The 144179-nt window shown below is 45.4% G+C and overlaps 1 protein-coding gene across 1 annotated transcript; it reads left to right on the forward strand.

The window, feature by feature from the left end:
* Positions 1 to 50259: 50259 nt before the first annotated feature.
* On the forward strand, positions 50260 to 54115 carry LOC123121928 (FT-interacting protein 7). Its single transcript, XM_044542022.1, has 3 exons — positions 50260 to 50601; positions 51276 to 51339; positions 51432 to 54115. The coding sequence occupies exon 3, from the start codon at positions 51522 to 51524 to the stop codon at positions 53844 to 53846; it is 2325 nt and encodes a 774-aa protein (XP_044397957.1). The 5' UTR covers positions 50260 to 50601; positions 51276 to 51339; positions 51432 to 51521; the 3' UTR covers positions 53847 to 54115.
* Positions 54116 to 144179: the final 90064 nt, after the last annotated feature.

Below are 144179 nucleotides of genomic sequence, written 5' to 3' on the forward strand. Positions count from 1 at the left end.
TGAAAGCACCAATGTCGGTGTCAAAACCGGCGGATCTCGGGTAGGGGGTCCCGAACTATGCGTCCAGGATCGATGGTAACAGGAGACGGGGGACACGATGTTTACCCAGGTTCGGGCCCTCTCTATGGAGGTAATACCCTACTTCCTGCTTGATTGATCTTGATGAATATGAGTGTTACAAGAGTTGATCTACCACGAGATCATAATGGCTAAACCCTAGAAGTCTAGCCTGTGTGTATATAGTAATGAATGTGTCCTATCCGGACTATGCTCTTCGGTTTATATAGACACCGGAGAGATCTAGGGTTACATGGAGTCGGTTACATGAGAAGGAATCTTCACAGCTGGTCGCCTAGCTTGCCTTCCACGCCAAGGGAAGTCCAATCCGGACACGGGTATAGTCTTCGGCCTTCGTATCTTCACAGCCCATCAGTCCGGCCCAATGAATAACAGGCCAGACGCCCGAGGACCCCTTAGTCCAGGACTTCCTCAGCGATGTCCTGCAGAAAATGGTAGGATTGTTAAAGAAAATATGGCAGGCACACCATCATCACCAACTCAAGACCTCTTTGATTCGCAGGATTTTGAAAACGCAGGAATAGGAAAAGTATAGGATTGGAGTGTCATGCCCACTTGAATCCTACAGGATTAGCAAGGAGCGTTTGATTTCATGGGAAAAGCAAAGGAATTGTAAATAGAGGTAGAGTGGATGTTAGATTTCCTATGAAATGTAGTATAAAAGATTCCATTGGAAAAATTCCTATGGGATTCAATCCTATGAATCAAAGGACAAACGTAGGAAAATTTTCAAAGGATTTCAATCCTCCAAAAATCCTATAGAATTCCCTTGAATCAAAGGAGCCCTCAGGTTTTTATAGGAGTAGTATATAGAAATAGAGAAACTCTTATAAAAAACGGAGTTGGTGATGATGGTGTGCCTGCCATCCTGCAAACCGTCCAATCTATATCTGACGGATAGAAAGCAAACTATGACAATTTTGCAAAAAGATACCCGCACCCCTCTCCGCATTTGTAGATAAGGCCTTCCCTCGTTCATCTTCATCTCCCACAAGATAAACAACTCGTATAAATGCATCTTGATGTTCCGTGCAACGCATGGGCCTCTTGCTGGTAATAATAAATATTGTACTCGAGTAATGGGTATATCGTTGCCGCACATATGCACGCGAACATTTATCGTAACATAGTACCTCGTGCTGGATAGTCATAATATTACAAGTTTCAAACTGATATTACAAATTCTAGGAGTAATGCTGCACCTACGAAGAGGGAATTATTAGGAAGTTTACGTAAGAAATTTTGTTACTTTAGGTTGATGCAGCATTATCGTACAAACTAAAATCCACCGCACTGACAAGTCACTAATGGGCAAATAATTTTTTTAGTCTCTGGCAACTAGATGTTTCAAAAACAAATTCAGCTTCCGCGGAGACTTTGTCATTTAGGCTTAGACGCTTGCGGTGATCAGCACACCATTCATTGTTGCGCCAGAGAATGCCAAACCTCATTACCTTGAGCACACTTGCCTCCAGAACAAAGAACCGAGCCAATTTAATCTCAGATGAGCTGCCTCGGTAGTCGATCAAATCAATTTCTGTAAAATGGAGATCAAGGCATTCGATGAGATTGTTATAGTGCAGCACATTTTCACTTTCGGGTTTTTTTATCTGCAAAAGAAGAGAACATATTAGAGCAGCTGGCTGTATAAGATTGCCATGTCATCAAGAGGTATCAATATCATTCGCTCATATGATAGGGTTGGCTATAGGGTTGGCTCTAAGGCTAGTGATATTTTTTCACTCTCTCTTTCTCTTTCCTCTCACTTACCTAGGAGCATGTGAAGAGCTTGGGCATTTGTTGCCTTCCACTATGTGGCCGATGCCATATTTCTCAAAAGTATGCCACATAATACGCATCGATGTTAAATCAAAAAAATTTGGCACTGCTCTAGCGATGTGAGAGAGTTGGCACCGCTGTGCACACAGACCCACATGTATAAACAAATCAATCAAACCAACTACACCAGTCTCTCCCTCTCCCAAACAAGTGTTTTTATTGCCTCGGTCCTCTCCCTCTCCCATGCAAGTGTTTTTTCATTGCGTGAGTTAATGTGGCACCAGAGCAAAGTAGGTAGTGATCCAGATTGGGGCACCAAGTGAGCAATGGAGGGGCATCGATGCCAAATGCATCAGAAGTGAATTTGGCACGTGTTTTGGCCTACATAGTGGAGGGCTGTTATAGCCCACTTTTGTACTACCTCGTATTTAGTGTAAAATTTTGATCATAGATTTACCTAACAAAATGCCAATGCATGTCACCAGAAATTATACCATTTGAAATTATTTTCAAATACGAATCCAACGATATAATTTTTAGTGACATGCATTAACATTTTGTCAGTTAAATCTATGGTCAAATTTTGATACTACAAAATACGAAGAGTAAACCAGGACGGAGGTGGTACTTGCTCTTAGGCTAACCATAGAGTTACTAGTCTAAGTTACTTGCCACTATGACTATCCTAGGCTACTAGTAGTACAACAAAAAAATGACGCATGTGATCACGTGAGAAAAAATACTAAAAACATTTATTTCGGTGCAGTGCGTAAATGCAGTTTTGAACACTACACTTGTCATCGTAATTTGGGAAAATTACGAAAAAATTTAGCTACGATTACCGTTTACCAATAGAAAAGAAGTTTCACCTCGACGAGTAGCTTCTCCGTGCACGGAAAGCATGTAAGGAATCCAACAACTTGATCCATATTGGGGCCGGTAGATTTTATTGCCAAGATCTTCACTGTGTGCACAGGCTGGGTCAAGCTTGTGGGAATCATTTTCTGGATGACAGTCGTAAATACATCAAGAAGAAATTTAAAAATGTGAATTTCAAGAAGACAGAGAAGAAGATGAGTGTTGTACCTGAACGATTACGAATCCAATAAAGAGTTGGGAGAATTTGGCAAACGAGTACACCAACACTATCAATTTCGGCGCGTCAATGACCCTGGTTTTTGTTGGACCTTCTAGATCAGATACAAGCAATCTCTCAAGGAAAGGCGCATTCTCAATGACCATAATGTGGAACAACTGGAGTGATCTCTTCCCAGTTGATTTCTTGTTGCGGGCCCAGCAAGGCACATAAATCCATCGGAGATTCGTCGAGGTGATGTGGAGGCTAGTGAACCCGTGGATCTGCCAAAGACGAAGGTACTCGACCGCAGTACAGCGGTGGAGTAGGTGCTCCATAGCCTTCTTCGAGATGCCAACATCGAAGAGGTCGAGCTGCTTGAGTTGAGGGAGAAGAAGGGCAGGCGCGACATTAATCTGGGGAAAATAGCAGGAGCTGAAGCTGGCGCGATGCAGCGTTGGCGTGAGGCGGAGCACGGACGGCGGCAGAGAGCGACATCGTCCAACTTCAAACCTGAGCTCCTCGAGCTGATCTAGGGCGGGGGATAAGAACCACTCGTCGAACTTGGCTTGGACCTTGCGGTTGGTACTGAACATGCGGATGTCAAGGCGTCTGGCTGGCCCAGGGTGCAATGAAAGGATCTTGGAGACTGCAGCCATGCGTTTGCAATCCCCGTCGCAGAGGCAGCTGTCGGCGGTGAGGTTGAGGGGGACGCGGCGCCAGAGGGGGCGCCACCGCCGGGAGAGCAGGGTGGTCCGCAGGACAGATTTGGTGGGGAGAGGAGGCCGATGATGACAAGCAGCATGTCATCGGGGAGGCTGCTGGTGAAGTCCAGGCTCGCCAGATGCGGTTTTGGCTCAAGCCACCTCCGCTTGTTGGCTGCCTCATCGTCCATCTCAGCCGGCGGCGACGCCGGTGTACACATGGGCTTGGTGTGTATTATGTGCTGGGTGTGCGCGAGTGCATCCTTGTGTGCATGCCGCCGTGCAGTGGTGAAGTGTGCGCGTGTGCGTCCTTCACGCGGAAGAAGTGTGCCCTCAATTTACTAGCGTGCGGGGTGCTACCACGAGTGGTTTCAACTTTGTTTACTTCAATGTGTGTTAGATGGGCCTCTAGTTTACTTATTTTCACCCACTGTCACATGGGCCAGCACACGAAGATAGAGAACACGAGCTGACAAGGCAGCATGTGGACTAGTTGACCGGTCAACTAAACAATATACGGTGCAATACGCTGACATAGTGACCGTATAATCCCTCGGTATAGAGAGATCGAGTGAGAGGGAAGGCCCGTGAGAGATAGTAGAGAGAGAGAGAGAGGTAGTCCCTCCGTTCGATAATGTAGTGCCTATATTTTTTAAAGTCAAACTTTTGAAACTTTGACCTAGTTTATAAAGAAATTACTTATATCTACAATACCAAAGATAAATGATAGTATGAAGTAAGTACATGTTGTGATGAATCTAATGATTGTTCCAGATGTAAATGTTTTTCTACACATATACCTGGTCAATCTTTTCTGAGGTTTGACTTTTCAAAACATCCATATGTTTATGGACGTGAGAGAGTATCTAACTAGAGAGAGAGAGTGTGTGTGTGTGTGTGTGTGTGTGAAACAGAAAGAGTGAGTGAAAAAAGTGTGTGTGCGTGTGTGAAAGAGACATGGACAGCACACAATAAAGTAGAGAAAAAGCGTGTGTATCTTATGCAAACATATCACACATGCATCTTCGACAACGGAAAGCGAGGTGAGGAGGTAGTGTGTGGTTGTTTGCAACCGAGAGAGAAAGACCCCTAGCATGTGGCCAAGAGAGGTTTGAAAAACAAGGGAGAGAGGTTGAGAGAGACGTATGGAGAAAATGCAGACATGGGGAGGAGAGAGAGTGTGTTTGTGACAGAGAGATCCCCTGGAGATCGTGATGGGACTACATGGGTGGGAGATCGAGTGACAAGGCGTGTGCACGATAGAAGATACCCCGAGGGATATCGAGACAGACGTATGGATGGAAGGAGATAATACGTGTGTTCCTGATGGCTAGTGAGAGATAGTCATACTTAGGGGGGGAGTGCGTGTGCCTATGATGGAGTGAGGGATTATGGTACTTAGGGGGGTTGTGTGTCACACAGAGGGAGAACAAGGGCGGAGAGTGTTAGATATGGGTCTATGTAGCGTGACCGAGATATGTGTATGTGTGAACCAGGGAGATATAAAGTTTGAGAGAGATAGAGGAGCCCTGATACGGTTGAGTGGTGCGTCAGATAGCTGAGAGGGGGGAAGAGATACTCCATCTGTTCGATAATGCAGTGCATATAAATTTTTTAGAAGTCAAACTTTGGAAACTTTGACCAGGTTTATGCAAATATTATTTATATCTACAATACCAAAGATACATCATACGAAACTACATCTCATGATGAATCTAATGATATATGTTTTCCGTTCTAGATGTAAATGTTTTTCTCCACGTACATGGTCAAACTTTGTGATGTTTGACTTTACAATAAATCTATATGCTATGGACCGAAGAGAGTGCCTAAGTCGAGAGAGATCAAGTGCATGTGAAGGAGAATGAGTGAGTGTGCAAAAAGAGTGTGTGTGTGAAAGATAAAGGGACGACAAACGATAAAATAGAGAGAGAGAGAGTGTGTGTGTGTGTGTGTGTGTGTGTTCGTTTCTTATGCAAACATATCATGCATGCATCTCCAAGATAGAAAAGCGAGGTGAGGAGATACACGAAGATAGCTAGTGTGTGATTGTTTACAATGGAGAGAGACCCCCCTATAGCACATGTCCAATAGAGGTCTGGCCAATAAGGGACAAAGGTCGAGAGGGATGCATGGAGATGGACGCATGGGGAGGAAGAGAGGGTGTGTTTGTGATAGAGAGATCCCCTCGAGATCGTGAGGGTACTATATGGGTGGGAGATCGAGGTACGAGGTGTGTGTGCGATAGAAAGATGCCCCGAGAGAAATTGAGATAGACCAAGTGAGGGAAAGAGATAATGCACATGTTTGTGATGGAGACTAAGAATTAGTCATATACATAGGGGGGACTGCTTGTGCCTACAATTGAGTGAGAGACAATCATAGTTAGGCGTGAGATTGTGTGTGTGTGTGTGTGCGTGTGAGATGGAGAGAGAACGAGATAGAGAGAGAGAGAGTTTTAGATGGGTCTATTGAGTGCGAGTGAGATATGCATGTGTATGTGTGACCTGGGGAGATGGAGAGTTTGAGAGAGAGGGAAGAACTCCGAGGCGGTAGAGTGGTGCATGAGAGAGTTACGGGCAACGAGCTAGGGAATTTGTGTGCGTACGATGAGTGCACCCAAGATATTTAGCTTGGACTAGAGAATCATACATAGTGTGCGAACTAGAAAGACCCCCCCCCACACACACACACAGAGAGGGGGGAGAGGGACCGACAAGGTTTGTGTTTGGATGCGTGCGATAGAATTGAAGATTGTCGACGAGAGAGAGAACAGGAGTCCGGGGGAGGGGGAGGTCGCGTTTATGCATCAAAGCCTGATATAAACCATGTTTTGATATAAATTCGCATTCAAATATTTGAATTTGAGAACATGTTGTCTGCAATCCACACATGAACGGAGATATGTGTATCAAACAAGTTCATTAATTGACTTTCAACATGTTCATGGAGTACTATAATACTGTACGACATGCTACTCAATTGAGGTGTTCAATTTTGGATTTAGTTCACTATTTTGACCTGGTGAACGAGCTATTTCATTGAATCAAGATATTTCATTTTGGATTTGATTCCCGTTTTTGAGTGGTCAACTATTTGTCATATAGTAAATCGTTAGCAACGAGCATGTAAAAACACATTAGTCCCGAGCATCATCTCACCATCTAAAAAAGAAGTGGCAAGCTAATATTTCAAAATTTGATTCGAATCGACTTGGTAAGGTAGACGTGGATGCTCGTTCTCCCAAAATTTGAATGAACCACTATACACCCTATGCTCGGTGATTCGCCCGAGCAAATAAATGGGAGACGCGAAATTACCGGCCTATGTGGGACACGCATCAATTGGCCCGTTGTACATCGAGGGTAGGTTTGCAACTTCATCCAAGCACGCCTTCTCCTCGGCCGAAATGACAGGTGCCGAATAATTCATAAACGATGGGCGGCAAAACACCCTCTCCTCGGCCGAAATAGCTCGCGCCGACTATTTCAAAACACACCCTCCTCGGCCGAAATCGCTCGCGCCCACGATTTCAAAACACGCCCTCCTCCCCCGAAATCGCTCGCGCCCACTATTTCAAACACACCCTCCTCGCCCAAAATCACCTGCGCCCACTATTTGGGAGAAGCAAAGTTACTCTAATATCCCCGACCCTCGGTACACAGACCCAAGCCAGAAGCCTAAAGGCAGGGGTAGAACTGTAACCCCCCCCCCCCCCCCGCACATTTCAGACAAATGCGTCCGTAAGACATGGTTCCCCCTCCCAATTCCCCATTCATACAGCATGGGCGCCAAATCACCTTCTCCCCAGAAGCTCCCTTCTCCCCAGCCGCGGAACCTCAGCCCCTCCTCCATGGCGCCCCCACCACCCTCCTCCCCAATGCCGGAGACGTTGTCCGTTTGTCGTCGTGCACTGCGCCGTGTGCCTCTTACTCCATGGTGCCGGAGCTACCTCGACGACGGCTGCGTGAACCATACTGGAGCCGATTCACCCCTGTCGTTGTGCACGGCGCCAGAGCGGCTCCAACTCCGGATGCATCCAGGGCCCTGGCGCTGCTTCCCCGTACCCGTCGACCATCGCAACATCTCTGTTTTCCTGCCGCCGGTAGCCACCGCAACTGTACCGGCCTCATCGACTCAGCAGCTGGAGCTGCCTACTTCACTGGGCCACAAGATAGGTCGTACACTCATATTAAATCACTTTATTTAGGCGTCAGTTGTCTACATTTTTATTCTGGGCCAATCGATTCCCAATGGGAAGCAACACCCCTCGAGGCGGCGGAGCTCCTAGGCTGTCGGTTGGTTGGTGTCTAACGTAAGGGTGCGGGGGAGCAAGTTCGCCATGGAAGCAGCGCTTAGGTGGATATCTTAGAGTTGCGTGGGTTGAAGGTACTGCCGCTGCTGGATCTGGATGACGGCGAGTCTTTGTGGATTAGTCGGGGGCGGCACAACCACGGCAATGCGGTGGGGTGGGGAGCAAGGTTTTGGTCAGAGCTCTCGCAGCTAGGGACGGCAGAGGCAGGCTGCTCTGCCGGTGGTCGCTGGCTCTTCTAAGAAGATTCTGAATAGTGTCAGCCGGGAGGCACAAGATGGCCATCAAGACATCCGGCATAGATCGGACAGTACCAAAATAAAATAAAATTGTGTGGCCCCAATTTAGTTTTCAACAAACGTGTGACCACTCTCGTACCTTACTGTTGATCTCTTAGGGTATTTCTTCATATCAGAGATGTGTGTCGTTCTTAACATTTTGCGTTTTCTACATCTTCAGCCACACCGTCTTTGTTCTCACCACAGCTACTCCAACAAGGGAAGCATACACCAGAAGGGAGCTATAGTCCCCACTCAACAGTTCCCTACATCGAATGTGTGTACCCGACATGGACAGCCACAAAAACTGCAGGGCCATCGACAAGTCAGCACATGATGCTCACTCCTATGGATGGCGGCCAGATAGGTTGTACCCTCATCTTACTTGTGTGCAACATTTATGGCTTTGTTATTCATCTAAGCATGGAAAATAAATTATCACATTTCACTATATACTCATGCTGATCTCTTAAGAGTCTTGTTCAGGAGTTAACGTTGTTCCATAGTTCAGATAAGAGACTTGTTCTTTAGGTAACGTTGTTCCATAGTTATCATCCATCATCCAATGTTATCCCACAGGTTGGTGATTATACCACTTCTAGTATTACCTATGTTGTTCTTTAATACTTTTGTGTGCCATCTAGTTAATCTCGAGTACAAACGATACATATTCTGTAGCTTTCATCTGTGTTCTCCCTTAAGTTTTCGAGACCTGTTGTTGCTAGTTAAGCCCAGTCCTACTATTTATGTCGTCTCCTACAGGCACTCATTACATAAATCTAACTACTAGTTGTCTTCCATGCATGTCAGATATAATTGCACACTGATATATCCACAAGAACCTCACGGAGAAATGTAACGGCCAACAAACTTGACGTCAATGATAACCAATATGATGGAACATGTAAAGGTAGTTCTTCAGAAGACTTGCAGAAAGATGTCGAATCCTATTCACCCCACAAGGTCCTTGCTCTAACTTGGCCCGTGATATGGGTACAACATGCATATAATGTCCTGGAGTGCATCTACTCTATTGCAATGCCATGTGCTTAGCCTGCTGATCATGCATGTAAATATGTCATGCCTTCCTGTTTTTCAGTACCTATTCCATTCATGATAACATGTTTTCAAATTCAAGTACTGTCATTCTACTCTGTCGCAATGCCATCTGGTTAGTTTGGACATCATGCTTCTGAATATCTTATGTGTTGTTATTCATCAGTATGTACTTCATCTGTCTACCATACCATGTTTTTTACATTGAAGTGTTATTCTAGCGGTTTGTTGCAATGCCATCTTAGTTTCCCAATCATACACGCATATGTTGCCTTAGTGTTTTTCTGTATCTATTCTGCTATCATACATTTTTACATTCAACTAGTGGTTTTTACTCTGTTGTCTTGTCATATCCCTAGTTCTTGCATCATACTCCCTCTGTCCGGATTACATGTCGCAGAAATGGATAAAAATGGACGTATCTATAACTGAAATACACCTAGACACATCCATTTATTTCCAGATGGAGGGAATACATGTCAATATGTCATGCCTTGCTGTTCTTCAGTACCTATTCCATCTCTCTGCCGTAGCATGTTTTATAACTGAAGCACCATTCTTCTATATAAGGCATGCAAGGGGAAGACGACTATGTTAGCATCTGAAGGATTACAAACGGTCTTTGCAAAAGATCGAAACGCCAGTAGATAGTAAACCAACTCCAGTGTTCATAGATACTTCTCCAGCACAGAGAAACCCAACTCCTACTAATAATAAGCAGATTCAAGTGGCCAAAGAACTAGTTCGCTCTAGTCCAGCAAAAATATGTCAACTCCATTCTAAAAAGCGTGTGCGTATCCTCACATCTTGAAATTTTATATCATTCAAATCATATTTTCTACATGTTTCCTATCCAGATCTCTTTTAGAAAATAAGCTTAAAGGATAGAAGACTTTCTAAACTGGGATCATGTTCGAGGAAAGTATCTTGCGGGAATTCTCTGTGCTCCAATGATGATGTAAGTACCTGTTGTATATCACTAAATTTTTACATCAGCATGTATTTTGTTAATCGGCGTGAATCCAACCTTTATCTGATCTAAATTTACTTGTAGCAAAATGTATAATTAAAGGCGACAATGTTGATTTTTGTAAGGAAAACTACCTGGTAGTTTTGCATACTGAGCTGCATGAGTGTACTATCTCATATCATGCACATTACTAAATTGTAGTGATGTTCTGGTTGCCCAATCATTCATTGTGTCAATGTTGCTTTCCTACTACCTTACCTGGCTGATGATAGTTGTGCCATATTGTGTTAATTTAGTGTAGGCTGGTGTGGTCTGGTTGCCCAAACGTTCGTTGTGTCAGTGTTGCTTTCATGTTATCTGACCTGGCCAATGATAGCAATGCTAGTGTGCTAATTTGGTGCAGGCTGCTGAAGATAAGAAGACAAACTCTGAAAACAGCAAGGCAACCCTGATACGTCCATTTTGCATCATGCTTTTATGTTGATATTTATTGCATTATGGGCTATTATTACACATTATATCTCAATACTTATTGCTATTCTCTCTTATTTTACAAGGTTTACATGAAGAAGGAGAATGCCGACAGCTGGAATTCTGGACTGGAAAAGGAGTAAATATTAGAGACCTATTCTGCACAACTCCAAAAGTCCTGAAACTTCACGGAGATTATTTTTGGAATATATAAAAATATTGGGCAAAGGAAGAACCAGAGGGGGGCCACCAGCCAGCCACAAGGGTGGAGGGCGCGCCCCACCCCCTGGGCGCGCCCCCTGACCTTGTGCGCCCCCTAGCAGGCCTCCGGTGCCCATCTTCTGCTATATGGTGTCTTTTGCCCTGGAAAAAATCATAAGGAAGCTTTCGGGACGAAGCGCCGCCGTCTCGAGGCGGAACCTGGGAAGAACCAATCTAGGGCTCCGGCGGAGCTGTTCTGCTGGGAAAACATCCCTCCCGGAGGGGGAAATCATCGCCATCGTAATCACCATCGATCCTCTCATCGAGGGAGGGTCAATCTTCATCAACATATTCACCAGCACCATATCCTCTCAAACCCTAGTTCATCTCTTGTATTCGATCTTGGTCCCAAAACCTCAGATTGGTGCATGTGGGTTGCTAGTAGTGTTGATTACTCCTTGTAGTTGATGCTAGTTGGTTTATTCGGTGGAAGATCATATGTTCAGATCCTTAATGATAATTAATACTCCTCTGATTATGATTATGAACATGCTTTCTGAGTAGTTATGTTTGTTCCTGAGGACATGGGAGAAGTCTTGTTATAAGTAATCATGTGAATTGGGTATTCGTTCGATATTTTGATGAGATGTATGTTGTCTTTCCTCTAGTGGTGTTATGTGAACGTCGACTACATGACACTCCACCATTATTTGGTCCTAGAGGAAGGCATTGGGAAGTAATATGTAGATGATGGGTTGCTAGAGTGACAGAAGCTTAAACCCTAGTTTATGCGTTGCTTCGTAAGGGGCTGATTTGGATCCATATGTTTCATGTTATGGTTAGGTTTACCTTAATTCTTCTTTTGTAGTTGCGGATGCTTGCGAGAGGGGTTAATCATAAGTGGTAGGCTTGTCCAAGGAAGGGTAGCACCCAAGCACCGGTCCACCCACATATTAAATTATCAAAGTGACGAACGCGAATCATATGAGCATGATGAAAACTAACTTGACAACAATTCCCATGTGTCCTCGGGAGCACTTTGCTTCATATTAGAGTTCGTTCCGGCTTGTCCTTTGCTACAAAAAGGATTGGGCCACCTTGCTGCACCTTGTTTACTTTTATTACTTGTTACCCTTTACGGTTTATCCTATCACAAAACTGTATGTTACCGATAAATTCAGTGCTTGCAGAAAATACCTTGCTGAAAACCACTTGTCATTTCCTTCTGCTCCTCGTTGTGTTTGACACTCTTACTTATCGAAAGGACTACGATAGATCCCCTATACTTGTAGGTCATCAAGACTCTTTTTTGGCGCTGTTGCCGGGGAGTGAAGCGCCTTTGGTAAGTGGAATTTGGTAAAGAAACATTTATATAGTGTGCTGAAATTTACTGTCACTTGTTACTATGGAAAATATTCCTTTGAGGGGTTTGTTCGGGGTATCTTCACCTCGACCGAAACCAAAATTAGTTGCTCCTCAACCTACTGCACCTACTGAAAATATTTATTATGAAATTCCTTCGGGTATGATAGAGAAACTGCTAGCTAATCCTTATGTAGGAGATGGAACATTACATCCCGATATGCACCTAATCTATGTGGATGAAGTTTGTGGATTATTTAAGCTTGCAGGTATACCCGAGGATGTTGTCAAGAAGAAGGTCTTCCCTTTATCTTTGAAGGGAAAGGCATTGACATGGTATAGGCTATTGGATGATATTGGATCATGGAACTACAACCGATTGAAATTGGAATTTCATCAGAAGTTTTATCCTATGCATCTAGTTCATCGTGATCGGAATTATATATATAATGTTTGGCCTCATGAAGGAGAAAGTATCGCTCAAGCTTGGGGGAGGCTTAAGTCAATGTTATATTCATGCCCCAATCATGAGCTCTCAAGAGAAATTATTATTCAAAAAATTTATGCTCGGCTTTCTCATAATGATCGATCCATGCTCGGTACTTCTTGTACTGGTTCCAATATGAAGAAGGATATTGAATTCAAATGGGATTTATTGGAAAGAATTAAACGCAACTCTGAAGATTGGGATCTCGACGAAGGTAAGGAGTCAGGTATAAACCTTAAGTTTGATTGTGTTAAATCTTTTATGGATACCGATGCTTTTCGTGATTTTAGCACTAAATATGGTATTGGCTCTGAAATAGTAGCTTCTTTCTGTGAATCTTTTGCTACTCACGTTGATCTCCCTAAGGAGAAGTGGTTTAAATATCATCCTCCCATTGAAGTTAAAGTAGCTGAACCTATTAAAGTTGAAGAAGAAACTATTATTTATAATGTTGATCCTATTGTTCCCACTGCTTATATTGAGAAGCCACCATTCCCTGTTAGAATAAAGGATCATGCTAAAGCTTCAACTGTGGTTCGTAAGAGTAATACTAAAACACATACACCTTCTGAACAAATTAAAGTTGAACCTAGTATTGCTATGGTTAAAGATCTCTTGGTTGATAATATTGATGGGCATGTTATTTATTTCTGTGATGAAGCTGCTAGGATTGCTAAACCCGATACTAAAGACAAACATAGACCTGTTGTTGGCATGCCTATTGTTTCTGTTAAAATAGGAGATCATTGTTATCATGGCTTATGTGATGTGGGTGCTAGTGTGAGTGCAATTCCTTATACCTTATATAAAGAAATTATGAATGATATTGCACCTGCTGAGATAGAGGATATTGATGTCACTATTAAGCTTGGTAATAGAGATACTATATCATCGATTGGGATTGTTAGAGACGTTAAAGTCTTGTGTGGGAAGATAAAATATCCTACTGATTTTCTCGTTCTTGCTTCCCCACAAGATAATTTTTGTCCCATTATATTCGGTAGAACCTTCTTGAATACTGTTAATGCTAGGATAGACTGCGAGAAAGATATTGTTACTGTTGGTTTGGGAGATATGTCTCATGATTTTAATTTCTCTAAATTTCATAGACAACCCCATGATAAAGAATTTCCTAATAAAGATGAAATAATTGGTCTTGCTTCTATTGCCATGCCTCCTAATGATCCTTTAGAAAAATATTTGCTAGACCATGAAAATGATATGTTTATGAATGAAAGAATGGAAATAGATGAATTATTATTTAATCAGGGACCTATTTTGAAACACAATTTTCCTATTGAAATCCTTGGGGATCCTCCTCCACCTAAGGGTGATCCCATTTTGAGCTTAAACAATTACCTCATACTCTGAAATATGCTTATATTGATGAAAAGAAGACATATTCTGTTATTATTAGTGCTAACCTTTCAGAGCATGAAGAAAAGAAATTATTGAAAACTCTGAAGAAGCACCATGCCACTATTGGATATACTCTTGATGATCTTAAGGGCATTAGTCCCACTTTATGTCAGCACAAGATTAAATTGGAGAAAGATGCTAAACCGGTTGTTGATCATCAACAACGGTTATATCCTAAGATGAAAGAAGTGGTAAGGAATGAAATACAAAAGCTCCTGGAGGCAGGTATAATTTATCCTATTGCTGGTAGTCAATGGGTAAGTCCTGTTCATTGTGTCCCTAAAAAGGGAGGTATTACTGTTGTTCCCAATGATAAGAATGAATTGATTCCACAAAGAATTGTTACAGGTTATAGAATGGTAATTGATTTTTGCAAACTAAATAAAGCTACTAGAAAAGAACATTACCCTTTACCTTTTATTGATCAAATGCTAGAAAGACTATCCAAACATACTCATTTTTGCTTTCTAGATGGTTATTCTGGTTTCTCTCAAATACCTGTGTCAAAAGAAGATCAAGAGAAAATCACTTTTACTTGTACTTTCGGTACCTTTGCTTATAGACGTATGCCTTTTGGTTCATGCAATGCACCTGCTACCTTTCAAAGATGTATGACTGCTATATTCTCTGACTTTTGTGAAAAGATTGTTGAGGTTTTCATGGATGGTTTCTCCGTTTACGGAACTTCTTTTGATGATTGCTTGAGCAACCTTGATCGAGTTTTGCAGAGATGTGAAGAAACTAATCTTGTCTTGAATTGGGAGAAGTGACACTTTATGGTTAATGAAGGTATTGTCTTGGGGCATAAAATTTCTGAAAGAGGTATTGAAGTTGATAAAGCTAAAGTAGATGATATTGAAAAGATGCCATATCCTAAGGATATCAAAGGTATAAGAACTTTCCTCGGTCATGCTGGTTTCTATAGGAGGTTTATTAAAGACTTCTCTAAAATTTCTAGGCCTCTCACTAATCTCTTACAAAAAGATATTCCTTTTGTTTTTTATGATGATTGTGTAGAAGCATTTGAAATACTTAAGAAAGCCTTGATTTGTGCTCCTATTGTTTAGCCACCTGATTGGAACCTACCCTTTGAAATTATGTGTGATGCTAGTGATTATGCTGTTGGTGTTATTCTAGGACAAAGAGTTGATAAGAAATTAAATGTTATTCAGTATGCTAGTAAAACTCTAGACAGTGTCGAGAGAAATTATGCTACTACTGAGAAAGAATTTTTAGCAATTGTTTTCTCATGTGATAAGTTTAGACCTTACATTGTTGATTTCAAAGTAACTGTTCACACTGATCATGCTGCTATTAAATATCTTATGGAAAAGAAAGATGCTAAACCTAGACTTATTAGATGGGTTCTCTTGCTATAAGAATTTGATTTGCATATTATTGATAGGAAGGGATCTGAGAACCCCGTTGCAGACAACTTGTCTAGGTTAGAAATGTTCTTGATGACCCACTACCTATTGATGATAACTGTCCTGATGAGAAACTAAATGTCATAAATGCTTCTCGTAATGCTCCATGGTATGCTGATTATGCTAATTATATTGTTGCTAAAGTTATACCACCTAGTTTCACATACCAGCAAAAGAAAAAGTTTTTTTATAATTTAAGACATTACTTCGGGATGACCCACACCTTTATAAAGAAGGAGTAGATTGTGTTATTAGACGTTGTGTACCAGAGCATGAACAGGAACAGATCCTATGCAAGTGCCACTCCGAGTCTTACGGAGGACACCACGCTGGAGATAGAACTGCACACAAGGTATCACGATCCGGGTTCTATTGGCCCACTCTCTTTAAAGATGCCCGTAAGTTTGTCTTGTCATGTGATGAATGCCAGAGGATTGGTAATATTAGTAGACGTCAGGAAATGTCTATGAATTATTCACTTGTTATTGAACCATTTGATGTTCGGGGCTTTGATTATATGGTACCTTTTCCTTCCTCTAATGGGTATACACATATTCTAGTTGCTGTTGATTACGTTACTAAGTGGGTGGAAGCTATTCCAACTAGTAGTGCTGGTCATAACACTTCTATTAAGATGCTTAAGGAAGTTATTTTTCCGAGGTTTGGAGTCCCTAGATATTTAATGACTGATGGTGGTTCCCATTTTATTCATGGTACTTTCCGTAAAATGCTTGCTAAATATGATGTTAATCATAGAATTGCATCTCCTTATCATCCTCAGTCTAGTGGTCAAGTAGAATTGAGCAATAGAGAGATTGAATTAATTTTGCAAAAGACTGTTAATATATCTAGAAGGAATTGGTCTAAGAAACTTGACGATGCTTTGTGGGCTTATAGAACTGCTTATAAGAATCCTATGGGTATGTCTCCATATAAAATGGTTTCTGGAAAAAGCATGTCATTTACCTCTTGAACTAGAACATAAGGCATATTGGGCTATTAAAGAGCTCCACTATGATTTCAAACTTGCCGATGACAAGAGGTTATTTGACATTAGCTCACTTGATGAATGGAGAACCCAAGCCTATGAGAATGCCAAGTTGTTTAAGGAAAAAGTTAAAAGATGGCATGACAAAGGGATACAAAAGCGTGAGTTTAATGTAGGTGATCATGTTTTGCCATACAACTCTCGTTTAAGATTTTTTGCAGGAAAACTTCTCTCTAAATGAGAAGGCCCTTACATCATCGAGGAGGTCTATCGTTCCAGTGCCATAAAAGTTAACAATGCCGCAGGTAAAAATACGAAGGTGGTTGTAGGATCAAAAGTATGTCTAGAGGGGGGTGATTAGACTACTTGACCAAATAAAAATCTAGCCTTTTCCCAATTTTATGTTTTGGCAGATTTTAGCAACTTAGCACTAGTCAAGCAACCAACCTACACATGCAAGTCTAAGAGTATCGCAGCGAAATGTAAAACATTGCACATGAAGGTAAAGGGAGGAGTTTGGAGGGAGAAAACGCAATGTAGACATGGAGACTTTTGGCGTGGTTCCGATAGGTGGTGCTATCGTACATCCACGTGATGGAGACTTCAACCCACGAAGGGTAACGGTTGCACGAGTCCATGGAGGGCTCCACGAAGAAGCAACCTTGTCTATCCCACCATGGCCATCGCCCACGAAGGACTTGCCTCACTAGGCTAGATCTTCACGAAGTAGGCGATCTCCTTGCCCATACAAACTCCTTGGTTCAACTCCACAATCTTGACGGAGGCTCCCAAGTGACACCTAACCAATCTAGGAGACACCACTCTCCAAAAGGTAATAGATGGTGTGTTGATGATGAACTCCTTGCTCTTGTGCTTCAAATGATAGTCTCCCCAACACTCAACTCTCTCTCACAGATTTCGATTTGGTGGAAAGATGATTTGAGTGGAAAGCAACTTGGAGAAGGCTAGAGATCAAGATTCATATGGTTGGAATGGAATATCTTGACCTCAACACACGAGTAGGTGGTTCTCTCTCGGAAAATGTATGATGGAAGTGTAGGCATGTTCTGATGGATCTCTCCATTAATGAAGAGTGGGTGGAGGGGTATATATAGCCTCCACACAAAATCTAACCGTTACACACAAATCACCAAACTCGGTTAGACTGGTTTAGTTCAAAATGTGAACGTTAGGCTTTTCGGTGGGACCGACATGTCAACTCGGTAGGACCGATTTCATTAGGGTTAGGGCATAACGTAATCTCGGTGAGACCAATTACACAAACTCGGTGGGACCGATTTTGGTAATAAGCTATGGACCGATTCGCTCATCTCGGTGAGACCGAAATGTTACGAAAGAGAAATAGAGAGTTTGCATTGCGAACTCGGTGGGACCGATCGCTCATCTCGGTTGGACCGAAACGTTACGAAGGGAAACCGAGAGTTTGCAATCCCATCTCGGTGAGACCAAGATCCCTATTGGTAAGACCGAAATGACTAGGGTTTTGTGGCAGTGGCTATGTCAACTGAACTCGGTGGCGCCGGATAGAAAGTTTCGGTGAGGCCGAGTTTGACTTTTGGTTTGGGACATATGTGGATATGAGAAAGTAGTTGAGGGTTTTTGGAGCATATCACTAAGCATTTTGAGCAAGTAACCCATTAAGCAACACATCATCCCCTTTTAATAGTATTGGCTTTTCCTATGGACTCAATGTGATCTTGGATCACTAAAAGTAAAATGTAGAGTCTTGAGCTTTAGAGCTTGAGCCAATCTTTTGTCCTTAGCATTTTGAGGGGTCCACATTTCTCATCCATTCCATGCCAATCATTGAGCTTTCCTGAAATATTTATCTTGAGATATCATTAGCTCAATGAGCTATATGTTGTTAGGAATTACCAAAACCACCCACGGATAGTTGCACTTTCAATCTCCCCCTTTTTGGTAATTGATGACAATATATAGATCAAAGCTTCGACAAATAATCATAAGATTGAAATATATCGTCGCTTTGAGAAGGATGTGATAAGCAAGAGCTCCCCCTAAATTTGTGCATTATTTAAAATTTTCTTTTGAATGCAAATGCACAATCGATTAGGATCATGGGTTACTCTTCCATGTCACATACATCTTGGTGGAGCGCTCAAAATGATGGAAATTAAAAGCATGCACTCATCACCAAGCAAAGTGAATGATCATATATGGAATATAAGAGATAATATCATCCAAGCAAGCATTAAAGTAGCATATGATCAAACAAGTATCTCACACAGACATAGAGTATCAACTAAGCACACAAAAAGTTCAACCAAAAGCAAGAGACACAAAGAAGCACAACACTCTCTCTATGATCTATACATTTCTCCCCCTTTGGCAACAAGTTATCAAAAAGTTCGAAAATGCATAGTGCTATGCGTCTCTCGGGCTTGGTCTTCGGGAGGTGGTGTAGAGAGAACTCCAAGGATGAAGGCATCTGTTGATGTAGTTGGAGCTGGTGGAGTGGCTGCTAGAGGTGGCACTGAAGCTGTAGCTGCTGGTGCTGACGTTGTAGATCTAGTATCTGATACTGGCACTGCAGCAGACCTCTGACCTCTAGGCACTCGCTGAAAAGCATTAGTAGTTGCCTTCCCTTTCCTCTCTTCTGCTTCCTTCTGGAGCTGCTCAACTGTTGTCTGTATCTCAGTAACCTTCAGATCAAGATCATAAAATTTTGTTTCTATGATCCTCTCCAAGCTCTCCTAATTCTGAGTCAGGGTGGCGAAGCCCTTCTCAATCCTCAAAGTAGATGAGATCAGATATGCTAGCTGATCTTGCTTGCTCTTCAGGAAAACTTGAGATGCTTCCTCAACACTTGGCATCTTGGCAGCTTTCTCTACCTTAGCTTTAGCTCTCTTCTCTCGTGCTTGAGCTGATGATGGTTCATCCTCATTCATCACAACTTTGTTGTCTTCAAATTCAGGATATAGAGGTAGATGCTCCTTGTCCAACAAGTAAGTTCATGTGCCCATCTTGAAGTTGATGAGCTCCTGAATATGTGGAGCATACCCACAAGCAGATCTCCTCTGGTCAGCAGCTGTCCTCTTGATTGTCTCTATAATTAGACTCATGACCTTGAACTTTTGAGGGACATCAAATAGTTGCAGCAAGTTGATGCAATGTCCTCTAATCATCTTGTGATCTCTAGACTTGGGTAGCAAAGTGTGCCTTAGGATGGTGTTGATAGTAGGCAGACCAGACAACAAATAGTGTACAGATCCAAGCTTGTGTGTCTCCAAAGCTTTATCGGGGATCTCTTTGTACATGTTTGCCATAGAGTTGTGGTCTTTCTTCTTCTTGGCATACACATCCAAGTCATCCTCATGTTCTTCTGGAGCATTGATCAATTCAGCCCATTCTTCAACAGTTGATTGGTACCTTGTACCTTCAGACATCCATACTATCCTTCCATCTGGATAGAAGTGAGCAGTGGAGTAAAACTGCATGATTAGCTCATCATTCCATTTGGTGAGATTCTGACCAACAAACTTATCAACTCCACATGCTTTGAAGCTGTCATATACTCCTGGGAAGTGATCTTCTTTCTCCTTGATGTAATCCCAATCAACCCATCTCATGTCACAGACAATTGGCTTCTTGTCAAGCAAAATAGTCTCATAGAAGTCTTGTTGTTCTTTGGTATGAAACTTGTAATCAACTATAGTCCTCCTCCTCACAGCATAGGGATCATACTGTCTCCACAATCTCAGTCCAGCATCTTTCCTGATGTGCATGTCCTCAGCTACTAGATGAGCATCATTGTGGTCTGGAATCTTGGGTTTCAGTTTTCTTAGCACTAGGGCTTCATCATCCTCTTCTTCAGCTTGAGGCACTGGGGCTTTGTTCCTTTCTTCACCTGAAATGTTCCTGGTGTTTCTCTTCGGCTTAGGGGGTTTCTGAGCTTGAGCTGTTGCTTTGGGAGCAGGCTTGGGCTTTGATGTTGCAGCCCCTGATTTGATAGCATCTCCCATAAGCTTCTGAGACTTGGGTGCTGGTGCAGCATCCTCTTCCTCTTCTTCATCAGAAGAATGCTTCTCAAATTCAGCCATGGGGTCTACCTTTTTGCACCATCTTCCCCTCTTTCTCTCCTTCTTTTTCTTGTCCTCAGCAACATCTTCTCCTCCAGTTGACTTGGAGGGTTCCTGAGTGGAGGCCCTGGCCTTATACATTGGGATTCTCTTGGCAGGTGCCTTCTTGTGCAACCCTGGCTTAGTTGCAGCAGTTGTGCCATACTCTTTCTTTAACACTTTCTTCCTTGAGGTGGCCTCATCCTCAACAACCACATAGTCCTCATCCTCAGAGTCTGAGGTTCTCTTCTTTCTTGCTCTAGTGGCTGCCTTGGGCAAGTTACCTGGTGTGCTCCTGCTGCCCTCATCATAGCTGCTTGAGGAATCAGAACCCTCACTCAATTGCACTTGTTCTTCAGATATGTTCTGACTGTCGCTCTGGTCAGACATCTTGGCAAACACATTGACAGCAAACCCTGTGAATAGATGTAGATGAGGTAGAGTGGATGAGCATCACAAAGTGCAGAGTTTTTGCAAAACAGATGACTCAAAAACTTAGTTTTAGTTCTCCACAGAAAGCATTTCAGAGTTACCGATTTGTTAAACTCGGTGATACCGAAGCAATTTTGGAACCTAAACTAGTGAACTCGGTCAGACCGAGTCACAGTTTGGTGGCACCGAGATTGCTAGGGTTTCACAGAGTGTCGAACTCGGTCGCACCGATTTGGAGTTTTCGGTCAGAACGAAAACGCATGTGCAATGGCCTAAGCCAAATCGGTAAGACCGATTTCTACAACTCGGTCGGTCCAAGATGAGTTCGGCAGAGACCTAACCCTAAATTTTCAAATCAAATCTAACCTAAAGGATGTTTTCTGTAGATAGATTGTGTGCATACGTGGTAAAGATCATGGCAAAGCAATGTGCTATGAATCGGAGTAAGGAATTAGCACATAGAGTCGAACCCATACCCTAGTTCGGCGAGAGTTCGCTACGGCGACAACGGCGGAGCAGATTCCGTTGACGGCGATGGAAACCAACGGCAGGAGGTCACTGGCGGTGAGGAGATGATCCGGAGACCCGAGGAGGCAAAGCAGGACACACGCGCGGGCTGAGGAGTTTGAAGAAATTTCCAAAATCTCACCCGTGGGTTTATATATCCCGACCCTGTCGGTGTGACTGAGTGGAACAACTCGGTGGCACCGAGATGCAGAATCGCAAGCAGTTACTGCAACTCGGTGTGACCGAAAAGTTCAAATCAGTTGCACCGAGATGGAAAACCCAGATCAACTTAGTGAACTCGGTGTGACCGAAGTGGATGACTCGGTCATACCGAAATGCACAAAGAGGTTTTGGAAGTTTAAGTCTATGACGAATCGGGGACTCCGAGTGCTCCTCACACAGAGTGGTTCGAATCTGACTTGATCAAACTATGTGATGTAGCATGAATAGAGTTTGAGACAAGAAAAGCATAGATAGCTAGAGGGAGTTCTTAGGCATTCTTGTCCATCCATTTGGCAAAAGAGAAAAAACCAAACAGTCAAAGCAACAAATGGATGTCCTCGAATGAGTAAAATATGCAATCAACATGCTCACACAATAAAATGGCAAATGAAATATGTGACAAAGCATGCACAAACACTCTAGCATCTATCAAGCAATTGGCGATGACTAGGTCATCTACATATGAGTATATTGACTTAGGAGCCAAATGAGAACATTTGATCATAGGTCATACTCATCGTTTAAGCACAAGTGGGGTTGCCACTTTTACATAAAGAATTGTTGTGTTCACACCATTAGAGTTGCTTTAGCTCAATTGATTAGAGTAAAGCTCGCCCTAGATGTGATATCCCCCCTAAGAGGGATGAACTAACCTTGGGTTTTGTCGATGACGACTTCATGTAGGTGTTGAAGATGTGGATGCTCAATGTTGATGTAGATCATTCGGAGCAATCCATTGGAGTGAGTTGCACTTTCAATACCTACACGGGTTAGTCCCACAAGGAACAAACCAGGATATCCATAGACATAGAGTGATGTTGACATAAGATGATGTCCATGAAAGCATTAGGTTGCCTTGTCCCTTGTCTTACCAACAAGAGGGTTTGTGACTCCTTGAACTAGTGCACGATGTGGAAGCTGTTTGCACATGTCCTTGTAAAAAAATGAGTGAAGTATGTTGGCAGAGTCACCCTCAAGAACTCTCTAGTTCTTCTTCTTCGGGATCCACACCATCTTGATGGGAATCCGTGGAGTTGTAGTCGTACTTGATGTAGTAGAACTTGATGTAATCTTGGGAACCCACTTGACCAAGGCCTTGGGAGCTTCTTCAAATGCATCAATCTCCTCTTGAAGCTTGTCCTTGCCTTTTTTACTTGTGGTCTTGTGGTGGAAGATCATCTTGAGCTTGTGTTCCTTGGAAAGAAGTAGGATCATACTTCTCTTGTTGAGGAACAAACTTCGTCTTGGGGTATTGATCTTCTTCCCACTCAACTCCATTGGCATTGAACTTTCGTTCAAAACCAACACCTTGATTCTTCCGGTGTCTTCCTTGCTTGCGTACAATTTCCTCAAATTGCTTACTTCTGGCAAGGCTTTTGTAAACACCTTTCTCTATAATTCCCTTCAATAAGCTATTTTCTTGCTCAAGTGTAACTTGGCTAAGAGAATCATTAGTGGAATCAAGATAACTACTAGAAGCAACAACATTGGATTTAGCATGATTATTGTTACTACTAGATGAAGAATCTTTCTTACTCTTGTTGCTAGATTTTACTTGTGGCATGTAAGTAGACAAGAGTAAACGCTTGGCAATGTAAGAAGAACTTTTCTTGCGAAGATCATCATTGATTGCTTTTAAGAACTCATGCTCTTGCTCAAGGTTGAGCTTTTCAAAGCGTAGCTTCTCATGAGTCTTTAAAAGTTCTCGATGATCCTCCAAGGTAGTTTCATGAGCTAACTTAAGAGTGTTTAGTTCTTTAGTTAGACGCTCAATCTCCTTCTTATCATCGTCATTTGTTTTATCTTGATTAGCATGATTAATAGCAAGTTCATCATAGTTTTCACAACTAGAGTTATCAACAAGTAAATCATCATATCCTAGCAAATCATCTTCATCACTATTGAAATCAACCTACTTGGGGTGTGATACCTTTGGACCTTTACCCATGAAGCATCTTACAATTCTTTCATTTGGTGAGTCAAATATGTCGTAGGAGTTGGTTGACACAAGTGCTAGACCGGCAACACCTTCATCTTGAGTATATTCGGAGTCAGAGTGATAACTTCTTTCGGAGTGATGGTCGGAGTCGGAGCCGAATACCCATTCACCAACGTGAGCTTGATGTCTTCGTTTTGTGTAGCTCTTTGATGATTTGTCCTTCCTTTCTGAATCCTTGCTTCTCCGAGAGGTTCTACATTCATAACGATCATCTCTACTCCTTCTCTCTCTTGGTGGTGATTCTTCTCTTCTACTTCTTCTTTTGGGAGAATCTTATCTTCTTTTGTAGGGAGCCGTACACTCATTGGAGTAGTGTCCGGGTCTTCCACAATTGTAGCAGTTTTGTTCACGACTTGAAGATCTTTTGTCATTGTAGGACCTTGACTTGGAACTTCTCTCCTTGCTTCTACTCTTGTAGAACTTGTTGAAGTTCTTCACCATTAGGCTCAATTCTTCATTGAAGGTTTGTTTCTCACTTGATGATGTGGGAGCATCACATGAGGCTTTGTAAGCACCACTTGACTTGTTGTGGAGCTCTTCCTTATCCTTGAGTGACATCTCATAAGCAACAATTCTTCCAATGACTTCCGTTGGCTTGAGATCTTTGTAATGGGGCATCATTTGGATCAATGTGCATACGGTATCATATTTTCCATCCAAGGATCTTAGGATCTTCTTGATGATGAATCTATCGGTCATCTCTTCACTTCCTAAGCCGACAATCTCATTTGTGATGAGAGCAAGCCTAGAGTACATTCCAGCGACACCTTCACCATCCTTCATTTTGAACTTGTCAAGTTGACTTTGAAGCACATCCAATTTGGATTCCTTGACGAAGTCGGTACCCTCATGCATATAAATCAAAGTATCCCAAATTTCCTTTCCATTCTCAAGACGGCTGATTTTGTTGAATTCTTCGGGGCACAATCCGTTGAAGAGAATATCACATGCTTGAGCATTGTATTGCAGCATCTTCACCTCTTCCGCGGTAGCTTCACGGTTCGGTTCTCTCCCATCAAAGAATTCACCTTGCAAGCCAATACACACAATAGCCCAAACAGCGGGGTTATGTCCAAGAATATGCATTTTCAACTTGTGCTTCCAACTAGCAAAATTAGTACCATCAAAGTAAGGACCTCTACGGTGGTAATTTCCCTCGCTAGACGCCATACTCTCCTAGGTTGTGAAACCAAGGCTATGATCACCAAAAGCTATGGAAATCAAGGCAAATGGAGACCAAAGCTCTGATACCACTTGTAGGATCGAAAGTATGTCTAGAGGGGGTGATTAGACTAATTGGCCAAATAAAAATCTAGCCTTTTCCCAGTTTTATGTTTTGGCAGATTTTAGCAACTTAGCACTAGTCAAGCAACCAACCTACACATGCAAGTCTAAGAGTATAGCAGCGGAATGTAAAACATTGCACATGAAGGTAATGGGAGGAGTTTGGAGGGAGCAAACACAACGTAGACATGAATATTTTTGGCGTGGTTCCGATAGGTGGTGCTATCGTACATCCACGTTGATGGAGACTTCAACCCACGAAGGGTAATGGTTGCACTAGTCCACGGAGGGCTCCACCCATGAAGGGTCCACGAAGAAGCAACCTTGTCTATCCCACCATGGCCATCGCCCACGAAGTACTTGCCTCACTAGGGTAGATCTTCACAAAGTAGGCGATCACCTTGCCCGTACAAACTCCTTGGTTCAACTCCACAATCTTGACGGAGGCTCCCAAGTGACACCTAACCAATCTAGGAGACACCACTCTCCAAAAGGTAATAGATGGTGTGTTCATGATGAACTCCTTGATCTTGTGCTTCAAATGATAGTCTCCCCAACACTCAACTCTCTCTCTCACAGATTTGGATTTGGTGGAAAGATGGTTTGAGTGGAAAGCAACTTGGAGAAGGCTAGAGATCAAGATTCATATGGTTGGAATGGAATATCTTGACCTCAACACATGAGTAGGTGGTTCTCTCTCAGCAAATGTATGATGGAAGTGTAGGCATTTTCTGATGGCTCTCTCCACGAATGAAGAGTGGGTGGAGGGGTATATATAGCCTCCACACAAAATCTAACCGTTACACACAAATCACCAAACTCGGTGGGACCGAATAATGAAACTCAGTTAGACCGATTTAGTTCAAAATGTGAACGTTAGGCTTTTCGGTGGGACCGACATGTCAACTTGGTAGGACCGATTTCATTAGGGTTAGGGCATAACGTAATCTCGGTGAGACCGATTACACAAACTCGGTGGGGCCGATTTTGGTAATAAGCTAACCAGAGAGTTGGTCAGGCAAACTCGGTGGGACCGATTCGCTCATCTTGGTGAGACCAAAACATTACGAAAGGGAAACAGAGAGTTTGCATTGCGAACTCGGTGGGACCGATCGCTCATCTCAGTTGGACCGAAATGTTATGAAGGGAAACAGAGAGTTTGTAATCCCATCTCGGTGAGACCGAGATCCCTATCGGTAAGACTGAAATGACTAGGGTTTTGTGGTAGTGGCTATGTCAACTAAACTCGGTGGCGCCGGATAGAAAGTTTCGGTGAGGCCGAGTTTGACTTTTGGTTTGGGACATATGTGGATATGAGAAAGTAGTTGAGGGTTTTTGGAGCATATCACTAAGCATTTTGAGAAAGTAACCCATTAAGCAACACCTCATCCCCTTTTAATAGTATTGGCTTTTCCTATGGACTTAATGTGATCTTGGATCACTAAAAGTAAAATGTAGAGTCTTGAGCTTTAGAGCTTGAGCCAATCTTTTGTCCTTAGCATTTTGAGGGGTCCACATTTCTCATCCATGCCATGCCAATCATTAAGCTTTCCTGAAATATTTATCTTGAGATATCATTAGCTCAGTGAGCTATATGTTGTTAGGAATTACCAAAACCACCCAGGGATAGTTGCACTTTCAGTGGTAAACGGTCAAAGACTTAAACATTATATCTCGGGTACTCCCATAAATGTTGAGACCAATATAATTGATACTATGACACCAGAGGAGTACATAAGGGACACTTTACAGAATGTCCCAGACTCCGAAAAGGAATAGGTATGTGGTACGGTAAGTAAACCGACTCCAAAACGTTTCAAATGATAAATTTTCTCCGTTTTGGAATATTAAAAAAACAGGAAAACTAAAAGTAGTCCGAAAGAGACACGAGGCCACCACAAGGGTCGAGGGCGCGCCCCCGGCCTTGTGGCCACCTCGTGTGCCCTCCGGACTCCGTTTTCTTGCAGAATACTTCTTATGGTCGGTAAAAAATCATTATATAATCTCCCGAAGGATTTGACCACCGTACCACGCAAACATCTCATGTTCTTGTTTCGAGCTGTTTTCTGCCAGAGTTTTCAAGGCCAGGCATCATGTCGTCTCCCTCCTCCAACAACGCGGGCGACGATGCTTAGCTAATGAAGATAGAGATGAAGAGAGAAGAACTTGGGGAGATCAACAAGGGTGATAGGATCAAGAAGTCCGCGGAGGATCAAGCTCCGGCAGTAGGACAAGAGGACATCCTTCAACCTCATTGCAATCTTCTTACCCCTACTGAAATTGAAGCTTTCAAGATGATTGAAATAGCTCGGGTGCAGAACAAGGATCTAACTCATGAAAATATTCTGTTGCAAGAGCATATCATCACACTCAAGGGCATTATTCGTACGTTGGAGCACCTCCTACGTTCGATGTTGGACGACAAGCCTGCTTCTTCAACAACTCCATCATCACCACCTCTGAAGAAAGAGATCTAAATACATGGGTATGGGCACTCCCCTTAACAACTGCCAAGCTTGGGGGAGTTCCCTGGTATCGTATCACCATCACATCTTTATCTTTATCGCTTTTCTTACTTCGACCCTTTGGGTTATATCTTGATCTAGTAGAATAAAGTTTTTAGTATGATCTAGTTTTGAGGTTTGCCTTATGATCAATCTATGTAATCAAGTTCATGAGATATATAATAAAGAGTAGTTTTGAGATAAGGGCTTTGCTTTCTTGCTATGATCTTGAGGGAATTAAATAAAAGAAAGAATAAAAAGAAATAAAAAGATCATGTATTGATATTATGGAGAGTAATGACTTCACATATAATGAGTATGATGAATAAAAGTTATTGAGAGTTGGCAAACATAGTTTTGGTCATTGTTGCAATTAATAGAAAGTAATAAAGAAAGAGAGGCCTCACATATAAATATACTATCTTGGACATCTTTTTGTAATTGTGAGTACTCATTAAAATATGACATGCTAAAAAGTTGATGTTGGACAAGGAAGACAACATAATGAGTTATGTTTGCTTATATCCGAATATAAGTTATATTGTCTTGAATCATCCAACATGTTGAGCTTGCCTCTCCCTCTTATGCTAGCCAAATTCTTTTCACCAAGTAGAGATACTACTTGTGCTTCCAAACATCCCTAAACCTAGTTTTGCCATGAGAGTCCACCATACCTACCTATGGATTGAGTAAGATCCTTCAAGTAAGTTGTCATCGGCGCAAGCAATAAAAATTGCTCTCTAAATATGCATGATCTATTAGTGTGAAGAAAATAAGCTTTATACGAACTTGTGATATGGAAGAAATAAAAGCGACGGACTGCATAATAAAGGTCTTTATCACAAGTGGCAATATAAAGTGACGTTCTTTTGCATTAAGATTTTGTGCATCCAACCATAAAAAGCATGACAACCTCCGCTTCCCTCTGCGAAGGGCCTATCTTTTATTTTTTTTATCTCCTACCCTTATGCAAGAGTCATGGTGATCTTCACCTTTCCTTTTTACACTTTTTCCTTTGGCAACCTCTATGTGTTGGAGAGATCTGGATATATATATATCCACTCAGATGTAGGTTATCATAAAGTATTATTGTTGACATTACCCTTGAGGTAAAAAGTTGGGAGGCAAAAATATAAAGCCCCTATCTTTCTCTGTGTCCGATTGAAACTTTGCACCCATAAGTCACGCTTGAGTGTTAGCAATTGTGAAAGATTATATGATAGTTGAGTATTTGGACTTGCTGCAAAGCTCTTATATTGATTCTTTCCGATGTTATGATAAATTGCAATTGCTTCAATGACTGAGATCATAGTTTGTTAGTTCTCAATAAAGTTTCTGATTCGTACTTTGCCTTGTGAATGAATTGTTACTTTATCATAAGAAATTATATGGAATTATATGTTGTTGTTCTAAAGATGATCATGATGCCCTCATGTTCGTATTTTATTTTTATCGACACCTCTATCTCTAAACATGTGGACATATTTATCGATATCGGCTTTCGCTTGAGGACAAGCGAGGTCTAAGCTTGGGGGAGTTGATACGTCCATTTTGCATCTTGCTTTTATCTTGATATTTATAGCATTATGGGCTGTTATTACACATTATATCTCAATACTTATGGCTATTCTCTCTTATTTTACAAGGTTTACATCAAGAAGGAGAATGCCGGCAGCTGGAATTCTGGACTGGAAAAGGAGTAAATATTATAGACCTATTCTGCACAACTCCAAAAGTCCTGAAACTTCACAGAGATTATTTCTGGAATATATAAAAAATATTGGGCGAAGAAAGAACCAGAAGGGGGCCACCAGCCAGCCACAAGGGTGGAGGGCGCGCCCCACCCCCCTGGGTGCACTTCCTGACCTTGTGCCCCCCCCTGGCAGGCTTCCCGTGCCCATCTTCTTCTATAAGGTGTCTTTTACCCTAAAAAAATCATAAGGAAGCTCTCGGGACAAAGCACCGCCGTCTCGAGGCGGAACCTAGGCAGAACCAATCTAGGGCTCCGGCGGAGCTGTTCTGCCGGGGAAACATCCCTCCCAGAGGGGGAAATTATCGCCATCGTCATCACCATCGATCCTCTCATTGAGGGTGGGTCAATCTTCATCAACATCTTCACCAGCACCATCTCCTCTCAAACCCTAGTTCATCTCTTGTATTTGATCTTGGTCCCAAAACCTCAAATTGGTACCTGTGGGTTGCTAGTAGTGTTGATTACTCCTTGTAGTTGATGCTAGTTGGTTTATTCGGTGGAAGATCATATGTTCAGATCCTTAATGATAATTAATACTCCTCTGGTTATGATTATGAACATGCTTTGTGAGTAGTTACGTTTGTTCCTGAGGACATGGGAGAAGTCTTGTTATAAGTAATCATGTGAATTTGGTATTCGTTCGATATTTTGATGAGATGTATGTTGTCTTTCCTCTAGTGGTGTTATGTGAACGTCAACTACATGACACTTCACCATTATTTGGGCCTAGAGGAAGGCATTGGGAAGTAATAAGTAGATGATGGGTTGCTAGAGTGACAGAAGCTTAAACCCTAGTTTATGCGTTGCTTCGTAAGGGGCTGATTTGGATCCATATGTTTCATGCTATGGTTAGGTTTACCTTAATTCTTCTTTCGTAGCTGCGGATACTTGCGAGAGGAGTTAATCATAAGTGGGAGGCTTGTCCAAGGAAGGGTAGCACCCAAGCACCGGTCCACCCACATATCAAATTATCAAAAAACGAACGTGAATCATATGAGCACGATGAAAACTAACTTGACAACAATTCCCATGTGTCCTCGGGATCACTTTGCTTCATATTAGAGTTCGTTCCGGCTTGTCTTTTGCTACAAAAAGTATCGGGCCACCTTGTTGCACCTTGTTTGCTTTTATTACTAGTTACCTGTTACGATTTATCCTATCACAAAACTATTTGTTACCAATAATTTCAGTGCATGCAGAAAATACCTTGCTAAAAACCGCTTGTCATTTCCATCTGCTCCTCGTTGGGTTCGACACTCTTATCGAAAGGACTACTATTGATCCCCTATACTTGTGGGTCATCACCATCCAAGCTACGATAAAAGACGTATCGAACATATGATCGTTAACTTCTGCCTGAAAGAAATTTGTGTATTTGAGAAACGACAACGGTTGGATAAGCGCGTGAATGCCATCAAAGGTTGCTCTGAAGTTAGAAAGGTGGAAAACGCTTTCCACGTAGTCCCACTCTTCTCTAGCCTTTTCCCGCACCTTCCGCTTGTTTCCTCTTTTGACTCCATTTGGATCTTGTGTCGGTGCTAGCCAGGTATTCCGAGTCCAATGATGTTCACACCATCAAAACAACGACAAAAGGTCTTTTGAAGACATAATTGACAAATTGTACTTGGGAAGTTTTTTTAAAAGACAACCATTCGTTAAGCGGGTGAATCCAATCAACGGTTGCTCTTAAGTTCGAAAGGTTGCAAATGCCCGACACATAGTCCCACAATTCTCCTAGTTTATACTTTCGCCATCTACTTGTTTCCTCTTTCAATTTTCTTTGGATCTTGTTTCGATGCTAGGCATTTGGACTCCAGCGGCATCCTTAGAACATCATCATTTTAGAAAGAGTAATATGACACACCATTCAAGCTACGACAAAAGACGTATTGAATAGATGATCGTTAACTTGGGCTCAAAGAAATTTGTATTTGAAAAATGATGAATGTTGGATACTTGTGAAAATCCAATCAATGGTTGCTCCTAAGCTTGAAAGGTGGCAAACCCCCGCTACGTAGTCATGTTCTTCTCCTAGTCTTTTCCAGGGCCTTCCACTTGTTTCATCTTTTTTGCTTTGTTTGAATCTTGTGTTGGTGCTAGGCGTTCAGAGTCCAACAATGTTCTTAAAACATCGTCATTATAGATATAGTAAGATGACATGCCATCCAAGCCACGAAAAAGGGAAAATTTTGTTTTTGCCACTCTAGACTTTGCCAATTTTTCTTATGCCACCTCAGATTTTGACATTTCACTTTTGCCACTCTTAGTTTTTGACAATTATCACAATTGCCATTCCCGTGGCAAAAGAAAAAAATTTAGATTGGCAATTGTGATACATTTCAAAAAGCTAAGAGTGGCAAAAATGAAATAAAATTATTCTGCTTTTGCCATGGAATAGCAATTATGATAATTGTCAAAAGCTAAGAGTGGCAAAAGTGAAATGTCAAAATCTAGAATGGTATAAGGAAAATTGGCAAAATCTAGAGTGGCAAAAACAAAATTTTCCCACGAAAAAAGGTGTTTTGAAGAGACGATTGTTAACTTATGCTCGGAAAAAGCTATATTTTTTAAGAAAGTTGACCGTTGGTTAAGTACACAGATCTAACTAATGGTTTCTCAGAAGTATGAAATATTGCAAATGCCTACCATATAGTCCCAACTTCCACAATTCTGTTGGTCTTCCCGCACATTCCACCTGTTTCCTCCTTCGTTTTTGTTTGTATCTTGTGTTGGTGCTAGGCACTCAAAGTTGAGTAGTTTCTTAGAACACCGTCGTTTTTGATAGAGTAAGATGACACACCATCCAAACCACAAAGAAATATGTTTGGATAGATAATAGTTAACTTATGCTCAAAAGAAATATGTTTTTTTGGAAAATGAGGACAATTTGATAAGAGCACGAATCCAACCAACGACTTCTCTTAAGATTGAAAGGTGGCAAGCACCCGTCACATAGTCATGCACTTGTCCTAGTCTTTTCCCGTGCCTTCCGCTTGTTTCCTCTTTCGGCTTTGTTTGGTCAAGCATCGATGCAAGGTATTTGGAGTCCAATGGTGTTCTTAGAACATCCTTTTTTTATATATAGTAAGATGACACACATTGATACGTCTCCAACATATCTATATTTTTCGATTGTTCCATGTTGTTATATTATCATTCTTGGATGTTTCACAATCATTTTATAGTAACTTTATATCATTTTTGTGACTAACCTATTGACATAGTGTCCAGTGCCATGCATTTGCTGTTTTTTGCTTGTTTTTTACTTTGTAGAAAATCAATACCAAACGGAATCCAAACGCAGCGAAACTTTTTGGAGATTTTTTTTTGGACCAGAAGACATCCAGTGGGCCAAAGAAGTACCAAAGGGGGGCTCCGAGGGGAGCACTGTTGGGGAACGTAGTAATAATTCAAAATTTTCCTACATGTCACCAAGATCGATCTAGGAGATGCTAGCAACGAGAGAGAGGGAGTGCATCTTCATACCCTTGAAGATCACTAAGCGGAAGCGTTACAAGAATGCGGTTGATGGAGTCGTACTCGCGGCGATTCAAATCGCGGAAGATCCGATCTAGCGCCGAACGGACGGCGCCTCCGCGTTCAACACACGTACAACCCGGGGACGTCTCCTCCTTCTTGATCCAGCAAGGGGAGAGGAGAAGTTGAGGGAGAACTCCGGCAGCACGACGGCATGGTGGTGGAGCTTGTGGTTCTCCTGCAGGGCTTCGCTAAGAACTACGGAGGAGGAGGAGGTGTTGGAGGAGGAGAGGGCTGCGCTAGGGGAAGGGGGTGCAGCTGCCCTCTCTCTCCCTCACTATATATAGGGGGAAGGGGGGAGGAGGAGGCGCCCTAGGGTTTCCCTAGGGGAGGGCCGACGACCACAGGGGAACCCTAGATGGGTTTGGGCGCCCCCACCCCTAGGAAACTTGCCCACCAAGCTGGGAGGGGTGGCTGCCCTAGGGGAGGCGCTCCCACCTCTCCAGGTTATGTGAGATGGGGTGGGAGGGGTGCACAGCCCCTTAGTGGGCTGATGTGCCCCCTCCCCTGGCCCATAAGGCCCCCCAATGCTTGTCGGGGCCTCCGAAACCCCTTTCGGACACGCTGGTCGTCACCCAGTACCCCCGGAACAATTCCGGACTCCAATACCCTTCGTCCAATATATCGATCTTCACCTCCGAACCATTCCGGAGTTCCTCGTCACGTCCGGGACCTCATTCGGGACTCCGAACAACCTTCGGTAACCACATACTATTCCCATTATAACTCTAGCGTCACGGAACCTTAAGTGTGTAGACCCTACGGGTTCGGGAACCATGCAGACATGACCGAGACACCTCTCCGGCCAATAACCAATAGCGGGATCTGGATACCCATATTGGCTACCACATGTTCCACGATGATCTTATCGGATGAACCACGATGTCGGGGATTCAATCAATCCCGTATACAATTCCCTTTGTCCATCGATATGTTACTTGCCCGAGATTCGATCGTCAGTATCCCCATACCTCGTTCAATCTCGTTACCAGCAAGTCTCTTTACTCATTCTGTAACGCATGATCCCGTGGCTAACTCCTTAGTCACATTGAGCTCATTATGATGATGCATTACCGAGTGGGCCCAGAGATACCTCTCCGTCATACGGAGCGAGAAATCCCAGTCTCGATTCGTGCCAACCCAACAAACACTTTCGGAGATACCTATAGTGCACCTTTATAGCCACCTAGTTACGTTGTGACGTTTGATACACCCAAAGCACTCCTACTGTATCCGGGAGTTGCACAATCTCATGGTCTAAGGAAATGATACTTGACATTAGAAAAGCTCTAGCAAACGAACTACGCGATCTTGTGCCATGCTTAGGATTGGGTCTTGTCCATCACATCATTCTCCTAATGATGTGATCCCGTTATCAACGACATCCAATGTCCATGGTCAGGAAACCATAACCATCTATTGATCAACGAGCTAGTCAACTAGAGGCTTACTAGGGACATGTTGTGGTCTATGTATTCACACATGTATTACAGTTTCCGGTTAATACAATTATAGCATGAACAATAGACAATTATCATAAACAAGGAAATATAATAATAACCATTTTATTATTGCCTCTAGGGCATATTTCCAACAGTCTCCCACTTGCACTAGAGTCAATAATCTAGTTCACATCGCCATGTGATTAACACTCATAGTTCACATCGCCATGTGACTAACACCCAAAGAGTCTACTAGAGTCAATAATCTAGTTCACATCACCATGTGATTAACACTCAATGAGTTCTAGGGTTTGATCATGTTATGCATACGAGAGAGGTTTTAGTCAACGGGTCTGCAACATTCAGATCCGTGTGTTCTTCGCAAATCTATATTTCATATTGTACATGTTGCTACTATGCTCCACTTGGAGCTATTCCAAATGGTTGCTCTACTATGCGTGTCCGATTTGCTACTCAGAGTCATCCGGATAGGTGTTAAAGCTTGCATCGACGTAACCCTTTACGCCGAACTCTTTATCACCTCCAAAACCGAGAAACATTTCCTTATTCCTCTAAGGACAATTTTGACTGCTGTCTAATGATCCATTCCTGGATCACTTTTGTACTCCCTTGCCAGACTCGTGGCAAGGCACATATCAGGTGCAGTACACAGCATGGCATATCGAATAGAGCCTATGGCTAAGGCATAGGGGACGACCTTCGTCCTTTCTCTTTCTTCTGCCGTGGTCGAGCTTTAAGTCTTAACTTCACACCTTACAACTCAGGCAAGAACTCCTTGTTTGACTGATCCATTTTGAACTCCTTCAAAATCACGTCAAGGTATGTGCTCTGTGAAAGTCTTATTAGGCGTCTTGATCTATCTCTATAGATCTTGGTACCCAATATGTAAGCAGTTTTACCCAGGTCTTCCTTTGAAAAACTTCATTCAAACGACCCTTTATGCTTTCCAGAAATTCTACATCATTTCTGATCAACAATATGTCATCCACATATACTTATCAAAAAAATTGTAGTGCTCCCACTCACTTTCTTGTAAATACAAGTTTCTTGCAAACTTTGTATACACCCAAAAGCGTTGATCACCTCATCAAAGCGTATGTTCCAACTCTGAGATGCTTGCTCCAGTCCATAGAAGGATCGCTAGAGTTTGCATACCTTTTAGCATCCTTAGGATTGACAAAACCTTCTGGTTGTATCATATACAGCCTTTCCTCACGGAAACCATCAAGGAATCTTTGTTTTGACATCCATCTGCTAGATTTCATAAATGTAAAATGCAGCAACTGCTAACATAATTCTAATAGACTTTAGCATCGCTATGATTGAGAAAGTCTCATCACAATCAACTCCTTGAACTTGTCGGAAACTTCTTTGAGACAAGTCGTGCTTCATAAATGGTGACATTACCATCAGCGTATGTCTTCTTCTTAAAGATCCATTTGTTCTCAATGGCTTGCCGATCATCGGGCAAGTCCACCAAAGTCCATACTTTGTTCTCATACATGGATCCTTTCTCGGATTTCATGGCTCATAGCCATTTGTTGGAATCCGGGCCCACCATCTGTAACACCCTGGGAATCATGCTACAGTAACTCCCTGTGATTAAGCTAATCATGTTGCTAAACAGGGCTTGATCACATTTGAATCACCTTCCTTTTCTAACTCCTAGTTCAAACTTCAAATATAATTAAAGTGAAAAATAAAAGTTTTCAAAAACTCAAACAAAAATGTTCTGTGGGTGCTAAATAATACAGTGGCAATTATGGTGGAGAAAACTCCTTTTTATAAAATGCCTAAATACTTTAAATGAAATAAAACAGAAAAAAGAAATAAACAAATAAAAGGAAAACAGAAAACAAAACAGAACAGAAAAAGAAAAAAAGGAGAAGGCCCGTTCCCCCACTGCACCCCGGCCCAAACCGGGCCGCCACCCCCGAACCCCCCCGGCCCAGTCGCCCCAGCCCACTCTCCCCCCCCCCCCCCGCGTCCCCTTCCCTGTTCCCCCGACCGGGTCGGAACAGGGGCGCGCGCTCCCGCCCGACCACCTCGCCGGCACCGACGCCGGAGAGGATAAGGGCGCCAGCGGCCCCCGCCCCCTCGGGCCTCTCTCCCACTCACCCCGCTCACTCCCTCGGCCTCTGCGCCTCTCCCCCCGCCAGATCCCCCTCTCTCTCCCCTTCGATCCCCTCTGCCCGCGCGTGCTCGCCGCCGTTCACCGTCGAACTCGCGGCCACCGTGCCCCGATCGCCCCGACGACTTGCCCGAACGACTTCCCGCCGTCGACTACGTCGACTACGCCCTCGGGAACGAGTCGAGCGCCTCTGCACCGGCCTCCCTGAGCTCGTCTTCAACCTTCGGCCGCCGTCGTTCGTCGCCGATTCCGGCTACCCCGCGCCCTCCCCGAGCTCACTGCCACTCCCTACAGCCTCGCAGTGAGCCTCTCCTTCTCCTCCCCCTCTCCGTTAGCTCGCTCGCGCTCCGTAGCTGCTCCCCCACGCGCGCCCGAACGCCACGCCGCGGAGCTCGCCGTCGGCGTGTCTCTGGTGACCAAATGGTCACGGGCGTAGGCCCGCTAGCCCGACCGCACCGTGCCGCACCCGCCTAGGTAGTTAGTTTGGCCGTTCGCGCGCTCTAACGCGGCTTCCGTCGGGCACCCATAGCACCTCGCCGCCGGCGAGCTCGTAGCGGTCGTCCCCGGCCGTTTCAGCCCCTCCGACCACCGCCGTTGGACGCGCGACGTCGAGCCGCGTCGAACGCGCCCAGCCCAGCCCCCGCAAACCCACTGTGGGTGAAACCCGCGCCCCTCCCGCGCGCGCCGCCGTGCGTTTTGGTCGCCGGCGTTGCTCCGGCGCCGGCCGCCGACGTGGCACACCTGGGGCCACCCCTGGGTCACTGCCAGTGGCCCCCACGGGCCCCAGTTGACTGGGTTGACCCAGTCAACTGCTGACTGGGCAGGCCCAGTCACTGACATGCGGGCCCCGCCGCAAAAATAAAAGAAAAAGAAAATGTTTTATAAATAAAAATAATTATTTTAACTAATCACTCACTGACATGTGGGGCCCACCCCTCTAATTATACTGTTAGATTAGTTTAAATAGATATTAGAATAACAGAGACTGACATGTGGGTCCCACTGGACCCACCTGTCTGGTTTGACTGGTCAGCCGACCTGTTGACTTGCTGACGTCAGCATTGCCTCATGCTGACGTCATAATTCATTTTTCTTAATATAAATAATTCCAGAAATTCAAATAAACTTTGAAAATTCATATCTTTTAAACCGTAACTCGGATGAAAAGGTTTTCTATATGAAAGTTGCTCAGAACGACGAGACGAATCCAAATACGCAGTCTGTTCGTCCACCACACCTCCCTAACCTATCGAACTAGCAACTTTCCCCCTCCGGTCCGTCTGTCCGAAAACGCGTAACATCGGGAATACCTCCCGGATGTCCCCCCCCCTTCACCGATACCACCTGCTGTCGCGTTAGGACACCCCTAGCACCGCTCATTGTCATGTCACGCATCGTCATGCTTATGTTTGCATTGTATTTACTGTTTCTTCCCCCTCTTCTCTCCGGTAGACTACGAGACCGACACTGCTGCTGCCCAGTTCGACTACGGAGTCGACGACCCCTCCTACTTGCCAGAGCAACCAGGCAAGCCCCCCCCCCCTTGATCACCAGATATCGCCTACTCTTCTCTATACTGCTTGCATTAGAGTAGTTTAGCATGTTACTGCTTTCCAATAATCCTATCCTGATGCATAGCCTGTCATTGTTTCTACAATTGTTACCCTTACCTGCTATCCTACTGCTTAGTATAGGATGCTAGTGTTTCATCTGTGGCCCTACACTCTTGTCCGTCTGCCATGCTATACTACTGGGCCGTGATCACTTCGGGAGGTGATCACGGGTATATACTATATACATTATATACATGACACATGTGGTGACTAAAGTCGGGTCGGCTCGTTGAGTACCCGCAAGTGATTCTGATGAGGGGGCTGAAAGGACAGGTGGCTCCACCCCGGTAGAGGTGGGCCTGGGTTCCTGACAGCCCCCGACTGTTACTTTATGGCGGAGCGACAGGGCAGGTTGAGACCGCCTAGGTGAGAGGTGGGCCTGGCCCTGGTCGGCGTTCGCAGATAAACAACACGCTTAACGAGTTCTGGGTATTTGATCTGAGTCTGGCCATTTGGTCTATACGCACTAGCCATCTACGCGGGAGTAGTTATGGGTATCCCGGCGTCGTGGTATCAGCCGAAGCCTTCGTGACGTCAGCGACTGAGTGGCGCGCGCCGTGTTGGACCGCTTTGACGTAACCGCCGTGTTCGTGTGGGTTGCTAGGTCTGCTCGCGGCCGCGTTCGCAACGTGCAGGTGTGCATAGGGCGATGGGCCCAGACCCCTGCGCGCTTAGGATTAGACCGGCGTGCTGACCGCTCTGTTGTGCTTAGGTGGGGCTGCGACGCGTTGATCTTACGAGGCCGGGCATGACCCAGAAAAGTGTGTCCGGCCAATTGGGATCGAGCGTGTTGGGTTATGTGGTGCACCCCTGCAGGGAAGTTTATCTATTCGAATAGCCGTGTCCCTCGGTAAAAGGACGACCCGGAGTTGTGCCTTGACCTTATGACAACTAGAACTGGATACTGAATAAAATACACCCTTCCAAGTGCCAGATACAACCCGGTGATCGCTCTCTAACAGGGCGACGAGGAGGGGATCGCCGGGTAGGATTATGCTATGCGATGCTACTTGGAGGACTTCACTCTATTCTCTTCTATATGCTGCAAGATGGAGATGTCCAGAAGCGTAGTCTTCGACAGGACTAGCTATCCCCCTTTTAATTCTGGCATTCTGCAGTTCAGTCCACTGATATGCCCCTTTACACATATACCCATGCATATGTAGTATAGCTCCTTGCTTGCGAGTACTTTGGATGAGTACTCACGGTTGCTTCTCTCCCTCTTTCCCCCCTTCCTATCTACCTGATTGTCGCAACCAGATGTTGGAATCCAGGAGCCAGACGCCACCGTCGACGACGACACCTACGACACTGGAGGTGCCTACTACTACGTGCAGGCCGCTGACGACGACCAGGAGTAGTTAGGAGGTCCCAGGCAGGAGGCCTTGCCTTTTCGATCGTTGCTAATTTTGTGCTAGCCTTCTTAAGGCAAACTTGTTTAACTTATGTCTGTACTCAGATATTGTTGCTTCCGCTGACTCGTCTATGATCGAGCACTTGTATTCGAGCCCTCGAGGCCCCTGGCTTGTATTATAATGCTTGTATGACTTATTTATGTTTTAGAGTTGTGTTGTGATATCTTCCCGTGAGTCCCTGATCTTGATCGTACACATTTGCGTGCATGATTAGTGTACGGTCAAATCGGGGGCGTCACACCATCACTTCTCCATAGCTCGTAGGTTCAATGTTTGTCCAACAACATGACCTTTAAGACGGGGTTACTACTCAGAAGTTGTACTCACCCTTGTCGACCTACGAGATTTGATAGTAACTTGATCTGAAGCTTCATGATCATCATCATTAGCTTTCTCTTCAAATGACGTAGGTGCCACAGAAACATCTTTCTGTGCCACGCTACTATCTGGTTGAAGTAAAGGTTCAACAACCTCATCAAGTTCTATCTTCCTCCCACTCAATTCTTTCGAAAGAAACTCTTTCTCGAGAAAGGACCTGTTCATAGTGACAAACACTTTTCCCTCATATCTGAGATAGAAGGTATACCCAATCGTCTTGTTTGGGTATTCTATGAAGACACAATTTTCCGCTTTGGGTTCGAGCTTTTCTGGCCGAAGCCTATCGACATAAGCATCGTAGCCCCAAACCTTAAGAAACAACAACTTAGGTTTCTTGCCAAACGATAGTTCATACGGTCTCGTCTCCACGGACTTAGATGGTGCCCTATTGAAAGTGAATGTAATTGTCTCTAATGCATAACCCCAAAATGATAGCGGTAGATCGGTAAGAGACATCATAGATCGCATCATATCCAATAGGGTGCGACTACGAGTTCGGATACACCATTACGCTATCGTGTTCCAGGTGGCGTCAACTGTGAAACGATTCCACCTTGTCTTTAGTGATTGCCAAACTCATAACTCAGATACTCTCCCCTTGATCAGATCGTAGGAACTTGATCTTCTTGTTACGATGATTCTCAACTTCACTCTGAAATTGCTTGAACTTTTCAAACGTTTCAGACTTATGCTTCATTAAGTAAATATACCCATATCTACTCAATTCATCGGTGAAGGTGAGAAAATAACGATATCCACTGCGTGCGTCAACACTCATCGGACCACACACATCAGCATGTGTGATTTCCAACAAGTCACTTGCCCGTTCCATTGTTCCAGAAAATGGGGTTTTAGTCATCGTGCCTATGAGGCATGGTTCGCATGTGTAAGTGATTCAAAATCAAGTGACTCCAAAATTCCATTAGCATGGAGGTTCTTCATGCGTTTTACACCAATATGACCTAAGCGGCAGTGCCACAAGAAAGTGGTACTATCATTATCAACTCTACATCTTTTGGCATCAATGTTATGAACATGTGTATCACTACGACCGAGATTCAACAAACCATTCACATTGGGTGCATGACCATAGAAGGTATTATTCATGTAAACAGAATAACCATTATTCTCTGACTTAAATGAATAACCGTATTGCAATAAACATGATCTAATCATGTTCATGCTCAACGCAGACACCAATGCAAACAACATTTATCTGGGTTCAACACTAATACCGTAGGTAGAGGGAGCGTGCGATGGTGATCATATCATCCTTGGAAACACTTCCAACACATATCGTCACCTCCCCTTATCTAGTCTCCGTTTATTCAGTAGCCTTTGTTTCGAGTTACCAATATCAGCAACTGAACCAGTATCTAATACCCATGTGCTACTAGGAGTACTAGTAAGGTACATATAAATAACACATATATCAAATATACTTTTGTTGAAGTTGCCAGTCTTCTTATCTACCAAGTATTTGAGGCAGTTCCGCTACGAGTGACCATTCCCCTAATAGAAGCACTTCGTCTCGGGTTTGGGTTCTTGGGTTTCTTCACTAGAGCGGCAACTGGCTTGCCATTCATGAAGTTTCCCTTCTTGCCCTTGCCCTTCTTTGAAACCAGTGGTCTTGTTAACCATCAACACTTGATGCTCCTTCTTGACTTCTACCTTTACGGCCTTAAGCACGACGAACAACTCTGGGTTTAACTTCCCTTACATGTTATAGTTCATCACGAAGCTCTAGTTAGCTTGGCGATAGTGACTGGAGAACTTCGTCAATCACTTCTCTTATCTGGAAGATTAACTCCCACTTGATTCAAGCGATTGAAGTACCCAAACATTCTGAGCACATGCTCACTGGCTGAGCTATTCTCCTCCATCTTGTAGGCAAATATCTTGTCAGAGGTCTCAAACCTCTCAACACGGGCATGCGCCTGAAATACCAATTTCAGCTCTTGGAACATCTCATATGTTCCATGGCGTTCAAAACGCTTTTGGAGCCCCGACTCTAAGCTGCAAAGCATGACGCACTAAACTATCAGGTAGTCATCATAACGTGTCTGCCAGATGTTCACAACATCCACGGACGACGCCAAAGGGGTTGGCACACCGAGCGATGCATCAAGGACAGAAGCCTTCTGTGTAGCAGTGAGGACAATCCTCAGACTACGGCCCTAGTCCGCAGAATTGCTTACGATATCTTTCAACTTAGTCTTTCTCTAGGAACGTATTAAGACAAGGAGCTAAAGCACGAGCTATTAATCCACAACATAATTTGCAAAGACAATTTAGACTAGGTTCATGATAATGAGTTCAATTAATCAAATTATTTAATGAACTCCCACTCAGATAGACATCCCTCTAGTCATCTAAGTGATACATGATCCGAATCGACTAGGCCGTGTCCGATCATCACGTGAGACGGACTAGTCATCAATGGTGAACATCTCTATGTTGATCGCTTCTACTATACGACTCATGTTCGACCTTTCGGTCTCTCGTGTTCCAAGGCCATGTCTGTACATGCTAGGCTCGTCAAGTCAACCTAAGTGTTTCGCATGTGTAAATCTGGCTTACACCCGTTGTATGCGAACGTTAGAATCTATCACACCCGATCATCACGTGGTGCTTCGAAACAACGAACCTTCGCAACGGTGCACACTTAGGGGGAACACTTTTCTTGAAATTTTAGTGAGGGGTCATCTTATTTATGCTACCGTCGTTCTAAGCAAATAAGATGTAAACATGACAAACATCACATGCAAATCATAAGTGACATGATATGGGCCAATATCATCTTGCGCCTTTGATCTCCATCTTCAAGGCGCGGCATGATCACCTTCGTCACCGGCATGACACCATGATCTCCATCATCGTGTCTTCATGAAGTTGTCTCGCCAACTATTACTTCTACTACTATGGCTAACGGTTAGCAATAAAGTAAAGTAATTACATGGCATTTTCATTGACACGCAGGTCATACAATAAATTAAAACAACTCCTATGGCTCCTGTCGGTTGTCATACTCATCAACATGCAAGTCGTGATTCCTATTACAAGAACATGATCAATCTCATACATCACATATATCAGTCATCACATCCTTTTGGCCATATCACATCACATAGCATACCATGCAAAAACAAGTTAGATGTCCTCTAATTGTTGTTGCATGTTTTACGTGGCCGCTATGGGTTTCTAGCAAGAACGTTTCTTATCTACGCAAAAGCCACAACGGTGATATGCCAATTGCTATTTACCCTTCATAAGGACCCTCTTCATCGAATCCGATCCAATTAAAGTGGGAGAGACAGACACCCGCTAGCCACCTTATGCATCAAGTGCATGTCAGTCGGTGGAACCAGTCTCACGTAAGCGTACGTGTAAGGTCGGTCCGGGCCGCTTCATCCCACAATGCCGCCGAATCAAGATAAGACTAGCAACGGCAAGCAAATTGACCAAATCATTGCCCACAACTACTTTGTGTTCTACTCGTGCATAGAATCTACGCATAGACCTAGCTCATGATGCCACTGTTGGGGAACGTAGTAATAATTCTAAATTTTCTTATGTGTCACCAAGATCAATCTAGGAGATGCTAGCAACGAGAGAGAGGGAGTGCATCTTCATACCCTTGAAGATCGCTAAGCGGAAGCGTTACAAGAACGCGGTTGATGGAGTCGTACTCGCAGCGATTCAAATCGCGAAAGATCCGATCTAGCGCCGAACGGACGACGCCTCCGCGTTCAATACACGTATAGCCCGGGGACGTCCCCTCCTTCTTAATCCAGCAAGGGGAGAGGAGAAGTTGAGGGAGAACTCCGGCAGCACGACGGCGTGGTGGTGGAGCTTGTGGTTCTTCTGCAGGGCTTCGCTAAGCACTACGGAGGAGGAGGAGGTGTTGGAGGAGGAGAGGGCTGCGCCAGGGGAAGGGGGTCAGCTGCCCTCTCTCCCCCTCACTATGTATAGGGGGAAGGGGGGAGGATGAGGCACCCTAGGGTTTCCCTAGGGGAGGGGCGACGGCCACAGGGGAACCCTAGATGGGTTTGGGCGCCCCCACCCCCAGGAAACTTGTCCCCCAAGCCGGGAGGGGTGGCTGCCCTAGGGGAGGCGCTCCCACCTCTCCAGGTTACATGAGATGGGGTGGGAGGGGCGCACAGCCCCTTAGTGGGCTGGTGTGCCCCCCTCCCCTTGGCCCATAAGGCCCCCAACGCTTGTCGGGGCCTCCGAAACCCCTTTCGGACACACTGGTTGTCACCCGGTACCCCCGGAACAATTCCCGACTCCAATACCCTTCATCCAATATATCGATCTTCACCTCCAGACCATTCCGGAGTTCCTCGTCACATCCGGGATCTCATCCGGGACTCCGAACAACCTTCGGTAACCACATACTATTCCCATTACAACTCTAGCGTCACCGAACCTTAAGTGTGTAGACCCTACGGGTTCGGGAACCATGCAGACATGACCGAGACACCTCTCCGGCCAATAACCAATAGTGGGATCTGGATACCCATATTAGCTCCCACATGTTCCATGATGACCTTATCGGATGAACCACGATGTCGGGGATTCAATCAATCCCGTATACAATTCCCTTTGTCCATCGGTATACTTGCCCGAGATTCGATCGTCGGTATCCCCATACCTCGTTCAATCTCGTTACCGCGCAAGTCTCTTTACTCGTTCCGTAACGCATGATCCCGTGGCTAACTCCTTAGTCACATTGAGCTCATTATGATGATGCTTTACCGAGTGGGCCCAGAGATACCTCTCCGTCATACGCAGCGACAAATCCCAGTCTCGATTCGTGCCAACCCAACACACACTTTCGGAGATACCTGTAGTGCACCTTTATAGCCACCCAATTACGTTGTGACGTTTGATACACCCGAAGAACTCCTACGGTATCCGGGAGTTGCACAATCTCATGGTCTAAGGAAATAATACTTGACATTAGAAAAGCTCTAGCAAACAAACTACACGATCTTGTGCTATGCTTAGGATTGGCTCTTGTCCATCACATCATTCTCCTAATGATGTGATCCCGTTATCAACGACATCCAATGTCCATGGTTAGGAAACCATAACCATCTATTGATCAACGAGCGAGTCAACTAGAGGCTTACTAGGGACATGTTGTGGTCTATGTATTCACACATGTATTACAGTTTACGGTTAATACAATTATAGCATGAACAATAGACAATTATCATGAACAAGGAAATATAATAATAACCATTTTATTATTGCCTCTAGGGCATATTTCCAACAAGCACAACCCACCAGGGCGCGCCCAGGTGGGTTGTGCCCACCTCAGTGGCCTCCCGCACCGCCTCTTCGCCCTATAAAGTCCCAAATATTCCAAAAACCCTAGGGAAATCAATAGATCAGAAGTTCCGGCGCCGCAAGCCTCTATATCCACGAAAAACCAATCTAGAGCCAGTTCCGGTACTCCACCGGAGGGGGAAATCATCACCGGAGGCCATATTCATCATCCATATGGCCACCATGATGAGGAGGGAGTAGTCCAGCCTCGGGGCTGAGTGTTTAATCTCTCTCTCTCTCTCTCTCTCTCTCTCTCTCTCTCTCGTGTTCTTGATGGTATGATCTTGATGTATCACGAGCTTTGTTAATATAGTTGGATCATATGGTGTTTCCCCCTCTCTATCTTGTTGTGATGAATTGAGTTTTCCCTTTGATATTTCGTTCTTGTCGGATTAAATACTTTTATGGATTTGAGAGAACTTGATGTATGTCTTGCTATGAATACCCGTGGTGACAATGGGGTATCATATTGATTCACTTGATATGTGTTTTGGCACTCAACTCACGGATTCTCGAGGTGACATTGGGGTAAAATCTATGCATAGGGGTTGATGCACATTCTCATCTTTGTTTCTCCGGTAGAGATCTTGGGGCACTCTTTGAGGTTCTTTGTGTTAGATTGAGTATTATGAATCTGAAATTGTTTGATGCATATCATATAATCAACTCACGGATACTCGCGGTGACATTGGAGTATCTATGTGACATTAGAGTTGGTTGATGTGTATCATATGGTGTTATTTTAGTATGAACTCTTGGTTAGATCGATCAGAAAGAATAGTTTGGTGTTATTTTAGTACGAACTCTAGGATAGATTGACCGAAAATAATAGCTTTGAGGTGGTTTCATACCCTACAAATAATTTCTTCTTACGTTCTCTGCTAGATAAGAACTTTGGAGTGATTCTTCATCGCACGTTGAGGGATGGTTATATGATCCAATTATATTAGCGTTGTTGAGAGATTGCACTAGAGAAAGTACGAACCCTAGGCCTCATTTTCAAGCATTGCAATACCGTTTGTGCTTTGTTTTATCAATTGCTATCTTGCTGTTTTTTATTGTTCCTATTACAAAAATCAATATCTACTATCATTACTACACTTTTATCACCATCCCTTCGCTGAACTAGTGCACCTGTACAAATTACCATTGTATTTGATGTGTTGGGGACACAAGAGACTTTTTGTTATTTGGTTGCAGGGTTGTTTGAGAGAGACCATCTTCATCCTACACCTCCCACGGATTGATAAACCTCAGGTCATCCACTTGTGGGAAATTTGCCACTGTCCTACAAAACTCCGCGCTTGGAGGCCCAGCCCGAGTCTACAAGAACAAGTTGTGTAGTAGACATCACACATCCATGCTACTATTTCATTCCTGCTTACCTTCTTTCTAGAAGAACATGTGGCTATTATCTAACGGTGTTCTTAGAACATCCTTGTTTTATATATAGTAAGATGACACACATCCATGCTACTATTTCATTCCTGCTTACCTTCTTTCTAGAAGAACATGTGGTTATTATCCAAGGATGTAGAGTGGCATGTAAATCTATACTAGACTTATCTTGACATTTTACTATTAGACATCCATATTTATTGCTTACCTTGCATCCCTACTGACACAGTATACACAGTGATGAAAACATTGTGTGAATTAGGTAATTATAGACCATTTCAAAGAGAGAGGAAGGGGCATCCGCCTGTTTCAGCTCTAGTCCCTTTGTTGCTAAATTTATTACATTTTCTAATGTGCCTTCGTTTCGGGTCGCGACTATGACATTACTATACGTCATTTTGCTGGTCAGGTGCAAGGTAGAGCATGCATTAGAATTTGTAGTTGTGTCGGTGCGGATACCAGGCCTTCGATCAATGATTGAGTCGGGCAAAATTGGAAATAGAAGCAACTCATCACACAAGAGTTGGAAAAAAAGCACACGTAAGCAGGCGCACCATATTAGACAGTAGCAAATAGCAAACCAAACTTTCTACTCCAAACCTATTCATGGACTATCCTCTACGACAAATAGGGGTTTTGAAGATATGATTCTTAACTTCTGCCCGGAAGAAATTTGTATTTTTCAAAATCGATGACTTGCTGGTGAAGTGCGCGATTCCAATCAATTGTTACTCTTAAGGTCGCAAATGTTTGCCACGTAATTGCACACTTCCCCTACTTACTTCCACACCTTCTCATAATTTCCTCTTTCAACTTGTTCGAAGCATGTGTCGATGCTAGGTATTTTGACTCCAGAGTTGATATAAAAAATCGTTCCTTTTGCATTATTAGATAGAGTGAGACAATATGTCGTCGAAGATATGTTAAAAGCTTTTTGAAGAGATTATTGTTAACATATGCCCTGAAGGAAATGCATTTTTGAAAGGACGACCGTTAGGTAAGTGCGCGAATCTAGTTGACGGTTACTCCTAAATTGAATTTGAAAAGTCATTAATGCACGCCTACGTGATCCCACGCTTCTCCTCCTCTTTTACCCTACACCTATCCCTAGTTATCTCTTTCGGCTTGCTTGGGAGCTCGTGTCGGAGCCAAGTATTTTGGAGCCCGTCGGTGTGTTCGTAGAAGAATCCCTTTGTGTTATCGAATAAAGTAATAAGGTGACACGTCGTCCATGCTATGACATAGGCGTTTCAGGAGGTGGCCGTTAGCTTAGGTCCAGGAGAAATTATATTTAAAAAAACCGATGACCACTAATTGAGTGGGAATATAACCAATGGTTACTCCGAAATGGATTCGCTTCCCTTTCTTCGTCCAAACCCATGGTAGCATAAAATGAGGGGAGGTAGGCCAACACAACCCGATCTGGAGCACTGTCGAGTTTTTCTTGCAGAGCTTCCGTCGGATCCCTCCCGAACAATCGCCAACCACCATGGAGAACGACCAAAGGAGACAACCACCACTAGATGCCGCTCGCAAGCGCCGAAAAGTAGCTCCACTTTGGCACGACATCAAACACCCCACGGGCAAGCCTTACTATATACCTAGCCCTAACATAGCTCTACTCTGAACAGGGACTCTCGCGCTCCACTCAAATCTCCACACCGACCTGCGTCACTGTCGGGGAAGAAGAGGGAACTATCTCAGTGTGAAGCCAATTCCCCGAGTTGTATGGTAAACTTATTGAAGCTTTCTTTCGTTGCGTGAAGCATTTCTATTCCAGCTGGATTCAAGGAAATGATCAGCAGACATGCGTGTTCCCGAATTGCAGTACCATTGCTTCACAAGCATCGCTAAAAAGCACTAAAATAGAAAAAAACGAATTACAAACCACCAATCCAGTGCAAATCTCTTCGCTTTTCTACAACTCCTTAAAAAGGACGACCGTTAGGTAAGCGCGCGAATCTAGTGGCGGTTACTCCTAAATTGAATTTGAAAAGTCATTAATGCACACCTACGTGATCCCACGCTTCTCCCGCTCTTTCCCCCTACACCTATCCCTAGTTTTCTCTTTCGGCTTGCTTGGGAGCTCGTGTCGGAGCCAAGTATTTTGGAGCCCGTTGATGTGTTCGTAGAAGAATCCCTTTTGTGTTATCGAATAGAGTAATAAGGTGACACGTCATCCATGCTATGACATAGGCATTTCAGGAGATGGTCGTTAGCTTAGGTTCAGGAGAAATTATATTTTAAAAAACCGATGACCACTAATTGAGAGGGAATATAACCAATGGTTACTCCGAAATGGATTCGCTTCCCTTTCTTCGTCCAAACCCATGGTAGCATAAAATGAGGGGAGGTAGGCCAAGACAACCCGATCTGGAGCACTGTTGAGTTTTTTCTTGCAGAGCTTCCGTCAGATCCCTCCCGAACAATCGCCAACCACCATGGAGAACGACCAAAGGAGACAACCACCACTAAATGCTGCTCGCAAGCGCCAAAAAGTAGCTCCACTTTGGCACGACACCAAACACCCCACAGGCAAGCCTTACTATATACTTAGCCCTAACATAGCTCTACTCTGAACAGGGACTCTCGCGCTCCACTCAAATCTCCACACCGACCCGCGTCACTATCGGGGAAGAAGAGGGAATTGTCTCGGTGTGAAGCTAATTCCCCGAGTTGTATGGTAAACTTATTGCAGCTTTCTTTCGTTGCGTGAAGCACTTCTATTCCAGCTGGATTTGAGGAAATGATTAGCAGAAATGCGTGTTCCCAAATTGCAGTACCATTGCTTCACAAGCATCGCTAAAAGCACTAAAATAGAAAGAAAAAAAACGAATTACAAACCACCAATCCAGTGCAAATCTCTTCGCTTTTCTACAACTCCTTAAAACAATGATCCAAGCCTCTAACTTCATTCCTCATGGCATGCTTCTCATTATGAGAAGTGGGTACCGACCATCAACGACGTGGACGCGCAACTGCTGGAAAATTAGGGTTCATCATTTGAGTCGGGGGAGAAGAGATGGTTTGATTCGGTTTGGGTCGAGCAAAAGAAAAGACATGATTAGTTATTATTTTTGGAAAAAGAGAAGAATTTCATATCAATTGGAAAAAGACGAAAGATCAAAGCCCTAAAGCAGGATGGGGCAAATTATTCATAAGAATCAAACAGTTCCCCTAAAAAAGAAGAAGCAAACAATTCCAAAGTCCTCTCTCTCTCAAAAAACCAAATCCTCCCTGAATCGAGCGAACGGAATCAAAATTTTGCTTAAAAAAAAGAGTTGGTCTCACGACAACAATACTTTGTCCCCGTCATCATCGCACAAAGGAAACAACTAAACAACTCACTTCCTCGGCGGCTTCCCACCAACCAAACGCCGATGGACCATGTCCTCGCCCCTCTCGCCGCTGATCCAGAAAAATGCTTCACACACGCACACCTCTTGCGGCCTACGCGATGCCGGTGCACGCACTCGGTCCACGCAGCACGCGCACTAGCCGCCGACCGGGGTCCAGCTGGGTCGCCCTCCGCATGGCCTCGGTCGGTCGCCCTCCCCACGCCGATGAGAAAAGCCACCCCGGGGCCCACCCTGTCCGCCGCTTTCCCTCACTCTTCCACACTCTTCCTCAGTCTTCCCACTCTCGCCCCCCCTCTCTGGCTTATCCCTCTCGGCTCCCACCTAGGGTTCTTGTCGAGGAGAAAACTCAAGATCTTCCATGGAGGCGGCGACTGCCGGCGGGTAACCTCTCCGGCGTGTAGATCCGGTGGTCGGCCACCACAAGATCTGCTGAAATCTTTCAGCATTGCCCCCTTGCTCGTGTTCTCGACTCCTGGCCAACCTCTGCTGATTCCGAATATCTCCTCCTCCGATTCCGTCCTTTCCGAGATCCTCCCTGTTCAGATCGCGTGCTGGAATCTGTTACGTGAGTGCGCAGTCCCATGTTCTTCCCTGTCGCTTTTCCCTTTATTTTTTTCTTGCTTGCCACGAGGGAAGATCTGTAGGAGTAAACGATGGTAAAAAGAATTTGTAATGAATGGAGGATCTAGGTGCGGAGCTGCTAGGGTTTTACAAGATTTTTACATGGTTTCTATTTCTTGTATTAGATTCATATTTTGCCTTTTTTGATGCGCACAGACATTCCTGCTGCCATCCGTTTTGAGGTATATGAGGTTATTTTTATCCAGCGATTAGTTAAATCCCGCTCACCCGGCGCACCATCCAGATCTATTTTTCTAGTTCATATGCGCTGTTTTAGTCCTTCCTGGACTGGTAGTTAAAGCCGTGGGTTCTCTTCATGTTCCAACATTAACACCGGCTAGCTGTTCTTCATGATCCAAGAACTTACATGCTGTTTCAGCGTTTTCTCAAGTCTGAATTACCAGTGTGCAGAATAGGGCTAGCATAACTCTACTGTTGTCCTGCTTGATAAGTAGTATAATAATGGATTTATGTTGTAGTGTCCTCAGTCCAGTAGTTATACTTGTAGCGGATGTTTTTTCATTTATGTTGCAGTGTCCTCAGTTCAGTCGCTATACTTGTCGCGGATGTTTCTTTCAAGATTGGTGATGTGATGTAGATGTTTTCCCCACATGGCAGATGGAGAATTCTCTCACGAAATGTTCGGTTGAAAGCGACCTTTCCTGAATTGTTGATTGCAAAGGTGCCAACCTCCTCTTCTTTCTGTACACCAACCATTCATTTTGTTGCCTACAACAACCATTTAAAGTCCGTGCTTATTTTCCTTTTTTGCAGCTATTCTGGGGAATCAGTCGCTATTGGCTGTATCTTTCTTCCTTTTCCGATCCTGAGTAGAAATTGTTTGGTTGAAGACTGTCATTCAAGATGATGCAGAGGCCATTCCGCCCGGAGGAGTACTCCTTGAAGGAGACTACTCCTCACCTTGGTGGAGCAGCTGCAGGTGACAAGCTCACCACCACCTATGACCTGGTTGAGCAGATGCAGTACCTTTATGTTCGAGTGGTAAAAGCGAAGGAACTTCCAGCTAAGGACCTCACTGGAAGTTGTGACCCGTATGTTGAGGTGAAGCTTGGGAATTATAAGGGCACAACTCGGCATTTTGAGAAGAAGACCAATCCTGAGTGGAACCAGGTGTTTGCCTTCTCAAAGGAGCGCATTCAGGCATCAGTAGTGGAGATTATTGTCAAAGATAAAGACTTTGTTAAAGATGACTACATTGGACGGGTTATGTTTGACCTGAATGAGGTCCCAAAGCGAGTTCCACCTGACAGCCCGTTGGCTCCACAATGGTATCGCTTGGAAGAACGGAATGGGCACAAGGTCAAAGGAGAGTTGATGTTAGCTGTTTGGATGGGTACTCAAGCAGATGAAGCATTTCCTGAAGCTTGGCACTCTGATGCTGCGTCAATCCCTGGCGATGGCCTTGCAAGTATTAGATCAAAAGTTTATCTTACTCCCAAGCTTTGGTATCTGCGTGTCAATGTCATTGAAGCACAAGATCTTATACCAAATGACAAGACCAGGTACCCTGAGGTTTACGTCAAAGCAATGTTAGGAAACCAGGCTCTTAGAACCCGAGTATCACCAGGCAGGACTCTGAATCCAATGTGGAATGAGGACTTGATGTTTGTTGCAGCTGAGCCATTCGAGGAGCACCTGATTTTGAGTGTAGAAGACAGGATTGCTCCAGGAAAGGATGATGTAATTGGGAGAACTGTCATTTCACTGCAGCATGTAGCTCGGAGGCTGGACCACAAGTTGCTGAACAGCCAGTGGTATAATCTTGAGAAGCATGTGATGGTGGATGGCGAGCAGAGGAAGGAGACCAAGTTCTCAAGCAGGATTCACTTGAGAATTTGTCTTGAAGGTGGATATCATGTCTTGGATGAATCGACACATTACAGTAGTGATCTAAGGCCAACTGCCAAACAGCTGTGGAAGCATAACATTGGGGTCCTTGAGCTGGGTATCTTGACTGCGCAGGGCCTGTTGCCTATGAAGACGAAGGATGGACGCGGCACGACTGACCCTTATTGTGTTGCTAAGTATGGGCAGAAATGGGTGCGTACAAGGACTATCATTGATAGTTTCACTCCCAAGTGGAATGAACAGTACACTTGGGAAGTGCATGATCCATGCACTGTGATCACTATTGGTGTATTTGACAACTGCCACTTGAATGGCGGGGAAAAGGCTAATGGTGCACGGGATACCAGAATTGGGAAGGTCCGCATCCGCCTCTCAACGCTAGAGACTGATCGGGTGTATACCCACTCATACCCTCTTATTGTTTTGACACCTGCTGGCGTTAAGAAAATGGGTGAGGTACAGCTTGCTGTCCGGTTCACATGCTCATCACTGCTCAACATGATGACTCTGTATTCACAGCCCTTGCTGCCCAAGATGCACTATATACACCCGTTGTCTGTGATCCAGGTTGATAACCTAAGACGCCAAGCAACCAACATTGTCTCAACAAGGCTGAGCCGTGCAGAACCGCCACTGCGAAAAGAAATTGTGGAGTACATGCTGGATGTGGATTCTCACATGTGGAGCATGAGAAAGAGCAAGGCCAACTTCTTCCGTATCATGGGTGTCTTGAGCCCTCTGATTGCAGTTGCTAGATGGTTCGATCAGATCTGCCACTGGAGGAACCCACTGACGACTATACTGATCCATGTCCTCTTTGTGATACTAGTCTTGTATCCTGAGCTGATACTGCCTACAATCTTTCTCTACCTATTCCTGATTGGAGTGTGGTACTACCGGTGGCGGTCAAGGCAGCCCCCGCACATGGACACTCGCCTCTCACATGCGGAGACCGCCCATCCTGATGAGCTTGATGAAGAGTTTGACACTTTCCCTACATCTCGTCCACCCGACATCGTGAGGATGCGGTATGACCGCCTCCGGAGTGTCGCTGGGAGGATCCAGACTGTTGTTGGTGATCTTGCAACACAAGGAGAGAGGCTGCAGTCTCTGCTGAGCTGGAGAGACCCAAGGGCCACCGCGCTGTTTGTGACCTTCTGCTTCATCGCCGCGATCGTCCTGTACGTCACACCATTCCGCGTTGTGGTCTTCCTTGCAGGCCTGTACACCCTGAGGCACCCGAGGTTCCGCCACAAGATGCCGTCTGTCCCGCTGAACTTCTTCAGGAGGCTGCCGGCAAGGACTGATAGCATGCTGTAAGGTGCAACCGTCTCTTATCGCTCCGTGATGCGGCGCCTTCCTCGTTTCGGTGGCTCGATGCTGAGCATGTTCTATAGCTGCAACTGAGATGATGCTGGGGTCGAAGCGCGGTTGCCAAAAAATTGAACTGAACTATGTCGTTGTTTGTAGTCTTTTCAGTTGCCCGCGTGTCTGTTTTGGAACAGTTTTGAACCTTTCCTGTTGACGACTGAAACGCCTGATGTGTGAGTAGTTATTATGCATGTATGCCGCCTGAAGAAATTGTGCTATCACCTGAGCTTCTGCTGTGCCCCATCATCTTTTGCATTTGCATCTAGTAATGGTTCTTCCCATTTTTTCCATAGGAATGCTGATCTATCGTCAGTTGCTTCAGTTGGAACTGCTGCCAGTATTGGGATCCTACTCTTTTTGCACTTTACAGATGGAGTGTTCCTTCACTCGCCCGAATATGATGAAGAGTTTGGCATTTATCTCCCAAATTTGAATGTCAACTCCTTGAATGCCAATCGATATGTTGAGGAAATTGCGCTTGTCCATGAATTTCTGTTTCTTGATCGATATACATGCGTTCAAAATTCAACTTCTTAGGCTGTAATGCATTCAAAAACTAATTGGCTCCTGTCTTTGCATCTCAAGCACCTACACCAATTTAGGCTACTATATACACATTTTATGAGGATTTAGGTATGTGTGTCGGAAATATCAAGGTCCACGTACTTGCTTACAGTTTTCCTCTCAAAAGGAAATTGCCCCTAATGCTTTTCAAAGTATATTCATGCTAGTTAGTGTTAGAAGAGAGAGAGAGATTGTTGCGGAATATGATGGATGTATTATTGAGCCTCGAGGGCGAGTATATATTGAGTACAAGACTTGAAGGGCAAGACGCCTCTCCTGGAGATAAGGTAGGAGACGGATTACAAATCCTAAACTACCAAATACAAGTATCCCAAATATATCTCTAACATCCCCCCGCAGTCGTAGCGGTAGCGTTGCGAACAACAGGAGCGTCGCGGACGGTCATACTGAAGAGAATAGCAGCCGACGGACTGACATCCCCCCGCAGTCCTAGCGGGAGCATCGTGGACGGTGTCGCGTCGCGGACGCGTTGACTGTAGAGGAAGCCGACGAGTTGCTCAAGCGGATGATAGCCCTTCGTGCCGATGTCGATGTAGCCGAGAGCGGAGGGTGGTGTAGCCGTGGTCGAGGTAGCCGTGCGAAGAACGCCGTGGTCGATGTCGAGTCGGGGTAGCCGGTGTTGAGGGAGTCGCCGTGGAGCCGCAGGCGCAAGGAGGCGTCGAGTTAGTCATGGGCGCAGTGGTGTCGAAGAAGTGATGCGCCAGAAAGGAGAATGGTGTTGATGACGCGTCGCGCCGGGTTTGCCAACTCTGGGGACACATCGTAGACGAAGGCACGCGTCGGTGTTGCCAGCACCGGGCATGCGTAGACGGTCGAAGACGAAGTTGACGAAGCGCCGCACCAGGCTTGCCAGGCCCGGGGACACGTCGTGGACGAAGGCACGCGGCGGTGTTGCCAGCACCGGGCATGTGTAGACTGGGACCTGGACGAGCTGTACGCCATATCGAAGAGGTCGGAGAGGCCAGCAGAGAAGGACTCGACGACGGTTGCGGCGCCAATCGGCGCGGGGCCAATGTCGCCCGCGGTTGTCGGAGTAGATGAAGCGGTCGGGATAGATGACGGCGACGCTGGGAACGAGCTGGTGCTGGACGAAGACGAAGTGGGGTGGACGGGCGGCGGCAGCAGCTACGGAGGTAGCCGCGGCGGCGGCCAAAGAAGAGCGGCGGCGGCGGCCTGACGGCGGCGGCGGCGGCTAGGTTAGGAGTGCGGCGGCGGTGATCGAAGTGGGCGAAGAACCCTGACAGCGTGACGAAGACCGGCGCGGACGGTGGCGTTCCCACGCCAAGGGAGACGGCGCGGTGCATACCACGGGAGGTCGACGCGGTGACGGCGGAGTGGACCTCGGGCCGCGACGCTACGGCCCAAAGGGGCAACGCAGCGGCGGTAGGCGGGTCGGGGCGACGGTGGGAAGACCTCTGGGCGGCGGCGGGGACCGCGGGCCGTGACGCTGCGGCCCGAAGGGGCGACACAACGGCGGTTCGTGAGTCGGTGCAACCGCGGGGACGGCCTCGGGGCGGCGGCGGGGACCACGTATCGCGACACTACGGTCCGAAGGGGCGACGCAGCGGCGACGCACGAGTCGATGCAGCCGCGAGGAGAACCACGGGGCGGCGGCGCTGCGGCCCGACGGGGCGACGCAGTGGTAGCCCGATGCTCGATCGGTGGAGAGGCGCGCTGAACTCGGGGACGACCTTCACGGGACCTGCGGAGGCGCGCGTAAGCGATGGGCCAGGTCGGTCGCGCGGCGTAGATGAGACGGATCGCGGCGGCGAGCGGATGATCAAGCCGATAGCGTGCGACGTCAGGGACGCCGCTCGGTGGAGGAGTGGTGGCGGCGGAGTCCGGGATGAGGCCGGCGACGACGGACGGCGGGGGACGTCTGCACCGGCACCCGGGCTACCAAAGCAGCGCCGACGCCCGGGCAGCGAGGCCCGAGCGACCAACGGAGCAACGGCGCCCGAGTTGAGGCGGCCGACGAGCCTGATGCAGCCGAGGACGAGGCCGGCGAGGTAGACCGCCGAGCCGCCGTGCAGACGCGGAGGAGGCGGGTGACGTGGATCGATGGGCGGGCCGGCGCGCGAGCGTCGGCTATGATTGGCCGACGCATGGCGCGAGGCCGCCGGGTCGCGGCGATGCAGGTGTCCCGGTCGGAACAGGGCGGTGACGACCGGCGCAGGGCGACGGGCGGACCGACGCGCGGACGGTGGCTGGCCCGAACAGGCCGCCTCGGCGCGCGTGGCCGCCGGGTCGGAGGAGAGGCCGGCTGGTCGCGCCGGGATCGACGGCGGCGGCGGGCGACGCAAACCGATCAAGAATAGATCGGAAAACCACAAAGAAAAACGCCGATCAAAAAACGACCGGCGAGAGCGAAAAAACCCGGAGCAAGGGCCCGGGAAAAAGACTCTCTAGGGCAGCCGGCCAACACGGCCGGCGGATGAACCCTAGGTACGGGCGGCGCGGCCCCCGGCGGCGATCATGGAGACCGACCACCCCGGGGCGGCGCGGAGCGGAAGCGACGGCGCGGCTAGGGTTTGGATCGGTTAGGCTGATACCATGTTAGAAGGGAGAGAGATTGTTGCGGAATATGATGGATGTATGATTAAGCCTCGAGGGTGAGTATATATTAAGTACAAGACTTGAAGGACAAGACGCCTCTTCTGGAGATAAGGTAGGAGACGGATTACAAATCCTAGACTACCAAATACAAGTATCCCAAATATATCTCTAACAGTTAGGTAGACACATGTGAGAAAAAAATGCTGGCTGCCAAGTGCCAACACTAAGTTGAATGGTATATTAATATATCACTACGCAGTTAACATATCACACTTCTTTCTTCAGACGCCAGACAACGAGGCATTCATACAAGTTCCAATCGAGCTTCTTAAGATAATGGTCCATCCATACTGCCAGCAAAACCAGACGATCAAAGATAAAGCAGACGCACAGAGCAGCACTAACAATGGTCGCGCCATGGGCCGAGGTGAGATCTGCGTGCCTAAAAAAGAAGCAAGCAACCTTTTCAAAAAAAAAGAAAGAAGAAGAAGCAAGCAAAGCATTTGTCCGTGGCCTCGGACAAATGTTCCGTATTGACATGTTCCCCTTGTAGGCTGCCACTACATGCAAGAACAATGGAAGCAAGCGAAGCATCTGTCTGGTTGCAGTTCGCTACAGTAGCCGCATTGCATACACATCTTCAACCAGCCTGGTTCTTCATATGCAACCTCATATGCAGCAGATACAACCTGTTTGGTTGCCTGCATCGCATGAAGGGGCACTTACCCCCCTGCTGTTTGGTTGTCGTTTTTGTACTTAGGGTGTGAGCAGATGCAAACTTCAGCTATTTGGTTGCAAACAGCGTTTGTGTTTTGCTCACCCCATTCAAATGTGGTGGCCTTACCACCACATGATCAGCATAACAGCAAGCACATATGAGATCAAACAAAGCAAGCAACCAAATGAGATCAAACAAAAAGCAAGCAAAGAAATGACAGCAAACTACTTAGATTAACAGCAGGGGCATCCTCCTTCCCTGCTCCACGCCAGGGTGCTGCTCTTGGCCAAAATATTAACAAATTCCCAGCACAAGTACCATAAGTCTAGCCACATACCATTAAAGTTCAACACTAACACCATAAAAGTTAACTACATTGCATGCTCAATGTCACCAACGTAGTTGTGCCTGCTGTAACGAAACCTGCACATGACCGAGGAGTCGTGGTTGTAGATTTGCACCTTGAGGCAGAGTCCTGAGATGCGCACAACGACGAGGTCGCCGGGGATAATCCGATGGCGGCGGCAGAAGTAGTTCTAGCCCCGACCAAGCACCATGTGCCCCTCGAAGTTCAGGACCTGCACCCAGAACACGCACCGCTTGTTCACCGACAGCCTGACCACGCGCGGGAGCCGCTTGATGACCAGCCAGGCGTTCATCACCTCCACGAACTTGCGAGGGATGACGAGCATGGCGAGGTCCTCGTTGTCCTTGATCTGCTGGTAGAAGCGCAGCGGCTTCCGGGCCCCCTCCTCGTGGCCCTGCCTAGGAGATCGTCCCCTTAAACGAGGCAGGCTCATGAAGGCGATCCTGCCAGGCAGGTTCACCATTCTGAGCCACCTATTTGTGGGAATGAAATCCTCGGCGCCCTTAGCTCCGGCCACCACCTGAGCTCCTCCACCCGTCACATCCCAGTCACTCTTCAATATCTTGTTAGGTAAGATGACAAGTATTAGTGCACAAACTCTCTGCCAAATGCCACCGATCAGTTGCACTAGCACTACAGCAAATGGCACTGATCAGAGACATTTGCCCAAGAGCAAATGCCACTGATCAGTGCACAAACTCTTTGCTAAATGCCACTTACCAATGGCACTTGCTCTTGGGAAAATGCCACTGATCAGGGGACTTGCCCGACAACAAGTGCCATTGATAAGTGACATTTGGCAAAGAGTTTGTGCACTGATCAATGGCATTTGCTCACTGATCAGGGGACTTGCCCAACAGCAAGTGCCACTGATCAGTGGTAGTTGCCCATGAGCAAATGCCACTGATCAGTGGCATCTGGTTTTCTGCAACTTCCACTCATCAGTGCACTATCCTAAGCATGGAAACATCTAAAAGGAGCAACAACAAGTGCCACAGAAACATCTAAAAAGAGCAACAACAAGTGCCACTTATCAATAGCACCCATGCACATTTGGCAGCATCCTACAAATGGTCCTACTACATGCACGTATAACAATCTAGAGCATGCAACACAAACCCTAGCTTGAACATGTATAACAATCTAGAGCATTCAACATGAACAGCAACATGAACATTATCCTAGGACACACACTGTAGCAAACAAGAACAGATCGGTCCCATTGGATTCGATTGGGATCGCATCCAATCGGATATACTCGAATCCTATCTAATCCTATCGAATCCACTAAGTACTAGCACATGCCTAAGAAATAAACCCCTAATCTAGATCTACGAGCAAGCATTGGGGGGTTTGACTCACCGGAGCTTGCGCAGTCGCAGCGAACCGAGGCTGGGGTGAAAAACCCGGCAGGAAGGAGAGAGGTGGCGAAGCAGAGGAGGAGCCGGCCCTGGCGACGGCCTGTGGCATCAGCCCCGTGCTCATGGCCACGCTGGAGGTCGAGGAGGATGACGCGCCGATAGGAGAAAACCCTTGGACGGCGGTTAAGAAAACCCCCCTGCCCAATGGGGTCCCAAGAAGCGGCGGCTCCGTGGACGGCGCCGGTGCCGAGCCCAGGACCACGAGGTCCGGAGTCGGCGGCGGAGCAATAAAGGCCGTCACCGCATTGGCTGGTGCTCGTGATGGCCGGCAGCAGATGGGGGACGATGCTCGCAGCACCGACGCCAGGTCCCTGCCCGAGTTCTGGAGCCCGGCTAGCCAGCGCTCCTGGATGCTGGCGATGCGCTGGTCGACGGGGGTCAGAGGACGACGCGGCAGTGGGCGAGGCGGAGCCATCGGAGTAGAGGAGAGGGATGGGCGGTGAGGCAGAGAGGGAGCGGTGGGAACAGTGCGGGCGGGACGGTGACAGGAGTGTGTGTGTGTGTGTGTGGGGGGGGGTTATGAGACGTCCCCTCCGTCTCCCGCGTTGCCCAATGCGTGCAACCCCCTCGCACGTGTGGCCGCGCCGAGCCAGGCTCGCGAGAAACTGCCGATTCAGCAGTTTCCGCCGGGCCAAGCTTAGGCCTGCTTTAAGGTCCGTGCGGGCCATAAGACGCATGCAGCCCAGGTGTGACGCCCCAGATTCAATCGTACACTAATCATACACACAAACGTGTACGATCAAGATCAGGGACTCACGGGAAGATATCACAACACAACTCTAAAAATAAAATAAGTCATACAAGCATCATAATACAAGCCAGGGGCCTCGAGGGCTCGAATACAAGTGCTCGATCATAGACGAGTCAGCGGAAGCAAAAATATCTGAGTATAGACATAAGTTAAACAAGTTGCCATAAGATGGCTAGCACAAACTGAGATACAGATCGAAAAGGCGCAGGCCTCCTGCCTGGGATCCTCCTAAACTACTCCTGGTCGTCGTCAGCGGCCTGCACGTAGTAGTAGGCACCTCCGGTGTAGTAGGAGTCGTTGTCGACGGTGGCGTCAAGCTCCTGGGCTCCAGCATCTGGTTGCGACAACCAGGTAGAACGGAAAGGGGGAAAAGAGGGAGAAAAGCAACCGTGAGTACTCATCCAAAGTACTCGCAAGCAAGGATCTACACTACATATGCATGAGTATCTGTGTAAAGGGGCAATATCGGTGGACTGAACTGCAGAATGCCAGAATAAGAGGGGGATAGCTAGTCCTGTCGAAGACTACGCTTCTGGCAGCCTCCATCTTGCAGCATGTAGAAGAGAGTAGAAGGTAAGTTCACCAAGTAGCATCGTATAGCATAATCCTACCCGGCGATCCCCTCCTCGTCGCCCTGTTAGAGAGTGATCACCGGGTTATATCTGGCACTTGGAAGGGTGTGTTTTATTAAGTATCCAGTTCTAGTTGTCATAAGGTCAAGGTACAACTCCGGGTCGTCCTTTTTCCGAGGGACACGGCTATTCGAATAGATAAACTTCCCTGCAGGGGTGCACCACATAACCCAACACGCTCGATACCCTTTGGCCGAACACACTTTCCTGGGTCATGCCCGGCCTCGGAAGATCAACACGTCGCAGCCCTACCTAGGCACAATAGAGAGGTCAGCACGTCGGTCTAAATCCTATGGCGCAGGGGTCTGGGCCCATCGCCCATTGCACACCTGCATGTTGCGAGGGCGGCCGGAAGGAGATCTAGCAACCTCCATTACAAAGGAAGTCACGTTACGCGGTCTGATGACCCACAAGTATAGGGGATCTATCGTAGTCCTTTCGATAAGTAAGAGTGTCGAACCCAACGAGGAGCAGAAGGAAATGATAAGCGGTTTTCAGCAAGGTATTCTCTGCAAGCACTGAAATTATAGGTAACAGATAGTTTTGTGATAGGATAATTTGTAACGAGCAACAAGTAACAAAAGTAAATAAAGTGCAGCAAGGTGGCCCAATCCTTTTTGTAGCAAAGGACAAGCCTGGACAAACTCTTATATAGAGAAAACCGCTCCCGAGGACACATGGGAATTATCGTCAAGCTAGTTTTCATCACGTTCATATGATTCGCGTTCGGTACTTTCATAATTTGATATGTGGGTGGACCGGTGCTTGGGTGCTGTCCTTACTTGGACAAGCATCCCACTTATGATTAACCTCTATTGCAAGCATTGGCAACTACAACAAAAGTATTAAGGTAAACCTAACCATAGCATGAAACATATGGATCCGAATCAGCCCCTTACGAAGCAACACATAAACTAGGGTTTAAGCTTCTGTCACTCTAGCAACCCATCATCTACTTATTACTTCCCAATGCCTTCCTCTAGGCCCAAATAATGGTGAAGTGTTATGTAGTCGACATTCACATAACACCACTAGAGGATAGACAACATACATCTCATCAAAATATCGAACGAATACCAAATTCACATGACTACTAATAGCAAGACTTCTCCCATGTCCTCAGGAACAAACGTAACTACTCACAAAGCATATTCATGTTTATAATCAGAGGGGTATTAATATGCATATAGAATCTGAACATATGATCTTCCACCAAATAAACCGACTAGCATCAACTACAAGGAGTAATCAACACTACTAGCAACCTACAAGTACCAATCCCGGACTTAGAGACAAGAATTGGATACAAGAGATGGACTAGGGTTTGAGAGGAGATGGTGCTGGTGAAGATGTTGATGGAGATTGCCCTCTCCCGATGAGAGGAGCGTTGGTGATGACGATGGCGATGATTTCCCCCTCCCGGAGGGAAGTGTCCCCGGCAGAACAGATCTGCCGGAGCCCTAGATTGGTTCCGCCTCGTGGCCGCGGAGTCTCGTCCCGAAAGCTTGCATATGATTTTTCTTCGGACGAAAGACTTCGTATAGCAGAAGATGGGCACCGGAGGGCCAACAGGGGGCCCAAGAGGCAGGGGGCGCGCCCAGGGGGGTAGGGCGCGCCCCCCACCCTCGTGGACAGGTGGAGGCCCCCCTGACGTGGATTCTTCTTCCAGTATTTTTTATTATTTCCAAAAATAACTTCCGTGGAGTTTCAGGACATTTGGAGTTGTGCAGAATAGGTCTCTAATATTTGCTCCTTTTCCAGCCCAGAATTCTAGCTGCCGACATTCTCCCTCCTTATGTAAACCTTGTAAAATAAGAGAGAATAGGCATAAGTATTGTGACATAATGTGTAATAACAGCCCATAATGCAATAAATATCGATATAAAATCATGATGCAAAATGGATGTATCAACTCCCCAAGCTTAGACCTCGCTTGTCCTCAAGCGGAAGCCGATAACGATAAATATGTCCACATGTTTAGAGGTAGAGGTGTCGATAAAATAAAATATAGACATGAGGGCATCATGATTATTCTCATAACAACAACATAAATGGATATTGTCATATGATTTCTTATGCTCAAGTAATAATCTATTCACAATGCAAAGTATGAATCAGAAACTTTATTGAGAACTAACAAACTATAATCTCAGTCATTGAAGCAATTGCAATTTATCATAACATCAGAAAGAGTCTATGTCAGAGCTTTCTAGCAAGTCCACATACTCAACTATCATTTAATCTTTCATAATTGCTAACACTCACGCAATACTTGTGGTTACGGAGTTTTAGTCGAACACAGAGAAAGATAGGGGCTTATAGTTTCGCCTCCCAACCTTTTACCTCAAGGGTAATGTCAACAATAATAACTCATGCTAACCCACATCCAATTATATATATATATATATATATATATATATATATATATATATATATATATATATATATCAGGATCTTTCCAACATCCTGTGCTTGCCAAAGGATAAAATGTAAAAAAGAAAGGTGAAGATCACCATGACTCTTGCATAAGGTAGAAGATAATAATAGAAGATAGGCCCTTCGCAGAGGGAAGCAGAGGTTGCCATGCGCTTTCAAGGTTGGATGCACAAAATCTTAATGCGAAAGGACGTTGCCACTTGTGATATGAACCTTTATTATGCAGTCCTTCGCTTTTATTTCTTCCACATCACAAGATCGTATAAAGCTTATTTCCTCCACACCCATCAATCATACATATTTAGAGAGCAATTTTTATTGCTTGCACCGATGACAACTTACTTAAAGGATCTTACTCAATCCATAGGTAGATATGGTGGACTCTCATGGCAAAACTGGTTTAAGGGTATTTGGAAGCACAAGTAGTATCTCTACTTGGTGCAAAGAATTTGGCTAGCATGAGGGGGAAAGGCAAGCTCAACATGTTGGATGATCCATGACAATATACTTTATCTCAGATATAAGAAAACATAACCCATTACGTTGTCTTCCTTGTCCAACATCAACTCTTTAGCATGTCATATTTTAATGAGTGCTCCCAATCATAAAAGGTGTCCAAGATAGTATATTTATATGCGAAGCCTCTCTTTCTTTATTACTTCCTATTAATTGCAACGATGACCAAAGCTATGTTTGTCAACTCTCAACAATTTTTAATCATCATACTCTTCCTATGTGAAGTTATTACTCTCAATAAGATCAATATGATCTCTTTTTATTATTTCTTTCTATTCTTTTATCTTTTCTTTTATTCACTCAAGATCATAGCAAGATAATCAAGCCCTTGCCTCAACACTAATCTTTATTATATATAGCTCACGGACTCGATTATATAGAGGGATCATAAGGCAAAACTCAAAACTAGATCATACCAAAACTTTATTCTACTAGATCAAGATACTACTAAAAGGATCGAACTAAGAAAAACGGTAAAGATAGGAGATGTGATTGTGATACGATACCGGGGCATCTCCCCCAAGCTTGGCGGTTGCCAAGGGGAGTGCCCATACCCATGTGGTTATGTCTCCTTTGCTGGTGAAGAAGGTGGAGTTGTTGATGATGGGTAATCGCACATCGAGCGTAAGAGATCCTCCAACTTGCGGATAATGCCCTTGAGTGCGACGATATGCTCCTTCAATAAAATATTTTCATGTGTGAGATACTTGTTTTGTATACGAGCTAACTCAATCATCTTGAAAGCTTCGATCTCAATTGGGGTAAGAAGATTGTGATCAAGTTGAAGGGTGTCTCCTGCTGCCGGAACTTGGTCCTCCGTGGCCTTCTTGATCCCTTCATCCTTGTTGATCTCCACGGGTTCTTCCCTCTTCAGCTCTATCTTCATTAGCCAAGCATTGTTATCACCATTGTTGGAGGAGGGGGACGACATGATGCCTGGCCTTGACAACCCTCACAGAAAACAGCTCGAAACAAGAACATAGGACAATTGCGTGATTGATACGTCTTCGTCGTATCTACTTTTCAAAACACTTTTGCCCTTGTTTTGGACTCTAACTTGCATGATTTGAATGGAACTAACCCGGACTGACGCTGTTTTCAGCAGACTTTCCAAGGTGTTATTTATGTGCAGAAACAAAAGTTCTCGGAATGACTTGAAACTCCACGGAACATCTTTTTGGAAAATATTAAAAATACTGGAAGAAAAATCCACGTCAGGGGGCCCACACCCTATCCACGAGGGCGGGGTGCGCGCCCCCTGCCTCGTGGGCCCCCTGACGCTCCACCGACCTCAACTCCAACTCCATATATTCACTTTCGGGGAGAAAAAAAATCAGAGAGAAGGATTCATCGCGTTTTACGATACGGAGCCGCCGCCAAGCCCTAAAACCTCTCGGGAGGGCTGATCTGGAGTCCGTTCGGGGCTCCGGAGAGGGGGATTCGTCGCCATCGCCATCATCAACCATCCTCCATCACTAATTTCATGATGCTCACTGCCGTGCGTGAGTAATTCCATCATAGGCTTGCTGGACGGTGATGGGTTGGATGAGATCTATCATGTAATCGAGTTAGTTTTGTTAGGGTTTGATCCCTAGTATCCACTATGTTCTGAGATTGATGTTGCTATGACTTTGCTATGCTTAATGCTTGTCACTAGGGCCCGAGTGCCATGATTTCAGATCTGAACCTATTATGTTTTCATGAATATATGTGAGTTCTTGATCCTATCTTGCAAGTCTATAGTCACCTACTATGTGTTATGATTCGGCAACCCCGAAGTGACAATAATCAGGACCACTCCCGGTGATGACCGTAGTTTGAGGAGTTCATGTATTCACTATGTGTTAATGCCTTGTTCTGGTACTCTATTAAAAGGAGGCCTTAATATCCCTTAGTTTCCATTAGGACCCCGCTGCCACGGGAGGGTAGGACAAAAGATGTCATGCAAGTTCTTTTCCATAAGCACGTATGACTATATTCGGAATACATGCCTACATTACATTGATGAATTGGAGCTAGTTTTGTGTCACCCTATGTTATGACTATTACATGATGAACCGCATCTGGCATAATTCTCCATCACCGATCCAATGCCTACGAGCTTTTCACATATTGTTCTCCGCTTATTTACTTTTCCGTTGCTATTGTTACAATCACTACAAAACCCAAAAATATTACTTTTGCTACCGTTACCGTTACTTCCATATGACTTTGCTACTAAATACTTTGCTGCAGATACTAAGTTATCCATGTGTGGTTGAATTGACAACTCAACTGCTCATACTTGAGAATATTCTTTGGCTCCCCTTGTGTCGAATCAATAAATTTGGGTTGAATACTCTACCCTCGAAAACTGTTGCGATCCCCTATACTTGTGAGTTATCAAGACTATTTTCTGGCGCCGTTGCCGGGGAGCATAGCTCTATTCTTTGAGTCACTTGGGATTTATATCTACTGGTCACTATGAAGAACTTGAAAGACGCTAAGACAACAATTTATCCCTCAACTACGAGGGGAGGTAAGGAACTGCCATCTAGCTCTGCACTTGATTCACCTTCTGTTTTGAGTAAGCTTGCGACACCCAAACCTGCTTCTGCTACTCGTTCTGATATGTCGCATGTTATTGATGATGCCACTTCTGCTATGCATTATACTGATGATGAAACTACTTCTATGCTTGATACTACTGTGCCACTTGGTGAATTTCTTGATGAACAACTTGCTAGGGCTAGAGAGAATGAAATTATTGAAACTGATAATATTGAAGATAGTGATGATGAAGACTCTCCCCCTAATAAATATGAATTGCCTGTTGTTCCTGAGGGTTATGTTCTGGAAAAAGAAGCTGCTAGAGCTATTTTAGCTTGCAACGATAGATACGAGCTCAAGAGGTTATTAGCTAAATGGAAGCAGCAATCTCTTAATGCCAGAATGGAGCCTGACCCTGCTTTTGCTACTTCACCTATCTGTGTTACTGATAAGGATTATGAATTCTCTGTTGATCCTGATATAATTACTTTGGTTGAGTCTGATCCTTTTTATGGCTATGAATCTGAAACTGTTGTGGCACATCTTACTAAATTAAATGATATTGCCACCCTGTTCACTAATGATGAGAGAACCCGCTACCTTTATATCCTTAAAATATTTCCGTTCTCATTAAAGGGTGATGCTAAGATATGGTTTAATTCTCTTGATCCTGGTTGTGTGCGTAGTCCCCAGGATATGATTTATTACTTCTCTGCTAAATATTTCCCTGCTCATAAGAAACAAGCTGCTTTAAGGGAAATATATAATTTTGTGCAAATTGAAGAAGAAAGTCTCCCAAAAGCTTGGGGGAGGCTTCTCCAATTACTTAATGCTTTGCCTGATCATCCTCTTAAGAAAAATGAAATACTTGATATCTTTTATAATGGACTAGCCGATGCTTCCAGGGATTACCTGGATAGTTGTGCTGGTTCTGTTTTCAGGGAAAGAACACCGGATGAAGCTGAAATTCTATTGAATAATATGTTGAAAAATGAAATTAATTGGACACTTCCTGAGCCAATTCCTGAGCCTATTCCTAAACCAACTCCGAAGAAGAGAGGTGTTCTATTTCTCAGTCCTGAAGATATGCAAGAGGCAAAGAAATCTATGAAAGAAAAGGGTATAAAAACTGAAGATGTTAAGAATTTACCTCCTATTGAAGAAACACATGGTCTTAATTTACCGCCTGTTGAAGAAACATATGATCTTAATCCATCACCTATTGAAGAAACTCATGGTCTTGATAACCCTACACAGGTAGTAAAGGTAAATTCTCTCTATAGGTATGATAAAGCTGAAATCCCTCCTACTAAGTTTGCTAGCCAATGTTTGGATGAGTTTGATAACTTTATGGTTAGGCAAGAAGATTTTAATGCTTATTTTGGTAGACAATTAAAACAAAATGCTTATATGATTGAACACTTGGGTGATTATATGTCTAGATTTAAAGGTGAACTTAAACTCATTAGTAGACATGCTTCTATGGTTACCACTCAAGTAGAACAAGTACTTAAGGCTCAAAATGATTTGCTCAATGAATTAAATAGTAAGAATAATTATTATGCTGTTAGAGTGGCTACTAGAACTGGTAAAATGACTCAGGAACCTTTGTATCCTGAAGGCCACCCTAGGAGAATTGAACAAGATTATCAGAGAAATAATATAGATGCACCTAGTCCTTCTAAAAGGAAGAAAAAGAAATATGATAGGACCTTGCATGCTTCTAGTGAACCTGTTGCTGAACCACCTGAGAATCCAAATGATATCTCTATTTCTGATGCTGAAACACAATCTGGTAATGAACATGAACCTAATGAAAATGTTAATGATAATGTTCATGATGATGCTCAACCTAGCAATGATAATGATGTAGAAATTGAACCTGCTGTTGATCTTGATAACCCACAATCAAAGAATCAACGTTATGATAAGAGAGACTTTGTTGCTAGGAAGCACGGTAAAGAAAGAGAACCATGGGTTCAAAAACCCATGCCTTTTCCTCCCAAACCATCCAAGAAAAAGGATGATGAGGATTTTGAGCGCTTTGCTGAAAAGATTAGACCTATCTTTTTGCGTATGCGATTAACTGATATGCTCAAAATGAATCCTTATGCTAAGTATATGAAATAAATTCTTACTAATAAGAGAAAGATACCAGAAGCTGAAATCTCCACCATGCTTGCTAATTATACTTTTAAGGGTGGAATACCAAAGAAACTAGGAGATCCAGGAGTACCCACTATACCATGCTCCATTAAAAGAAATTATGTTAAAACTGCTTTAGATCTTGGAGCCGGTGTTAGTGTTATGCCTCTCTCTTTATATCGTAGACTTGATTTGAATAAGTTGACACCTACTGAAATATCTTTGCAAATGGCTGATAAATCAACTGCTATACCTGTCGGTATTTGTGAGGATGTGCCTGTTGTGGTTGCAAACGTTACTATTTTAACGGACTTTGTTATTCTTGATATTCCCAAGGACGATAGTATGTCTATTGTTCTTGAAAGACCCTTTTTGAATACTGCAGGGGCTGTTATTGATTGCAACAAATGCAATGTCACTTTTCATGTTAATGGTAATGAGCATACGGTACACTTTCCGAGGAAACAACCTCAGGTCCACAGTATCAATTCTATTGGAAAAATTTCATCGATTATTTTTGGAGGTTTTGAATTTCCTCTTCCTACTGTCAAGAAGAAATATGATATTCTTATTATTGGGGATGTGCATATCCCCGTTGAGGTAACATAGTGTTATTCGAAATTTCTCCGGTTCCATGTTATTCGGAATGAGTTTGTTAACAAGACTTGATCAACCTTGTTAGTGGATTCCTTTTGATGATCATGAGATGGATGAAATTAGAAAGCACAACCTTCTGTACCCTCCTTTTACTTTCTGTTATTTAGTTGAAATAAAGCAAAAATAGTATTTTTCTGTCTGTGTTATGAATTATCCGTGCAATATAAAAATACCCCGAAAATAAAAGTTCTCCAAATGCCCTGAAAATGGAATATGATTTTTTCTAGAATATTTGAGAATATCTGGCACTACGAACACAGCAGGGGAAGCAAGCACCTGGCCACGAGGGTCCAGGGCGCGCCCCCTGCCTCGTGGGCCCACGGTGGCTCCCCTCCACTTATTCCTGCACCCACACACTTCTTCTTCCTCCCAAAAAATCACTATCCAGCTCAAGCACGAGTTCTAGCTCATTTTGCTACGATTTTCGATCTCCTTGCTCAAAGCACCTCTCACAAAACTGCTTTAGGGGATTGTTCCTTCGTATGTGACTCCTCCATTAGTCCAATTAGTTTTTGTTCTAGTGCTCTATTCATTGCAAATTTGTGCTGCCTAGGTGACCATGTTCTTGAGCTTGCATGTCAAATTTATATGGTTCCAAGTAGTTCTAATGCATGATATAGTCTCTAGGCACTTGTAGGAGTAGTTGCTATCAATTTTATTGAGCTTGGTTCACTTTTGTTTGAAGTTACTAAAAATTTCAGAAATTTTTCAGAGGAGGAAATATGCTTAGGAAAATGTACCAAGGTGGTTCTTCAAGGAAGCAAGGACCCAGGCTTGCAATGCGTGATGCTGACAATGAGCCACCAAGGGACGCTCCAGTGCGGCCTTGTGAATGGCCTTCAGAAAACTTTATGGATCGAGCGGGAATCAAGGAAGAATTTAACGCATATTTGCGTAACGCTGATCTTGTGAGCTTCGAGGAAGAAAAGTGCCGCCAGTACCACTATCTCACTAGTTCCTTTGTGAGGAGGCAAAAGGAAGATATGTTATTACTAGAGAGGAGGCAGATGAGTACGAGAGGAGGGCGGAGGCAGCTCGCCGCCACGCTGCAGCTCAGGAGGCGATAGCCGCTGCATCTCAGTACGACCCCGGCTACAACTATGGATATCCGCCAGGCCATCCGTGGCAATAAACCAACTTAGGACAAAAGCCTAAGCTTGGGGGAGTACGTATCTCTCACCGACATTACATTCATGTTCACACACTCATTGCTAGATGTCGGTGCTCATACTCTTTCACTGTAATATTCATGCTAGTTTATTTTCTTTTTCTTGATTTCTTCTTGTGTGTTTGATAAACCTTAAGAAAAACCAAAAAAAAGTGTAGCTTTTATCTAGTTTATTTTTCTTGCTGTAGTAGTAATAATTAAAAAGAAAACCCAAAAAAATATTTCCCGTCCTTCTTTTGCTTGTTGGGAGCTTTCCCGTGTAAATAGTTTTATTTCTTTTATTTTCTTTGGGGGTCGATAGGAGAAGACCATAATTAAATTGTTGAAGTGACCCTTATATGCATTATTGTTGATTTAACCAAGAGCCCATATTGCCTTGTCTTCTCCTGTTTATTGAATGCTCGCAGATTCTAGCTTAGTCCGATGCACGTGCACTCTTATTATCTTCACATCGTTCGGTCGTGCAAGTGAAAGGCAATAATGACGATATATGATGGACTGATTGAGATGGGAGAAGCTGGTATGAACTCGACCTCTCTTATTTTTGTAAATATGATTAGTTCATCGTTCCTGATTCAGCCTATTATGAATGAACATGTTTGCAACGACAATTAGAGATCATAGTTGCTCGTGCCATGCTTGATTAGCTATGAGTTATAATGGTTTACCTTGCGTGCCAACATGCTATTAAAATGGTTGTGATGTGGTATAGTGGGGTGGTATCCTCCGTTGAATGATTTAAGTGACTCGACTTGGCACATGTTCACACATGTAGTTGAAACAAATCAACATAGCCTTCACGATATTTATGTTCATGGTGGATTATATCCTACTCATGCTTGTACTCAATGTTTATTAATTTTAATGCATGTTCATGACTGTTGTCGCTCTCTAGTTGGTCGCTTCCCAGTCTTTTGCTAGCCTTCACTTGTACTAAGCGGGAATACTGCTTGTGCATCCAATCCCTTAAACCCCAAAGTTATTCCATATGAGTCCACCAATACCTTCCTATATGCGGTATCTACCTGCCGTTCCAAGTAAATCTGTATGTGCTAAACTCTAAACCTTCAAATGAAATTCTGTTTTGTATGCTCGAATAGCTCATGTATTAACTAGGGCTGTCCGTATCTTCCATGCTAGGCGGGTTATTCTCAAGAGGAGTGGACTCCGCTCCTCACTCACGAGAAAATGGCTGGTCACCGGGATGCCCAGTCCCATGCTTTATGCAAATCAAATCAAAATAATTGCAAACAAAACTCCACCGGGGCTGTTGCTAGTTGGAGGCACTCATTGTTTCGAGCAAGCCATGGATTGATGCTTGTTGGTGGAGGGGGAGTATAAACTTTACCATTCTGTTTGGGAACCGCCTATAATGTGTGTAGCATGGAAGATATCGCTATCTCTTGGTTGTTATGTTGACAATGAAAGTATGCCGCTTAAAATACTATTTATCTCTATTTCAAAACCGAGCTCTGGCACCTCTACAAATCCCTGCTTCCCTCTGCGAAGGGCCTATCTATTTACTTTTATGTTGAGTCATCACCCTCTTATTAAAAAGCACTAGCTGGAGAGCGCTGCTGTCATCTGCATCCACTACTATTAATTTATATCGGGTATGACTATGATTGGATCTCTTCTACCATGAATTACAATGTTTAGTCAGTCCTTGATCTTTAAAGGTGCTCTGCATTTATGTTTTGCGGTCTCAGAAAGGGCTAGCGAGATACCATCCTATTATATCATATCATGATTGTTTTGAGAAAGTGTTGTCATCCGAGATTTATTATTATTGCTCGCTAGTTGATTATGCCATTGATATGAGTAAACATGAGACCTAAGGATTATTGTGAATGTGGTTAGTCATAATCTTTGCTGAAAACTTGAATGCCGGCTTTACATATTTACAACAACAAGAGCAAACAGAGTTTGTAAAAGTTTTTCTTTATCACTTTCAGTTTATCAACTGAATTGCTTGAGGACAAGCAAAGGTTTAAGCTTGGGGGAGTTGATACGTCTCCGTCGTATCTACTTTTCCAAACACTTTTGCCCTTGTTTTGGACTCTAACTTGCATGATTTGAATGGAAATAACCCGGACTGACGCTGTTTTCAGCAGACTTTCCATGGTGTTATTTATGTGCAGAAACAAAAGTTCTCGGAATGACCTGAAACTCCACGGAACATCTTTTTGGAAAATATTAAAAATACTGGAAGAAAAATCCACGTCAGGGGGCCCACACCCCGTCCACGAGGGTGGGGGCGCGCCTGCCCCCTGGGCGCACCCCCTGCCTCGTGGCCCCCCTGACGCTCCACCGACCTCAACTCCAACTCCATATATTCACTTTCGGGGAGAAAAAATCAGAGAGAAGGATTCATCGCGTTTTACGATACGGAGCCGCCGCCAAGCCCTAAAATCTCTCGGGAGGGCTGATCTGGAGTCCGTTCGGGGCTCCGGAGAGGGGGATTCATTGCCATCGCCATCATCAACCATCCTCCATCACCAATTTCATGATGCTCATCGCCGTGCGTGAGTAATTCCATCGTAGGCTTGCTGGACGGTGATGGGTTGATTGAGATCTATCATGTAATCGAGTTAGTTTTGTTAGGGTTTGATCCCTAGTATCCACTATGTTCTGAGATTGATGTTGCTATGACTTCTCTATGCTTAATGCTTGTCACTAGGGCCCGAGTGCCATGATTTCAGATCTGAACCTATTATGTTTTCATGAATATATGTGAGTTCTTGATCCTATCTTGCAAGTCTATAGTCACCTACTATGTGTTATGATCCGGCAACCCCGATGTGACAATAATCGGGACCACTCCCGGTGATGACCGTAGTTTGAGGAGTTCATGTATTCACTATGTGTTAATGCTTTGTTCCGGTACTCTATTAAAAGGAGGCCTTAATATCCCTTAGTTTCCATAAGGACCCCGCTGCCACGGGAGGGTAGGACAAAAGATGTCATGCAAGTTCTTTTCCATAAGCACGTATGACTATATTCGGAATACATGCCTACATTACATTGATGAATTGGAGCTAGTTCTGTGTCACCCTATGTTATGACTGTTACATGATGAACCACATTTGGCATAATTCTCCATCACCGATCCAATGCCTATGAGCTTTTCACATATTGTTCTCCACTTATTTACTTTTCCGTTGCTATTGTTACAATCACTACAAAACCCAAAAATATTACTTTCGCTACCGTTACCGTTACTTCCATATTACTTTGCTACTAATTACTTTACTGCAGATACTAAGTTATCCAGGTGTGGTTGAATTGACAACTCAACTGCTAATACTTGAGAATATTCTTTGGCTCCCCTTGTGTCGAATCAATAAATTTGTGTTGAATACTCTACCCTCGAAAACTGTTGCGATCCCCTATACTTGTGGGTTATCAGTGATACAGGAGTCAAAACCTTCGGGAGATTATATAATGAATTTTTACCGACCAAAATACGTATCGTGCAAGAAAACGGAGTCCGGAGAGCACACGAGGTGCCCACGAGGTAGGGGGCGCGCCGAGTAGGGTAGGGCGCGCCCTCCACCCTCGTGGAGGCCTCGTGTCCTTCCCGGACTAGTTCTTATTTTTCTATTTTCTAAATATTCCAAAACGGAGAAAAATAGCCATTAGAACTGTTTTGACGTCGGTTTACTTACCGTACAACATACCTATTCCTTTTCGGAGTCTGAAACGTTCCGGAAAGTGTCCCTTATGTATTCCTCCGGGGTTATGGTTTCAATAACATTGGTTTCCACATTTATAGGATTACCTGAGATATAATGTTTAATTCTTTGACCGTTCACCACCTTCGGATTTGTGCCTTCGAAGTTATTGATTTTTATGGCACCGGAACGATAGACCTCCACGATAACGTAAGGGCCTTCCCATTTAGAGAGAAGTTTTCCTGCAAAAAATCTTAAACAAGAGTTGATAGCAATACATAATCACCTACATTAAACTCACGCTTTTGTATCCTTTTGTCATGCCATCTTTTAACTTTTTCTTTAAACAACTTGGCATTCTCATAGGCTTGGGTTCTCCATTCATCAAGTGAGATAATGTCGAATAACCTCTTCTCACCGGCAAGTTTGAAATCATAATTAAGCTCTTTAATAGGCCAATATGCCTTATGTTCTAGTTCGAGAGGTAAGTGACATGCTTTTTCATAAACCATTTTATACGGAGACATACCCATAGGATTTTTATATGCAGTTCTGTAGGCCCATAATGCATCATCAAGTTTCTTGGACCAATTCTTTCTAGATCTATTAACAGTCTTTTGCAAAATTAATTTGAGCTCTCTATTGCTCAATTCTACTTGACCACTAGACTGTGGGTGATAAGGAGATGCAATTCTATGATTAACATCATACTTAGCAAGCATTTTACGAAAAGCACCATGAATAAAATGTGAACCACCATCAGTCATTAAATATCTAGGGACTCCAAACCTCGGAAAAATAACTTCTTTAAGCATTTTAATAGAAGTGTTATGATCAGCACTACTAGTTGGAATAGCTTCTACCCACTTAGTAACGTAATCAACAGCAACTAAAATATGTGTGTATCCATTAGAGGCAGGAAAAGGTCCCATATAATCAAAGCCCCAAACATCAAATGGTTCAATAACAAGTGAATAATTCATAGGCATTTCTTGACGTCTACTAATATTACCAATTCTTTGACATTCATCACAAGATAAGACAAACTTACGGGCATCCTTGAAGAGAGTAGGCCAATAAAAACCGGATTGCAATACCTTATGTGCAGTTCTATCTCCAGCTTGGTGTCCTCCATAAGCCTCGGAGTGACACTTCCGTAGGATCTGTTCCTGTTCATGCTCAGGTACAAAACGTCTAATGACACCATCTACTCCTTCTTTATAAAGATGTGGGTCATCCCAGAAGTAATGTCTTAAATCATAGAAAAACCTTTTCTTTTGATGGTATGTGAAACTAGGTGGTATTTAACGATGTAATTAGCATAGTCAGCATACCATGGAGTAGTAGAGAGGCATTTATGATATTTAATTGTTCATCAGGAAAGCTATCATCAATAGGTAGTGGGTCATCAAGAACATTTTCTAACCTAGACAAGTTGTCCGCAACGGGGTTCTCAGCTCCCTTTCTATCAATAATATGCAAATCGAATTCTTGTAGCAAGAGAACCCATCTAATAAGTCTAGGTTTAGCATGTTTCTTTTCCATAAGATATTCAATAGCAGCATGATCAGTGTGAATAGTTACTTTAGAATCAACAATATAAGGTCTGAACTTATCACAAGCAAATACAACTGCTAAGAATTGTTTTTCAGTAGTAGCATAATTTATCTGAGCATTGTCTAGAGTTTTACTAGCATATTGAATAACATTTAATTTCTTATCAACTCTTTGCCCTAGAACAGCACCTACAGCATAATCACTAGCATCACACATAATTTCAAAAGGTAAATTCCAATCAGGTGGCTGAACAATAGGTGCAGAGATCAATGCTTTCTTAAGTATTTCAAATGCTTTTACACAATCATCATCAAAGACAAATGGTATATCTTTTTGTAATAAATTAGTCAGAGGCCGAGAAATTTTTGAGAAGTCCTTAATGAACCTCCTATAAAAACCGGCGTGGCCAAGGAAACTTCTTATACCTTTGATGTCCTTGGGACATGGCATCTTTTCAATAGCATCAACCTTGGCTTTATCAACTTCAATACCTCTTTCAGAAACTTTATGCCCCAAGACAATACCTTCATTAACCATAAAGTGGCACTTTTCCCAGTTCAAGACAAGGTTAGTGTCTTCACATCTCTGCAAAACTCGATCAAGGTTGCTCAAGCAATCATCAAAAGAGGATCCATAAACAGGGAAATCGTCCATGAAAACCTCACAAATCTTTTCACAAAAGTCAGAGAATATAGCCATCATGCATCTTTGAAAGGTAGCAGGTGCATTACATAAACCAAAAGGCATACGTCTATAAGCAAAAGTACCGAAAGGGCAAGTAAAAGTGGTCTTTGATTGATCATCGGCTGACACAGGTATTTGAGAGAAACCAGAATAACCATCTAGAAAGCAAAAATGTGTATGTTTGGATAATCTTTCTAGCATTTGATCAATAAAAGGTAAGGGGTAATGATCTTTTTAGTAGCCTTATTTAATTTGCGGAAATCAATTACCATCCTATAACCTGTAATAATTCTTTGCGGAATCAATTCATCTTTATCATTAGGAACGACAGTAATACCTCCCTTCTTAGGGACACAATGGACAGGACTTACCCACTGACTATCAGCAACGGGATAAATTATACCTGCCTCAAGGAGCTTTAGTATTTCCTTTCTTACCACTTCTTTCATCTTAGGATTCAGCCGTCGTTGATGATCACGAACTGGTTTGGCATCTTTCTCCAAATTTATTTTGTGTTGGCATAGAGTGGGACTAATGCCCTTAAGATCATCAAGAGTATATCCAATAGCAGCACGGTGCTTCTTCAGAGTTTTCAATAATCTCTCTTCTTCATGCTCTGAAAGGTTAGCACTAATAATAACAGGATATATCTTTTTCTCATCAAGATAAGCATATTTAAGAGTATCAGGTAACGGTTTAAGCTCAAACACGGGATCACCCTTGGGTGGAGGAGGATCCCCTAGGATTTCAACAGGCAAATTGTGTTTCAGGATGGGTTCCTGTTTAAAGAATACTTCATCTATTTCCCTTCTTTCATTCATAAACATATCATTTTCATGGTCTAGCAAATATTGTTCTAAAGGATCACTAGGAGGTACGGCAATAGAAGCAAGACCAATTATTTCATCCTTACTAGGCAATTCCTCTTCACGGTGTTGTCTACGAAATTTAGAAAAGTTGAAACTCATGAGACATATCACCCAAACCAATAGTAACAACATCCTTTTCGCAGTCTATCCTAGCATTAACGGTGTTCAAGAAGGGTCTACCAAATATAATGGGACAAAAGCTATCTTGTGGGGAACCAAGAACAAGAAAATCAGCAGGATATTTAGTTTTCCCACACAAGACTTCAACATCTCTAACAATTCCCATTGGTGAAATAGTATCTCTATTGGCAAGTTTAATTGTGACATCAATATCTTCTAACTCAGTAGGTGCAATATCATGCTTAATTTCTTTGTATAAGTCAATAGGTATTGCACTAGCACTAGCACCCATATCACATAAGCCATGATAACAATGATCTCCTATTTTAACAGAAATAACAGGCATGCCTACCACAGGTCTATGTTTATCTTTAGCACAAGGTTTGGCAATTCTAGCAGTTTCATCACGGAAATGAATAACATGCCCATCAATATTATCAGACAAGAGATCTTTAACAATAGCAATATTAGGTTCAACTTTAATTTGCTCAGGAGGTGTATAAGTTCTAATATTGCTTTTACGGACCACAGTTGAAGCTTTAGCATGATCCTTTATCCTAACAGGGAAAGGTGGTTTTTCAACATAAGCAGTAGGAACAATAGGATCATTATAAGTGATAGTCTTTTCTTCAACTTTAATAGGTGCGGCTACTTTTACTTCTATGGGAGGATGATATTTAAACCACTTCTCCTTAGGGAGATCAATATGAGCAGCAAAAGATTCACAGAAAGAAGCTACTATCTCAGAGTCAAGTCCATATTTAGTGCTAAATTTACGGAAAACATCGGTATCCATAAAAGATTTAACACAATCAAACTTAGGTGTCATACCTGACTCCTTACCTTCGTCGAGATCCCAATCTTCGGAGTTGCGTTTAATTCTTTCCAATAAATCCCACTTGAATTCAATAGTCTTCATAGTAAAAGAGCCAGCACAAGAAATATCGAGCATGGTGCGATTGTTATCAGAAAGCCGAGCATAAAAATTTGAATAATCATTTCTCTTGAGAGCTCATGATTGGGGCATGAATATAACATTTATTTAAGCCTCCCCCAAGCTTGAGCGATGATTTCTCCTTCGCGAGGCCAAAAATTATATATATAATTGCGATCACGATGAACAAGATGCATAGGATAAAATTTCTGATGAAATTCCAATTTCAATCGTTTGTAGTTCCATGATCCCGTATCATCACATAGCCTATACCATGTCAATGCATCTCCCTTCAAAGATAAAGGGAAGACCTTCTTTTTAATAACATCACCGGGTATACCTGCAAGCTTAAATAATCCACAAACTTCATCCACATATATTAGGTGCTCATCAGGATGCATTGTTCCATCTCCTGCAAAAGGATTAGCTAGCAGTTTTTCTAACATACCCGAAGGAATTTCAAAGTAGACATTTTCATCTTCAGTAGGTTGAGGAGCAACTCTTTGCTCTACTGGTCGGGGTGAAGATACCCCGAACAAGCACCTCAGAGGATTACTTTCCATAGTAACAAGTGACAGTAAATTTCAGCACAATATATAAATTTTTCCTTACCAAATTCCACCTACCAAAGGCGCTTCACTCCCCGGCAACGGCGCCTGAAAAGAGTCTTGATGACCCAAAAGTATAGGGGATCTATCGTAGTCCTTTCGATAAGTAAGAGTGTCGAACCCAACGAGGAGCAGAAGGAAATGATAAGCGGTTTTCAGCAACGTATTCTCTGCAAGCACTGAAATTATAGGTAACAGATAGTTTTGTGATAGGATAATTTGTAACGAGCAACAAGTAACAAAAGTAAATAAAGTGCAGCAAGGTGGCCCAATCCTTTTTGTAGCAAAGGACAAGCCTGGACAAACTCTTATATAGAGAAAAGTGCTCTCGAGGACACATGGGAATTATCGTCAAGCTAGTTTTCATCATGTTCATATGATTCGCGTTCGGTACTTTGATAATTTGATATGTGGGTGGACCGGTGCTTGGGTGCTGTCCTTACTTGACAAGCATCCCACTTATGATTAACCTCTATTGCAAGCATCCGCAACTACAACAAAAGTATTAAGGTAAACCTAACCATAGCATGAAACATATGGATCCAAATCAGCCCCTTACGAAGCAACGCATAAACTAGGGTTTAAGCTTCTGTCACTCTAGCAACCCATCATCTACTTATTACTTACCAATGCCTTCCTCTAGGCCCAAATAATGGTGAAGTGTTATGTAGTCGACGTTCACATAACACCACTAGAGGATAGACAACATACATCTCATCAAAATATCGAACGAATACCAAATTCACATGACTACTAATAGCAAGACTTCTCCCATGTCCTCAGGAACAAACGTAACTACTCACAAAGCATATTCATGTTCATAATCAGAGGGGTATTAATATGCATATAGGAACTACTCACAAAGCATATTCATGTTCATAATCAGAGGGGTATTAATATGCATATAGGATCTGAACATATGATCTTCCACCAAATAAACCGACTAGCATCAACTACAAGGAGTAATCAACACTACTAGCAACCTACAGGTACCAATCCCGGACTTAGAGACAAGAATTGGATACAAGAGATGAACTAGGGTTTGAGAGGAGATGGTGCTGGTGAAGATGTTGATGGAGATTGCCCTCTCCCGATGAGAGGAGCGTTGGTGATGACGATGGCGATGATTTCCCCCTCCCGAAGGGAAGTGTCCCCGGCAGAACAGCTCTGTCGGAGCCCTAGATTGGTTCCACCAAGGTTCCGCCTCGTGGCGGCGGAGTCTCGTCCCGAAAGCTTGCTTATGATTTTTCTTCGGATGAAAGACTTCATATAGCAGAAGATGGGCACCGGAGGGCCGACAGGGGGCCCACGAGGCAGGGGGCGCGCCCAGGGGGGTAGGGCGCGCCCCCACCCTCGTGGATAGGTGGAGGCCCCCCTGACGTGGATTCTTCTTCCAGTATTTTTTATTATTTCCAAAAATAACTTTCGTGGAGTTTCAGGACTTTTGGAGTTGTGCAGAATAGGTCTCTAATATTTGCTCCTTTTCCAGCCCAGAATTCCAGCTGCCGGCATTCTCCCTCCTTATGTAAACCTTGTAAAATAAGAGAGAATAGGCATAAGTATTGTGACATAATGTGTAATAACAGCCCATAATGCAATAATATCGATATAAAAGCATGATGCAAAATGGACGTATCACGGTCCAATCTGGCGCGCGCCGCTCAATCGCTGACGTCACGAAGGCTTCGGCTGATACCACGACGTCGAGTGCCCATATCTTTCCCACGTAGTTGGTTAGTGCGTATAGACCAAATGGCCAGACTCAGATCAAATACCAAGATCTCGTTAAGCGTGTTAATTGATGTAACCGCGGACACCGACCAGGGCCAGGCCCACCTCTCTCCTAGGTGGTCTCAACCTGTCATGTCGCTCTGCCTCAAAGTAACAGTCAGGGGCCGTCGGGAACCCAGGCCCACCTCTACCGGGATGGAGCCACCTGCCCCTTCAGTCCCCATCTCCGAACAGTATCATAAGTAATGTAACAGTATAAAGTATATAGCATATGCCCGTGATGACCTCCCGAAGTGATCATGGCCCAGTAGTATAGCATGGCAAGCGGACAAGAATGTAGGGCCACTGATGGAATACTAGCATCCTATACTAAGCATTTAGGATTGCAGGTAAGGGTAACAACTGTAGCAACAATGACAGGCTATGCAGGAGAATAGGATTAACCGAAAGGAGTAACATGCCACACTACTCTAATGCAAGCAGTAGAGAGAAGGAATAGGCGATATCTGGTGATCAAGGGGGGGGGCTTGCCTGGTTGCTCTGGCAAGAAGAGTTCGTCGTCGATGTAGTCGATCACAGGGGTACCGGCAGCGGTCTCAGGGTCTACCGGAAAGAAATAACGGAGGGGAACACAATAAATAACAGAGCAATCAAAGCATCACAAAGCATAACATAGCAATACGCGATGCTAGGAGTGACCTAACGCAATACTAGGTGCTACCGGCGAAGGGGGGAAACATCCGGGAAAGTGTTCCCGGTGTTTGGCATTTTCGGGCAGATGAAACAGAGGTGGATTGTTGCATGTTCGCTATGCTAGGGACATGTGGCGGACGAATGGATTGCGTATTCAGATTCGTCTCGCCGTTCTGAACAAGTTTCATGTATAAAGTATTTTCATCTGAGGTACGGTTTATTTTATATTAATTTTTAAAGTTTTAAATCATTTTTGGAATTATCAGGTTTATTTAATTCAAAGATATACCTACTGCAGTAGCATGACGTCAGTATGACATCAGCGGTCAACATTGACCATTGACTGGGTCAACTGACACGTGGGTCCCGTTCATCATTGTCTGAGAGTAATTAAACAGTGTTAATTAGCTTTAACTAAATGATTAGTTTATCTAATTTCACTTAGCTAAGTTAAACATAATTAATTAACTAAGCAGATTAATTAAGTTAATTAATTAATTAGTATTTATATTTTTATTATATACTTTTATTCTTTTTTTAACGTTCTGGAGGCATGGGGCCCCTTTGTCATAGGCCCCTGGGGGCCTAGCGGGCGAAACGGGCAGCGGGCACCCGGGCGTTTGCACCCGAAGGGCAGACCCGGGGCGTCGCGGGGTGCCGGAACTGGCCTCCGACGTGGCGGTGGCCTGCGGGGCCAGAGACGGAGGCGGGGCACAGGACGACGGCGGGGCCAGAGTCAGGGCGGCCGCGGTGGAGGTGGTGGCGGGGTCGCGTGGGCGGATGATACGTCTCCAACGTATCTATAATTTTTGATTGCTCCATGCTATATTATCTTCTGCTTTGGACATTATTGGGCTTTATTATTCACTTTTATATTATTTTTGGGACTAACCTATTAACCGGAGGCCCAACCCAGAATTGCTGTTTTTTTGCCTATTTCAGAGTTTCGCAGAAAAAGAATATCAAACGGAGTCCAAACGGAATGAAACCTTCGGGAACGTGATTTTTGGAACGAACATGATCCAGAGGACTTGGACCCTACATCAGGAAACAAAGCAGGAAGCCACGAGGTAGGGGGCGCGCCTACCCCCTGGGCACGCCCTCCACCCTCGTGGGCCCCACGTTGCTCCACCGACGTACTCCTTCCTCCTATATATACCTACGTACCCCCAAACGATCAGATACGGAGCCAAAAACCTAATTCCACCGCCGCAACCTTCTGTACCCACGAGATCCCATCTTGGGGCCTGTTCCGGAGCTCCGCCGGAGGGGGCATCGATCACGGAGGGCTTCTACATCAACACCATAGCCTCTCCGATGAAGTGTGAGTAGTTTACCTCAGACCTTCGGGTCCATAGTTATTAGCTAGATGGCTTCTTCTCTCTTTTTGGATCTCAATACAATGTTCTCCCCCTCTCTTGTGGAGATCTATTCGATGTAATCTTCTTTTGCGGTGTGTTTGTTGAGACCGATGAATTGTGGGTTTATGATCAAGTTTATCTATGAACAATATTTGAATCTTCTCTGAATTCTTTTATGTATGATTGGTTATCTTTGCAAGTCTCTTCGAATTATCAGTTTGGTTTGGCCTACTAGATTGATCTTTCTTGCAATGGGAGAAGTGCTTAGCTTTGGGTTCAATCTTGCGGTGTCCTTTCCCAGTGATAGTAGGGGCAGCAAGGCACGTATTGTATTGTTGCCATCGAGGATAACAAGATGGGTTTTTTATCATATTGCATGAATTTATCCCTCTACATCATGTCATCTTGCTTAAGGCGTTACTCTGTTCTTATGAACTTAATACTCTAGATGCATGCTGGATAGCGGTCGATGTGTGGAGTAATAGTAGTAGATGCAGGCAGGAGTCGGTCTACTTGTCTCGGACGTGATGCCTATATACATGATCATACCTAGATATTCTCATAACTATGCTCAATTCTGTCAATTGCTCAACAGTAATTTGTTCACCCACCGTAAAATACTTATGCTCATGAGAGAAGCCACTAGTGAAACCTATGGCCCCGGGTCTATCTTCCATCATATTAATCTTCCAACACTTAGTTATTTCCTTTGCTTTTATTTTACTTTGCATCTTTATCATAAAAATACCAAAAATATTATCTTATCATATCTATCAGATCTCACTCTCGTAAGTGACCGTGTAGGGATTGACAACCCCTTATCGCGTTGGTTGCGAGGATTTATTTGTTTTGTGTAGGTGCGAGGGACTCGCGCGTAGCCTCCTACTGGATTGATACCTTGGTTCTCAAAAACTGAGGGAAATACTTACGCTACTTTGCTGCATCACCCTTTCCTCTTCAAGGGAAAACCAACGCAGTGCTCAAGAGGTAGCAAGAAGGATTTCTGGCGCCGTTGCCGGGGAGGTCTACGCAAAAGTCAACATACCAAGTACCCATCACAAACCCTTATCTCCCGCATTACATTATTTGCCATTTGCCTCTCGTTTTCCTCTCCCCCACTTCACCCTTGCCGTTTTATTCGCCCTCTCTTTTTCGTTCGCCTCTTTTTCGCTTGCTTTTTGTTTGCTCGTGTGTTGGATTGCTTGTTTGTCACGATGGCTCAAGATAATACCAAATTATGTGACTTTACCAATACCAACAATAATGATTTCCTTAGCACTCCGATTGCTCCTCTTACCGATACTGAATCTTGTGAAATCAATGCTGCTTTGTTGAATCTTGTTATGAAAGATCAATTCGCCGGCCTTCCTAGTGAAGATGCCGCTACTCATCTAAATAGCTTCGTTGATTTGTGTGATATGCAAAAGAAGAAAGATGTTGACAATGATATTGTTAAATTGAAGCTATTTCCTTTTTCGCTTAGAGATCGTGCTAAAGCTTGGTTTTCGTCTTTGCCTAAAAATAGTATTGATTCTTGGAATAAGTGCAAAGATGCTTTTATCTCTAAGTATTTTCCTCCCGCTAAGATTATCTCTCTTAGAAACGATATTATGAATTTTAAGCAACTTGATCATGAACATGTTGCACAAGCTTGGGAGAGGATGAAATTAATGATACGTAATTGCCCCACTCATGGTTTGAATTTGTGGATGATTATACAAAATTTTTATGCCGGATTGAATTTTGCTTCTAGAAATCTTTTAGATTCGGCCGCGGGAGGCACTTTTATGGAAATCACTTTAGGAGAAGCTACTAAACTCCTAGATAATATTATGGTTAATTATTCTCAATGGCACACTGAAAGATCTACTAATAAAAAAGTGCATGCGATAGAAGAAATTAATGTTTTGAGTGGAAAGATGGATGAACTTATGAAATTATTTGCTACTAAGAGTGTTTCTTCTGATCCTAATGATATGCCTTTGTCTACTTTGATTGAGAATAATAATGAATCTATGGATGTGAATTTTGTTGGTAGGAATAATTTTGGTAACAACGCGTATAGAGGGAACTTTAATCCTAGGCCTTATCCTAGTAATTCCTCTAATAATTATGGTAATTCCTACAACAATTCTTATGGAAACTTTAATAAGATGCCCTCTGAATTTGAGACTAGTGTTAAGGAATTTATGAATTCGCAAAAGAATTTCAATGCTTTGCTTGAAGAAAAATTGCTTAAAGTTGATGAATTGGCTAGGAACGTTGATAGAATTTCTCTTGATGTTGATTCTTTGAAACTTAGATCTATTCCTCCAAAGCATGATATCAATGAGTCTCTCAAATCCATGAGAATTTCCATTGATGGGTGCAAAGAAAGAACCGCTAGGATGTGTGCTAAGAAAGATTGCTTTATGAAAGCGTGTTCTTCAAATTTCTATGAAAATAAAGATGAAGATCTAAAAGTTATTGATGTGTCCCCTATTAAATCTTTGTTTTGCAATATGAATCTTGATAATGATGGGACTGAATATGATCCACCTTTACCTAGAAGGCGTTCCAAAAAGTCGGAGTTTTTAGATCTTGATGCTAAAATTGATAAAAGTGGGATTGAAGAGATCAAAACCTTAGATATTAATAAACCCACTATTTTGGATTTCAGGGAATTTAATTATGATAATTGCTCTTTGATAGATTGTATTTCCTTGTTGCAATCCGTGCTAAATTCTCCTCATGCTTATAGTCAAAATAAAGCTTTTACCAAACATATCGTTGATGCTTTGATGCAATCTTATGAAGAAAAACTTGAGTTGGAAGTTTCTATTCCTAGAAAACTTTATGATGAGTGGGAACCTACTATTAAAATTAAGATTAAAGATCATGAATGCTATGTTTTGTGTGATTTGGGTGCTAGTGTTTCCACGATTCCAAAAACTTTGTGTGATTTGCTAGGTTTCCGTGATTTTGATGATTGCTCTTTAAACTTGCACCTTGCGGATTCCACCATTAAGAAACCTATGGGAAGAATTAATGATGTTCTTATTGTTGCAAATAGGAACTATGTGCCCGTAGACTTTATCGTTCTTGACATTGATTGCAATCCTTCATGTCCTATTATTCTTGGTAGACCTTTCCTTAGAACGATTGGTGCAATTATTGATATGAAGGAAGGGAATATTAGATTCCAATTTCCATTAAAGAAAGGCATGGAACACTTCCCTAGGAAGAAAATAAAATTACCATATGAATCTATTATGAGAGCCACTTATGGATTGCCTACCAAAGATGGCAATACCTAGATCTATCCTTGCTTTTATGCCTAGCTAGGGGCGTTAAACGATAGCGCTTGTTGGGAGGCAACCCAATTTTATTTTTAGTTTTTTTGCTTTTTGCTTCTGTTTAGGAATAAATATTTGATCTAGCCTCTGGTTAGATGTGTTTTTATGTTTTAATTAGTGTTTGTGCCAAGTTAAACCTATAGGATCTTCTTGGATGATAGTTATTTGATCTTGCTGTAAATTCCAGAAACTTTCTGTTCACGAAAATAATTGTTAAAAATCACCAGAACGTGATAAAATATTGATTCCAATTGCTGCTGATCAATAAACAAATTTCTAGGTCTTCCTATTTTGGCTGATTTTTTGGAGTTCCAGAAGTTTGCGTTAGTTACAGATTACTACAGACTGTTCTGTTTTTGACAGATTCTGTTTTTCGTGTGTTGTTTGCTTATTTTGATGAATCTATGGCTAGTAAAATAGTTTATAAACCATAGAGAAGTTGGAATACAGTAGGTTTAACACCAATATAAATAAATAATGAGTTCATTACAGTACCTTGAAGTGGTCTTTTGTTTTCTTTCGCTAACGGAGCTCACGAGATTTTCTGCTGAGTTTTGTGTTGTGAAGTTTTCAAGTTTTGGGTGAAAGATTTGATGGATTATGGAACAAGGAGTGGCAAGAGCCTAAGCTTGGGGATTCCCATGGCACCCCCAAGATAATTTAAGGACACCAAAAAGCCAAAGCTTGGGGATGCCCCGGAAGGCATCCCCTCTTTCGTCTACTTCCATCGGTAACTTTACTTGGAGCTATATTTTTATTCACCACATAATATGTGTTTTGCTTGGAGCGTCTTGTATGATTTGAGTCTTTGCTTTTTAGTTTACCACAATCATCCTTGCTGTACACACCTTTTGAGAGAGACACACATGATTCGGAAATTATTAGAATACTCTATGTGCTTCACTTATATCTTTTGAGTTATATAGTTTTTGCTCTAGTACTTCACTTATATCTTTTAGAGCACGGTGGTGGATTTGTTTTATAGAAACTATTGATCTCTCATGCTTCACTTATATTATTTTGAGAGTCTTAAATAGCATGGTAATTTGCTTAAAAAATCCTAGTATGCTAGGTATTCAAGATTAGTAAAAACTTTCTTATGAGTGTGTTGAATACTAAGAGAAGTTTGATGCGTGATGATTGTTTTGAGATATGGAGGTAGTGATATCAAAGTTGTGCTAGTTGAGTAGTTGTGAATTTGAGAAATTCTTGTGTTGAAGTTTGCAAGTCCCGTAGCATGCACGTATGGTAAACATTATGTAACAAATTTGAAGCATGAGGTGTTCTTTGATTGTCCTCCTTATGAGTGGCAGTCGGGGACGAGCGATGGTCTTTTCCTACCAATCTATCCCCCTAGGAGCATGAACGTAGTGCTTTGGTTTTTGATGACTTGTAGATGTTTGGAATACGTATGTGAGTTCTTTATGAGTAATGTTGAGTCCATGGATTATACGCACCCTCACCTTTCCATCATTGCTAGCCTCTTCGGTACCGTGCATTGCCCTTTATCACTTTGAGAGTTGGTGCAAACTTCGCCGGTGCATCCAAACCCCATGATATGATACGCTCTTTCATACATAAATCTCCTTATATCTTCCTCAAAACAGCCACCATACCTACCTATTATGGCATTTCCATAGCCATTCCGAGATATATTGCCATGCAACTTTCCACCATTCCGTTTATCATGACACATTCATCATTGTCATATTGCTTTGCATGATCATGTAGTGGACATAGTATTTGTGGCAAAGCCACCGTTCATAATTATTTCATACATGTCACTCTTGGTTCATTGCATATCCCGGTACACCGCCGGAGGCATTCATATAGAGTCATACTTTGTTCTAGTATCGAGTTGTAATCATTGAGTTGTGAATAAATAGAAGTGTGATGATCATCATTTTCTAGAGCATTGTCCCAAGTGAGGAATAAAAAAAAGAGAGAAAGGCCATAAAAAAAAAGAGAAGGCCCCAAAAAAATGAGAGAAAAAGAGAGAAGGGACAATGTTACTATCCTTTTACCACACTTGTGCTTCAAAGTAGCACCATAATCTTCATGATAGAGAGTCTCTGGTTTTGTCACTTTCATATACTAGTGGGAATTTTTCATTATAGAACTTGGCTTGTATATTCCAACAATGGGCCTCCTCAAGTGCCCTAGGTCTTCGTGAGCAAGCAAGTTGGATGCACACCCACTTAGTTTCTTTTGTTGAGCTTTCATACATTTATAGGTCTAGTGCATGCGTTGCATGGCAATCCCTACTCCTTGCATTAACATCAATCGATGGGCATCTCCATAGCTCATTGATTAGCCTCGTTGATGTGAGACTTTCTCCTTTTTTGTCTTCTCCACATAACCCCCATCATCATATTCTATTCCACCCATAGTGCTATATCCATGGCTCACGCTCATGTATTGCGTGAAGATTGAAAGAGTTTGAGATTATTAAAGTATGAAACAATTGCTTGGCTTGTCATCGGGGTTGTGCATGATGAGAGCATTCTTGTGTGACGGAGATGGAGCATGACTAAACTATATGATTTTGTAGGGATGAACTTTTTTTGGCCATGTTATTTTGAGATGACATAATTGCTTAGTTAGTATGCTTGAAGTATTATTATTTTTATGTCAATATGAACTTTTATCTTGAATCTTTCGGATCTGAATATTCATACCACAATTAAGAAGAATTACATTGAAATAATGCCAAGTAGCACTCCGCATCAAAAATTCTGTTTTTATCATTTACCTACTCGAGGACAAGCAGGAATTAAGCTTGGGGATGCTTGATACGTCTCCAACGTATCTATAATTTTTGATTGCTCCATGCTATATTATCTTCTGCTTTGGACATTATTGGGCTTTATTATTCACTTTTATATTATTTTTGAGACTAACCTATTAATCGGAGGCCCAGCCCAGAATTGCTGTTTTTTGCCTATTGCAGAGTTTCGCAGAAAAAGAATATCAAACGGAGTCCAAACGGAATGAAACCTTCGGGAACGTGATTTTCGGAACGAACATGATCCAGAGGACTTGGACCCTACGTCAAGAAACAAAGCAGGAAGCCACGAGGTAGGGGGGCGCGCCTACCCCCTGGGCGTGCCCTCCACCCTCGTGGGCCCCATGTTGCTCCACTAACGTACTCCTTCCTCCTATATATACCTACGTACCCCCAAACGATCAGATACGGAGCCAAAAACCTAATTCCACCGCCGCAACCTTCTGTACCCACGAGATCCCATCTTGGGGCCTGTTCTGGAGCTCCGCCGGAAGGGGCATCGATCACGGAGGGCTTCTACATCAACACCATAGCCCCTCCGATGAAGTGTGAGTAGTTTACCTCAGACCTTCGGGTCCATAGTTATTAGCTAGATGGCTTCCTCTCTCTTTTTGGATCTCAATACAATGTTCTCCCCCTCTCTTGTGGAGATCTATTCGATGTAATCTTCTTTTGCGGTGTGTTTGTTGAGACCGATGAATTCTGGGTTTATGATCAAGTTTATCTATGAACAATATTTGAATCTTCTCTGAATTCTTTTATGTATGATTGGTTATCTTTGCAAGTCTCTTCGAATTATCAGTTTGGTTTGGCCTACTAGATTGATCTTTCTTGCAATGGGAGAAGTGCTTAGCTTTGGGTTCAATCTTGCGGTGTCCTTTCCCAGTGACAGTAGGGGCAGCAAGGCACGTATTGTATTGTTGCCATCGAGGATAACAAGATGGTTTTTTTTATCATATTGCATGAATTTATCCCTCTACATCATGTCATCTTGCTTAAGGCGTTACTCTGTTCTTATGAACTTAATACTCTAGATGCATGCTGGATAGTGGTCGATGTGTGGAGTAATAGTAGCAGATGCAGCCAGGAGTCGGTCTACTTGTCTCGGACGTGATGCCTATATACATGATCATACCTAGATATTTTCATAACTATGCTCAATTCTGTCAATTGCTCAACAGTAATTTGTTCACCCACCGTAAAATACTTATGCTCATGAGAGAAGCCACTGGTGAAACCTATGGCCCCCGGGTCTATCTCCATCATATTAATCTTCCAACACTTAGTTATTTCCTTTGCTTTTATTTTACTTTGCATCTTTATCATAAAAATACCAAAAAATATTACCTTATCATATCTATCAGATCTCACTCTCGTAAGTGACCGTGTAGGGATTGACAACCCCTTATCGCGTTGGTTGCGAGGATTTATTTGTTTTGTGTAGGTGCGAGGGACTCGCGCGCAGCCTCCTACTGGATTGATACCTTGGTTCTCAAAAACTGAGGGAAATACTTACGCTACTTTGCTGCATCACCCTTTCCTTTTCAAGGGAAAACCAACACAGTGCTCAAGAGGTAGCAGCGGAGCAGGGGCACGGCACATCACAACAGCGGCAGCGGCACGTGAGCGCGGCGGGGTGGGAGTTAGGCGCGTGCACGAGGAAGCAGGGGCACGGACGTGGGCGCGCGCAGAGCTGCGGGCGCCGCGAGCGAGTAGGCGCGGCGACGAGTCAAGGGGGAGCAGGGGGACAGCCACGCGCGGAGCACGGACGGCGCGGGCGAGCAGGCTACGGGGAGGAGGAGGACCGGGGTTCGTAGGGATGGGGTAGTGGTGCTCGGGGTGGGGGACGGGGAGGAGGCGACGCAGGGGAGGAGGCGACGAGTGTCGGTGTCAAAACTGGCGGATCTCGGGTAGGGGGTCCCGAACTGTGCGTCTAAGGCGGATGGTAATAGGAGGCAGGGGACACGATGTTTACCCAGGTTCGGGCCCTCTCGATGGAGGTAATACCCTACTTCCTGCTTGATTGATCTTGATGATATGAGTATTACAAGAGTTGATCTACCATGAGATCGTAGAGGCTAAACCCTAGAAGCTAGCCTATGGTATGATTGTTGTTGTCCTACGGACTAAACCCTTCGGTTTATATAGACAGCGGAGGGGGCTAGGGTTACACAGTCGGTTAGAAGGGAGGAGATCTACATATTCGTATTGCCGAGCTTGCCTTCCATGCCAAGGAGAGTCCCATCCGGACACGGGACGAAGTCTTCAATCTTGTATCTTCATAGTCCAACAGTCCGGCCAAAGGATATAGTCCGGCTGTCCGAGGACCCCCTAATCCAGGACTCCCTCAGTAGCCCCCGAACCAGGCTTCAATGGCGATGAGTCCGGCGCGCAGATTGTCTTCGGCATTGCAAGGCGTGTTCTTCTCCAAATTCTGAATACTTGTTGAGTAGTGTCCGACTTCCCATAAATGTTGCAGTCCTTGGCTTCCGCGCCTAATAATGGCTATCTTCCACATGTCGAGCGAATGCGGGAAGCCAGGGCATTTTTACATTTGCCACCCTAGCCATGCGAGTAAATCGTCTATTAAAGAGACGGGGATTCTCAGATCCAGATCACACCATCCTCCCCCACCGAGTATCCATCGGAGCGCGCCCGGAAAAAATCCATTCCAACCTGGCCGGCCATCGCAGCTCCTCCTCTCGCTCCCGTGGCCCTAAGCCCGGTAATTGGAAGAAGTGTTCCGTCCCCCACAGCCAATTAGTAGAGTTACAGACCCAGGGATTTCTCCCTCCAGCGTATATGGTTCCCGTTTGAGCCGGGCTCGCCACCTACAATGGCGGGGAGCAAGCGGAGAGCTTTCCCAACCCATCCAAGGGGGAGCGGGTATGCCTTGTCCCTTACTTATTAAGAGGGCTTGGATTTCCAATTCATCCGTTCCTCCGCAGGCTCCTGGAGTTCTACGGCCTCCAGCTGCATAATTTTACTCCCGCCTCCATATTACACATCGCTGGCTATGTCGCCCTTTGCGAGCTGTTTCTGGGCTACGAAGCTCATTTTGAGCTATGGAAGAGGCTATTCTGCCTCGTACCCCGTACACAGGAGGGGTCAATATACCAAGTGGGCGGAGCCGAAATATGGCGCATCGCCGGGACCGGATACCTGTCCGGTACTCCGAAGAAGACGTCCAAGGACTGGCCTTCGGAGTGGTTTTATATGGAGGACGTCCCCCTCCCGGACCCTATTCGGATGGGCCTTCCTGAGTTCGACAATGCTCCCTTGAAGAAACGCCGCAGCTGGCGCCCTCGGAGCCCTCAGGAGGAAGATAATGGGGAAGTCCTTTACCTGATGAGTCGGAGACAAACGCTGGCCTAGTCAGGATTGACAGTAATTGAGGTTATGTCAATATGTATAATGCGGGGGGTACAACCACTTCAATATCGGGGGCAACCCATGTGGCACTTCAACGGAGAAGACGATGCCACCCGCTGCGGTCGTAAGGGACCGGACTCAGTTGCTGCTCTAGCAAAAATCCTGTTCGATTTGTACAAAGGAGAGGAAGAGGAGTTCATCCGCATTAAGCCACGGGATGGATTCTCCATGTACAACCCTCCAAGCTGGGTGAGCTGTCACTTTTTACTCCCAACCTTCCCGCATTCTTCATCATATGTATTTACCTTGCCGCTTCATGGCAGGAACTGCGAAAAGATGTAAGGGAGGTCCACAGCCCGCCTCCACAACCGGAGGACCCTGACCGGGCCCTCGACCCCGGACTCGAAGAGGATCCGGACACATTTGTGGAGCTGATTGATAGGACATTCTATCAATTGAGCTGCGATGATACCATGGTGGCCATCATAGCTGATTATCCTGGACTACTCCCTGCATCGCATGTAAGTAAAACCGGAGTCCCAACTTCCGAGAAGGATCCCCTTTTCTGCACTTCACCTACCGCACACATATGGTGTCTTACAGGGAAGGCCCTCGGGACGCCATGCCGAACCCGCAGTGACTCATCAACAAGGGGCACCGAAGCCGGGTAGGCTTAAAAGGAAGGCGGTCAGAACTGAGACGCCGTCGCAGAGGTATGATACAGAACCCCGCTCCATGGTTGTTGTCTTTTAAAATATAATAACGTCCATGTTTCCTAGTAGGAAAAACGCTCGCCGGACTATATCCGGAGAGGTTGCCGGTCACGCCTCCACCAGTCGGGCTCCAAAGCCGGACATAGAGGCGGACGCTAACATGGGGCGAATGCCAGACGTTCCTCCTACAGAGGATGCGGATAGGCTATCCGCTACAAATTCCAAAGTGGAGAGCGCTATGAATCATAGGCGTCACCGTGCCGTACTCCGTGACGCTTGTTTCTCCCAAGAGGCGTTCGATGCCTTCAACTCAAGAGACGCGTACATCCGTGCTGCTCAAAATAGTCTTGCCAGAGCCACAAACCAGTATGTAAAGGATATACGGGTAAGAAAATCTAATAATTATGCATATCAGTAGCCCCTGAGACTTGAAACAGTTGACACAACTGATTTAAGGATCATTATTTGTGCAGGTTCTTACGGAGAAGAATACCCAATTGTCTCAAGAGCTGGAAGAGTGCAAAGCCCAGCTACGGGCCGCAGTGGCCGCAATGAAGGAGTCCGAGAAGGCCCCCTCTGGTAACACTTGTCTCTATAAAAAAGAATGACATGTACCGGTTAGTATGCGGCATGCATGCAAATCTAACAATAGATTCTGCAGATGATCCCGGGGTTAATCCGGAGGTAGTGCAAGGGGACGAGCAACATGCTAAATGACAGTTAAAGGCTGGCGAGCGCGTGCTTAAGCAGGTTAGGCGGGAGAAAAACAATCTCAAAGATGCCAATATCCGGCTGAGTGTTGAACTGAAAGATGTTCGGGCCCAACTTGCTGACTTCGTAAAGGAGAATAGGAGGCTTCGACGCGGCATTTTTAGTAAGTGCTCGAACGAACTTTTTATTGAGTTCGGCGAAGAAACCGGCTAACAGAGTTATATCTGTAGGTATGCTAACGGGCCGTCCCACAGAGGAAATGCCCGGGTCTACAGGTGATCTTCTGCCCGAGCTCTCACAACTGCACGAACAAGTTCGGCAGGTGATGCAGGGCATTGCCCAAGCCTTGTGGCCATCCGCCTCCCTGCCAAGAGGCATGGTGGAGCTTGTGGAGAAGCTCAAGGGAGCGCGGTGGCGATTCCGATTATGGAAGATATCAGCCTGCCGACAAGGTGCGAGGGAAGCCTGGGCCATAGTGAAGACGCGATATACCAAGGCTGACCCGAACCACATGGCTGAGGTTGGACCTGTGGGGCCTGATGGGAAAGAGATCCCCGTCAGTTTGGTGTATGACCAAGTAGAATTAGCCGCAAAGTATTCCCAACAGGATTGTAGGCTAGACAGCCTGTTGGATGGTATAGAAGAAGAATTTAGTCAGTCTAAGTGACTGTGTACTTCAAGTGACATGTACTATCCCTAGTCGGATTGTAAATCATTTGTCATGGCGGACCTTTTCGCTTCAACCTCTGGACCCGACAGTCCGGAGTGTATCCGAATACCCGCTCAGTTATAAAAAAACCGGGGTACGCGTGAAAACCAGGCGTAGGGGTCATAAGTGCTTGAACAGACAAGTATCCAACTAGCTATGTTATATTACATGGATAGTAAGAAACATCTTCCAGGGAGAATAGTTCCGTTAGGGGTTCCTTTCCCTGGGTACGCATGCCCTAATGTGCATGTCCGAGCTGAAAAAGAGACGCAGGATATAAACATCTGGGGGCATGTATTACAATAAATAAGGATCATCTTTTGTTCACCGACCGAGTATTCCCTTAAGAACGCTAGCTTTCGGCTTCACCCAGTCTGAGGTACACATCCGGCTGACCTGGCAGTAACAATCGCAGAGGTGCTCCCCTTATGCCCTAGCCGAATTAACGGGAACGTAGGGCATAAACACAAGAGCCAGGCAACCCAGCTTGGCCAAAACTTAAGTATATCAATGCATATAATGGTGAAAAAGGTACATGTGGAAGAATAACACATGTGTGGGGCATATAGCCCGGAAAATAGTTATATTAAGCTTCTGTATAAGAAGCCCCACTACAAAAAAAATACACTTCCGTGATGATACGTGTTTGTCACAGTAGGTCGCGTTTTCTGTCATGCATGTACATCCATGACGATTTTATGACAGAATCAAGATAGTCATACCTGTGCTGTCGTAGAAGTGTTCCATGACATTACCAAAATTATCATCACGGAAGTGTCCACTTCCATGACGATAAATCGCGCGTCACAGAAGTGCTTTCGTCAAGGGTGACCGACACGTGGCATCCACCGTAACGGAACGCCGTTAAGCTATCGGGTCGGGTTTTGGATCCGATAACCCGTTAACAGCCCCGACCAATGGGGATTTTCCACGTGTAAAATCATCATTGGCTGGAGGAGACACGTGTCAGGTCCGCGTTGGCGCAGGTGTCACTCATCCAATGGGCGAGACGCGCCTATGATATGTTGACACATGGACCGGCCCATCAAGTTTAAATGGGCCGGCCCAACTGAAGGCCCACAAGATTTTGTGGACCATAATGGGCCGGCCCAGCTAAAGGCCCACGAGATTTTGCGGACCATAATGGGCTGGCGCAGCTAAAGGCCCACAAGATTTTGCGGGCCATAATGGGCCGGCCCAGGTAAAGGCCCACAAGATTTTGGTGTGCCATAATGGGCCGGCCCAAGTAAAGGCCCACAAGATTCTTGCGGATCATAATGGGCCGGCCCAGCTAAAGGCCCATGAGATTTCGCCGACATTAATGGGCCGGCCCAGCTGTAGGCCCACAAGATTTTGAGGACCCTAGTAGGCCGGCCCATTAACTGGCTGCCATGTTTTGGGCCAAATGCCGGCCCATATTTGGTCTGGTCCATTAATGGCCTGCCACGCTCCGGGCCTAATAGTGGCCCATATGAGATCCGGCCCGTTAAAAGCCTACCACGTTCTGGGCCAAATTACGGCGCAGATCAGGTCCGGCCCTTTAAGAGGCTTTGGGCTCAATTATGGCCCATATCAGACTCGGCCCGTCAACTGGACACTATGCTTTTGGGCCCACTTGCTAAAGGTCCACTTAGTAATTCGGCCTGATATTAGTTTTGGCATGTTAAGGGCCCGTTTAACATTTCGTCCCTATATTAATTTCGGCCTGTTAAAAGCCCGTCATATAGTTGGGCCTAACTACGGCCCGGTTTGCATCCGGCCTGCTCGCAGCCGATATCTGATTGGGCCAAACAAGGACCGAGACAATTTTGGCCTGTTAAAAGCCCGTGATTTGATTCGCACAATCATGGGACGGGGTTCATTTCGAGCTGCTGCTGGCCCGTGAGCTGTTCGGCACGTTTCAGGCCCAACCTACATCGTGATTGCATGACGGCCCGATTATGTACCGTAATTTTATGGTTTGGCCGGTTTACTGCGAAGACAGGATATATATACAGTAAAATAACTGCAGCATCGTGAATAAGAAAAAACCTAGACTATACAATAAAGAAATTACGTCATATTACATCCACTGGGCATCAAAGTTCGCCACTATGATAATAAAGCACAAGCAGACAGCAGATTACATACACTGGGCATCAAAGATCACCACCAGTGTAAATAAACACGCCGACAAAATAATATACAAAACCGACAACACTTCAATAGAGTTCAAGAAAGGTTAGCCCTGTTGGGGAGCTGCAGCGCAAGCAGCTGAGCAAGATGATGAGACTGCACTTGTTCAACACTTATATCTTCCTCACTCTGAAAGATAAACAAGCAGACAGATGACATGTTTTGCACATAAAAGTATCAGTGCTGACAATTCATCACATTTCTTACTGACGAATAAAGTGACACAGTTTAAAATTGCATTAACACAATATGGTATTGTTCAGGTCAAGACATGGCAGGAAATGACATGGCAGGAGTTGGCAGCTTCACGACACCACTGGATTACAGATCAAGAACTCATAAGTATCAATGGTTAGTGTGCTGTCAATTTATACCATTTCAGATTGGCAAATAGAGAGACGGTTTAAATAATAGTAGAATGATATGACATTGTTCATAGTTAAGACATTGCAGAATATGACATTGTGCTGTAGTGGGTAGGTTCACCACACCACTGGATTACGGATGAAGAACAGAAGCATACATGTAGTGCAAAAGAAGATCACTTGCTCTGTATGGTTTAATTTACATGGTATGAAGAAGGAACTTAGTTGTACAACTGAAAACTTACATTGAGAAAGGACAAACTTTTGTTTATGAACTACATAATAAACTTTAAACAAGCAATTTGATGCAAACACCAAAAATAAACAGTTGTTGCAGTCATGCCTAACCAAATATATACAACAAAGTTTGAAGGCTTGAGATGGACAAACTTACATTATTGGTGAAGACAGGCTCTATAAAGGCCTTGTCCATGCTGATGGGGGGGCAATTCAAGAAGTTTACCACAGAATCTTCTTCAAAAGCATTGCCTTTATTCTACATTTTGTTAAGAGTAAATATAGATGTGATAATATACGAAAAAATGGAGAATATTTAAGATAAGATGAAGAGTGATGCTACATAACCAAGTAGCTATAAATGTAAGTGCAGCGATACAGGCAAAAGGTACAACCAAGAGCAATGCACAGCTAACCTTCTTCAGTACCAACCTTATGGTAAGAGTAAATATAGATCTGATGTGTAGAAAATGGAGGGCAAAGGAAAATAAGCTGCAGAGTGATGGTACATGAACAACTACCTGTCATTATAAGTACACTGATAAAGGACAACATGTACTTACAAGAACAATGCAGAGCTAAAAAAACATTGGCATTGGATATATTCTACACTAATGTAACCATTCATACAGATCAGATAATTTGGAGCGAACAATTGATAAGCAAGCTATCATGCATACTGCTGTCACATAATGAACTAGGTATGTATGCAAGTACAGTGATACAGGACAATAGGTACTAACAGGAGCAAAGCAGCGGGCAGCATATTTGCGATATCCTGTCGTTCTTGTCAAACCGGAATTCTTCTTCGAGCAGATTTCCTGCAAAAAAGATCCGTAAGGCACATGCGGAAAAGTAGAAGTTCAAATTGTCATGTGATTTCATAGACAGTACCTCATCCTGGGAACGAGACCAGTGCATAACAAGGTTTTTCCATTCAATGTCTTCTAAATTTAGCACAGGAGACTTCACCGGAAATTCGTTTATAGACTTGCCATCAAAGTGTGATTTCCTCAGGTAACACCGATACTGCTGCAATGCTTCCTTGAAAAGCACAAGCAAGCTTTACTCGTCATGACTATCCAGATTGACCCTCGCCTAGTTACAACAATGTAATGTAAATCATTGATGTGTTCAATCAGCAGAAAACAGGAAAATAATAACCATGAATAATAGCACTTACACGTAAGTTGGACAGGAAGATGTGAAAATGGTGTTTGTCTTCACAATAATCTTCCCATGATGGGAATATATGCACGTAGTCCCTAACAACATTGAAAGCATTGTCTTTTAAACTGGGAATAAATGGAATGGGGTTCCAATCTGCAGGAATTGGCCGTCTCTGCAGTTGAGATAGGTCTTCGGCCGGTGGACTTGCTGTACTTTTTGCTGGATTGGGATTTTTCTATGGTACAGCTAGTGCTATGGCAAATGAAATTGGTATACCTTTTGCTGGAGTGCAGGTCCTGTGTGGTGGGGCTAGTGGTGTGGCCAGTGAAGTATGGGTACAGTCTGCTGGAGTCGGTCCTACGTTTTGTGTCACTGGTTGTACAGCCAATATAAGTGGGGTGCTGTCTGATTTCTCCGGCACCACCATGTTTTTCAAGGACTTTGCTGGTGCTCCTTCAGGTTAGGCAATCACCCTCTTCCTTTTTGATGTCTGATGCACAAGAACAGCATTTGAGTGGAAAAACATGGTATGATCACAGATGGAATATGTATTGATAACGGATGGGCATGGCATCTCGACATATATGATGAGTAAACTAAGCAGATGGCGGTGCAACAAAGTAGAAGAAATGCAAGACAACATATGCAAGATACCCGCAATCAATAAAACATTGCCAAATTAGAAGAGGCACCTTGATGGGTGAACAGGACAGGCCATCTGCCTTTGACTCCTCGAGGTTAGAATAGTCATTATGATCATATTCTGAACAAGAATCAACAAGTGGGGAGCGTATGAGTTTCATTGCATCCAGAATGGCACTCAATGCCTTGGTGCCAATTTTGTAAGTCATTGCAGTGTTTAGCTTCAAGAGTGGACTGCTGCTAGTGCGACACAAAGCAACTACACAGATCATAGTGTAGATATAACGGGAAAACCTTAAGCATCAGAGTAAAATCAGCAAAGTGGAACATGCTGGAATATATGTGCTAGTATTGCCGGTACGGCTAGAAAGCCTTCGGATACCAGCTCTCTTCAAGTGAAGGTGCGGTACTGTTAATATTAGTGTAACTCTCAAAGGCGACACAGCTCCCCGCATTTCCTTGCTATTCTTATAGGATTCAAGTGGGCAGGCCACTACAAATCCTATTCCTATGTTTACAAGATCCTACGAATCAAAGAGGCTCAAAGTGTCCATCACAACCGACCGTATAGACCTCTACACTGCAAATGTCCCTGCTCATCTTCAGTACAAGGAACATACTATACTACTATCATACTCCCTCCGTTCCAAAATATAAGTCTTGGTAGAGATTTCCACTATGGATCACATACAGATGTATCCAGATACATTTTAGAGTGTAGATTCACTCATTTTGCTCCATATGTAGTCCATGGTAGAATCTATACAAAGACTTGTATTTAGGAACGGAGAGAGTACATATTAAAGAAGAACGGAAGAGGAACATGGTAAAGAAGAGCAAGCAGATTTTGGATAATAAAATGTTGGTTGCGCAGTGCCCACACATGATGAACCAGAGCGCATTAAGAATGCAACTCCCAGCTGTCTCTCGACCATTTCAGGCAGTTGGATGAAGATCCTACGTCTCCTAACCCTTCTTCTTCCTCGTCTCTGATTCTTCCCATACAGAACACCGCACGGGCCGCCGGCCGGACCACCGGCCCCCACCGCCTGTGTTCCTCCGCCACCCCCACCCCCACCCCCGCCCCAACCCCACCTGCGTCGAGTTTTCTTCGTTCGGCGAGGCCCCACAACCACCCGAGCCCCTTCGATTGCACCGGCGAACTCCGGCGAGCTCTGAAAAATCGACTGACCCAATTTTGAAATTTAGTCTACTGTGATTTAACTAGTGTGGAATATAAAAGGGGAAAACCATAAGCATTGGGAGTATAGTGTTGAGCGTGCCATGGCGGATCTGAAGGTGCAAACGGGACAAAGGCAACTTCGCAACCAAGACAAGAAATCAGAGTAAAGCAGTGGCGATCTATTTTCTTGCTACGATAAATAAGTTGAGCAGATACAAAAGAGTACCGCCTCTGGTGCGGCGCCATGTACGCATCTGCTGAGAATTTGACGGTGCTGCGGTAGCGATGGCTGTCGGCGGCGTGGAAGCAGATCTAGGAGGGTAGACGGTGGCGGCGGGGCGCGGTGGATGAGACGGTCGTAGGAGCGGCGCCGGCAAGGTGGACGACGGCGGGGATGAAGCGAGAGGACGAGATGCAAGGATCCCGGTCCGAAGCCGTGGATGAGAGAGGTCGATCTCTTGTAATGGACGGTGGCGTCGGGGTATCAGCTCCGACATGGTGGAGGAGGACGGCGATGGATGGGGTGGCGGACGGCGGCGGACGGAGGAGGGTGGGGTGGAGAGGGTATTTTGGCGCCCACGGAGTACGAATGGGGAAAAGGGAGGTAGAGAGGAAGGAGGGAACGATGTATTCAGGGCGCACTTGTCTCAAATGGGAGGAAATTTACAAACTTAGCCCCCGTTTCAAATTTCTACTACATCACAGCAACATTAGTCGGTTGGGGATAGGACAGTAATCTCGCATACACCGAATATTTGCCGACGAGAGTTTGTTTTTGGCGCCCACTGTGTATGAATATGAATCGGGGAGGGAGTCGATTTCGGCCGAGGACACACTGTGTTTTGGCGCCCACCGTGTATGAATCCGCGTGAGAGGCGGTTACGTCATGTTTGGGTGAAATTACAAACCTACCCCTATCGAAACCTATAGAAATCCAGCAGATAGGCTTTGCGTGGCAGGGATAGGCAGTAGTGATTTCCATCTCGCAGATTTTGGTTTCGGGCGGTTACTGTGACTTTCCCCGCTTCGTTCAAATTTTACAGAGTGCACGTTTACCGTGCCAACTCAATTCGAATCCCGTTTGTATTCTATTTTTTTCCGGGCGGGATCCATTTTCAATTGGAATTACATGCTATATACATCATTTTTTAATATATACTTTCAAAAGCACAACAAAGAATTCTGCTCCTTTATATGTATAATATGATTTACAAATACAACGATCTCGAAATCTTAAGGTTGAATTCGATTTTTTTTAACCAAATTATGTTCTACTAAAATGTATGGATCAGTAATATCTACATATTAAATAACATAGATGTGCATGAATTCATATGAGTATGCATGTTTGATAGATCAATTTTGGTTCGAGTATGGATTACATGTATCATCATCTCGAATTCAAATATTTGAATCCCTTTTTTGTTCACTCCTTTCACGCCCATCTCTCTCGCATGCATGCTCCTTCAGGTAGCTATCACTCTCTTTTCTCCAGCTCGCCCGCACGCTCACTTCATGTTTCTTCTATCCTCGCAAACATGGTCTCTCGCCGTCTCCCTTGAGAAGTGTCACACTCTCCCTATCATTATACATTACACGGTTTTCATTATCTCTCACGTCTCTACTGTTCTCTGGTATCACTCGGTACCTAAGCTTTCTTTTTCACCGCCACACACAGAGTCTCCACTCGTCTTTCACTTTGTCTTTCTCTCTATGGGATTCTCTCACACACCCTATATGTCTCTACATATGACTCATACCACTAAAATTACTCTCTCTCTCTCTCCTGTAGACACAACATTTGTTGCGGTCTCCTTTTCGTCTCCATCCCAGACTGACAAAAATTCATTTGTTTACCGATCAGACAACCCCGACTACCGTCTCCTCTCTCTCTCTCACAGACACACACACACAACTCCTGCTTCCACTCCCCTTCCCGACTACCGTCTCTCTCTCACACACACACAAAACTCTCGCTTTCGCACCCCGACTCGTATTTCTCTCACAAACATTTATCGACTAGCTAGCCTCTAGATAGGTTTATACACCCGCACACTCGTGCTTCCACCATCGCATACATGTCTCTCTCCCGCTCCTTGTATCTATGTAGATTTTTCTTCCCTTCTTGAGACACGCCCTCTCGATCGTGCACACACACACTATTGCCTCATTTTAAGCTAATACCTATCGCACACACACTCCTTGTGTCTTCGTCACACATGCACTCCGTCCTCCTCCACTCTTCCTCTCTCTCACACACACATGGGCTTTTTGCAACAACTAGCAAGATGCCCATGCGTTGCACGGAACATCAAGATGCATTTGTATGAGTAGTTTATCTTGTGGCGGAAAAGGATGAACAAAAGAAGGCCTTATTTGCAAATGTGGAGAGGGGTGTGGGTATCTTTTTGCAAATTTGCCATAGTTTCCTTCCTATCCGTCAGATATAGATCGGACGGCCTATATTGCAGGATGGCAGGCACACGACCATCACCGACAATGCTTTTTATAAGAGTAGGGATAAAAAATAGAGTTGGTGATGATGGTGGGCCTGCCATCCTGCAATGTAGGTCGTCCGATTTATATCTGATGGATAGGAAGGAAAATATGGCAATTTACCCGCACTCTTCACCACATTTGCAGATAAGGCCTTCCCTCGTTCATCCTTTTCTCCCACAAGATCTTGATGTTTCGTGCAACGCACGGGCATCTTGCTAGTAAGAGTAGAAATTAGACATATACCACTTCTCGAATCTTGAAACCAACAACATTCCTCCCTTATCTCATCAAAACCGCCAAAGGAATATATTTTGAGTGAAACATAACATATTTTTAGTGATATACGTATTTCAAAACTAGACTTTTTTCTATCAAATCGGTGAATATGTATTAATCTACTTTGATCGTTTGGCAACGCATTGGCACATTGCTAGTAGTTATTATAATTTTTTGGACACCAGACAAACAGTGGAGTACATATACGAAGAGAAGAGACGCACGCACGTAGTCGGCCTCTCGCTGTCTCGCACACATGAGTGTTACGTAAAGGCAACGTTAACAAATAAACCCTAAAACCCTAGGTGCACGATTGCTGCATTCGCGGGTACCGGGTACGTGGTGGAGCACCTTTGTAGGAATAGTCAGCTCGCGTGATAATTTGATCCGTAGGAGTTGATGGTCGGGACCACAGGTGAATGACTTGGAGCGCGGTGGCTCGCCAGTTGCCACAGATCGAGTAGCCACGTTTAAAATATCGTTTTTTTAGCGGGGTTAAGAGTTCCGGTTTTCAATGGCGCGTTATAAGTAGTAAGTAGTTTTTAGAACGATTGGTATGGAGCGAAAATGGAATTCATAGTACTACGTACCTCCTTGGCGTATGGTTGTATGGTTTTTTTTGCGATGGAGGTTGTATGGGTTTATGTTGCGAGATGTTGAACCTGGTAGTTCTAGGGCAAATACTATGGTTTAGATTTAGATGCTGGTTTTCAGTAATGAAAATCGGAAGGGGAAACCCTTCTTTGATTAAAAAAAACTACTACCTCCATTCTGGTTTACTAGTCCCCATCGTACTTTGGGTCAAAGTTTGTCCACGAATTTTACTTGTAAAATGTGAATGGAAAACGAGATTTTGTTATACCCAAACAAAAAAGGACTGGAGGGAGTGATTGCTCTGACACGGACGCGACCTCTCATAGCGCAGGCATTGAACCGGCGCGCCGGCCAAGAGGGCCGCACTCGCTGCAGGCCCGGCTGAGCACGCCTCCTCGCCGCGTGCAACCAGCTTAAGACTGCCCCGCCTGCCTTCATTGAATCCGCGCGTGTGCCGGCAACACGTCCTTCCGCGAGCCGGCAGGCATTTTAGAACACAAAAAATGACTAAAATATAATTAATTTACGCATGGTCTTGACTTGTTGTGCTCGCACTGGTAGCAGGAACTAGTAGAGGATTTTCTTTATTTATAACTCTCCTCACATTTTTTTGGCTTTGAAGTGAATCATGGTTGTGGACATTATGTATGAACGTGCAGATATCTGTGAACATGAGTTTGATGTGGAAGTTGAACTTGGAATATCGGGCTTGCGCGTGAACTATACCATGTCCAATGCTTCGTCTGTTATTGTTTGGAAAGTAATTGCTGTTATTAAATGACCCCAAAAAATTTGGTGCCACATCAGTAGATGCACGGACATCACAACAGGCATGCTGACTGGATAAACATTTGAACCTAGCTATTATGAAGGAAATTTTGTATTGACAACAGTTTTAGATAGCAGGAGACGCCTAGCCTGCTCTGCCTCTGCTAGCTTATTTCTGGCTTCTTCCATCTCTTCTTTGGCTTGGGTGAAGAGAGCATCTGATTGCTCTTTTCGATTCTTCAGGAACTCAGCTACATTCTCAAGGGCTGTTGCACGCTTTCTTTCAGCCTTTACTAATGCCACGAGGACACGAACAGTTGACGACTCCACCTGGCTTGTGTGTAATCCAGCATCATCTGGGAATTTGCACCTTGTGTCTAATCCAGCATCATTAGGGAACTGGCACCTTGTGTGTAATCCAGCCTCATTTTGGAAACATGATCTCGATGTTGACCATACTTCCCTCCTCGCAGGAACTGCATCCTGACATGAAGTTACTTCTTTTTTAGATCAATACTCAGAGCAACCTAGATCCATTTAGTAGAAGCCAGATAGACAGAACTCGGAGAAGTGAATTCAAAAGGAAAAATAAAATAAAAAAGACTACAAGGTGAGAATACCCACTTCCTACATCAAGCTAAAAACGAAAGCATTAGGACGATTAAGACTCTTCTTATTACACATCGAAGAACACCATGCTTAAGAGAAACAGAAACTAGAACATATACATATCGAAGAACACGAGGCTACACGAAAGTAATTAAAAGGGTGTTACTTACCAAAGCTCGTTTTACAGGTTCGGTGCAGCTCCTCTTTAACTTGCCACGCTCCTTGAATATGTCCCGAATATCCCGTGTTTGGTCTTCATTGCTCCTCTGCATGTTCGCACTCGTGGTTTTAAAATCTCAACATGGCAAGAAAAATATACTACTAGTAATACTCGCGCATCTTGTGGGCAACATTAAAGCACTCGTCTGCCATGTTAGAGCATCTCCAACAGAATCGCAACGCGTGGCGCTTCAAAAAAGTGTTTACAGTGCTGAGATCGAGAAGTAGATACTAGAGAGTAGAGGATAGTTCTCAGCATAGATAGATAAAAACTAGCGCAAGCCCGGCAAGGCACAGAGCGGTGGGGGCGTTGGATTTTATAAAGCGCGCCGGACGCCGCGCGCCAAAACTAGCGCGCGCCCGACCGCTTTTTCACGCGCGCGCGCGATCCTTTCCCGACGTCTCTGCTATCTCTACTCTCTTCTCTACTGTTATATTTATTTAATATTTAATATTTAATATTTATCTCTACTTCCTTTACTGTCTACTTTTTTTCTCTATACTTTTTTTTGCAATATAGGCCGTCCGATTTATATCTGACAAATAGGAAGGAAACAAATGGGAATTTTGCAAAAAGATACCCATACCCCTCTCCAGATTTGCAAATAAGGCCTTCCCTCGTTCATCCTTTTCTCCCACAAGATAAACTACTCATACAAATGCATCTTGATGCGTGCAACGCATGGGCATCTTGCTAGTTCTAAAAACCTTTCCATCATTTGCCACACTACTGGTTGCAGATGAAAAACCTACCCAAGCACAGTGCGATACAGGAGCGACGCACAATTACAAGCTGATATTCTGTTGGACAATGGAGGCTATAACCAATTACTTTTACGGGAACAATAGCACCCAGGAAATTTGAAGGGTAGGTATGAACAAAATTGGAACTGCACATGTACTGCTAAGTGATTCAATACACACATTACCAATCGAGGAGGAGAACGATGGTCGCGGCGGCCTCTGTGAGTCATGGTCGGCAACAGGAGTCAGTTCATTGTCCACGACGGTGGTACTTCTGCGCTTGGCGTCGGCTTCCAGGAAGTAGATCCGAGACCGTGGAAGAGGATGCCGGGGAAGAGGCTCCGTGTACGACGACGACGGTGGACCGGCACCAGTGCGGCGTACGAGGTCGTCGATGAGGCAGATGCGCCGCGGTGGACGAGTGCGCCGATGTAAAGGGGAGGAGCACGAAGGCTGCGGTGCCGTGGAGAAGTCTATTTTGCGGTGGGGATAGAAAATGGGGAGTATTCAGGTGTACTACTCTGGGTGCCGGGGTGGGGTTGGCTAGGTAGGGTGAACCTGAAGTTATGAAAACAGCCCCCTACCAAGCGTCATCCGTAGGCCTATTCCGAAGGCTATGATGGCAACTTCCCACTGCTCGAATCAGGGTCGCGAGAGATTTTCCCGCCGACCTCAAAATTTTGTGACACTGGACTCCCCGTGTGGCGTGTTGAGTGATTCGGCTAAGCAACTAGCGAGTAGTAGTAGTAAACTCTGCATATTAGGTTTGACCGAAGTCAAACTTCCTAAAGTTTGACCAATTTTATAGAAAAATATAAACATTTACCATAACAAATATGTATGATGTGAAAGTACATTCAATAATGAATCTAATGTTATTTATTTGTTATTGTATATGTTAATATTTTTTGTTATAAGCTTTCTGAGAGTTTACAAAACTTGACTTTGACCAATGCTAATACGCGGACTTAAATAAAAACGGAGGGAGTACACATTTGTTTTCTTAGTTTGTAGTGAACTAATCATTTGTTGAAATTGTGAAATAAATAGATTAGGCTATTGACTTCTAATGTAATGGTCTATACAATTCAATAGTTACAATCATTGTTGAATCCCAAGATGTATACAAGGTCTATAGTACTTCACAACATGCTCAAACTCACATAATCCCAGTCAAATGAGAATCTAAATGCATTTCATAGTTATTACTTTGTAGGATGCGACAAAAACAACCATAACTCTACATCAGCCATTATAGAAGCAACATTTTGACATATCCCAATGTGTGAATGAAACGTGCAGAGAGAGCTTTTGAAGATGGAGCAGATAGGGCGGGAAAGATTGTATGTATGTGGACGAGAGAGTAGGAGACAAACCTAACGAGACAGAGAGAGAGAGAGAGAGAGATAGAGAGAGAAAGAGAGAGGAAGAAGTTAGGTCTGTGAGAAAGATGGATACATGTAATATACATGAGATGCGTGTGCATCTGGATTCTGTATACGTGGAAGGAGAAGAGACAACATGTTTGATCAGAGAGCTGAAAACATGGATGAGAGGGGAAGGATCTCGTGGGTTGAGGGATTGACAATTTTGTGCGGGGGAGAGAGGGATTGGTAATTTTGTGCAAGAGGGAGAGAGAGGGTGGGGGGAGGAGTCAGTCAGCCATCGTCACATCACCCTGCTTCCAAATGACCCCGCATTCTCTAGCGCGGTGTGGTCGCCGTCTTCGATCTGCTCGATGCCCTCTTTGAAGATTGAGGTGTTGTGCATGTTGGGGTGCAAAGAAGCACAAGCGAGAGTGGTCGCCGTATAACCTTGGATGGGGATGAATTGTGTGCTCGGGGGAGTGTGTGTGTGTGTTGTGCTGCGTGTGTCTCTCTATGTGTGTGTGTCAGATATTGAGAGAAAACAAACCTAAGGAGAGAAATGGGTATTCACGAAGAGATTGTGCGGGCCTTGAGGTGGGCAGGGGCCGGGTGAGGGTGTCAAAATGTGCGTGTTGATGCATGTGTTGCATGCGACCGTGCGAGGGACAGACGAATCGAGAGAGATGGTTATTGTGTTATGGATGCTCCTCTCTCTGTCTCTCTCCCCCCCTCTCTCTCTCTCTCACACACACACACACACACAAGTAAACTAGAAGACCGTTCTCTCATGTATACACAACGTATTGGCATATGTCTATGTCTCACTCATGCATGATCATTTGCACATTCACACCTCTCTATGTCTGTATCACGCACACCGTCTCCACATTGCCCTTCCGCCACAACACACATATGGACACATACACACGTTCTCTCTCAGCCACACACACAAAAATAGTATTAAAAAAAACTAGGGCGCACCTAAAATGTCCAAATTCAAATAAACACGAACTGGAGCTAAATTCAAATATATGGAAATATTGCAGCGTCAAGAACTTTCACAGGAAAAAAAAGTTGAGTAATATTCGAGGATTGTTTTCACACACACAAAAAGGTTCGGTGGATGTCCTTCGAGCGCGACACGGTGACGCACCGTTCGATCGACCGCGCGGCCGCGGTTCACGCGCTTGCACAGGATTCCGTATCGTGGCTGTGGTACTAACTAATAAAAGCGCTGCCTAAGTCTAATGTTTACATGTACTAGTACGGTTTTCTTTTAAGTTTGACCAACCTTATATATAAAACTAAAGTAAGCTCCCACACGCGCACTCATCAATATGCCGCCGCCGTTGCGCATGCCGGCGCCCGCCTGCTCCGGCCAACAATTTCTCGCCCATCACCGCCGTGTCGCCGCCATCCCCGTGCCATGAAGCCGAAGGCTCGCCCGCTCATGTCGTCTGCAGTCCCTCCTCGCGATGCCGCCGCGCTGCCAAGCACGCGAGCAGCTGGTGGAGCCGCGTCTATGCACGCAGCGTACGAAGAAGAGGATGAGCGCGTGCTCCAGCACAACGGCGAGGAGGAACTAGCATGTCATTGTCGTCTCCGCCCGCGCGGAGGAGGCGCGCATGGTGGCTGTCGCGGCGGAAGCCGGTCACGCGCGCGTCGAACCCGCAAACCGAGTGCGGACGCGGAATCTACCTTCGAGACCTTGAATGCCACGTGGATCCTGCAATCTGAAGGAGCAATTTGGGTCAGTCGACTCATGTGAGCCGTTTGATGCAACATGGATGGCTAGAAGGGCTTCTTCCACCTCTTATGCCATCTTCTTCCTTCGCTCCGTCGAACTTCTTTCACAAATCGACTGACCCAAATTATACTACTAGTACGAACGTATTAAGTACAGTAGGAACACGAAGATACGAGCAATAGTACCAACTGCAAGAAGAACAGTAGTAAGACATAGTACTAGTACTACTGTACGTACTAAATAGTTCAAATAACGAGAAAGAACATAAACATAGTTCTGCTGGGGCCTCAGCACAACACACCCTTGAAAATAAACTAAGCAACTAGTCCGCTTGACACTGCAGTAGAACCAGCATGAGCGACGGCACTGCCACCTACTCGGAGTCCGAGTCCACGTCCTCGACTTCGTCCTCGTCCCTCTTCCTCTTCCTCTTCGCCGACGCTTCTTTGCTTGAACCGGACACTGGGCTCTGCTTCTTCATCCAACCCTTGTAGATATTTAAACAAAGGTAGGCATCCATTGCTGCGTACAGGATGTGATCTTCATCTAATGTCTTCGACTCCCATGCATGATGAAACTCGTGATGAGGTTTCTTCAGTTTAGCGTACGAAGGATCAATCATGGCTGCTGCCAGGGTCAGCATTGAAGGTTGAGAGGAGGACACCAGGCTTGCCTTCTGGAGATCGAAGGGCTGGCCTACAATGAGACCTATCCGATGCAGGACATCCCTGTTGTTCTTAAAGCCTACAGTAACGAATTTCACTCTTTTGTCCTTGAGGAAGTTCTTAAAATCCTGGCACTCAACGTCGGCATGGCATATGTGGTAGACCAAGCAAACGTTATGTATGCAAACCTGGATCACGGCGGGCTTCTTCCTCTCTTCGTCCTTTAGATCCTTCTCTCGTCCCAGGACTGTGGCGTACTCAACATCTAGCCCGGCGACCCACTCATCCGTTGAACTATTGAACATGCGTAGGAAGCAAGCAAGCCATGCTTTCACCGTCTCGGATCCACGTGTGTAGATGACGATGAATTGATCGCCGGTGATGGCTCTAACCTGGTACTCAGCGGTGACCATGGAGATTTGGGAGGCCATGGATTTTGGAGGAGGGTTAGGAGAAGTTGAACTGTTGTACCCCGCAAAAAAAACTGGGAGCGAACTAATGTGAAAGGACGGGACGACTGGGAGCGAACTGTTGTAAGGTAGAAGACGGGGACGAGTAGGGCGTGCGAACGGCGTGGGGTTGCTGGCTTGCCCGGTGGATAAACGGCTGCAAGCCCCCAAAGAGTTCTCGAGAACTATGGGGACCCACTAGATGTCATGTCTACTAGACCCATATCGTAGGCCTGACGGTATAGCTTCTGCCTGTTCGCACGCCATGCCGGCGCGTGGATGTAACTTCACTTAATTCCGTCAAACGTCGTGCCTCCCACGACCTTCGCCTCCCTCGCGCGGTCGCGCCCTTTGAGACTTCGACCGGCTATAAATGAGCAATTTTTTTTGCCTTTTTTTAGACAAGCAATTTTTTTGCCTACTCCGCATGCATGATACTCCCTCTGGTCCTTTTTACTCCCGTCAACCGTTTGCAAAGTGTTTGACCAAATTTATACTTTTTTTGAACACCACCTTATATTAATTAACCAACCACACCAGTACACTCATTCGATACAATATTCACCACACAGGGCGGTACTTTATTTACAAGAATACCACCTAAACTATTGTCAAAGCTATACTTAGCGATTAAGTGTGCCACCTTATTGGTCGAACGGCTAATCTTTGACAATTGAAGATTGTTGATCAACTTCGAGATGCTCAACGCTTTCATCTTCAGGTCATGCATAGCAGACCTGTCATAGTCCCCCGGTGCAAGAGACGCTACCACAAAAGCGCAACCAGTCTCTAAAATTACAGGATTATGAAGAGAAATACCTATGTAGAGACCGGCAATGCAAGCCCTAAGCTCCGCTTCCTCCATGCTTTGACATGCATCAATGAAATCCCACGACCAAATTTATACTAAAAATATCAATATCTACAATACTGATTATAATGAGTATAAGAACTATGTTTTATAATGAGTGTAAAAATATTGATTTGACATTGTGAATGTTGACACATTTTTCTATAAGTCTGGTGAAAGTAGAGGTACATTGACTTCAGACAAAACTTAAATGCACAATGCAGACTAGTTCCTCCGTCCAGGTGCGCGCCATGTCCTATCTTGTCATCACAACAAGGTTAGCTATTAGGCTGGCCATAGTGGGGGTAACATAAGTAGTATCATGCACTTGGGACTCGCAAACATGCTAATGTGGTAGGCAATTAAAGAAGAGAGAGATGGTTATAGTAACATAGGTAGATACCGTAACATAATAAATGTGATGCTACTATGTGTCATGCATGGCAATAAATGAGACCACCTATGATACTAATCTATGATACTATGCACTATAGAGGTAGTAACATAGACTAGTAACATATGCATGTTACTAGTCTAAGTTACTCCCCACTATGACCAGCCTTAGAGTACCACTACCTCCCTTCTAGTTTAAAGGGCTCGATTCAAAAATTTCACCTACTCTTAGCAAGATAGTAGAGGCGGTGGAATAGTTTTTGAAGTCTGCAAAATTACTCAACTAGTGCTGTCGTTCTTCACAAAAAAATGTGTTTACCAATGCATGCATGAACACTAGTTACTCTAACCCCCCTCTCTTCTTTAATTCTTTGCCACATCAGCATGTTTGCTATTCCCGTGTGCATGATACCAGCTAAGATACCACCATTATGGCCAGCCTTAATCATCACATGCAATAATTTAGTGCACCTTGAAATATGAACATGTGTGGGGCGTGTATGTTTTTTAATGACTTGAGACTATACCTAGCCCGGCATGCAAGATGACTTATTATGCACCGTTCCCCATACCTGCAGGAAGCCCGTTCGTCTCCAAATATTTTCCTCTCCATGTGTGGAAACAATATGCCTGCCAAACTCTCCTTCTCCCTCCGGCGGTCCCACCACTCCACCCCGTGTGAAAAAATCTGCATGCATGACTCTCCTCCCCCCACGCTCGTCCAATCCGTTGTGACCAGCAATATTTCCACCCCTTCGCTCCCCCATAATTTACTCCAACAAATATGCCCACGTAGATGTTACTTAACTGCAGGTGCATTGGGTCACTGACATATGGGCCCAACAGGGGTCTGGCCCACATGTCAGTGACGCAACTGGACCTGCAGTTAAGTCAGTGCAGCTCAGTCCATATCTTACGTAGGTGTGCTATTGCTCGCTATAAATACTGCGCCTCCCACGACATCGCTATCTCCTCCCCCTCAAGTTCACGTTCATCGCTATCTCCTCCCCCTCCCTCTCACGTCGACCACCATGGCATCGCCCCTCCCAAGCCCTAGGAGCCCCTCGCTGCACCGCGCGGACGGTCACGCGTCGCCGTTCCGTTCCTCGCCACCACTAGTCGAGGAGGACGTGTCGGTGTTCTGCTCCTCGCCGCTACACGACGCGTCGCCGTTCCGTTCCTCGCCGCCACTAGTCGAGGAGGACGCGTCGGCGTTCCACTCCTCGCCGCGACGCGACGCGTCGCCGTTTCGTTCCTCGCTGCCACTAGTCGAGGAGGACGCATCGGCGTTCCGCTCCTCGCCGCGACGCGTCGAGGTGGACGCGTCGGCGTTCCCAATCTCGCCAGCACGCGCTCCGGAGGACGCGTCGGCTCCCCGCTACGAGGAGAACGCCACGCCGCCCGCCGAGCCCCCCCAGCCTTGAGGAGCTTTGGAAAGAAATGGATGTCGCCTTGTGGGAGGCTTTGCCTCCAGCAGAGCGCGCCAAAATAGAGGCGGAGAAGAAGGCCGAGGAAGAGAAGCACACCGCGGAACAAGCTGCCTGGGAGGCCTATGTCGCGTCCGAGAGAGTCAGGCAATTGGCTCTTTGGCAGAAGGCTCGTGCGAGGGCCGTGAGGGTGGCGGAGGACGCCCGTGCCGACGCCCTGAGTGCAGTCGGGCCCAAGCGCCTCATCTACGCTTGGCGGTACGTGGACCGAGTGCATGCTTCCAGCGAGGAGGAGTACCTGTTGGCGCCGGATCACCACACCGGTGAGATCGCGCTCGCCCGCCGGCAAGCCGCCAATCAGCACCTCGCGAGTTGCGAGGCTGAGGAAGAGGCGTTGTGTCGGCGCGCTGGGAAACGGCCACGCACCAGGGCACTCGTGGCGCGCCGCAAGCACTCCTGCGAGCGTCGTGGCTTTTAGGAGGAGTATAATTTTTGTTTCGTAAGGCGATCTCATTAGTTTTGGGACGCAAATGATAAATCCCGAACGTTCAGGAATTTTTAGCGTCCTTAATTAAGTATGTAAAAGGGAAAGTTTGGAAACCTTGTGTATTCATACGCATTTTGCAAGTATGTGCATATAGCACAAACTTTATATATACTATCGCACTACACCTCTCTCTCGATATATGCTTGCAGACTGTGCTACTCCCTCCGTCCAGGTCAATAAGTCATCTTTGGTTGTGCACCGTGACCAAGAAGGAGGGAAGACTTATACACCTAGACGGAGGGAGTACTACTATTACTTATGTACGTGCAAATGCACGTTTTAACATTACGATGCGGTTTTTGTAGAAGTAGAAAAACATCACTAGTCAAGCTTGTGAAACGATTCAATGCAAAACAAATGCAAAAATGCTCATCTGATTGTTTACTTTTAGCTTCCTTCTCTGTGGTTATTTCTCTGTCGTACTTTGTACGGAGTATCTCACTGGTTGGAAAGGCATGCAAATTCCCAAACCGCTTCCTACACCCTGTATCGATTTTTTTGCCTAACAAGTTGTGCCGTGCAATTGGAATTCGAACTTGAGTACTACTACTAGTAGGAGTACCAGGGGCCAGTTCTTTTAGGCTTCTAGATTAGTAATCCCATAACTACTACCTCCATCCTGGTTTATTGGTCCCATTGTAATCTGTGTCAAATTTTGATCATAAATTTAACTAATGAAATGTTAGTGCATGTCACATGCACTACTCCATCCGTCTAGGTGAGTAAGTCATCTTAGGCTGTGCACCGTGACCAAGGAGGAGGAGAAAATGAGAAATGTTAATGTTTATTTGCTAATTAATAGTATTGCATGCAATGAACTAACCACTGCATGTCATGTTTGATATCTCAAGTCATTAAAAGCATGCACACTCTTTATCTCTTATTGGTTGATATGTCAAGAAACAAGAAACGAGGTAGAAGTTAATGCACCGCGTCTAAGTGTTTTGGGATTATTTGGTTTTCGTAAGATGACTTACACACCTAGACGGAGGGATTACAATGGTGAGGAATAAACCAGTTAAATCTTTGGTCAAAATTTAGCACAAATTACAATGGTGAGGAATAAACCAGGACGGAGTAGTAGTTTAGAAGCCCAAATAAATGAGTGAGGCGCCTTATTGTTACTCTCCACTGTGACTAGTCTTGTGGGAAAAGCTGGGGAAGCCGCCAAAAGAACTGGCCCTAGGAGTAGTAGCTAGGGATCGAGTGTGCGAGATGAACCAGAGAAAGTAAATGCAGAGAGATGAAATGCAAAAAATACGGAGGGATGTGATGGTTGCTTGTCCGTTTATTTTACCAGGCCACTTATTACTGGGAGTGGTTGGGTTTTGTAATATGACGGCTTTACTGCCGCGCCACGAGCGGGGTGAGAGGTGAGACTCCCGTGCAGCGCCGCCCTCTACACTTGTACTACATCGGTCGTGGTTTATTAGGTCCCCATTGAATTTGACTGAAGATTTAACTGACAAAATGTTAGTGCATGTCAACAAAAACTATATCGTTGGATTCGTATTTGAACATAGTTTTGAATGATATAATTTTAGGTGACATGCATCAGCATTTATCGTACTATATATAATGTTAGTTCAATTTTTGGTCGTACTAATCTATAGTAGTAAGGTGCCCGTGCGTTGCACCGAAGAGTGAAATGTATTGATCGGGGAGTTGTTTATTTTGACAAAGGATGTGGGGGTCATCTCATGTGTAACGGGTATCGATAGGTTTCTTCGGATATTATTTCATCTCTAGAGCTCACAAACATCCGGGTGAAATAGATAAAAAGGTATCTTTTGCAAACAAAAGTGTTCAACTGTTCAACCTGCATCCAAAACTTGTGAAGAAATAACACTTATTGTGCTTTGCAAGAAATGATCTTTAAGAATTAGTTTTTGAGTATCGATTGTTATACATGTTGGCTACAGATGACATGGCACTTTCTTATAGTCAACAGTTGGCTATACTATTAAGTAATATTAACCATGCCCTTATACACCTAGACGGAGGGATTAAATCAGGATGACTTGCAAGCGGGCAGAGGAGATGTAAGAAATGGTTCATCGTAAGTCTTTCACCAGTACTGTAGTAAAACTTCATACATGGAAGATTCTAGACTAAACCATAAACGGATACACTTTTATTTGTTGGGGATCGTAGCAGAATTTTAAAATTTTCTACGCATCACCAAGATCCATCTATGGAGTCTACTAGCAACGAGAGGGAAGGAGTGCATCTACATACCCTGGTAGATCGCGAGCGGAAGCGTTCAAGTGAACGGGGTTGATGGAGTCGTACTCGTCGTGATCCAAATCACCGATGACTGAGCGCCGAACGGACAGCACCTCCGCGTTCAACACACGTACGGAGCAGCGACGTCTCCTCCTTATTGATCCAGCAAGGGGGAAGGAGAGGTTGATGGAGATCCAGCAGCACGACGGCGTGGTGGTGGAAGTAGCGGGGATCCCGCAGGGCTTCGCCAAGCACAAGCGGGAGAGAGAGGTGTCACGGGAGGGAGAGGGAGGCGCCAGGGGCTAGGGTACCGCAGCCCTCCCTCCCCCCTCTTTATATAGGCCCCCGGGGGGGGGGGGCGCCGGCCCTGGGATCCCATCTATGGGGGGGGGGGGCGGCGGCCAACGGGGGGAAACTTCCCCCCCAAGTCAGGTGGGGCGCCCCCCACCCCCAGAGTTTCCAACCCTAGGCACAAGGGGGGCCCATGGGGGGCGCACCAGCCCACCAGGGGCTGGTTCCCCTCCCACTTCAGCCCAAGGGGCCCTCCGGGAAAGGTGGCCCCACCCGGTGGACCCCCGGGACCCTTCCGGTGGTCCCGGTACAATACCGATAACCCCCGAAACATTCCCGGTGGCCGAAACTGGACTTCCTATATATAATTCTTCACCTCCGGACCATTCCGGAACTCCTCGTGACGTCCGGGATCTCATCCGGGACTCCTAACAACTTTCGGGTTTCCGCATACTAATATCTCTACAACCTTAGCGTCACAGAACCTTAAGTGTGTAGACCCTACGGGTTCGGGAGACATGCACACATGACCGAGACACCTCTCCGGTCAATAACCAACAGCGGGATCTGGATACCCATGTTGGCTCCCACATGTTCCACGATGATCTCATCGGATGAACCACGATGTCGAGGATTCAATCAATGCCGTATACAATTCCCTTTGTCAATCGGTACGTTACTTGCCCGAGATTCGATCATCGGTATCCCAATACCTTGTTCAATCTCGTTACCGGCAAGTCACTTTACTCGTACCGTAATGCATGATCCCGTGGCTAACTCCTTAGTCACATTGAGCTCATTATGATGATTCATTACCGAGTGGGCCCAGAGATACCTCTCCGTCATACGGAGTGACAAATCCCAGTCTCAATCCGTGCCAACCCAACAGACACTTTCGGAGATACCCGTAGTGCATCTTTATAGTCACCCAGTTACGTTGTGACGTTTGGCACACCCAAAGCACTCCCACGGCATCCGGGAGTTGCACGATCTCATGGTCTAAGGAAATGATACTTGACATTGAAAAAGCTCTAGCAAACGAACTACACGATCTTTGTGTTATGCTTAGGATTGGGTCTTGTCCATCACATCATTCTCCTAATGATGTGATCCCGTTATCAATGACATCCAATGTCCATAGTCAGGAAACCATGACTATCTGTTGATCAACGAGCTAGTCAACTAGAGGCTCACTAGGGACATGTTGTGGTCTATGTATTCACACATGTATTAGATTTCCGGATAACACAATTATAGCATGAACAATAGACAATTATCATGAACAAGGAAATATAATAATAACCATTTATTATTGCCTCTAGGGCATATTTCCAACAGTCTCCCACTTGCACTAGAGTCAATAATATATTTACATTGTGATGAATCGAACACCCATAGAGTTTTGGTGTTGATCATATTTTGCTCTAGGGAGAGGTTTAGTCAACGGATCTGCTACATTCAGGTCCGTATGTACTTTACAAATATCTATGTCTCCATTTTGAACACTTTCACGAATGGAGTTGAAGCGAGGCTTGATATGCCTGGTCTTCCTGTGAAACCTGGGCTCCTTGGCAAGGGCAATAGCTCTAGTGTTGTCACAGAAGAGAGTCATCGGGCCCGACGCATTGGGAATCACCCCTTGGTCGGTAATGAACTCCTTCATCCAGATTGCTTCTTGCGCTGCCTCTGAAGCTGCCATGTACTCCGCTTCACATGTAGATCCCGCCACGACGCTTTGCTTGCAACTGCACCAGCTTACTGCCCCTCCATTCAAAATATACACGTATCCGGTTTGTGACTTCGAGTCATCCAGATCTGTGTCGAAGCTAGCGTCGACGTAACCCTTTACGACGAGCTCTTCGTCACCTCCATAAACGAGAAACATATCCTTAGTCCTCTTCAGGTACTTCAGGATATTCTTGACCGCTGTCCAGTGTTCCATGCCGGGATTACTTTGGTACCTTCCTACCAAACTTACGGCAAGGTTTACATCAGGTCTGGTACACAGCATGGCATACATAATAGACCCTATGGCCGAGGCATAGGGGATGACACTCATCTTTTCTCTATCTTCTGCCGTGGTCGGGCATTGAGCCGTGCTCAATTGCACACCTTGCAATACAGGCAAGAACCCCTTCTTGGACTGATCCATATTGAACTTCTTCAATATCTTGTCAAGGTACGTACTCTGTGAAAGACCAATGAGGCGTCTTGATCTATCTCTATAGATCTTGATGCCTAATATATAAGCAGCTTCTCCAAGGTCCTTCATTGAAAAACACTTATTCAAGTAGGCCTTTATTCTTCCCAAGAATTCTATATCATTTCCCATCAATAGTATGTCATCCACATATAATAAGAGAAATGCTACAGAGCTCCCACTCACTTTCTTGTAAACACAGGCTTCTCCATAAGTCTGTGTAAACCCAAACGCTTTGATCATCTCATCAAATCGAATGTTCCAACTCCGAGATGCTTGCACCAGCCCATAGATGGAGCGCTGGAGCTTGCATACCTTGTTAGCATTCTTAGGATCGACAAAACCTTTCGGCTGCATCATATACAATTCATCCTTAAGAAAGCCGTTAAGGAATGCCGTTTTGAAGTCCATTTGCCATATCTCATAATCATAGAATGCGGCAATTGCTAACATGATTCGGACGGACTTCAGCTTCGCTACGGGTGAGAAAGTCTCATCGTAGTCAACCCCTTGAACTTGTCGATAACCCTTAGCGACAAGTCGAGCCTTATAGATGGTCACATTACCATCCGCGTCTGTCTTCTTCTTAAAGATCCATTTATTTTCTATGGCTCGCCGATCATCGGGCAAGTCAGTCAAAGTCCATACTTCGTTTTCATACATGGATCCTATCTCGGATTTCATGGCTTCTAGCCATTTGTCAGAATCCGGGCCCGCCATCGCTTCTTCATAGTTCGAAGGTTCACCGTTGTCTAACAACATGATTTCCAGGACAGGGTTGCCGTACCACTCTGGTGCGGAACGTGTCCTTGTGGACCTACGAAGTTCAGCAGTAACTTGATCCGAAGCTTCATGATCATCATCATTAACTTCCTCCCCAGTCGGTGTAGGCACCACAGGAACATCTTCCCGCGCTGCGCTACTTTCCGGTTCGGAAGGGGTGACTATCACCTCATCAAGTTCCACTTTCCTCCCACTTAATTCTTTCGAGAGAAACTCTTTCTCCAGAAAGGACCCGTTCTTGGCAACAAAGATCTTGCCTTCGGATCTGAGGTAGAAGGTATACCCAATGGTTTCCTTAGGGTATCCTATGAAGACGCATTTTTCCGACTTGGGTTTGAGCTTTTCAGGTTGAAGTTTCTTGACATAAGCATCGCATCCCCAAACTTTTAGAAACGACAGCTTAGGTTTCTTCCCAAACCATAATTCATACGGTGTCGTCTCAACGGATTTCGATGGAGCCCTATTTAAAGTGAATGCGGCAGTCTCTAAAGCATAGCCCCAAAATGAGAGCGGTAGATCGGTAAGAGACATCATAGATCGCACCATATCCAATAGAGTGCGATTATGACGTTCGTACACACCATTTCGCCGAGGTGTTCCAGGCGGCGTGAGTTGTGAAACGATTCCACATTACCTTAAGTGTGTGCCAAATTCGTGACTTAAATATTCCCCTCCACGATCTGATCGCAGGAACTTTATTTTCCTGTCACGTTGATTCTCAACCTCACTCTGAAATTCCTTGAACTTTTCAAAGGTTTCAGACTTGTGTTTCATTAGGTAGATATACCCATATCTACTTAATCATCAGTGAGAGTGAGAACATAACGATAGCCACCGCGAGCCTCAACACTCATTGGACCGCACACATCAGTATGTATGATTTCCAATAAGTTGGTTGCTCGCTCCATTGTTCCGGAGAATGGAGTCTTGGTCATCTTACCCATGAGGCATGGTTCGCACGTGTCAAATGATTCGTAATCAAGAGACTCCAAAAGTCCATCTGCATGGAGCTTCTTCATGCGTTTGACACCAATGTGACCAAGGCGGCAGTGCCACAAGTATGTGGGACTATCGTTATCAACTTTACATCTTTTGGTATTCACACTATGAATATGTGTAACATCACGTTCGAGATTCATCAAGAATAAACCATTGACCAGCGGGGCATGACCATAAAACATATCTCTCATATAAATAGAACAACCATTATTCTCGGATTTAAATGAGTAGCCATCTCAAATTAAACGAGATCCAGATACAATGTTCATGCTCAAAGCTGGCACTAAATAACAATTATTGAGGTTTAAAACTAACCCCGTAGGTAAATGCAGAGGTAGCGTGCCGACGGCAATCACATCGACCTTGGAACCATTCCCGACGCGTATCATCACCTCGTCCTTCGCCAGTCTCCGCTTATTCCGCAGCTCCTGTTTTGAGTTACAAATATGAGCAACCGCACCGGTATCAAATACCCAGGAGCTACTATGAGTACTAGTAAGGTACACATCAATTACATGTATATCACATATACCTTTGGTGTTGCCGGCCTTCTTGTCCGCTAAGTATTTGGGGCAGTTCCGCTTCCAGTGACCACTTCCCTTGAAATAAAAGCACCCAGTCTCAGGCTTGGGTCCATTCCTTGGCTTCTTCCCGGCAACTGGTTTACCGGGCGCGGCAACTCCCTTGCCGTCTTTCTTGAAGTTCTTCTTACCCTTGCCTTTCTTGAACTTAGTGGTTTTATTCACCATCAACACTTGATGTTCCTTTTTGATCTCCACCTCCGCTGATTTCAGTATTGAATATACCTCAGGGATGGTCTTCTCCATCCCCTGCATATTGAAGTTCATCACAAAGCTCTTGTAGCTTGGTGGAAGCGACTGAAGGATTCTGTCAATGACTGCGTCATCCGGGAGATTAACTCCCAGCTGAGACAAGCGGTTGTGTAACCCAGACATTCTGAGTATGTGCTCACTGACAGAACTATTTTCCTCCATTTTACAACTGAAGAACTTGTCGGAGACTTCATATCTCTCGACCCGGGCATGAGCTTGGAAAACCATTTTCAGGTCTTCGAACATCTCATATGCTCCATGTTTCTCAAAATGCTTTTGGAGCCCCGGTTCTAAGCTGTAAAGCATGCCGCACTGAACGAGGGAGTAATCATCAGCACGTGATTGCCAAGCGTTCATAACGTCTTGGTTCTCTGGGATGGGTGCTTCACCTAGCGGTGCTTCTAGGACATAATCTTTCTTGGCACCTATGAGGATGATCCTCAGGTTCCGGACCCAGTCCGTATAGTTGCTGCCATCATCTTTCAGCTTGGTTTTCTCTAGGAATGTGTTGAAGTTGAGGACAACGTGGGCCATTTGATCTACAAGACATATTGTAAAGATTTTAGACTAAGTTCATGATAATTAAGTTCATCTAATCAAATTATTCAATGAACTCCCACTCAGATAGACATCCCTCTAGTCATCTAAGTGAAACATGATCCGAGTTAACTAGGCCGTGTCCGATCATCACGTGAGACGGACTAGTCAAGATCGGTGAACATCTCCATGTTGATCGGATCTTCTATACGACTCATGCTCGACCTTTCGGTCTTCCGTGTTCCGAGGCCATGTCTGTACATGCTAGGCTCGTCAAGTCAACCTAAGTGTATTGCGTGTGTTCCGAGGCCATGTCTGTACATGCTAGGCTCGTCAACACCCGTTGTATGCGAACGTTAGAATCTATCACACCCGATCATCACGTGGTGCTTCGAAACAACGAACCTTCACAACGGTGCACAGTTAGGGGGAACACTTTCTTGAAATTATTATAAGGGATCATCTTACTTACTACCATCGTTCTAAGCAAATAAGATACAAAACATGATAAACATCACATGTAATCAAATAGTGACATGATATGGCCAATATCATTTTGCTCCTTTGATCTCCATCTTCGGGGCGCCATGATCATCTTCGTCACCGGCATGACACCATGATCTCCATCATCATGATCTCCATCATCGTGTCTTCATGAAGTTTTCACGCCAACGATTACTTCTACTTCTATGGCTAATGCGTTTAGCAATAAAGTAAAGTAATTTACATGGCGTTATTCAATGACACGCAGGTCATACAAAAATAAAGACAACTCCTATTGCTCCTGCCGGTTGTCATACTCATCGACATGCAAGTCGTGATTCCTATTACAAGAATATGATCAATCTCATACATCACATATATCTCATTCATCACATCCTTTTGGCCATATCACATCACAAGGCACATGCTGCAAAAACAAGTTAGACGTCCTCTAATTGTTGTTGCAAGTTTTTACGTGGCTTCTATAGGTTTCTAGCAAGAACGTTTCTTACCTACGTAAAACCACAACATGATATGCCAATTTCTATTTACCCTTCATAACGGCCCTTTTCATCGAATCCGTTCCGACTAAAGTGGGAGAGACAGACACCCGCTAGCCACCTTATGCAACTAGTGCATGTCAGTCGGTGGAACCTGTCTCACGTAAGCGTACGTGTAAGGTCGGTCCGGGCCGCTTCATCCCACAATACCGCCGAAACAAGATAATACTAGTAGTAGCAAGAAAAATTGACAACATCTACGCCCACAACTGCTTTGTGTTCTACTCGTGCATAGTAACTACGCATAGGCCTGGCTCATGATGCCACTGTTGGGGATCGTAGCAGAATTTTAAAATTTTCTACGCATCACCAAGATCCATCTATGGAGTCTACTAGCAACGAGAGGGAAGGAGTGCATCTACATACCCTTATAGATCGTGAGCGGAAGCATTCAAGTGAACGCGTTTGATGGAGTCGTACTCGTCGTGATCCAAATCACCGATGACCGAGCGCCGAACGGACGACACCTCCGCGTTCAACACACGTACGGAGCAGCGACGTCTCCTGCTTCTTGATCCAGCAAGGGGGAAGGAGAGGTTGATGGAGATCCAGCAGCACGACGGCGTGGTGGTGGAAGTAGCGGGGATCCCGGCAGGGCTTCGCCAAGCACAAGCGGGAGAGAGAGGTGTCACGGGAGGGAGAGGGAGGCGCCAGGGGCTAGGGTACCGCAGCCCTCCCTCCCCCCTTTATATAGGCCCCCTGGGGGGGCGCCGGACCTGGGATCCCATCTATGGGGGGGGCGGCGGCCAAGGGGGCGAAACCCCCCCCCCCCCCAAGTCAGGTGGGGCGCCCCCACCCCCAGGGTTTCCAACCCTAGGCGCAGGGGGAGGCCCATGGGGGGTGCACCAGCCCACCAGGGGCTGGTTCCCCTCCCACTTCAGCCCATGGGGCCCTCCGGGATAGGTGGCCCCACCCGGTGGACCCTCGGGACCCTTCCGGTGGTCCTGGAACAATACCGATAACCCCCGAGACTTTCCCGGTGGCCGAAACTGGACTTCCTATATATAATTCTTCACCTCCGGACCATTCCGGAACTCCTCGTGATGTCCGGGATCTCATCCGGGACTCCGAACAAATTTCGTGTTTCCGCATACTAATATCTCTACAACCCTAGCGTCACCGAACCTTAAGTGTGTAGACCCTACGGGTTCGGGAGACATGCAGACATGACCGAGACGCCTCTCCGGTCAATAACCAACAGCGGGATCTGGATACCCATGTTGGCTCCCACATGTTCCACGATGATCTCATCGGATGAACCACGATGTCGAGGATTCAATCAATCCCGTATACAATTCCCTTTGTCAATCGGTACGTTACTTGCCCGAGATTCGATCGTCGGTATCCCAATACCTTGTTCAATCTCGTTACCGGCAAGTCACTTTACTCGTACCGTAATGCATGATCCCGTGGCTAAATCCTTAGTCACATTGAGCTCATTATGATGATGCATTACCGAGTGGGCCCAGAGATACCTCTCCGTCATACGGAGTGACAAATCCCAGTCTCGATCCGTGCCAGCCGAACAGACACTTTCGGAGATACCCGTAGTGCACCTTTATAGTCACCCAGTTACGTTGTGACGTTTGGCACACCCAAAGCACTCCTACGGCATCCGGGAGTTGCACGATCTCATGGTCTAAGGAAATGATACTTGACATTGAAAAAGCTCTAGCAAACGAACTACACGATCTTTGTGCTATGCTTAGGATTGGGTCTTGTCCATCACATCATTCTCCTAATGATGTGATCCCGTTATCAATGACATCCAATGTCCATAGTCAGGAAACCATGACTATCTGTTGATCAACGAGCTAGTCAACTAGAGGCTCACTAGGGACATGTTGTGGTCTATGTATTCACACATGTATTACGATTTCCGGATAACACAATTATAGCATGAACAATAGACAATTATCATGAACAAGGAAATATAATAATAACCATTTATTATTGCCTCTAGGGCATATTTCCAACATTATTCATGCGCGATACTCCAATAGAGCAAGATCCTGCATGGAAGTCTCCACATGCTTAGACAGCGGATTACATTGAGCGAAGACTAATGATCAACATTTAACTTGATAATGCGTATGTCCAGGTGAACCTCCTTGGAGTACCCGTGCACCGCGTCGGCGGGTAAAGGATGCCATGGGTTTTCCATGTCCACATTGGCAGGATAGTCCCAGCTCCCCAGAGTCCAAGTCCGTTCGATGAGGCCGGTGTCGCCGCCCACGCGACCCGGAGGGGTAGTAACACTGACGACGCACCCGTACACCGGCCTCGTGTTAGTGTCAGCGGCGTCGCCCCTGACGCACATTACAGAGACGGGGCGGCGGCCTGCGCGGGCCTCGCCGGTGCCCACGATCAAGAGGAAGACGCTGCCGTCCTCCTCCGAGACTAGCAGGCGGCGGTGATCCTCCAGCGACTCCGGCATGGTGAATGGGTAGCACGTCTCGTACTTGATGTTCTCCACCAAGGGCCAGCAGTGACCGCTGCACGCATCCGTGAGGTGATGCACCATGTCCGCCGGCGAGCCACAAAACGGCATCGGGCACTCATAGCAGTGGACGAAGGGCTCCTTGGAGGCATCGACCAGGCCGTCCATGAAACGGGAGTGGCTGTAGGGGACGTTGCACCAGTTGAATATATGAGCAAGTTACTACGAGATTTAATCCGAATAAGCACAAAATAAATCATGATGGCTATAACAGAGATGAAACTAATCATGTGGACTAGCATAGTAGTAGGATACAGAGTAGAAACATGAATTCTACCACGATTTCGAACAGGAAGGACAGAAACACATACGGTGCAACGGGAGCAGCACCGTTGGCGTTGAGGTTGTCGCCCATGTCCAAACACCACGTAGACACGGACTTTGAGCACGGTTCATAGTCGTTCCACGCTCGGGCATTGAAGTTTGTAACTATTCTAGATTAGAATATACTACTCCTCCGATGCTAGTAGTAGAGCAGAGTCCTACTCTACTACTCTACTCAAGCAAGTTAGGGCATAGCACTGTAGGGAGTACCAGTACTGTGATCACTCAAGCAAGTTGTCTGGCATCGACATGACCCTACGCTGCTGGTATGTGTCTCGTAAGTCAAGCGGCGTGCTGTAGTCATCATCACATGTCCACTTCCCGCAGCACATATTCGCTTCTCCATCTTTGTCCGCACATAATCTCGTCCAATCTTCCATCCCCGCTAAGGCGCCTCCCCCCCCCCTCGTCCGAAACCCAAGCACTAACAATGGCAGAACCGAGCAGCGTCCGCCGAAAGAGTGGCTGGAATTCGCTCCCCACAGAGGTAATCAAGCTCATTGTTTCGCGTGTGGACAATCTCAGTACCATGCCGCTCGCCGCGTGCTCGTCGGGGCTGTACCGTTTACTCAAAGCCCTCAGGCTGGAGCTTTTTAAGCCAACTCCTTGCTTGCTGATGCCGCCTGATCTTCAGAAATGGCGTGTCACGCAGCATAACGATCGTAGGGTGGCGAGCATCAACCCCCTTGACTGCGATCTGATCCCCGTCAGCCTCAACTACATTAACGGTATGTACTGGGTCGGCATGAACACGTCTTGGATGGTGCTCGTCGACAGTCGCGGCAGCTGGATGCTCATGGAGGTCTACACCCGGTGATTGATCCCCCTTCCTTCGATTAACACTGCACTGCTTTGGCACCGCGGCCTAGAATACTCGGAATCTTACAGTAGCCAACATGATACCAAGTTTGATTTGCTCAAGGTTGTAATCTGCCAAGTGCCCACAAGATCTGCGAATTATAAAGACTTCAGGCTAATTGCGTTCTTCAACCGCGGTCTCGCCTATCTGACAGGTCACTGCGGTGAGTGGATAAATCTGCACGTCCATCGCAGGATCATACATCCTCCATGGTTCTCTGATGCCATTGAACACAAGGGCTTCATTTACGCCGTCGACTCCTTCTATGGCTGGACGTATTGCTGGCCTACTCCAGTCATCGCTGCAAACGGCTGTTACAGCAGTATGTTACTTTCCTATGATATCATGATGGCTTGCTTATATTACTGTCAACATTTGCTGAAAAAATATTCATGCTCATAACATGCTGTTCTTAAGATTGACTAAATCAAGAGCCCTTTTTTATTTGACTCCAACTTGATACGATGTTGTAGGCCGCCTGGTGTCCCTACCCTTCCTAATCCCAGAACCTTTCAAAGAAAAGTGGCATGGCAGTTGCAGGTGGTTCCTGGCTCGATCAGACGACGGCGAAAGATTGATGATCGTTCGCACGTACCGGACGTGTTGTTTCGCGGAATACAATCACAGTCACTGCAAGGTCTTTGAGCAGGATCCCAACTTCTCTGGGCCTTCAGGAATTTTTGACTGGAGGCTGGTAAGTAGCCTTGGTACACGTTCTCTGTTTGTCGGACTGAATTATCTGATTAACCAGGAGATAACCGACGGTAAGGATCATGATGGCAGCGCGGTTTCGTTCATCAGGCAAAACTGTGTGTACACAGCGTACCATGCGTCTCTGCATGCACCATACCCTGATATGTGCTGCCACGCTCTGCAGCCCAAAGTAGGAGAGAGGGTCGCAAGTATCAGACTTCGACCTGCTGGCTGGAGTTTCCCCCGTCAGGCACCCATCTGGTTCAAGCCGTCAGCCAATCTCCACAGCTTAATAAATAGTAACGTCTAACTGAGCCAGTTAGTTAGATGCGTACACTTGGTGTAGTAGGATCTTTATTTAGTTTGATGCATACACTTGTTCCTTTTTGGTAGCCCTTTTGTAATGATGGTTGATGTTTGGTTTGGAAGAGAGAGCTGCGTCTTCACTCTTCTGGCCTACTTACTGCTTCTATTGCACCCCCAGCCCTGGTTGCTGCTGCTGCTGTTTTCAATGTACAATCAGTAGTATATTTCGTCTGTTGGTTGAATAAATGTGTTGTTAGAACGACAAACACAATGTTTTGGAAATCGTTACATGGTTCGATCCTTTAGTGCCCCGTACCGTACGTAGCGCATACTATTTTTCGTACGGAACACATTTTCCACTTGTTTATAACATGCAGCCCACTGATGAAGGCCCAATAGAGAAGCCCATAATTAACTGGAAGGGAGTCTCTCACATGAATCCGGCCCAGGTACATGCTCATGGTCCCCTAAACATAAATAAGTAAATAAATAAATAAATAAAGCTAAATGCTCATGCACCAGTTCTTTGGGAAAATAGGTAGCCCAATATTTCTTTTTGAAGAATACCCAAGCTAGCTAATGGTCCCCTATAGGCCTATTTGTTTTCTCCGAATTACTGGGCTGCAAATCTTTCAAGACGAGGAGGGATGCATTCCGGCCTGGCTTAAGAGTATCGTCAATGTCTGTTAAAAGTAATATCAAAAGGGGTTGAAAATTCCAAAAAAATTATAGCAAATGGGATATAAGTTTCTTTTTTTGTTTTTGTTCTTCACTGATATCTTATACGTATTTCATTGGATTTAACATGGAATAGTACTAATTTATTTTTAAATTTGTTTTAGTATGGCTATTAATTTTTGGATTAAGAATATTTCGTTCCCCAGCAAAAATTTGCGAATTTTCAAAATTTCCCACATATTTAGTTAATTTTTTGACCCTGGTACTGACCAGAAAATGGCCAGCAATTCTAAAAATGGAAAACGGGCTGCAATAAATTCCATATGAATTAGAAAATGAGTAAAAATTATAAAAATAATATCAAATGGGCTGTACACGCCACAGATTTCGAGGCTGACTTGTTTACGCAAGGCTTTGCCAGTGAACACACGATTCTAGCAGCACTGACTGTTGGATGTCCATCCAACGGCCGACGTGCTTCTTCAATCTCTGATCTTCCAGCTCCAGCCGCCTAAACTAGCTCCGGCGGGACTGCCTGCTCCCTCCTCTTGTGGCCCGCTGTGATGCCGTGTAGGCTTCCCCGGCCCACCCTACTCCCTCCGCTGGCCTGGCCGCACGCAATCAATTGCCTCCTTATTACGCGAAAAAATGATTCCTCCCACTGACATCTGGGGCGCACCGGTTGGGAGGCTGACCTGTGGGCCTACTAAGTTGACGCGTATGCAGGGCTTGTCAACTTAGTCAGCAAACGATTCTAGCAGCAGTAACTGTTAGATTTGAATCGAACGGTCCTGCTGCTTCTTCAATCACTGCTCTTCTTGCACCAGCCGCCCAAACCAGCGCCGGGGAGACCGCCTGCTCCTGCCTCCAGTGGCCGGCTGTGCTGCCGTTGAGGCCTCATCGCCCCCTACTACTCCCACCGCTAGCCAAGCCCTGCGGCGACGGCAGCCTCACACCACAGCCAAACCAGTGAACCCTCGTACTCCTCTCCGCGTGGGCATCCACTACCGCGTCTTCCCCGGCTCCGCGTCGTCCCCTTCCTAGGCCTCGCCGTCGTCCACCACCTTGGTGCTCTCGGCGCGGCGTGGTCAACGTGGTCAACAACATTCCATCGGAAGAGTACTGTACGTGGAGAGGCTGACAGCTGGGTCCACGGCCACAACCCAGTTTTTTTGTGATTTGCCAAGTAAGTCGCTTTGTCAGGCCTGTTGGGCTGCAATTCTTTCAAGAGGAGGAGAGCTTTCATTCGGCTGGCCGAGAAAATGGCCCATCAGTAATGAGAAATGGGATGTACATTTTTAAAACACATCAAACCGGCAATTAGTTTCAAATATCTTTTTTTTTCATTTCGAGATTTTAAATTACATTAATTTTTATGCGTGTAGAATTTGTTGGATTTTATATTGATATACATTTATTTTTAAAATCAGTTTGAATGTGAGTCGAAATTTCGGGATTAAAAACAGTTCAGACCGCACCGAAATATGCAAAATTTCGTATAATTTTTTAACCGTGGCCACAATATGGGCTGTAATGCTAACAAAAAGAATATGGGCTCCAAAAAAACCTTAATAATTAGCAAATGGGCTGTAAATTATTAGAAATAATGGCAGATGGGTTGTATGCTGTTTTCCACAGATTTGAGGCTTTCCTAAAAAAAAGGTTGACGCACAAGCAGTGATTGTTGAATGGCCATCCAACGGCCGTCGTGCTTTTTCAATCTCTGCTCTTCCTGCTCCAGCCGCTCAAACAAGCGCCGATGGGACTGCCTACTCCCTCCTCCCCGCGGCCGGCTCTGCTGCCGTGCAGGCCCCACCGCCCCATCGTACTCCCATTGCTGGCCTAGCCATCCCTCTACTCACCCACACCTGCTGTTATTCTCCGGCGATGGCAGAAGAACCAGTAAACCCTCGTACAGTCGTACTCCCCCTCCGCGTGGGAAACAACTGCCGAGTATTCCCTGCCTCCGTGTCGTTCCCTTGCTAGGCCTCGCCGTCGTCCACCGCCCTGGTGCTCTCGGCGCGGCCTGGTCAACGTGGTCAACGACCGACATGCATCTGAAGTGGACTGTACGTGGAGAGGCCGACAGCTGGGTCCACGGCCGCACGCAAGGAAATGCCTCCTTATTATGTGCAAAATAATGATTCCTCCACCTGACATCAGGGACCCACCGAAAGGGCCTCTGTATTTCGTGAAAAAAACGTTACCGCCGCTGACAGCTCGGACCCACCAGCTATATCTTCGCACGCAAGGAAGTGCCTCCTTATTACGCACAAAAAAAATGAATACTCCCCCTGTTAGCTGGGACCCACTATAGTGGCAGGCTGACTTGTGGGCCTACTAAGTTGACGGGGACGGAGGGCATTGTCAACTTAGTCAATATGCACGATTCTAGCTCCAGTGACCGTATGATGTCCATCCAACGGCCGTAGTGCTTCTTCAACCTCTGGTCTTCTTGCTCCAGCCGCCCAAACCAGCGCCGGTCGTGCCTCGTGCTCCTGCCTCCTGTGGCTGGCTGCGATGCGGCGGAGGCCTCACCGCCCCCTACTACTTCCATCGCTGGCCAGGCCATCCCTCTACTCACCCACACCCCCTGTTATTCTGTGGTGACGGCAGCCTCACACCGCAGCGAACCTGTGAACCCTCGTACTCCTCTACGCGTGGGTATCCACTGCCGCGTCTTCCCTGGCTCCGCGTCGTCCCCTTCCTAGGCCTCGCCGTCGTCCACTACCCTGGTGCTCTCGGTGCGGCGTGGTCAACGTGTTCAAGGAACGGCTTCCATCGGACGTGGACTGTACGTGGAGAGGCTGACAGCTGGGTCCACCACCGCAGCAAGGAAGTGCCTCCTTATTACGTGCAAAATAATTATTCCTCCACCTGACAGCGGGGACCCACCGGATAGGCCATCGTATTTCGCAAAAAAACGTTTCCCCCCTGACTGCTGGGACCCACCAGCTACATCTTCGCACGCAAGGAAGTGCCTGACAGTCGGGACCCACCTGGTCGAAGCGTACGTAGCGTTGTCATTCTGGTCGCGAACGTGTACGTACATATATACTGGTGGATGTAGAGGCGCGCACGTGTCATAGTAGAGGCACGCATGTAGCATGTACACGTACGTACAGCGGCCAGGGTGCAAGAAAGAAAATACGGCCACGTATGTGTACATACAGGCGGGGTCTCGAACGCCTACTCGTGCATATGTACAGCCAGGGCTCGTCTACATGGCTAGGTCAGAATGGAGAAACAGCGTCGTCGTCGAGTTCATGGGGAGGCAACGGAATGCGTCGTGTTCATGGGGAGGCAACGGAATGTGTCGTGTTCATGGGGAGGCAACGGAATGCGTCGTGTTCATCAGGAGGCAACGGAACGCGTGGGAGCCAACCGGCTGGATCGGAACGGAATGCGTGGTCGTGTTCATCGGGAGGGCTTGGACGGAACAGGTGATGGAAACGAGGCCTGGCGTACCGCAAAACGGAGGAAACGGACCTCCTACGGTCAAAACGGGGGTCCTGTTGATCGGGAGGGGTGTGGCGTACCGCAAAACAGACAAAACGGACCTCCTACGGTCGAAACGGGGGTCCTGTTGATCGGGAGGGGTGTGGCGTACCGCAAAACGGACGAAACGGACCTCCTACGGTCGAAACGGGGGTCCTGTTCATCGGGAGGGGTGTGGCGTACCGCAAAACGGGACTCCACGAGATACTGTTCATCTCCACCGTCGACCTCCTCCAGCCTCCACGGGCTCCTGTTCATCCAGCCTCCACCTCGCACTACTCCACCGGCTACTGTTCAACCACCCCTCCACGGGCACCCCTCCACCGTCTACTGTTCATCTAGCCCTCCACACCACGGGGTCCTGTTCAAACACCCATCCACGGGCACCCCTCCACCATCTACTATTCATCCAGCCCTCCACACCACGTGGTCCTGTTCATCCAGAGGCAACGCCACCGCTCACTGTTCATCCAACCCCCCCCCCCCAACGCTCACTGTTCATCCAATCGATCGGCTTCAGTTAGTAGCAGTAGCGAAGGAATCGCTCGATCGGGTTCATTTAACAGCCATCAATCGATCGCTCGGGTTCAGTAACGCGTAGCCTGCAGTGCAATCGCTCGGGTTCAGTTAGAGCCCAACGCCTCGCTCGGGTTCAGTTAGAGCCAACGCCTCGCACACACGCGTGGACGTGTACGAGAGAAACGCGCATCGCTCGGCCCCCGACCTCCCACCGTAACCGGGAACTCCCCAAAATTTTCCTCCCCCTCGCTTCTACCACGGTTTTTTTCGTCATGGACGGCCCAAAGAATGTCATGCAGCCGCGTCTCCGGACCGCCCAAGACGAAAAGCCCATTTTCTGTCATGGTTTTTTGTCATAGAAGTAGGAGCCCACCACATCTATGATGATACCGGGTTTTGTCACAATTATCGTCATAGAAGTGTCATATGTATGACAGAAAAAAATTCGTTCGGCCCAAAATGTCACGGATGTGTCTTTTTTTTGTAGTGCCCCCAGGTATAATGAGCGCGGCTAGCGCATCAAGATTGTGTAGTCAAGACACATTTTAGCCTTTGAAGGCCTTGAAGAAAAAAAAGGGAAGAAAGAGAGAAAGAAAGAAAAGACAGATAACGAATATATAAAAAATTGACAGAGGTAAGGAGACGAACACCGAGTCCGGCACTAGGTAGAACCTTCGGAGTCTGGCTGCGTTCCATGGGTTTGGCTCGAGTCGATTGTCCGATGCATCCCGCAGACGGTACGCTCCACCGGTCAGAACTTGGTCAATAACGAAGGGACCTTCCCATTTGGGCTTGAGCTTGTTCTTTTTCTTCTCCGGTAGGCGTAGAACGAGTTCGCCAACGTTATAAGTTTTGGCCCGTACTTCTCTGCTTTGATACCTTCGAGCCTGTTGCTGATAGAATGCAGAACGGGCCTTTGCCACACTGCGCTCCTCCTCCAGGGCGCCCAAACTGTCCTGCCGATCAAGCTCGGCTTCTTTCTCTTCATACATGCACACTCGAGGTGACTCATGAATTATGTCGCAGGGCAGTACCGCCTCTGCGCCGTACACCATAAAAAACGGTGTGTATCCGGTAGTGCGATTCGGCGTGGTCCGCAGCCCCCATAGTACGGAGTCGAGCTCCTCTACCCTGTGCATATCGGATTCCTTCAAGGATCGCACTAGTCTGGGTTTAATGCCGCTCATGATAAGACCATTTGCTCGCTCGACTTGACCGTTAGTTTGCGGGTGATAGACAGAAGCATAATCGAGCTTGATGCCCATGTTGCTGCACCAAAGTTTTACCTCGTCGGCTGTAAAGTTCGAGCCGTTATCGGTGATGATGCTGTGGGGGACGCCATAACGGTGTACAACCCCGGATATGAAGTCTATCACTGGTCCGGATTCGGCCGTTTTAACTGGTTTGGCTTCTATCCATTTGGTGAATTTGTCCACCATGACCAATAGGTATTTTTTCTTATGGCTTCCCCCTTTAAGGGGTCCGACCATATCAAGCCCCCAGACCGCAAAGGACCAAGTGATGGGGATTGTTTGGAGAGCGGTAGGCGGCATATGGCTTTGGTTTGCAAAAAGCTGGCAACCGACGCAACGTTGAACGAGGTCCTGTGCATCTGCTCGGGCCGTCGGCCAGTAGAAACCTGTATGGAAGGCCTTGCTTACAAGGGCCCGGGCTGCGGCGTGGTGGCCGCCAAGTCCAGCATGAATTTCTGCCAAAAGTTTCCGTCCTTCCTCTTCGGAGATGCACCTTTGAAGGACTCAGGTAGCGCTTTTCTTATAAAGCTCTCCCTCGTGGACCTTGTAGGCCTTAGACCGCCGCACAATGCAGCGCGCCTCGTTTGGGTCCTCGGGTAGTTCCTGCTGAGTTAGGTAGGCCAGGAATGGTTCTGTCCACGGGGCGATGACAGCCATTATCACGTGGGCGGAAGGTGTTATTTCGGTGGCAGAGCCTCCGATTATGTCAGAGTGTTCGGTATCTGGTGTTGTGGCCGGGTCCGGACTGTTGCTACCGGTCTCTCCTTCCCATACCACGGATGGCTTAAACAGCCTTTCCAAGAAGATATTAGGTGGGACAGGGTCACGCTTAGCGCCGATGCGGGCGAGGATATCCGCCGCCTGATTGTTTTCCCGGGCCACATGGTGGAATTCAAGCCCCTCGAACCGAGCTAACATTTTGACGACGGCGTTGCGATAAGCCGCCATTTTTGGATCCTTGGTGTCGAAGTCTCCATTTATTTGAGATATTGCGAGGTTCGAGTCCCCACGCACCTCCAGGCGTTGAATGCCCATGGAGACTGCCATCCGGAGACCATGTAACAGGGCCTCATATTCTGCTGCGTTGTTGGAGTCTGTGTATAGTATTTGGAGTACGTATTGGACTGTATCTCCGGTGGGGGATGTCAGGACGACGCCAGCCCCTAGACCAGCCAACATTTTAGAGCCGTCAAAGTGCATAATCCAATTGGAGTACGCGCCGTACTCTTTGGGGAGTTCGGCTTCTGTCCATTCGGCGACGAAATCAGCCAGTACTTGTGACTTAATGGCTCGCCATGGTTTGTATATTATGTCGAACGGGAGGAGCTCAATAGCCCATTTAGCAATCCGGCCTGTGGCCTCGCGGTTGTTTATTATGTCGTTGAGTGGTACTTCAGAGGCCACCGTGATTGAACACTCTTGAAAGTAGTGTCGTAGTTTCCGGGATGCCATGAAGACCGCGTATGCTATCTTTTGATAATGTGGGTACCGTGATTTGCATGGAGTGAGGACAGTGGATACATAGTATACCGGCTTTTCAAGCGGGAACTTATGTCCGTCCATCTCTCGTTCGACGACGAGCACTGCGCTTACAACTTGGTGTGTTGCCGCTATATATAGCAGCATTGGTTCGCCGACGTTAGGTGCGGCCAAGATTGGGTTTGTGCCCAAAAATGATTTTATTTCTTCTAATCCGGCCGTGGCCGCATTCGTCCACTTGAAGTGTTCGGTGTGTCGAAGAAGGCGATAAAGAGGCAGTGCCTTTTCTCCTAATCGAGAGATGAAGCGGCTTAAGGGAGCCACGCATCCAGTTAGTTTCTGGATTTGCTTGAGGTCTGTTGGGATGGCCAACTGTGACAGAGCTCGGATTTTAGCCGGATTTGCCTCGATTCCTCTGTTGGAGACGATGAAGCCTAAGAGCTTCCCGGCGGGCACGCCGAAGACGCATTTTTCCGGATTGAGCTTAATGTCGTATGTTCGGAGATTGTCGAATGTGAGCCTCAAGTCGTCTATTAATGATTCGACATGTCTGGTTTTAATGACCACATCGTCTACGTATGCCTCCACTGTTTTGCCAATCTGTGTCTCCAAGCATGTCTGAATCATGCGTTGATAGGTTGCACCGGCGTTTTTGAGCCCGAAAGGCATGGTGTTAAAACAGAAGGGGCCGTATGGAGTGATAAATGCCGTTACGGCTTGATCGGACTCCGCCATCTTTATTTGATGGTATCCGGAGTATGCGTCGAGGAAACACAATGAGTCGTGTCTTGCGGTAGCATCGATAATTTGATCGATGCGAGGGAGGGGGAAGGGATCCTTTGGGCAAGCCTTATTAAGGTCCTTGAAGTCGACGCATAGGCGCCAGGATTTGTCCTTCTTTGGTACCATCACCAGGTTTGCTAGCCAGTCCGGATGTTTTATTTCTCGAATGAATCCGGCCTCCAGTAACTTGGCTAGCTCCTCTCCCATAGCTTGTCGCTTAGGCTCAGAGAAGCGCTGAAGAGTTTGCTTGACCGGCTTGAATCCTTTTAGAATGTTAAGGCTATGCTCGGCCAGCCTGCGTGGGATTCCTGGCATGTCTGAAGGATGCCAGGCGAATATGTCCCAATTTCGCGCAAGAACTCCCGTAGTGCGGCGTCTACTGTGGGGTTTAACTGTGCCCCGATGGATGTTGTTTTTGTAGGGTCCGTTGGATGGACTTAGAATTTGACTATTTCATCCTCTGGTTTAAAAGAGGTGGACTTGGATCTTTTGTCAAGTATCACGTCGTCCCTGTCCACTGTGGAGCGCAGCGCAGTTAATTCCTCGGCCGCGAGGGCTTCAGATAACGCCTCGAGGGCCAGTGCGGCTGTTTTACTTTTGGCGCGGAGTGCTATGTCCGGATCACTAGTTAGAGTGATGATTCCATTGGGCCCGGGCATTTTGAGCTTCATGTACCCGTAATGGGGTATAGCTTGGAAGATCGTGAATGCCTCCCGCCCTAGAAGGGTGTGGTATCCGCTATTGAACGGGGCCACTTGGAACGTGATTTCTTCGGACCTATAATTCTCCGGCGTGCCGAATACCACATCTAGTGTGATTTTCCTAGCACATCGTGCCTCCCGACTGGGGATGATTCCTCTGAAGGTCGTGCTGCTTTGCTCAATGCGGATTCTGTCTATTTCCATTTTTCGAAGAGTCTCCTCATAGATGAGGTTCAGTCCGCTGCCGCCGTCCATGAGCACTTTAGTAAGCCGGAAGCCGTCCACAATTGGACTAAGGACCAAAGCGGCTGGTGCTCGGGCTGTTCAGAATTTAGGTTTGTCACTAGCATTGAAGGTGATAGCCGTATCGCTCCATGGATTTGTTGCTGCCACATGGCAGACTTCGGCAAGGCTGCGGAGTGCTCGCTTACGCCTATTATTTGAGGCGAAGGTCTCGAAGACTGTCAATATTGTATTGTTGTTCTCCACGGGATGGTGCTCTGTGGTATTTTTGATGAGGAGATCCTCACCGCTCTTGGCCACCTGCCGGAGTACCCCAACATGCTCTAAGGCTGTGTGTTGGCATGGTATCCGCTGTACTGTGAATTTTGCATGGCCCATTAAGCCATCCCTCCAATACGTTTCCACGCCCTGTAGTGGGCTTTTGTTTCTTTGTAACTAGATCGGGTGACTTACGAGAGTATACCCTTTTAGTTCGGACAAGGGGTTTAGTGAGGGCCGGAGGGTCCAAGAATTTTGTTTGGGTTTTCCAGGCGCTTTCCATCGCACAGTATTTCCGTACTATGGCCGCCAAGTCAGGGAAGTGTGCTATGTCACGGCAACTTATGGCGTTGAGGATTCCCTTGTCTGTGCAATTATTGCAAAAGAATGAAATTGCATCCTCCTCGCGACAGTCCTTGACCTTGTTCATTACAAGGAGGAATCTGGCCCAATAGTGGTGTACTGTCTCCTAGGGCTCTTGTCTAATGTGGGAAAGATCGCTTATATCTGGGTGGGTGGGTGGATTTAAGTCTAAACCTTGACCCGGTCTGAGACCCACGGGCGGAGGAGTTTCCGATCTTAGAAGTTCGGGCTCCGGGATGTTGCCCAATAGGTCTGGCCTGCTGCCTGATTCTAGGTTCAGGGTTTGGGCCATGTCCTCCCGTGAACGGGTATCCGGCTCGGAGAGCTCGGGAATCCGGACATAATTTGTCCTCAAGATGGAGGAAGAATTGCTGCGTTGCTCCTCCACCACCGCTATCTGATGGGTGACCGGCGGAGAGTTAATCTCCCTTTGGTCAGGTTTAAGCCCAATCCGATCATAGTCCGTAGCGACTCCCAAAGCGGCGATGCGATCCAAGAGCTCGTTCAAGGAGGAGAGCTCCATCGGATCCATCTGCTCGGCGAGTCCCGAGCCGATACGGAGGCAGTTTTCGATGACCCGAGAGGTCATCATCGGCGCAGCGGCCGAACTGGCGGTCATGATGAAGTCGCCTAATCGGAGAGTTTGGCCTATAGCCAGGGCTCCCCTAGAAGTGATGTTGTCCTTGACAACAAGACGAGCCATCAAGCCTTACGATGACGACAAAGTGGAACTCTCAATGAAAGCACCAATGTCGGTGTCAAAACCTGCGGATCTCGGGTAGGGGGTCCCGAACTGTGCGTCTAAGGCGGATGGTAACAGGAGGCAGGGGACACGATGTTTACCCAGGTTCGGGCCCTCTCGATGGAGGTAAGACCCTACTTCCTGCTTGATTGATCTTGATGATATGAGTATTACAAGAGTTGATCTACCACGAGATCGTAGAGGCTAAACCCTAGAAGCTAGCCTATGGTATGATTGTTGTTGTCCTACGGACTAAACCCTCCGGTTTATATAGATACCGGAGGGGGCTAGGGTTACACAGAGTCGGTTACAAGGGAGGAGATCTACATATCCGTATTGCCAAGCTTGCCTTCCATGCCAAGGAGAGTCCCATCCAGACACAGGATGAAGTCTTCAATCTTGTATCTTCATAGTCCAACAGTCCGGCCAAAGGATATAGTCCGACTGTCCGAGGACCCCCTAATCCAGGACTCCCTCAACGAAGGCGTCCGGCGAGGTGGTCGTCGGCAATGAAGGCGGCGCGGCGCTGAGCGGCTTCGGGCGGCGGCTCGATGTACCGCTTCGAGGGTGAGGCAGGGCGGTCCGGCGATGGGCGGTCGAGGACGAGGCGGCAAGGTCCAGGGCAACGGCAGCGTGGTGGCGCCGGGGATGCGCCCCAATCCAGATCGGGGGCGGGGGCAAAGGCGAGGGGGAGGAAATCGTGGGGAGGGAGTGGGTGAGTGGGGATTCGTGGGTTAGGTTACGGGAGTGGGGATTATGGGGAGAGCGGGGTGGGCCGGCTGGGTGGGATGGGCCGATGCCCATGGGGAGCCGGGGGGTTTCTTTTGTTTTGTTTTCATTTATCTTTCTTTTGTGTTTCCTTTTAGTTAGCAAATAGTTTTACAAAAATATAACCCCTACTCCTAAATTAGCATAATAACATATGCCACCACCTCAATAAGTTTGCTGACCAAATGAACTAGTTTAATATTTGTTAGTATTTAAAAGCATTTAAATAATTAGTTTGCCGATGTTTTATCTACTATTGTGCATTTAAATATTTTATTTAGATATGGGTCCTTCATCATAATTGCTTATGATTTATTTTACACTTCCCGAACATTTTAGTTTTAACATTTGAAAACCTTTGTAGTTTTCCTGATTTTGAATTTTGAATTCGAACTGGTTTCAAGCTAACGTGAGATTAGCAACAGTAATCGAGGTGACGTGGCATCATTGGCAGAGGTTTACTGTAGCTTAAATATCCGGGAATCACAATTCTCCTCCACTACAAGAAATCTCGTCCCGAGATTTAAGAGGTAGTGAAAGGGGGGAAGGTTTGGTAATGAATCTAGCGGGTCTTCTCATTCTGGCTTGCTCTTCTCGAAGAGACCGGTCCAATACATTGATGTCTTCATTTCTCTGCTTCATGTCATCATGATGAAGTCGACATCCTTTCTTCGGGATCTTCATCATACTTACGAATAGGTAACGGGGCAGATCGGCAATGACAGAATGCTATAAGGGTAATAATCTGGGATTAACCCATGAATGAGCATATGAGTACCTCTCGAGTTGAACAAATAAAACACATCGAGAGTAAAGTTCGAAGGTACAATAAGAAGTTTCAAGCAGCCAGGCAATCGTTCAATGCCTAGTCAGAAGGTGAAAGGGGTTTCAAAGCAACGGAATAATTATTGTGTCCGATGCCAGAATTGATGATCTCATCGGAAGGTGGCTCATGAATTACATACTAGTCCACGCGGGAGGAATAACTTTGGGAACACGGGGTGTACAGGAGAGTCAGGTTTCGATCCTGTGGAACTGTGGGTTATGGGCCCACCATGTGGTCTAAAAGTAGGAAGGGCGATGATGCCTTGCATGATCATGTAAGTAAGGCATGTCAGAGGGTAGCCTGTCAGTTATGTTGGCAACAACGTCGGTACCAAGGGCGAGGGACGAAGAGAACCATTTCCCTGCTCGTTCAAACGAGGCGGACCAATAGGCAAAGTTCTCGTCCATCGGTGGCTACCGCGATGTCATCAACAATAGTAACAAGGTCTTGCTTGACAAAATTGTACACCGAGGTGTTTACGTAAGCAGGAGAAACTGCTTAGATCATATAGACCTCAAGAAAGGTCAAACCAAACAATGGAAAGGATAATTTGTTATGAAATTAAATAGAACAATGGAAAGGAAAATGTGTTTAAACACATATTTCAGGGGTATATCCTTCCCACGGACAAGTAGGGCATGATATCCACGACAGGATATAAGGTAGAAAACCCTTTAGGTAAGGGGAGAGAAACTTCATGACATTACCCATACAACGATGTTTGGATAATTGCTAAAGAAAATTTAGCATTGTGCTTCAAATGTTCTTATTGAAAATCGGAGTACCAGTGACATGCTTCGAGATAGCATTGACATGGTCTTCAAGCAAAGGTCAGACTTTGGATACACAAAGGATCCATCAGGAACAGCTTATGGAATAAGTCTTACAACTTCCTCATGGAAGAATGGCTAACCTTGCTAAAAAGGAAACTTATAACAATAGGTCCTCCGGCCAGGTGTGTTAGGCATGACATCACCTTACCGGGTCATATATAGACCAATGTTATAACTCTTGGAAATATGTTCCAACCATCATATCTGACCGAGATTCAGATCTGATTGGTGTCAGGATAACTCAGACTCAGGATGCCTGAGAAGAAAGGTGCAACACAAATTGTCGAGATGACATCGAGGATTCTCGGGATATGAACTATGGAAGCGAGTTCCGAACAAGGGTTCATCATTAAATTAAGGAGAGGTGAGGAGGTGACTGATTGACTCAGCGACAATCCATTGAGATTTCCAAAAGATGGATTTCCACAACTATGTGAACAAGGAGATAACATTAGCTAGATCAAATGACTTAATGATGTATGCTCGAGGAAAACATACACAGTTAAACATTGGTTGAAATGTGCACCCGAAATATGGGCTAGGTAGCACGATCAATGTTCGAATGATGATTCAATAAGCCATAGATGTAGAATGAAACTATAGACCAATAACTTCAAAGCAATAGGGTTGCTAGAAGTTTAGAATTTACACATCACACACCATTTGTCAGTATTTCGGTTAGAAGCAACACGGGGACCAAGAAAGAATGGTGATGGTGAGAAGTATCACTGTACCAAGAATTCTTAAGAGTTGGAGTAATCCTCACGACATTCTTGACATAAAAGATGGTAATACTCCAAGGTAATTAAGAACAAATGCTGGATAGTAAGGAACTCAAGGTATAACACAGAACACGAACAAGTTTGTGTTGGAGGGGAGGCATTAAAGTGGTCGATGACAACACAAATCATCGAGGACAAGGATGGTATTTCTCATCTTGAATTTGACTGATATTCTGGAAGAGCTCAGAATGTTGATGATGATCACGACACATTTGTCAAGCGATTTCATGAAGATGTAATCAATCAGCGACGACATCAGGTCAAAGGAATGATGAAGCGAAGGGTTATTGGAACCGTGGGTACGACACAAACTCAGAATCAAGTCTGTGGTTCGAGGTGAAACGATAAGACAAGGAAACCGATGTAAGATTAGCTCACCGTCGAAATTTGTGCTCCGGGAAGAAGGACCAGGTAGCACCGTTAAAATTTAGCACAATAATGATATAGCCAATTAGGCTAGGAATGACTTGAAGGATTATTAAACTCATAAGCAATGAAAATTACTTGGGGTTATTGAATCGGAATGCGGAATCGGTTCACATATCGGTGTTCTCGGTTGATGACAACCCAGAACCCGGGGGAAATCTGAACTTGGTGAGAAGCAATACTAGATGAAGACTCATAGGAAGCAACAAAGTTCTTTGATATTCTCGAGATACCGGGGGTAATACTCGATGACAGATGAAAGTAGAGGTTGGACTGGGGTATTGCTCTGTAGAAGACAAGTGCTTAAACTTGCACGAGAAATGGTATTTAAAGGAGAACATGGTCGGAACCACGATTGCAAAAGACCAGATCCCAGATATAAGATGAACTTATACCAAAGGAATAATTAATTTAAGAGAAGCTTTAATGATAAGATCTACATCGTATCCATGGGCATGAACACCAAGTTCAAGGTCGACTCCCACTTTTCCAATGCATAACCTTTCATTCACTTCTCACTTTCGAAGAAGTTGTAGTGTTGAAATTTTATCTGGCAAAATACCAGAAGAATATGACTCGTGAAAACTCTCGGGTTCCCACAGATTAAGGAAGGCATAGGTTCAACCCATCGGGGGCATCTTAGGAACATATACCACAAGCTTCGAGAGTAATTATCACCAGCTCGAAGGCAGAGCATGGTTGACCAAATCCGAGAATAGGATTTACCAATGGCATTTTGTATCAGGGAAAGAACTTCTCAAGGTTTTTGTATACGAAGGACTCTGTCGGGTGATATTTCAACAAAGGATCCGACGATCCATAATGGCGCTGATGTGAGCATCGGCACACAATCAGATAAAGAAACAATGCAAGGGCATCTGACTATAGAATATCTGAATAATTCGATGCTTAGATAACAAAGGAATTAAGATTTCCAAAATGAAGGATTAGAAGCAGATGCTCTGATTAAGAATGGATAAGTTGAACAGTCTTAGGGGTACAATCGACGGCAATTTGATTGATCGAGAACCAGCTCATGTTTAAAATGACATCAGAGCCAAAAGGATGAATTCTATGATCTGATTGAGGATTGCGAGCATTCGCAAAATAATGAATCAAGGGGATTGAAATGATAATGACAAAGGATGTCAATGGAGATTGCTAGAAATATGGAATTAACCATAGTACCGGAAGGCAAGGAATTCAGGAGCAATAGGCTCCTAAGGATTTTCGGAAAACCGAATAGTATCCTGAAGAATTTAGTGAAACACAAAAACAACTAGGAATGAAGAAATCCTCGATAAGGGTGAGAATTTATGCGTCGGTGTAATCCTGCAGAAAATGAGCTGCAAGGCAGCAAGCACGAAGGATTCTCGGAATAGCGGGAAGTAGTTTAGGGTATCTTGTAGTAACAAGAGTAATCGAGAATGAAGGTAAGGGTGGCAAGTATAAGTAGCTATCCATACGGATGTCTCGGTGGTAGGGTTGCAAACCCGATGAGCACAAGTTCTCGGAAGAACATCGGAGAGTATCTTCGGAACCCTACGGTGCGCCAAGCAATCATCTCGAGTGACGGGCTCTCCGGGAGAAAGTAATTACGATATCCTAGAGTTAGAGTTAGCAAACTCATTTTAACCCGAATAGAAGAGAGATCAGAGTCCCAGAGTAAAGATCGAGGAGTAAAAGATCATAATACCACCCAATGGCGACGTGGGCCCGTAAGCCACACAGCCATGTTAGTCAAAGTTTTGCAATGTCTAGACTCGACTTCGGCCAAGGAGTGTGGAAGGGGATTCCTACAGGCAGTCGGCTCTGATACCAACTTGCAAGCAGTAGAGAGAAGGAATAGGCGACATCTGGTGATCAAGGGGGGGCTTGCCTAGTTGCTCTGGCAAGAAGGGTTCATCGTCGATGTAGTCGATCACAGGGGTACCGGCAGCGGTCTCAGGGTCTACCGAAAAGAAGTAACGGAGGGGAACACAATAAATAACAGAGGAATCAAAGCATCACAAAGCATAACATAGCAATACGCGATGCTAGGAGTGACCTAACGCAATACTAGGTGCTACCGGCGAAGGGGGGAACATCCGGGAAAGTGTTCCCGGTGTTTGGCATTTTCGGGCAGATGAAATAGAGGTGGATTGTTGCATGTTCACTATGCTAGGGACGTGTGGTGGACTGCGTATTCGGATTCGTCTCGCCGTTCTGAGCAAGTTTCATGTATAAAGTATTTTCATCCGAGGTACGGTTTATTTTATATTAATTTTTAAAGTTTTAAATCATTTTTGGAATTATCAGGTTTATTTAATTCAAAGATATACCTACTGCAGTAGCATGACATCAGCGGTCAACATTGACCATTTACTGGGTCAACTAACACGTGGGTCCGTTTGTCATTGTCTCAGAGTAATTAAATAGTGTTAATTAGCTTTAACTAAATGATTAGGTTATCTAATTTCACTTAGCTTAGTTAAACAAAATTAATTAACTAAGCAGATTAATTAAGTTAATTAATTAATTAGTATTTATATTTTTATTATATACTTTTATTCTTTTTTTAATGTTCTGGAGGCATGGGGCCCCTTTGTCATAGGCCCCTAGGGGCCTAGCGGGCGAAACGGGCAGCGGGCACCCGGGCGTTTGCACCCGAAGGGCAGACTCGGGGCGCTGCGGGGTGCCGGAACTGGCCGCCGGCGTGGCGGTGGCCTGTGGGGCCAGAGGCGGAGGCGGGGAACAGGACGACGGCAGGGCCAGAGTCAGGGCGGCCGCGGTGGAGGTGGTGGCGGGGTCGCGTGGGCGAAGCAGGGGCACGACACATCACAACAGCGGCAGCAGCATGTGAGCGCGGCGGGGTGGGAGATAGGCGCGTGCACGAGGAAGCAGGGGCGCGGACGTGGGCGCGCGCGGAGCTGCGGGCGCCGCGAGCAAGCAGGTGCGACGACGAGTCAAGGGGGAGCAGGGGGCGGCCACGCGCGGAGCGCGGACGGCGCGGGCGAGCAGGCTACGGGGAGGAGGAGGACCGGGGTCCTCACCGGGGTTCGTAGGGACGGGGCAGTGGTGCTCGGGGTGGGGGACGGGAACGAGGCGACGCAGGGGAGGAGGCGACGAGGGCGTCCGGCGAGGTGGTCGTCAGCGACGAAGGCGGCGGGGCGCTGAGCGGCTTTGGGCGGCGGCTCGATGTACCGCGTCGAGGGCGAGGCAGGGCGGTCCGGCGATGGGCGGTCGAGGACGAGGCGGCGAGGTCCAGGGCGACGGCAGCATGGTGGCGCCGGG

The sequence above is a fragment of the Triticum aestivum genome, chromosome 5D (genome assembly GCF_018294505.1).
Source record: "Triticum aestivum cultivar Chinese Spring chromosome 5D, IWGSC CS RefSeq v2.1, whole genome shotgun sequence".
NCBI lineage: Eukaryota > Viridiplantae > Streptophyta > Magnoliopsida > Poales > Poaceae > Triticum > Triticum aestivum.

What these genes read in the sequence shown, in the direction of transcription:
- LOC123121928 (XM_044542022.1), top strand. Translation starts at nt 51,522, where the DNA reads ATGATGCAGAGGCCATTCCGCCCGGAGGAGTACTCCTTGAAGGAGACT.